General features: G+C 40.8%; 1 protein-coding gene across 1 annotated transcript; it reads left to right on the plus strand.

Moving 5' to 3' along the window:
- The first annotated feature begins 31,480 nt into the window (after window positions 1–31,480).
- LOC126416437 (UDP-galactose transporter senju) lies at window positions 31,481–106,135 on the plus strand. Its single transcript, XM_050084160.1, has 6 exons — window positions 31,481–32,016; window positions 53,552–53,669; window positions 56,923–56,969; window positions 78,074–78,213; window positions 88,420–88,605; window positions 104,464–106,135. Exons 1-6 carry the CDS (start codon window positions 31,926–31,928, stop codon window positions 104,947–104,949), a joined length of 1,068 nt encoding a protein of 355 aa, XP_049940117.1. The 5' UTR covers window positions 31,481–31,925; the 3' UTR covers window positions 104,950–106,135.
- The last annotated feature ends 38,044 nt before the right edge of the window (window positions 106,136–144,179 follow it).

Consider the following 144,179-nt stretch of genomic DNA (forward strand, 5'->3'; position numbering starts at 1 on the left):
GCACGAGTTTTATTTGGAGGACAAAACACAGTTCCGACCCGGTGTTTCTTCAGAATGCGGGCGATTTTCCCCGAGAGTGCGCCTGTGTATGGAAAAAATGCGGTGCCTACCTCCTCCCTCGTGACTTCATCCATCTCAACAGGTTGTGCTGCAGTGGTTGGGCGGAGAGCACGTTGAATCTGCCACTCTGAGTACCCATTTTTTCGAAATACAGTTCTCAGATGTTCCAATTCTTGGGGTAGACTCTCTGCGTCAGAGATAGTGCGCGCCCTATGTACTAGAGTTTTAAGTACCCCATTCCTCTGTGAAGGGTGGTGGCAGCTGTCTGCGTGCAAATACAGATCAGTGTGCGTTGTCTTCCGATACACCCCATGACCTAGGGTGCCGTCAGCCCTTCTCTTGACCAAGACGTCAAGGAAAGGTAATTTACCCTCCGTTTCAGTCTCCATAGTGAATTTGATGTTGGGGTGTATGGAGTTTAGATGTGTAAGGAAGTCAAGGAGTTTGTCCATACCATGTGGCCAGATGACGAACGTGTCGTCCACGTAACGGAAAAAGCAAGTAGGTTTCCATACGGATGACGACAGGGCTTCCTCCTCGAAGTTCTCCATGTACAAATTCGCTTCCACCGGTGAGAGTGGGCTACCCATGGCGACTCCCTCCGTTTGTTCGTAGTATTCTCCATTAAAAATAAAATACGTGGAAGTCAAGACATGCCTAAAAAGTTCAGTGGTCTTCTCGTCAAACTTTTGACTAATCAATTCTAATGACTCTGGCAGGGGTACCCTCGTAAACAAGGAAACGACGTCAAAACTCACCATGATATCTGACTCATCCAACCTGAAGCTATCAAGGCGTTTAACAAAATCCACGGAATTACGGATGTGATGAGGACATTTACCCACATAAGGACTTAATATTCCCGTCAGGTATTTGGCCAACAAATATGTAGGTGCCCTGATGTTGCTGACAATGGGGCGTAATGATACCCCCTCTTTGTGAACCTTCGGGAGTCCATATAGTCTAGGCGGTACCGGACCTTGGGGTAACAATTTCTTAGCGTCACCCTCCGGTAAATCTGCGTCCTTGAGAAGCGCCCTCGTCTTGTTCTCCACCTTCTTTGTAGGGTCAACGCTGATCTACCGGTAGGAATCGTCATTTAGCAGGCTCTGCATCTTATCAGTGTAGTCCTTATGGGAGACAACAACTGTAGCATTGCCTTTGTCAGCCGGTAAGACAACAATTTCAGAGCGCTCCGTCAGATCACGAATGGCCGTCCTCTCTTTACTGCTGATATTTGACTTCATCGGCTTGGATTTCGTCAACGCACGACAAGTTTCACGACGTATTTCCTCGGCTGATTCTGGCGGAAGTCGAGCTGCAACCTGTTCAACAGCACTAACAATTTCTGCGACCGGAGTGAACTTGGGGGTGGGAGCGAAGTTGAGACCTTTCTGCAAAACCGAGACCGCATCATCACTCAACACCATGCCACTCAAATTGATGACAGTCTTGCACGGAACCTGCCGCCACCGCGATCGAACCCAGTTCCCTCTGAGCAGCCATAGCGTACGGATCTCCGTGCCGGCACGTTCACAGGAGCTCAGTCCGTCAGTTCACTGATGATGGCGACATGTATGATCGCCGAAATATTGTGCCCGTTGGACACTATAGACCGGCAGCGCACCCGTGAATATTTTGATTATCAAATACGCCGGGAGAAACTCTTACGTCTCCTTGACAAACCATCTCTGCAGGTTCCGTGCAAGACTGTCATCAATTTGAGTGGCATGGTGTTGAGTGATGATGCGGTCTCGGTTTTGCAGAAAGGTCTCAACTTCACTCCCACCCCCAAGTTCACTCCGGTCGCAGAAATTGTTAGTGCTGTTGAACAGGTTGCAGCTCGACTTCCGCCAGAATCAGCCGAGGAAATACGTCGTGAAACTTGTCGTGCGTTGACGAAATCCAAGCCGATGAAGTCAAATATCAGCAGTAAAGAGAGGACGGCCATTCGTGATCTGACGGAGCGCTCTGAAATTGTTGTCTTACCGGCTGACAAAGGCAATGCTACAGTTGTTGTCTCCCATAAGGACTACACTGATAAGATGCAGAGCCTGCTAAATGACGATTCCTACCGGTAGATCAGCGTTGACCCTACAAAGAAGGTGGAGAACAAGACGAGGGCGCTTCTCAAGGACGCAGATTTACCGGAGGGTGACGCTAAGAAATTGTTACCCCAAGGTCCGGTACCGCCTAGACTATATGGACTCCCGAAGGTTCACAAAGAGGGGGTACCATTACGCCCCATTGTCAGCAACATCAGGGCACCTACATATTTGTTGGCCAAATACCTGACGGGAATATTAAGTCCTTATGTGGGTAAACGTCCTCATCACATCCGTAATTCCGTGGATTTTGTTAAACGCCTTGATAGCTTCAGGTTGGATGAGTCAGATATCATGGTGAGTTTTGACGTCGTTTCCTTGTTTACGAGGGTACCCCTGCCAGAGTCATTAGAATTGATTAGTCAGAAGTTTGACGAGAAGACCACTGAACTTTTTAGGCATGTCTTGACTTCCACGTATTTTATTTTTAATGGAGAATACTACGAACAAACGGAGGGAGTCGCCATGGGTAGCCCACTCTCACCGGTGGAAGCGAATTTGTACATGGAGAACTTCGAGGAGGAAGCCCTGTCGTCATCCGTATGGAAACCTACTTGCTTTTTCCGTTACGTGGACGACACGTTCGTCATCTGGCCACATGGTATGGACAAACTCCTTGACTTCCTTACACATCTAAACTCCATACACCCCAACATCAAATTCACTATGGAGACTGAAACGGAGGGTAAATTACCTTTCCTTGACGTCTTGGTCAAGAGAAGGGCTGACGGCACCCTAGGTCATGGGGTGTATCGGAAGACAACGCACACTGATCTGTATTTGCACGCAGACAGCTGCCACCACCCTTCACAGAGGAATGGGGTACTTAAAACTCTAGTACATAGGGCGCGCACTATCTCTGACGCAGAGAGTCTACCCCAAGAATTGGAACATCTGAGAACTGTATTTCGAAAAAATGGGTACTCAGAGTGGCAGATTCAACGTGCTCTCCGCCCAACCACTGCAGCACAACCTGTTGAGATGGATGAAGTCACGAGGGAGGAGGTAGGCACCGCATTTTTTCCATACACAGGCGCACTCTCGGGGAAAATCGCCCGCATTCTGAAGAAACACCGGGTCGGAACTGTGTTTTGTCCTCCAAATAAAACTCGTGCACTGGTGGGGAGCGCCAAAGATGAGCTCGGTTTGAGGAAGGCCGGCGTGTACCAGATTCCGTGTCAATGTGGCAAGTCGTATATTGGTCAGACGATGCATACCGTCGAGGATCGATGCCATGAACACCAGAGGCACACTCGACTGATGTATCCGAGCAAGTCGGCGGTCGCTGAACATCGTTTGTCGGAAAATCACGCCATGGAGTATGACCGCACGAGAATTCTGGTACAGACGTCGAGATACTGGGACAGCGTTGTTAGAGAGGCCATCGAAATTCGCACCAATGACGACCTCATAAACCGTGACTGTGGCTATAATCTTAGCAAAGCTTGGGAACCAGCGATTGGGCTAATCAAGAGCAAATCGAGCAAACTTATAGTTGTGACGACCACGGCGGACAGAGCCATCACACCGACGTCATCTCAGACGCCGTCGTAATCTGTTCCACCGCGCGACCGTGGCGCGGACGGCGGAGGGAGCGCGCCGCGGGCGTAGGGTATTTAAATCGGCCGCCGCCGCGACCGAACCCAGTTCCCTCTGAGCAGCCATAGCGTACGGATCTCCGTGCCGGCACGTTCACAGGAGCTCAGTGCGTCAGTTCACCTGATGATGGGGACATGTATGATCGCCGAAATATTGTGCCCGTTGGACACTATGGACCGGCAGCACACCCGTGAATATTTTGAATTCTATCGTCATTTAAGGTTCCAACATCTCGCTATTGGTGAAAACATTTTATATTTAACTTCTCATTTTACATACTTCGTTAACAATCCGATTAGGTGATGGATTCGCATCCCTGTCACAAGTTTTACATTATGGCATTTCAATTTTAAAAATGAGCATACCTTGTTCCTTGTGAATGACACCATATTAAACGTCGCTGGGGGTAGTTCCCAGGAAGGTAACTGTTATGACAGGATTCCCAGTTCAGTAGAAACATTTTCGTCATTTATTTTCAGGATCTGAAATGATAACTGATACTGGTGCAAACGTCTATACTTCACGTCTCTTTATGCCAAGTGATCGGGTCTTAATAAGGCGCAAACAAAGCTTAGCTTAGTTAGCAAAGGCTATAGGTGCTGGGTTTGAATCCGGGTCCAGAACGACGACGTTGGTCATATGGTTTAAAGTTCAAATTTGTGTACATGTAGCTGTCGATTTGTTACGAGAACAATGATATTACTGGTGATTCGCTGTTAATGTTGAGATTTCCTTAGAGTGCTTGTTGCCGTTAATAGCGTTTTTTTACTGGTTCGTCCAATATCCTGTTTCCAGAGCTACTCGCCGTTTAGCGACGTTCAGCACGTGGATGGAAAACCTTTTCGAGAGCGAAAAACTTTTTTCAAATATCTGTAGAGCTTTGTAACTCCATATATTGTCTCAAGTATTTAATTTTGACTAAGGATTACTGTACGATATATGTAAAATAATCCGTTTTGTCAGAACTTTTGGAATGTCACTTGTTGTAATTAAGGTTAGTTTATCAGTGTTATGGGGTGTCCCATTGCTAAGAACATGTTTTCTAATATGTTTCGTATGACGATATTCGTTGACGCTTAGATTGCCTGCCAAAAAGAGCTTTGGTCTCTAGTAGTCTCTTGCGGTACTCATTCTGTGTAGTCAAACGACTGTACCCCACAGGGTTTTGGTGTTTAGAGGACCTGCAACACAGCTACGTTATGTTGGTTGTATTCGGCGGTGACCCACTTTTCTTGCTGTCAAGTGTCCATACATTGTGTTGTACATGTGATCGGTATCAGTTTGTGGGATGGAGTTTCATGCCTGTTGCACTTTGTTGGTCAATTCAGGGGCAGTTGATGCTGTTTGTGGATGATGCTGGAGTTGTCGTCCTATCATGTCCCAGTGTCCTCGATTAGAGACAGATCTGGTGATCGAATGAGCCAAGGCAACATGTCGACATTCTATAAAGCATATTGGGTTACAACAGTGATATATGGGCGAGCGTTATCCGTTGGAAAGCAATCTCTGCAAGTCTGTTCACGAATGGCAGCATAACAGGTGGAATCGCCAGACTGATGTATGAATTTGCAGTCAGGATACGAGAGGGCTCCTACTGTCGTATGAAATTGCACACCAGGCGTTAACCCCAGATGTAGGTCCAGTGTGTCCAGCACGCAGACAGGTTGTTTGCAGGACCTCAGCTGACCTCCTGCTGACACACTGTATTCAGTTAGAACTTCTGCAAAAAAATATATGGACGACAAGAGGTATGAGAAACTCTTCTGAATGTCTTATGTATTTGGTATCCATGGAAAATAGAAACAGTGACTTAATTTTTTGCAAAATAAATAAAATAAAATAAAAAATAAAAAAATACTAGAAAATTTACAGAGAGGTACTGTTAGTTGCAAAAAAGCTTTCAAACAACAAAATGTTATTGAAGGCAGAATACAAGAACAAAACAGCCTAGAACATTATCAAGCAGGATACAACACTGTCGAGGGTATACTCCTGAATGATGAGAAAGAACAAATGATAAACAAAAAATATTCGTGAATAAGTCCATTTACTTATGTACAAACGAATAAATATTTTATTCAGCCTTCTGTAGACTACGTTTTGTTGAAAAAATCGCTCATTCGTTACGCACGATAGTAGAAGAACGCCAACACTCAAGTTGGGTCACATACACAATAATGGCAGTTTAACGTGAATCAATAATACCACCAGTGACTCCGATTAGACTATTCCAAACACAAAGACAATAAAAGAAAATACGTTGCAGCAAAAAGTTTCAGAATAGATAAAATAAAATTCTCTCTGGCCATTTTGAACCATCGTGAGTACTAATCCGTCGTAATTCCGGCTGTGAATGCTCCCAGGGAGAAGCAGAAAGCGAGTAATTAACACACACTTTATTACTAAACATGGAAATACAGAGAAATGTGTGTGCACGAGGCAACTGAATACAACAAACTGAGAGAGTCAAAGATGTTCTCCCTGTGGAGGAAAATCTCGCTGCCAAAGAGTGTTTTTTTTTTAACATTTTGTATCATCGATGGTTAGGTCCCCACAGAGCTCCCCCCCCCCCCCCTCCCCTCGCTTCCCTCCACCCAGAGTGTGGAGGGAGATCGCCGAATATCGCAATTACTGACGCCATCTTCGCGCAGTTGTGCATGACCAGCCAGGTGGCGTAGCTGGCTACAATGCAAAAAAATGGTTCAAATGGCTCTGAGCACTATGGGACTTAACTGCTGAGGTCATCAGTCCCCTAGAACTTAGAACTACTTAAACCTAACTTACCGAAGGACATCACACACATCCATGCCCGAGGCAGGATTCGAACCTGCGACCGTAGCGCTTGCGCGGTTCCAGACTGTAGCGCCTAGAACCTCTCGGCCACCCCTGCCGTCGGCTACAATGGAGTCCACGACTGAACAGTCTCATCGAGAAGAAAAAATATATAGTGCCGGTGTCCCTCTCTCCTTCTTAGTAAATCTGTAATGGCTGAGGTACGGATGGGGAGGGAAATGAATGTCGTCGAGGACGACGGTAGTGGGATTCTTGGTCGGCTTTGAGATTATCAAGTTGTGGTGGCGGAGTTTCCGGCTGTGGGAGTGACTGGAGAGGAGGTGCAGTATCGCCTGTCTCTGTCTGTGTGTTCGCTGGCAGCCGTTTTCCTCTAGAAACAGTGATCATTAGGAAACTACTGGCTGATAGCCGTGATGTTATCGCTGCAGGTTGAAGTCCGTTGGATAGTTTATAGCGGTGAGTGAACTGTGTGGAACGAGAAGTGTTTTTACCTGCTATTTCTCATGCTGTCCTTCATGCTCAATGGAGTTATCTACCAGTTTCAAATCATGTCGCTGGAATTGTTGCACATCAGAACTCACCTTGAACGCATTGTCAGTAGGCTCAGTGTCTGATGTTTTATCGGCAGCAGTTTTAGCTGATTGTAGTCTGTCTGGTGCCAATCTGCCCTGTTTGTGGCAGACTGACGAACCTGGTGTATTATTAATTTATGTCTGGGGAATTTGCGGGGGGGGGGGGGGGGGGGGAGGGGGAGGGAGGGAGGATGGATGAAAGGAAATTGTGGGAGAAGTATTTGTGATGAGTCATGCACCGCAGTAAGCCCCAAACGTATGTGCACGTCATCCTCTTTCATCACGGCAAGTGCTGTCTCGTTCACATTGGGGGTTTGAAGACCATGATTCTGTTCCTGTTTTTAGTGGTATCCAGTTCACTTCCTAATGAAATATATATATATATATATATATATATATATATATATATATATATATATATTTTTTTTTTTTTTTGCAATTCGACATTTTCTTCAAGTACATTGAGATTCTCCTTTTTCACTGCTTTACAAGTCGTTGTCACTTTCTGTAGTTCCTGTTCTATTGCCTGACAATCATCAAGCAGTTGCAAACGTGTGTTGTGTCTAGAGATTGAGAGGGGTGATCTTGGAATAGTTTTTGCGATCAGCCAGAAACAAATCGAGAACATACTGACTATAGTTTCCAGTCTGCAAGTCAACTTTCTTGTCTTACCCACTGAAAGAAATGTTTCTATTCTCTATTTACTCAGCGGGATCAGGATCTATGATTATAAATAAAAATTTTGAGTCCTAATTGACAAATATATTTGATAACTTTCACATGCACAACATAGTAATATTCCTGATGATAATAAGAGTAATGTTGTCTCTATCATAAACAGCACCATGAGCAGTACAGAAGCGACCTCTATGGCAAGTTCCCAACAAATGATTTTTCGCCCTGACTTCTAACAATCTAAGTTAATTGCTCACCACAAAAGTGGAAAGTAATCTCACCACTTGGCACGCAGTTTTGGTATCATTACAGGTGGCACACAAACAGTTACTTCCATGAAATCGAATGATCCAGGACAGTGTCCAGTCCTCTCGAGTTCACTTCCTATTTGTACCGAAAACATGAGTTAAGTTGCAGTCTGGTTGTGACGTCACCCGAGGCAGCATGTAAGCTGGAGAAATCACTGCCTCTCAGGCCGTATTTATATTTGGGCGCAGCGGACGGCCGAGGGAACACCTACCGTCATCCAGTCTATGCCCCGGTAGTAGCCTCTAAATGGCCGCTTTCTCGGACACACAATATTTTATAACACTGTTGTGTACTGATTTAGAATTTTCGTAATTTCTGTATGAATGTAATTAAGTTGGCTATAATCACAGAAAAATATTTAGCTCGACTGCATTTTAACTTTGCCGTCTACAATTTTTAGAACAGAGCAGACAGTAGAACATGACCTCTGAACCACAACTTTAAGATACCTTGTATTGATTGTTTTAATAACAATCAATACAAGGTTCTTAAAGTTCAGAGGGCATGTTCAAGGTCTTGAAACTTGTTATAGTTCTATTATTTCATGGGTCCTGCTTCTTCCATACCCAAATGAACTGTGCCATGCGCGTCCATAGGCTGCAGCATGCTCTTTGCTTCCACAGATGCTACTTCGGCGAACCGCAACCTAGCCCTACTTACTATGCCTTTCAAAAGTCTTGTTCACAAAAATCGGACCATAACTGACCAGGAAAGTCTGTAAATCGCCAGGAAGATATTCCAGAGCGACGGCTACAGTGACACACAAAATAAGAAGGCAATGTGAACAATGTGCAGCGCCGAAATAACACAAGAAGAGGGTGGCAAATGGCGTTTCTTCCAAATGTAGGGCCAAAGACAGCCAAAATCGCAAGGATTCTAACGAAATATGACTTAAAAACACTCTTTCGACCACTACAAAAGATTAGACATGATGTTGGCTCTGCCACAAGCTTGGGGCATAGTAGATTAAGCATGAAACACTGCTACTTGGATCACACCAGATACGTTCATCTCAGGCAGCAAGGTAAATCACACAACAACATATGATGACCTTGAAAACTAAAAAAATGTCTACCATCTGAGCTCTACATAAGAACCCATTACTGGCCATGATACTCTGGAGCACTTCAAACTGAGAGACATCCATACTACATCTGAGGTGCAACCTGCAGGAGGACATTAGTGTTTATTGTCCCATCGATGATGAGGTCATTAGACACAGACCACAAGCTAGGATTGGGGAAAGATGGAGAAGGAAATCGGCTGTGTTCTTTAAAAGAAATAATCCCGGATGGCTCAACGCATGTTTGAACCATCATCCTCCTGAATGTGAGTGCAGTATGCTAACCACTCCGCCACCTTACTTGGTGGTGGAGACTGACTCAACATGCAAGCACTCGATTTCTTTTCCTATCCCCTACTGTAACTTCTTGCGGCATCGGGAAAAGGTTCAACCCACTATGGCATAGTCTATGTAAAGACAACTCAATGCTGTTTTGATACTTCATCAGAAACACAATAAGAGCCTCGTGTAGCTGTAGATGTGTGGGAACATGCAGCAGTCCTCAGCAGTTCTAGGGCCTAGATCAGTTGTAAAGTCTAACAGAAAGAAGAATGTTCAGCTGCTATGTAGTTTGCACAATAGAGGTGTGGGCCAGAAGTTGCATGAAATGTTGGGGAGTGAGTACCAGGTCACCAGAATTGCGAAGCCTAGTGCAGGGTTGGCTCGGGTGACTGATAGCATAGGGGAGTTATGTAGGAATTTTACGAAGGAGTGTCAGATAGTGATAGTGGGTAGAACGGAGAACACTCTTGATAGGGACAGGGAATAGCATATGGTGGTGACCTGGTGCATTTCGTGCAACTGTTTCAGCATCATGATCAGCCTCATCTTAATGCAGCTGTTAGGTGCTTTTACACAGGGCTGGAGAGGGTGCTGGTGGCAGAGGGAATGGTCACATTTCAGTGATGCCAGCTGGGTCTATCAGTAGATTGGGTTTCACTAGGCATGGTCTGCACCTCAGAAGGTATGGGAAGGGGAGGCTGTTAAAACTTATAGCTGACAGTGTAGTGGGTGATGGTGGGATCACTCATGGAAAAATTCCTGTAGTAGTCGGTGTTAGAGCTGCACCTTTTTAGACTGAAGTCAGCTGATAGGTATACTTGCATAAAGGAAGTCCCTCTAACTAAGGACTCACCTTCAGAGGACATCATGTTTCCAAGTAGAGAAGAAATTGGCATGTTTCACCAAAATATAAGGAGTGTTAGAGGTAAAGTTAATGAACTTCATATATTTTGACTCTGAACTTATTGGTATATCAGAGCACCACTTAAATAATTTGACAATTCAGAGACTTCCTTTACCATAATACAGATTAGTTGGCTGTTTTTCAAGGAGTTCCTTGCAGGGTGGGGGAGTTGCTATGTACGTAAAAAGCAGTATTCCATTTGAGTCCATAGATGTATCACAGCACTGCTCTGAACAGGTATTTGAATGTTGTGCTGGAGCAGTTGAACTCAGTGAAACTAAACTTCTAATTGTTGTTGTTTATAGGTCCCCTTATTCTGAGTTCAGAGCGTTTCTGCTCAAGCTAGAGGGGATTCTAGATTCACTTAGTAGGAAATACCAGAAATTAGTTATATGCGGTGACTTCTGTATAAGTGTTGTATATGAAGGTGCAAGAAAAAGGTTGTTGGTAGACCTCCTAAATTCATATGATATGGTGCAAACAGTGTTTTTTCCCACTAGAGTGTAGGGGAACAGTAGCCCAGTCACAGACAATCTTTTTATTCATTCTTCATTACTAGATGGGCATTCAGTTAGTAAAAGGGTGAATGGCCTTTCAGACCATGATGCACAAATTTTAACACTAAAAGGATTTTGTACTCAAACAAATGACACATATAACTACAAACTATGTAGGAAACTTAATCCAACAGCAATAGCGAGTTTTTAAACCTTGTCAAGGAAGAAGAGTGGCAGGATGTTTATAGTGCCGATAACATAGATGATAAATATAATGCTTTCTTTAACACATTTCTCATGCTCTCTGGGAGTGGCTTTCCATTAGAACGTGCTAAACGGGGTACTAGCAGTAATTGGCAGCCCGGGTGGCTGACCAGTGGGATAAGGATATCATGTAGAACAAAGCAAGAATTATATCAAAATGTTAGAAGTAGTCACAATCAATCTACAGTAGCCCATTACAAACAGTATTGCAAGGTGCTTAAAAATGTTATTAGGAAGGCAAAGAGTATGTGGTACGCAAATAGAATAGCTAATTCAAAGGATAAAATTAAAACCATCTGGTCAGTTGTGAAGGAAGTGTCTGGTCAGCAGCACAAGGTCATAGTAAAAATATTTCTGTTACTGATAAATCAGATATATGTACAGTATTTATCAATCATTTTCCGAGCATTGCTGGTAAAATATATATAAAATTTAGTTTCTACAGGAAATTATATAACTTTCTTGCCAAATGCCTTTTGTGAGATTGATGTTTGAAATACTCCTCTGTGATACAGACAAGGGGGAGATTGAGTCAATAATTAAATCACTGAAGACTAAGGACTATCATGAACATGATGACATGCCTAGCAGAATATTCAAGTACTGTGCTGCGTATGTTAGCCCTGTATTTAGCCATATTTGTAATTTTTCCTTTAGGAATGGTCAGTTTCCTGAACGATTAAAGTAAACAGCAGTAAAGCCACTTTATAAAAAGGAGGAAAAGGATAATGTAGACGATTTTAGTGTTTGCTAAAGTTATTGAAAAGGCTGTGTATGTAAGGATAATCGATCATTTTATATCACATGATTTGCTATCAAATGTACAGTTCGGCTTTAGAAGTCGTTTAATAACTGAAAATGCTGTGTTCTCTTTTCTCTGTGAGGTACTGGATGGGTTGAACAAAACGTTTCGAACGCTAGGCATATTTTTTGATTTACCTAAGTCATTTGAGTGTGTTGACCACAAAATATTGCTCCAGAAGTTGGACCATTACGGAATACAGGGAGTAGCTCACAATTGGTTCACCTCTTACTTTAGCAACAGACAGCAAAAGGTCATTATTCACAATGTTGAGAATGGCTGCAATGTAGGGTCTGAGTGGGATACAGTCAAGGGGAGGCAGTGCCCCAGGGATTAGTGTTGGGGCCACTCCTGTTCTTAGTAATATAAATGATATGGCCTCTAGTATTAAGGGTAACTCTAAAATATATCTGTTTGGTGACGACACTAGTGTGGTAGTAAAGGATGTTGTGTGCGACACTGTCTCAGTTTCAAATAGTGCAGTTCATGACCTAAGCTCATGGCTTGTAGAAAATAAACTAACTCTAAACCACAGTAAGACTCAGTTTTTACAGTTTCTAACACACAATTCAACAAAACCTGACTTCTTAATTTCACAGAATGGGCATATGATTCAAACTGAACAGTTCAAATTTCTAAGTGTTCAGGTAGATAGCAAACTGTCGTGGGAAGCCCATCTTCAGGATCTTGTTTAAAGACTTAATGCTGCCATTTTTACTATTTGAACAGTATGTGAAGTGAGTGATCGTTTGACGCTAAAATTAGTCTACTTTCCTTATTTTCACTCACTTATGTCTTATGGTACAATATTTTGGGTTATCTCTTACCATTCTAAAAGGATATTTTTTGCTCAGAAACGGGAGGGTCGGACAATAAGTGGTGTAAGTTCACGAACCTCTTGTAGACCCCTCAGCTTATTCCCAAGAATAAGCAGCTTTCACTCAGTTAATGTCGTGTGACGAGGGCCTCCCATCGGGTAGACCGCTCGCCTGGTGCAAGTCTTTCGATATGACGCCACTTCAGCAACTTTCCGAAATGACGATGATTAAGGCAACACAACACCCAGTCCCTGAGCGGAGAAAATCTCTGACCCAGCCGGGAATCGAACCCTGGCCCTTAGGATTGACAGTATGTCGTGCTGACCACTCAGCTAATACTTGGTGGAGTTCAAACCTGTGTTTGTATCGGACTTCCTTAGCTCTTTTGCAGAGAGCTGTGCAGTATACTTCTGCATCCTTTTTCAATAAGCTGTCGCTCGAATTCAAAAATCTTAGCTGTAATCCACGCACTTTCAAATCGAAACTGAAGTTTCCTCATGGGTTACTCCTTCTATTCTGTCAAGGAATTCCTTGAAAAATTAAGCTGATTCTTGTTGTATTGTTGATTGCGTTTGCTTAAACTTATGGATTTACTTTTTTTGGGTTCATAAACATTCTATTTTTATCTGTTATTACTTTTATGTTGTAATTTCATGTACTGACATGTTCCATAACCTTGGAGATTTGCTTCTCAATTTGGTCCTACGGAACTTGACGTGTAAATGAAATAAAATAAAAGGGACAGTCACCCAAATGGTGCTCCATTTGAATGACGTAATCCAGCTAACAATATTGTGAAAAGGAAAGTTGTTTCCTATCATATAGTAGAGACGGTGAGTCGCAGATAGGAACAACGAAAAACTGTCACAAATATACAAGGGTTGAATGAAAAGTAATGCCTTCACCTTTGTTAACTGGGTTTGTCTGGGAATATTTTAATAATCAAACGCAGAAATAATCCTTGGAATGTGACCTGTAATTGCCAATATTCACTTTTCCATATAATCACCACCCAGTTGGATACATTTCTGCCAACTATGAACAAGTTTTCTGAAGCCATCAGGAAAAAGTCGACACTGTTTCCGTAACCACAATCTCACAGTTGTCTCAACGTCTTCATCAGAAGCATAACGATGTCCCTGCAGATCGTCTTTCATTGTAAGGAACAGACGGAAGGCAGACGGTGCTAAATATGGACTGTACAGAGATGTCGTATGGTGGTGAGATTCAGCCTCTGAAGTTATGCTGCGGTGTCACGTGAAGTGTGTGGTTTGGCACTGTCATGCTACAGGAAAACATTTCCCTTTTCCTTTCAGGCCCTTGTTAGCCATCGTTTCAGAGTTCGCAGCATTGTGATGTAATGCCCTGAATTTATTGTTATTCCACGATCAAGGAAATTAACATGGATAACACCATCTACGTCCCAGAACACTGTGGTCATAATTTTTCCAGCTGAGGGCTGCCTCTTGAATTTCTTTTTCTGGGGCTAGTCTTTGTGTCGATATTCCAGACTGACTTTTCGTCTCCAGGTCATAATGATGCACCCACGATTTGTCTCCTGTCACAATAGAATGGAGAAAGGCGTCACTTTCATTCAAGTAACCCGAAAGGAGTTCCTGGCAAATTTCAGGTCTGTGCGCTTTCAATTCAGTAGTCAGTATCCGCGGTACCCATCGTGCACCGATTTCTGATAGCCAAGAAAAGCAATAATGTGGCCCACACGTTCCTGTGAAATGCCAGTTGTGCTTGCAATTTCTGTCTGAGTGATACGACGATCTTCCTGAATCAATCTGTCAACATGTTGCTTGTGAAACTCGGTGGTTGATGTCACAGGACGTCCAACTCTTTATTTGTCACGCAGTTCAGATGTTCCCGCCTCAACATCTTTAAACGTACTCGCCCAACGATGCACAGTACTCAAATCAACATAATCACCATAAACTGCTTTCATTCTCTGATGAATCTCCTTTGAGGTATTACCTTCTGCTGTCAAGAATTCAATGACTGCACGTTGCTTAAATCATATTGACCGACCGTCTTCTCAGGGTTCCATACTTCGCACTGTAACAACATAACCGTTCAATGCTAAGGCTTCCCGCCAACTGGAGCTGTAGAGAAGAGGCTATGGAACAAGACAGTACCTGCCACATACCAATGCTGCCAACTGTTGAAGAGTTACGAAGGTGGAGGCATTACGCATTACTTTTCAGTCAATCCTCGTAGCTTGCAGCCAGTAAGGCCTTCGTCAAAATTAAATGACACACACGCACACACACACACACACACACACACACACACACACACAGTCTCTGACAGCTGTAGCCAGATTTCGAGCACAAGTGCGTAATGGGAGAGGCAACTGGGTGATGGGAATGCTCCTCTGTGGCTGGATGGTGGGACTTTGGGAGATGGTGGGAGACTGGAAAGATAATGCACGGGAGATTTGTTTTTATACTAGGTTGGGTAGTTAATCATGATTAGTAAAGGCTACAGTGAGACCCTCAGTATGTTTCGAGATGGATCGATCGTCACTGCAGGTACGATGACCACAGGTGGCTAGGTTGTGTGGATGGGACTCCCTGGTATAGAACAGGTGGCAGCTGTCAAAGTGGAGGTATTGATGGTGGTTCGTGGTTTTGATATGGATGGAGGTACTGATGTAGCCATCTTTGTGGTGAAGGTCAACATCTAGGTAGGTGGCTTGTTGGGTTGAGTAGGACCAGGTGAAGCAAATGGGGAAGAAGTTGTTAAGGTTCTGGAGGAATATGGATAGGGTGTCCTCACACTTGATCCAAATTGCAAAGATGTCATCAATAATCTGGCATTGGGCATCGGGCATTGAGAAAGGTAGTGTTCAGTAGTGGTAAGGCCATGGGCATTAGGGATGTTAGTGTAAAGGGAGGTAGCATCAACAGTGACGATCAGAGCACTGCATGGTAAAGGGACAGGATGAGTGAAGCGTCGGAGGAGGAAATGGTTGGTATCTTTTATGTAGGTGGGTAGGTTCCAGGTAATAGATTGAAGATGTTGGTCTACAAGAATAGAGATTCTCCCAGTGTTGGCACAGTAACTGAACGCAATGGGTCGTCTTGGGTGGTTGGGTTTATGGACTTGCATGGAGAAGATAGAAGTGTTGGCAGTGGTAGGGGTGAGCAGAGAGATGGACTCCAGAAAGAGTGTCTGGGATGGGCTAAGGATTTGAGGAGTGACTGGAGATCCTGCTGGAGTTCTGGAATGGGGTCACTGTAACAACATTTGTAGGTTGATGCATCTGAGAGCTGGCGGAGCTCTTCTGCGATTCAAAACAACAGAGGTGGAGCTAATCATAGCGTGTAGGCTTTCACGGCCGGCGTCTTCAGTAATTAAAACTTCCAGGCTAAGAGGCCGGAGTCCAATAGTAGAAATACTTCTCCCTGACGTTTCGTTGCCAGCTGCGGGCAACATCATTTGAGGTGAGTCTACGACTGGCTGCTAGGCCGTGGAGGTCCTGTTTATATAGAGCGCGTAGAGGGCGCCACCACTCGTCACGTGTTGTCAACAGTAAAACTATCTCTCGCTGGCGTCATTACTCTCGATCGAAAGTAATCGATTGTCACATCTTTGGTACAAAGTCGATCGCCATATCTTATCTAACTTCAAGCCTTCTTCTTTCCTGTTAAAATTATTGTGGTGATTAAAAATCTCTACAGCCTCTCTATACATACATGCATAATAATGCGATGTCTTAGCTAGCACACTCGTCTCACTAAATTTTATTTCATGGTCACCCGTTTCAAAAACATGTTCCGCTACAGCCGATTTGTCCGTGTGTCCCAGTCGACAGTTCCTTTTTTGTTCAGTTAGGCGAGTATTGATACTTCTTTTTGTGGTTCCAATGTAAACCTTCCCACAACTACACAGAATTTTATACACGCCAGGAGTAGCTAAAGGGCGTCGTGCATTTTTCGACGATCTTAAGCATTCACTAATCTTCTTGGTGGGTCTTAAGATTGTTTCAACTCTGAACTTGGCCAGCACTTTCCTGATGCGGTCCGTAATATTGTGGATGAATGGAAGAAAAACTTTCCCCACCGATGGTTGTTATTGTTGCACGTTTTCGGACCTTTTTCTTCTGGGATCGAGTGCTCGATCTATCTCCTTGCCAGCGTACCCATTTTTCTGGAAAGCAGTTCACAAGTGGTTTAGTTCCTCTTGCTCAAATGGCTCTGAGCACTATGGGAGTTAACATCTATGGTAATCAGCCCCTTAGTTCCTCTTGCAAATATGCTGGCTCACAGATTTTATTAGCCCTGTCCACCAATGTCTTGATAATACCTTTCTTCTGCCTGGGATGATGGTTCGAATCCTTATGAAGATAACGATCAGTATGCGTATCTTTTCTGTAGAATTTGTGACCCAGAGTCCCATCTGCTCGTTTAATTACTGAGACGTCCAAAAAATTTATCTGTCCATTACTCTCTGTCTCCATAGTGAACTGTATTTTTGAATTGATGCTATTCAAATGCTTCAAAAAACGGTTCAGTTCTTCTTCACCGTGATTCCATATGAAAAAATGTCGTCCACATACCGATACCACTTCAAAGGCCTTTTTCTGGCTGACTGCAGTGCTTGCTGTTCAAAAAATTCCATAAAAATATTGGCAATGGCTGGACTTAGAGGGCTACCCATTGCCACTCCATTAATTTGTTCATAGAACTCATTATTGTACTGAAAATAAGTAGTGGAAAGGCAATGTCTAAACAAAGCTACTATATCAGTAGGAAATATGTCAGGTATGCAAGCAAGAGCTTCGTTGACAGGAACGATGGTGAACAGAGACACCACATCAAACCTGACAAGAATATTACTGGGGCTGACGATAATCTCCTTTAATTTTTCGATGAAGTGCATAGAGCTTTTAATATGATGATCTGTTTTTCCAATAACGGTTGTAACAAGGTGGCAATATGTCTAGCCAGCTCTTGAGTAGGGGATCCAATAGCACTTACTATCGGTCTCAGTGGGACATTAGGTTTATGCACCTTAGGTAGCCCATATGATCTAGGAGGATAAGCTTCCATTTTGCAAAGATCTTTTTTATCCTTTGAAGGAATAGAAGACTTTTTTATTAATTGATTGGTAACTGTCAACACTTTCGTTGTAGGATCCTTTTCCAACTTTTTATAAGTGGTAAGATCCAAAAGGTCACTGATCTTCTGGTGGTAGTCTTCACTCTTCATCAGCACGGTAGCATTTCCCTTGTCAGCAGAAAATACAATAATACTCTTGTCCGCATTTATCTCCTATAATGCTTTCTTTTCTCCTTGAGACAGATTACTGCTAGGTGGCTTAGCTTTACGCAGTATCCTGGCTGTTTCCATCCTAACTTCATCAGCAGTGTGTGATGGTAACAGCTGAATCCCCGCCTCTATATTAGCTACAATATCCTCCGTTGGAATCCTTCAGTGGAGTAATTACAAAATTTCCTCCTTTCGAGAGAACAGAAGTTTCTTCCCTGGATTATTCTTTTCCGGACAAATTTATAACCGTTCGAGAATTGTCTACAACCGGTGTTTCCTGTCTGCTCTTCTGTAGATTATCAAACTTCTTCTTCTGCCTATTAGAAGACTCTTTTGCACTATGTTCCATGGATCTAAATGTTAGCCCATCCACCTTATTCCAATCGCAAACCTGCATTGTATTGCTAATAAATAGATGGAGATTGCATGTTACCGCCAGTCCTCGACGTGTTTGATGGATCCGTTCTCGTAGCATTGCCAGTTCCATGCGTGAATAGATACGGCTAGCTTGCGCTGAATGAAACAATCTTCTCACCTTCAAAAACTTCGAAACTGTACCGGTGTCACGACAACGTAGCAGGAAAGTGAGCGAACGAAGCTGCTGGGCCTTCTTCTTGCGTAGGCTCTCCAATCGTCGTACCATAACCGACATATCCTCCCCGTAGAGGCGTCTAATCATAGCGTGTAGGCTTTCACGGCCGGCGTCTTCAGTAATTAAAACTTCCGGGCTAAGAGGCTGTGTCCAATAGTAGAAATACTTCTCCCTGACGTTTCGTTGCCAGCTGCAGGCAACATCATCTGAGGTGAGTCTACGACTGGCTGCTAAGCCGTGGAGGTCCTGTTTATATAGAGCGCGAAAAGGGCGCCACCACTCGTTATGTGTTGTCAACAGTTAAACTATCTCTGGCTGGCGTTATTACTCTCTATCGAAGGTAATCGATTGTCACATCTTTGGTACAAAGTCGATCGCCATACCTTATCTAACTTCAAGCCTTCTTCTTTCCTGTTAAAATTATTGTGGTGTTTAAAAATCTCTGCAGCCTCTCTATACATACATGCATAATAATGCGATGTCTTAGCTAGCACGCTCGTCTCACTAAATTTTATTTCATGGTCACCCGTTTCAAAAACATGTTCCGCTACAGCCGATTTGTCCATGTGACCCAGTCGACAATTCCTTTTTTGTTCAGTTAGGCGAGTATCGATACTTCTTTTTGTGGTTCCAATGTAAACATTCCCACAACTACACAGAATTTTATACACACCAGGAGTAGCTAAAGGGTGTCGTGCATCTTTCGCCGATCTTAAGCATTCACTAATCTTCTTGGTGGGTCTTAAGATTGTTTCAACTCTGAACTTGGCCAGCACTTTCCTGATGCGGTCCGTAATATTGCGGATGAATGGAAGAAAAACTTTCCCCACCGATGGTTGTTATTGTTGCACGTTTTCGGACATTTTTCTTCTGGGATGGAGTGCTCGATCTATCTCCTTGCCAGCGTACCCATTTTTCTGGCAATCGGTTCGCAAGTGGTTTGGTTCCTGGCGTTTTCCTTCCATTCATCCACAATATTACGGACCGTATCGGGAAAGTGCTGGCCAAGTTCAGAGTTGAAACAATCTTAAGACCCACCAAGAAGATTAGCGAATGCTTGAGATCGGCGAAAGATGCAACGACACCCTTTAGCTACTCCTGGTGTGTGTAAAATTCTGTGTAGTTGTGGGAAGGTTTACATTGGAACCACAAAAAGAAGTATCAATACTCGCCTAACTGAACAAAAAGGAACTATCGACTGGGACACATGGAAAAATCGGCTGTAGCAGAACATGTTTTTGAAACGGGTGACCATGAAATAAAATTTAGTGAGACGAGCGTTCTAGCTAAGACATTGCATTATTGTGCACGTATGTATAGAGAGGCTGCAGAGATTTTTAACAGGAAAGAAGAAGGCTTGAAGTTAGATAAGATATGGCGATCGACTATGTACCAAAGATGTGACAATCGATTACCTTCGATCGAGAGTAATGACGCCAGCCAGAGATAGCTTTACTGTTGACAACACGTGACGAGTGGTGACGCCCACTACGCGCTCTATATAAACAGGACCTCCACGGCCTAGCAGCCAGTCGTAGACTCACCTCAGATGATGTTGCCTGCAGCTGGCAACGAAACGTCAGGGAGAAGTATTTCTACTATTGGACCACAGCCTCTTAGCCCGAAAATTTTAATTACTGAAGATGCCGTCCGTGAAAGCCTACACGCTATGATTAGACGCCTCTACGGGGAGGATATGTCGGTTATGGTACGACGATTGGAGAGCCTACGCAAGAAGAAGGCCCAGCAGCTTTGTTTGCTCACTTTCTGCTACGTTGTCGTGACACCGGTACAGTTTCGAAGTTTTTGAAGGTGAGAAGATTGTTTCATTTAGCGGAAGCTAGCCGTATCTATTCACGCATGGAACTGGCAATGCTACGAGAACGGATCCATCAAACACGTCGAGGACTGGCGGTAACATGCAGTCAACTATTAAATCTCCATCTATCTATTAGCAATACAATGCAGGTTTGCGATTGGAATAAGGTGGATGGGCTAACATTTAGATCCATGGAACATAGTGCAAAAGAGTCTTCTAATAGGCAGAAGAAGAAGTTTGATAATCTACAGAAGAGCAGACAGGAAACACTGGTTATAGACAATTCTCTAACGGTTATAAAATTGTCCAGAAAAGAATTATCCAGGGAAGAAACTTCTGTTCTCTCGAAAGGAGGAAATTTTGTAATTACTCCACTGAAGGATTCCAACGGAGGATATTGTAGCTAATATAGAGGCAGGGATTCAGCTGTTGCCATCACACACTGCTGATGAAGTTAGGATGGAAACAGCCAGGATACTGCGTAAAGCTAAGCCACCTAGCAGTAATCTGTCTCAAGGAGAAAAGAAAGCATTATGGTAGATTAATGCGGACAAGAGTATTATTGTATTTTCTGCTGACAGGGGAAATGCTACTGTGGTGATGAAGAGTGAAGACTACCACCAGAAGATCAGTGACCTTTTGGATCTTACCACTTATAAAAAGTTGGAAAAGGATCCTACAACGAAAGTGTTGACAGTTACCAATCAATTAATAAAAAAGTCTTCTATTCCTTCAAAGGATAAAAAAGATCTTTGCAAAATGGAAGCTTATCCTCCTAGATTATATGGGCTACCTAAGGTGCATAAACCTAATGTCCCACTGAGACCGATAGTAAGTGCTATTGGATCCCCTACTCAAGAGCTGGCTAGACATATTGCCACCTTGTTACAACCGTTATTGGAAAAACAGATCATCATATTAAAAGCTCTATGCACTTCATCGAAAAATTGAAGGAGATTACCGTCAGCCCCAGTAATATTCTTGTCAGGTTTGATGTGGTGTCTCTGTTGTGTCTCTGTTCACCATCGTTCCTGTCAACGAAGCTCTTGCTTGCATACCTGACATATTTCCTACTGATATAGTAGCTCTGTTTAGACATTGCCTTTCCACTACTTATTTTCAGTACAATAATGAGTTCTATGAACAAATTAATGGAGTGGCAATGGGTAGCCCTCTAAGTCCAGTCGTTGCTAATATTTTTATGGAATTTTTTGAACAGCAAGCACTGCAGTCAGCCAGAAAAAGGCCTTTGAAGTGGTATCGGTATGTGGACGACACTTTTTCGTATGGAATCACGGTGAAGAAGAACTGAACCGTTTTTTGAAGCATTTGAATAGCATCAGTTCAAAAATACAATTCACTATGGAGACAGAGAGTAATGGACAGATAAATTTTTTGGATGTCACAGTAATTAAACGAGCAGATGGGACTCTGGGTCACAAAGTCTACAGAAAAGATACGCATTTTGATCGTTATCTTCATAAGGATTCGAACCATCATCCCAGGCAGAAGAAAGGTATTATCAAGACATTGGTGGACAGGGCTAATAAAATCTGTGAGCCAGCTTATTTGCATGAGGAACTAAACCACTTGCGAACCGCTTTCCAGAAAAATGGGTACGCTGGGAAGGAGACAGATCGAGCACTCCATCCCAGAAGAAAAATGTCCGAAAACGTGCAACAACAACAACCATCGGTGGGGAAAGTTTTTCTTCCATTCATCCACAATATTACGGACCGCATCAGGAAAGTGCTGGCCAAGTTCAGAGTTGAAACCATCTTAAGACCCACCAAGAAGATTAGTGAATGCTTGAGATCGGCGAAAGATGCACGACACCCTTTAGCTACTCCTGGTGTGTATAAAATTCTGTGTAGTTGTGGGAATGTTTACATTGGAACCACAAAAAGAAGTATCAATACTCGCCTAACTGAACACAAAAGGAACTGTCGACTGGGACACACGGACAAATCGGCTGTAGCGGAACATGTTTTTGAAACGGGTGAAATAAAATTTAGTGAGACGAGCATGCTAGCTAAGATATCGCATTATTATGCATGTATGTATAGAGAGGCTGCAGAGATTTTTAAACACCACAGTAATTTTAACAGGAAAGAAGAAGGCTTGAAGTTAGATAAGATATGGCGATCGACTTTGTACCAAAGATGTGACAATCGATTACTTTCGATCGAGAGTAATGACGCCAGCCAGAGATAGTTTTACTGTTGACAACTCGTGACGAGTGGTGGTGCCCTCTACGCACTCTATATAAACAGGGCCTCCAAGGCCTAGCAGCCAGTCATAGACTCACCTCAGATGATGTTGCCTGCAGCTGGCAACGAAACTTCAGGGAGAAGTATTTCTACTATTGGACGCCGGCCTCTTAGCCCGGATGTTTTAATTACTGGAGTGGTGGAGCTGGTATCCGCAGGTAGAGTTATAAGATTGGGAACAGTTCTTATAGCTTGGACTGCTTATCATTCTGTGGATGTAAGTTTAGTTTGGATCTTGAGGGATTTGGGAATGATGGTGATTCAAGATTCAAGGTTAAGAAATTCTGGAAAATTAACATGGGGTGATTTGGGGGCAATGAGGATGGATCACAGTTGGATGGGGGAGTAAACTGAGTTAGGTAGGGTTGAATATTGCTCTTTGGTAGAGTCTGATTGGTAGTGTTGGTGGCGAAAAAGTGTCTCCACTGTAGTGACTGGGAGAAGGAGAGAAGGTCTTTAACAAGTCCTGTGTGATAGAATTTGCGAGTGGAGCAAGTAATCCAGCTGGAACCTTGAGAACTTTATATTAGTAAAGGAAACTTTGCAGTTTCTATAGAAGACAATTTGCAATTTATCTGGATCTTTCCAATGCATCTGACTGCATACCACTTCCAGATACTCATAAATTAAGTAACTACAACATAAGTAGTAAATAGCTGGTGTTCTAAAATCGTACATAGAAAACAAAAAGCTTAATAGGTAGATGAAGCATAATACCAGCAATACAGACACAAATGGGTACAGTAATATCATGCTAGCAAAATACAGTGCTCCACTGGAATCAGTTCTGAGGATATTCCTATTCCTACCAAATGTAAATGCTTATATTTCACCAGTTACTGTCACTGTAATTAGGGTATTGTGGTGAAAGAGGTTCCTTTTGAATGTAAAACTTTGTAGTTGTACACCTACATACATATTCTGCAAGGCACCTCATGGTGTATGGTGGAGGGTACCTTGTACCACTACCATGCATATCGTTTTCTCCTCCACTCACAGACAGAACAAGGGAGAAACGACTGTCTATATGCATCTGTACAAGCCCTAATTTCTTATCTCATCTTCTTAGTCCTTATACAAAACGTACATTCTCAGCAGGAGAATCGTTCTGCAGTCAGCTATAAATGCTGGTTCTCTAAATTTTCACAATAGAGTTTCACAAACACAACATTGTCTTGCCTCCAAGGATTCCCATTTGAGTTCGCAAAGAATCTCCATAATACCTGTGTCCTGATAGAACCTACTGGTAACAAAGCTAGCGGATCACCTCTGAATTGTGTCAATGTGTTCCTTTGACCTGAGTTGGTAGAGATCCTAAATGCTTGGGAACTATGCAAGAATGGGTTGCACTAGTGCTCTATACTCAGTCTTCTTTATAGATGAGTTACATTTTCCTAAAATTCTCCCAATAAACAGAAGTTTATCAAACACCTTGTCTGTTACCACCTATATACGCTGTTTTGATTTTGTATCGGTTTTCAACATTGCACCTAGACATATGTGACTGTGTCAAGCAGCATACCATCAATGCTGTATTCGAAAATAATATTTTTTCTAGTCTTAATTAACTTATATTTTTCTACTTTTAGAGGAAGATGCCATTCATCACACTAACTACAAATTTTGTCTAATATAATATGGTGTTTTCACTTTGTGTTGTCCCAGCACCACCACATCTTCATCTGATATCTGATACAATCTGACTGTATGACCATAATTTCGTGAATATTTCTAGGTTCATCTCATTTAAAGATGATTATGGTAAACAAATTAAACTCCTTTTCTATTATCAGTTTCATAAATTGTAAAATTCAGTTATTGAGTTTCTCCATTGTCCAGAGACCAGCAACGCTGTTTAAACATGTACTCAAACAAATCAGTGAATTGTTCATTTCTCTAATGTACACTTGAACATAATTATTTTCAGTCTTAATCCTCATGCCTGTGTACCTGAGTATGAAGTGCGCCAGTCACAAATAACTTCGTCTTGTGCCTTTCCATTGTCGTTTTACTATTGTGATCACATACCTTTTCCTTCATTATTGCCTCAGTTAGCACAATAATATGCTGTGTCATCACATGTGCAGTTGAGTAACAGTAATATAAAATAAACAGCAAGCTAGGTGAGAAAAAATTTGTTATCTGTGCAAGAAAATGATTCATATTTCGAACTTACAGCACAATCCCACTATGAGGCAATGATAAGCAGTTGGCAGGGTTCTGATACAACTGTGCTGCTTAATGCTTCTAGTGGGACATTATTGTGGGGTAACACTTGTATGCAGCAGTAGAGTGATATAATGAAAGGCTTATTTTATTATTGTTTTATTAAACAATGATTTATAATGTAAGTTTATTTTACCATTGTTTGATTAAATGAAAAGTAAACTGTGATTTTGCTCATACATGTTTTCCTTGGTAACATAAAGACAGCTATTCTTTACATGTGTACAAAGTGCGCCATGTGGCTGCATGTGTTATGAAAAACGGCGTCTACTCGAGTGTTAATATAGTGGAGGATTATTTCCCATGTAATTGGATTGTGTACTTTTCATCAACATACAGTTTGTAGCTTTTTCCTGTCCTTGAAACACCAAAATATTGTTTTGTAAATTTATGATGTCAGAGTATTATAAAATCAGAGCTGTACTTCTAACTCTTAGTGCTTCCCGAAATCAAATAACATTTTCAACTGTGCATAACCAGTTAATTAAAATTTCATGACAGTCACTACTGAAATATTATTCTTTGATTATGAGGTAGTCGGTATCATTCAGTGAACATTATCTATTTTTCATCAAACATTTTCAGATGATTCATTTCCACCAATGATATACAAGGGTAGGCCATGTAATAAAATGTCTTCACTTGTTCCATAAAATGACCTCGATTCAACAGTGGCCAAGACGAGACTGAATGCAATATAAAAGGAGATAAAACAGACTTCAGGTTTCCTCTTGAGGTGGACAGACATCAAACACTTGTGTGCTGTACCCAGTGATGTGAGAAAGTATAGCCATGATTGCTTGCTAAATCACTGTGATGTGTACATGCAACAAGTAAAAACAAACCAACGAGTAAACATAGGCAAAACATTTTGTAGTTTAAATTAAACAAAACTATTATTATTACAAATTTATTAGGTTAAATGTAATCAGTACCAACCATTATGTAGTTGTCAAATTTCACTGTGACACTGTACAGCTTCTGTATCACTACAGTATGCAAATGACAGTTGTCTCATATAAAATACTGATTCAAGCAAAGAACTGCAAGAGAGAGTTTTTCAAAATATAAGCCACACAAAACATTTTTTCAGTCAAAATAATCCATTTACAAATGCTATGAAAACTACACAAATGCAGTGCATTTTGAGTCATTACATACAGATGTGGCTAGGCATTGAGGCATTACAGGCAGGCAATGCTAGATGCGTATAATCCGTTTTGGCAGGTAATAGGGCACAACATGCATATGTTCTGACACAAATGAGTGTCACTCAGAGGAGGAAGGGACCAGAGACATCTGCTTCACATAATGGACAACACTTTCTCTCTCTACAATTGGTGTAAATGAGAGACCACAAAGTAAGTTGGCTGAGAGAAGGACAGCAAGTAGCCTGTAGCATTAGTAACAGAGGGGAAAACCCATGTGGTTGACAGTTGCAGAATCTCAATGTGATGAAGAGCCGACATTGTGTGGATTCAGAGCCCGAAATCCCATTTCACAGCTACAAAATACACAAAATTCCATGTATTATAATTACAGGAATTATTAGCACATTATGGCAAACTATCTCACCAATTAAAATGAAAATAACAAGAAAAAATTAAGGACCACAGCTAAAATCTAAGGACAGCACAGAAATGCTAGTGAGATTCTGATTGTGACCAATATGTAATATGCACAGTAAGAATAATTTGAATGTAAATTTGGGGAATTCTCAACAGATCTCGTTTGTATAAAGTTGGTGACAGTTCAATTTGAGAGTTGACCAAGGTCAGATATACGAATGAATGTGAGGCATGTCAGTTATAGTTTTAAGTGACAAAACTTTCGTGAAATTGTAAAATTTTATGTAGGTGTTGTGAAAACTTAGAGAAGTTCTGATAGTTGGTTGTAGCTGTAAGTGTGAATACTTATGACTTGGCCTTGCAAATACTTTGGTTGCTAATCTTATGAATTTTAATTTTTATACAGAATAACATTGGCACCTTTAATGTTTTAGATGTTAGTGTCTTGGACTGCAGCTGTGAGATGAATCATTTGGATTTCTAAAATGTTTATATCAGGTAGTTGATGAATTTGTAAAATATTTTGAAGTTAGTTTCCAGAACATTAACACTGAACAGTAACTAGGCATGCCGACTTCAGTATTTTTGTAATTATGAGGGACTCCATCTCTCATTGTGTTAATTATACAATCTTCAATGATTAACAAACATATTTTATTTCTAATCATGAGCCATTTGGTTTTTGGAATATTACTATTTTTCACCACTGACCACATCTTGCCTGTAGTTATTAATTATAAAGAAGTTCACATAACTCTTTATTGGGAACTGTGATAGGTGTGCGACCAATCTCCTAGTCATTACAGTATCCAACAAACATTAAGTAGAAGGGAACATCTTTATCAAAGGGAGGTGTGTTCACATTAGTTGTTTCATTAACCGAACATAACTGCAGTTAATCTGGTACTGAATGGCGATAATGAGTTTATGAGATGCTAGTTCAAGATAAAAAAATCTGAGAATTACATCAGAATTAAGGCTGGTAGACATTACATATGAATGAAATGGAACAGAATGTCAGGTGATGTCAGCATCCAGTGGTGGATTGTTCACACTAGACAGAATGTCAACATGCCAGTTTTCTTAGCCTAATTTCAAAAGGCGAAAGTAAGGTTGTGTGATATCATCCACGATACAAAAAGTCAGAGAATACTGTCAGAATCAATGAAAAAGTTTGTTAATGGTCCAATCAACTTCATAACACATGTGATTGACCAATTTTGTGTAGTACCTGTAAACTGCTGAGAAATGAAACAACATTTCAAAACATCAACAGTTGTTTGCTAACGAAAATATATACTACAGCAGGGTGGGTTACAAAAATCGTTTGGCGTACTGTTCAAAATAAACGTCCACCTACCTCAGTATGGCTTCTGCTCGATGTCCCTTCACTCTGCAAGCATAGATACTTACTAGATGGCAAAAAAGCAGCATTGAAGAAAACGCCATCTAATATCTGTCCTGCAAAGTTCGCGTAAACTCTAGTAGTATTTCAGTTCCTGCAATCCCACATATATCAAGATTTCTGGTAGTGATATGATGCATTTTTTCTCACTGTAAATGTTCAAAAAATTTGTAGATAAGCCTTTTTATTGCTTCTAGCACACAAGAAAATGGACTATCAAGTCTGCTTGTACCTAAATAACGTATCTATTGTTCTCTGTTCACAGTTCATACAACCAATTTCACACTCAAAGCAGCCAGAAATTTATACAAGTGTGACCCAACTGATGACGCGATCTCACAGTCTCAGATCCGCTATTATAAATGAGTTTCACATTCGGTCCTTCTCAGTGGGTTTCTTTAAAAGAAACTGCTCGCCAAATACTCCATACCTGAATACAGAATACGCCACACGGAATTTTCATAAAGGCCGAAAGATCACACGTGACTAACTTTCCAACATACACTCCCGAAACTCCAAGCTTTCATCAAACTGTTCGTAACTACATCAGCGTTAGTCACAACACGTACTAAACGTGAGGAACTCAATATTCCTTCGTTTTACACATTTAACATGTTCTTTTGCGTCCGAAGCTGGTGAGTGACTCTCTCGATGCTGCCTCACTCACAGCATATCTAACTAGCTGTGAGCGGGAATTACGTAATTCTGATTGGCTGATCAGTCTGATGGACCAATCAGAATGATTCTTTGAGATCATTCTCATGGCAAAACCCGCCTAAGTCAATCACTGTTCAGAAAGTAATTTATGTTATCCCAAAATGCAAATACTAACACAATGTTGAATAAAACAAAACGAAATAAAATTAATCTTGACAATAATATAGAAAACGATTGCACTTTAAACTGATATTCTGGCTGCCATCTTACAAAAGTAATCACCCCTAGACATACATCATCATCAATGTGGGTAAATTACATCTTTACCACATTCCAATAATGTAATGTTGTACATAATATAATATTGATTTTTTTCGTTTGAGCCACATACACCATCTCACTCATTCTCATTTATTCACACAACAACACATTAAACAGACACTATTTTTTCTGAATTTTTATACTACAGGATGAAGAATAATTAAAGTTTTGGAAATAAAAATCCAAACTAATTGATTTGGTATATTGAGAACTGTGATTTCAAATGGTAACAAAAGACAAACTGTAATCGTTCCTAACTGAATTTTTCACCCTGAGTGATGGTTTGGTGGATTTTAGGTAATTTTCTGAACCTTCAAAACTATAATATGTACAGCTTTGAAATTTGGAGATCTTCTGAATTAAAAAATTAGTATACCATGTTTGAAAATGTTTTATTTAGATCCGTGGGGGGTATGAATATATGGTCATTCTAAGTGTCACAGAAGCCCGTTCTCATACTGGCTAGTAGCGACATATGTGCTATGAGTCATGGCTAAGACACAAGTTTTCAGCCTCCTGTACGTTCGCCGGGCTCCACGTCTACGTATCTTATTGCAATAAATGTTATCCTATAATAACTTGCGATGTCACAACATCAAGCACAATTTGTGAGGGAATATGTAGAGCCTATTTACATTATGTTTTATTTTTCATATATAGCAAATAACGTCATAAACAACTGTATTTTGTCCTTCAATAAACTGACTTTTTCACTCAATAAAAGTTTATTTAATGAAAACTGCTTCATCAATTTATGTTGTCATATATACACAATGTAGGCATCAGCTCTGTTCAGATATTGTAAAACGTAAATAATTTTTTGCTTTCATTATCTAGTCTCTATTATGGAAAAACATTCAACGGAGAAAATGTTCATGTAGTCATGAAACATTGACAATTGGTCACCAAAACAAAGCAAATTAATAAAGCAAAGGCTAAGAAGAAAAAAAGTGCGATATCTACTATTATAATATTAGTGTGCATGGCGAAAATAAATTAAATTCAGATGTCAGCAAACGACGACACAGTCCCCACACAAATATCAGTGTCTGACCTTTCTTTCCCAGATATCGTGACCTTGGTGTTCCATTGAATCCCTTCCCTTTCTGTTCTGTTAACGGCTTGTGTGAGTACCTCACTGTGGAATATTGAGATGTTCCATTCCATCCTGTTCCATTCTTTCAAAGGGGAATTGACCTTTAAGGAACTAGCAATGGTAGTAGCCTTTATTAACGGAAAAGTCCAAATTTATAAACGAAGTTCTTGACAAAGGTGGTATAGTGAACTTTCCACACTACTGAGAATCAAAAAAATACGAAAGTATCGTCCAATCATCAAAAAACGTCAAATTTATTTTTTTCGAAAAAATACACGTCATACATGTCAATACATCGAACAATATTTATATGTTGGTTTGTTTTCGTGAGAAATTGCAAGTGTTTCATGATGACTTGAATATCTTGCCATTGAGTGTTCTTCTGTAAGAGAGGCCTCATACTGACAGTGAAATATGATTTAGATTTTACAATACCTGTGCAGAACTGATGCCCACACTTCGTATAAATGCGAATATAAGTTGATGAAACGGTTTTCATTAAATAGCCATTTATTAAGTGAAAAAATCAGCTCTGTTGAAGGAGAAAAATACTGTTGGTTATGACGCTGTTTGCTTCGTATGGAAAATCAAACATAATTATAAGGTAAAAGGTTCTACGTATTCCCCTACAAAATTTTGTTATGTGTGTTTATGTATACAGTATATAGTTTCGCTAACGAATAAATGTCGATGTTTTGAAATGTTGTTTCACTTCTATGCAATTTACAGGTGCCATACAAAATTGAGCAGCCACATCAGTTATGAAGTTTTATTTGATCATCAACAAATTTTATCGTTTTGTATCACAGATGGTATCTTATAATTTCAATTTCGCCCTTCGGTACTGGGGCTAAGCAAATTGACATCGTGTACACGTTCCATCTAGTGTGAACCAACGTCTTACAGTTGAGCCGGCAAAGTTGATCTCTGGGAGCCAGCTTTCAAAGACCAAGTGCAAATGGTAAAGAGTGAAGACAGTGGCCGTCTGTAGAGCCCCGGCAACACTGAGGCGTGATCGTAGAGACATTAACAAAACTGTGTAACATGATTGGTTGCAGTAGGTACGCGGAGCTGCTGCGCCCAGACCACTGCAGCTTTTTACTGCAACAAACACACGTATATATATATATATATATATATATATATATATATATATATATATGTATATATGCATTCCTTTTTGGTCTGAACCGTCCATCATTTCACGGACGGTAAAGTCTGTTGATAACGAGTGTTGAATCGTCCTTTATGCACAGTGTATGATTTTTTGTTGCTTGGCTGTTATAAAAAGTAAATAATTTTTCGATCTAGACGGTTGACCTCTTTATGGAATAACACTCGTAGGGAAAAAAATGAAAGTCCTCCTACAGCCTTGGCAATGTGTCCCGAGCGCAATTACCTTTGGCACACTGTGCGTGCGTTATCTTTGCAACACTTGACCTAGTAACTTTGATGAGACCTTATCAAGATTAAGCCAAAGATATAGTTGTACCATGTAAATATGTCATGTGCCTAAACGTGTAATAAACATTAAAGTATTTGCCGATATGAGTGATGGCGTTCATCAAATAAGAAAAGCCTTTTTTGCCCCCTAACCTGCCTGTATATTATTCTCCACTTTCTGCGCCTAATTACGTGTACCAAGCAAATAAAGTACACTTAATGTTGCCCAACATGACAGCGTATTGTTTAAAGGTTTCGGCGGTTACCAGGAAACGTTATAATGCTAGCGAAGCAAGTAGTCAGTTGCAGATTGGTGACGTACGTACAGGAAGTCAGAAACACTCTGGCTTTACGACTCTGTGGTAACAATGCCTATACAGGTCTTTCCGTAATTAAACGCCGTAGCACCGAACTTGTGAAACACGTCAGGGATCACGAAATGCTCTTACCGGTGCCTACCGTTACCTATAGATTGACGTTTGTGTAAAGGTGATGAACTAGTAAAAATGTCGTTGCGAATTAGTTGGAATGAACTGTTCCCCACGAAATGGAGCGTAGTGATATTCATCGCGTACATGGTGTTGTTTATAAATCAAGGTTGGTGGTAAAATCAATATGAAATATGCTTTACCTGCAGATAAATCATTCTGGAATAAGCTGGCAGTCATTTATGCGTGAGGTGTGCGTGCTTGTGTGAATGAAGGCTGTTTGTTTCTCTTGTTCTAACGAAGGCTGTGGCCGAAGGCTTATGTGTAAATGTCTTTTAATTGTGCCTGTCTGCAACTTAACGTGTCATCTTTTGTTAAAATCCATCTTATTACTACTTTTTCAAGACTGTATACATTCTATTGAACTGCTCTTCTTAATTTCTTTGTTGTCTCTGGCAGATTTACAATGTCACAAGCAAACCGTAAGCTTTTTATTTCTTATCCGTGAACTTTTAATTCCTGCTCCAAATTTTTCTTTAGTTTGCTACTTTGCTTGCTCAATGTCCAGATTGATTAACGTTGCGTCACTCCCATCTCAACCACTGTTTCCCTTTCATGTCCAGCCACTCTTGAACTGCAGTCTGGTTCCTGCACAAGTTATAAATAACAATTTGCTCCCTGTGTTTTATTCATCCTGTTTGTTGTTGTGGTCTTCAGTCCAGAGACTGGTTTGATGCAGCTCTCCATGCTACTCTATCCTGTGCAAGCCTCTTCATCTCGCAGTACCTACTGCAACCTACATCCTTCTGAAACTGTTTAGTGTATTCATCTCTTGGTCTCCTCTACGATTTTTACCCTCCATGCTGCCTTCCAATACTAAATTGGTGATCCCTTGATACGTCAGAATGTGTCCTACCAACCGATCCCTTCTTCTACTCGTTTTGCTTTTGTTGATGTTCATCTTATATCCTCCTTTTAAGACATTGTCCATTCCGTTCAACTGCCCGTCCAAGCCCTTTGCTGTCTTTGACAGAATTACAATGTCATCGGCGAACCTCAAAGTTTTTATTTCTTCTCCATGGATTTTAATTCTTACTCCTAATTTTTCTTTTGTTTCCTTCACTGCTTGCTCAGTATACAGATTGAATAACATCGGGGAGAGGCTACAACCCTGTCTCACTCCCTTCCCAACCAATGCTTCCCTTTCATGTACTCGACTCTTATAACTGCCATCTGGTTTCTGTACGAATTGTAAATAGCCGTTTGCTCCCTGCATTTTAGCACTGCCACCTTTAGAATTTGAAAGTGAGTCTTCCAGTCAACATTGTCAAAAGCTTTCTCTATGTCTACAAATGCTAGAAACGTAGGTTTGCCTTTCCTTAATGTTTCTTCTAAGATAAGTCATAAGGTTAATATTGCCTCACGTGTTTCAACATTTCTACGGAATCCAAACTGATCTTCTCCGAGGTCAGCCTCTACCAGTTTTTCCATTTGTCTGTAAAGATTTCGTGTTAGTATTTTGCAGCCGTGCCTTATTAAACTGATAGATTGGTAATTTTCGCATCTGTGAACCCCTGCTTTCTTTGGGATTGGAATTATTATATTATTTTTGAAGTCTGAGGGCATTTCACCTGTCTCATACCTCTTGCTCACCAGATGGTAGAGTTGTGTCAGGGCTGGCTCTCCCAAGGCTATCAGTAGTTCTAATAGAATGCTGTCTACTCCCGGGGCCTTGTTTCGACTTAGGTCTTTCAGTGCTCTGTCAAACTCTTCACGCAGTATCATATCTCGCATTTCATCTTCATCTACATCCTCTTCCATTTCCATAATATTGTCCTCAAGAACATCGCCCTTGTATAGACCCTCTATATACTCCTTCCACTTTCCTGCTTTCCCTTCTTTGCTTAGAACTATGTTTCCATCTGAGCTCTTGATATTCATGCAAGTGGTTCTATTTTCTCCAAACGTCTCTTTAATTTTCCTTTAGGCGGTATCTATCTTACCACCTAGTGATATAAGCCTCTAGATCCTTACATTTATCCTCTAGCCACCCCTGCTTAGCCATTTTGGGACTAGTGTAGCAGGGGATACAACCCGTCGGCTTTGGACAATGACGTCACAAGTCGCCAATCGAGAAGCGATTCTTCTTAGTGTTGTAGCTCCCTTCAGTGGCTGATGAGTGTTTTTTGGCTTTTTTAAAAAAAAAAATCTCACGAGATAGAATAAATAGATCCACTTTATTAAGCAATCAGTAAAAAAACGTAACTGAAACATAACAGCAAAAGCGAAAATGGTAAACTGCTCTCTGGCGACTTGTGACGTCATTGTCCAAAGGCGACGGGTTGTATCCCCTGCTGCACTAGACCCGCCATTTTGCACTTCCTGTCTATCTCATTTTTCAGACATTTGTATTCATTTACTGCATTTTTGTATTTTTTCCTTTCATCTGTTAAATTCAGTATCTCTTCTGTTACACAAGGAATTCTGTTAGCCCTCGTCTTTTTCCCTACTTGATCCTCTGCTGCCTTCACTATTTCATCTCTCAAAGCTACCCATTTTTCTTCTACTGTATTTCTTTCACCCATTCTTGTCAATCGTTCTCTAATGCCCTCCCTGAAACTCTCTACAACCTCTAGTTCTGTCAGTTTATCCAGGTCCCATCTCCTTACATTCCCAATTTTTTGCAGTTTCTCTAGTTTTAATCTACAGTTCATAACCAATAGATTGTGGTCAGAGTCCACATCTGCCCCTGCAAATGTCTTACAATTTAAAACCTGGTTCCTGAATCTCTGCCAGACCATTATATAATCTATCTGAAACCTGTCAGTATCTCCGGGCTTCTTCCATGTATACAACCTTCTTTTATGATTCTTGAGCCAAGTGTTAGCTATGATTGAGTTATGCTCTGTGCAAAATTCTACCAGGCGACTTCCTCTTTGATTCCTCACCCCCATTCCATATTCACCTACTATGTTTCCTTATCTTCCTTTTCCTACTATCGAATTCCAGTCACCCATGACTATTAAATTTTTGACTCCCTTCACTATCTGAGTAATTTCTTTTATCTCATCATACATTTCATCAATCTCTTCATCATCTGTGGAGCTAGTCAGCTTATATAGACTTGTACTATTGTGGTAGGCGTGTGTTTCGTATCTATCTTGCTACCTTCAGAATTTCAGTGATTGTATTCCAATCAATGCCGTGAAAATATTCTGTTTCGTCTGTGGCGTACGTCTTACAAGGATATCGACAGTTTTGAGGGTCATTGTCTTCTTCAGGTGCGTTGTGTCAACTTGGGTATTTCAATGCTGTATCAGATTCCTCACACAGTATTCTATCTCCCATATCATCATCGTCATCTACTTCCTCGTCCCTTTCTGTAACATTTGTCTTCAAGTTATAGTTTCCTTTGTATATGCCTATATTCTTTTCCGTCCTCCTTTCAGCCATCCCTTCTTTGTGTACTACATGCTTGCTATCTGAGCTCTTGACGTATATATAGCTGGTTCTCTTTCTTCCAAATGCCTTTTGTTTTCCCATAGATAGCCCCTTTTTTCCTGTAGTCATGCATGCTTCTATAGTCTTGCATTTGTCCTCTGCCCATACTGTTTAGCAATTTTGCTCTTTCTGCCAATAAAATTTTTAAGCTTCTGTACCCTATTTCCATTAGCGTGCTGCATTTTTGTATTTTCTCCTTTTGTCTGTTAAATTTGGTTTCTTGTGTGTTACCCAAAGATTTCTCCTGGGCCTTGTCTTTTGGCCTATTTCATCTTCTGACTTCAGCATTTCTCCAGTTTCAATCAGATGTTGTCTATGCTCCTTTTGAAACGCTCACAATCAATGACTCTTCCAGTTTGTCCAGGTCCTATCTGCTTACTTCTAGGTATTTGTGATTGTTACCATTTCTGGTGACTTTAATACCTATAATGTATTTGAACACATAGGTATCTCTATCTAATTTACATACAATAATGTTCCATTTATTTACATTCAGTGCCAGTCTCTACATTGATCATGTGCAGATCATCCTCCATTTTGATATAGTGTTTTGCCATTGCAACTTCCCTGTTGACAACAGCATTATCTGCATGCAGCCTCACAGAGCTTCTGACATTATTCAGTAGATCATTTAAGCAGATTCTAAACATCAATGGTTGGGGGGGGGGGGGGGGGTTTCTGTCTGTTGATTTTGTCCTGTTAAGAATGCTATGTTGTGTTTAATATTCTGTGAAATTCTGAATCCAATCACAAATTATGACCAATACTTGGTAAGGTCATACTCTGTCCATTAAACAACAGTGCAGACTTGTATGGAGTGGCTACCAAAGTCAAAGTGCATGGCTTCAACTTGGGCAAGAGCATTTATGGTTCTTTGAATTCCTCTGGCCAACAAATGATCTTAATGATTTTTCTTTTACAATTCTGTGGTAACACCCCACAATCAATTTGGTGCAATCCCTGCCTGGACTTGATTTGTGATTTTGACCTTGTTTTCTAGTTTCACTCCCAGCACTATCTCCATCTTCTATTAATGATTGCAGGGTGCCCATTGTTGGGTCTGACATACCATCTTTTTCAAATTTTACAGAAGTACCTGTCTGCTGGGAAGGTTGCCCACTGTGGTGTACATTCCGCCTCTGTGCACTTCGTGCCTGACACCTTTCCTTCACCATGCTGTAGACTCAAAATGCAGCACAGTAGCCATCTTGCTGTGGGTGGGGGTGGGGGGATCGTCAAGTCAAGTCAAGTCAAGTACCTGGATGGCGGTAGCCCTCTGACCCTGAAGGAATCGCAGTTTAGGTGCCTGCACTGCGTACTCCTCATATATGGAGTATGTGTCTGTCATGACAGACATGGGGACTCCCAGCAATGATTTGCCTGCCAGGTAGCCATTGCTGTGGCTGGGTGGTGCCCTTTGGGGAGAGCCCTCATTTTGGGGTGTGTGGGGCGACAGGTTAATAATAATTCATATTTCATAAGTAATAGAAAAAATTAGAATATTGTTCGCCTTCTTTTATGAGAGCCTGATAACTATTTTTGTGATCAGCTAGAAAGTGATGGAGAACATACTGGCCATAATTTCCATGCTGCAAGTCCACATTCTTGTCGAGCCCACTGAAAGAAATGTTTCTCTTCTCTGTTTACTCAGCAGGATTAGGAACTATGATTATAAATGAATATTTTGAGTTCTAATTGGTAGATATATTTGATCACCTTTCACATGCACAGCATCGTAATATTCTTGATGTTAATACTAATAATAAATCTCTCTAATCTAAACAGCACTATGAGCAGTTCAGAGGTGACCTCTACAGCAAGTTCCCATTAAATGGTCTCTCACCCTGACCTTCGATAATCAAAATAATTGCTTGCCACAAAAGTGGAAAATAAGTATCGCCACATGCCCCGTGGATTTGTTAATATTGAAGGTGGCACACTAACAGTTACTTTTGTGAAATCTAAGTGATCCAGGGCGGTGTACAGTCGTCTCGTCACGAGTTCAGTTCGTATTTGTAACGAAAACATGAGTCTAGTTGTGGTCTGGCTGAGACGTCATCCACGGCATCACGTTTTCCACCGTTTGACTGACGTGGATTGTATTTTAGCTGGGTGCGAAGTGAAGTCTTTTTCCAGAAATCTAAATGATCCAGGACAGTGTACAGTCCTTGTGAGTTCACTTCCTATTTGAACTCCCTCTGCCAGGCACTTAAATGTGATATGCAGAGTATCGATGTAGAACTGCACAGGCCTGCATTAGCAACCTCGGCTACGGAGATGGGTGAAGCATCAAGTGATGGTTCGTCTTACAGGGAACCCTACCTTTGATCGAGTCCTACCAGTGATGTTTCCTGACTAGTTAGTGGTTGGAAAGGTGCATTCGTAAGAGTGGTATGAACCACTTGGCAGGGAAAGTGACCTGGACAATAGTGCAGGGACTGTTAATTAAAGATACTGTAGCAGCTGTGCTGGTATCGAAGAAGTTCTTATGGTTGTCTGAGGAGATGTGCGAGTTGGATGCCTCTAATTTCATAGACTAGATTTAGGCAATTGTAGCATTACAGGCCAGAACAGCTCTTTAACGTTATGACACATAGTATAAAAAAACACACGTTACTAGTATTAAAAGTATGCAGCCAACTAACGGAAAATGGTTTCAGTTTCATATACTAACGAGAAAAACTGTTATGAAGACTATCTAAAGTTCGCTGGAACTTGTTCTTTATAGATTTTCTGTTAGATTTTACTGGCTCAAGAATCTAGGATTTTGTTGGTGTCTAGCACTGGATACATTCTACAGCTAAATTGAGGGGCATATGTTGAGCGCTTATCAGACCCCATTATCTTCACAGATTTTTTTTTTTTTAAAGAAAGTTATACTTTATTTGATCATAGTAGTTACCTAGGCCTACTTCAGATTGCAACATTCCGACTCTTAATGATATTACTTGGAAAACACTTGATTCTGCATTAAACTGGCTTTTAACCAATATACATGTTTGTAATTCAGACAAAAGAGCCCAAAAACTTTGTCTAAGCACACAAAATACATGATTTACAAGTAAAGATAACAACTCACCAAACAGTGTGCGGTAGTGTCCCCCCACCCCCCATAAAACATGCAAGTTGAGAAATGTGTTTTGTAGTAATTATCTTCATTTGCATGAATCTGGATGCTTTCTAAACACTGTGAAGTTCATGGTGGAGGGTACAGGGTACATCCCACTGTACCAGTTATTAGGTCTTTTCCCCTGTTCCATTCACATATTCAGTGCATAGAAAAATGATTATTCAAATGCCTCTTGTAAGTAGTCTAATCATATGCTTACAATTACTGTGGCAGCTTTATGTAGAGGGTTGCAGTGTATTCCTAGAGTCATCATTTAAAGCGAGTTCTCAAAACTTTGTCTGTAGACTTTCTTGGGATATTTTCAGTCTATCTTGAGGAGCCTGTAGTTCCATTCTTTCAACATCTCAGTACACTCTCCTGTGGGTCAAACAAACATGTAACCATTCATGCTACCCTCCTCTGTGGAAGTTCAATATCCTCCTGCTAGTCCTATTTGGTACGTATCACACACTCTTGAGCAATATTCTAGGATAGGTTGCACAAGTGATTTACAAGGGTTGGAACTTAAATAGAGGCAACTATTTATTCACAAAAAATGGTTCAAATGGCTCTGAGCACTATGGGACTTAACATCTGCGGTCATCAGTCCCCTAGAACTTAGAACTACTTAAACCTAACTAGCCTAAGGACATCACACACATCCATGCCCGAGGCAGGATTCGAACCTGCGACCGTAGCGGTCACGCGGTTCCAGACTGAAGCGCCTAGAACCGCACGGCCACACCGGCCAGCATTTATTCACAACCGATACAAAAGAGTTACATGTTTGCACCTGTTACTGTCCTTCAAAGTATCACCAGCGTTGTGTAGAACCCATTGCCAGCAGTGTGGAAGGCGTAGTATACTGTTAGCAGAGCCTGTTCTGTTGATCGTGCGAATGGAGTGGTCTACTGCCTGTCAGATCTCTGGAACAGTTCTGAAGCGAATGCCACAAAGTGGTTCCTTCACCTTCAGAATCAAATCAAAGTCGCAAGGACTTAAGTCCGGGGTGGATGGTACAGTACTTCCCAGTCCCATCGACTGAACAGAGCAGCCACAGCTTGCGCTGTATGTGCCCACTCATTGTTGTGCAAAATGATGGGTGGGTTGCGCAGAAAGTGTCGCCGCTTCTTCTGCAAACCTGGTCACAGGTGATTCTCCAAAAATGAACAGTAATACTGTGCACTGACAGTCTGCCGTGGAGGAACATAAAGCGTTAGGATAACACCATCACAATCGTACACAAGAACCACCATAACTTTAGACCACTCCATTCGCACCATCAACAGAACAGGCTCTGCTAACGGTATTCTATGCTTTGCACATCGCTGGCAATGGGTTCTACACAACGCTGGTGACTACTTTGAAGGACAGAACAGGTGCAAACGTGTAACTCCTTTGTATTGGTTGTGAATAAATAGTAGCCACTATTTAAGTTCCAACCCTTGTATAAGCAAACTACTTCGTAAAATGATTGTGTTTCTGTAGTTTCCTCCAATAAACTAAAGTCTGATACTTGCTTTACCCATGACTGAGCCTCTGTGATCATTCCACTTCATGTCCCTACTAAGTGTTACACCCAAGTATTTCTATGAGTTTACAGATTCCAGTTGTGACTCACTAATATTGTATTCATAGTATACTATGTTTTTTTGTTTTGTGAAGTGCACAATTTTACGTTTTTGAACATTTAAAGCAAGCTGCCAATCATAGCACCACTTTGAAATCTTATCGAGGTCAGAGTGGATATTTGTACTGTTTCATTTAGATTGTGCTTCATTGTAGGTAACTGAATCATCTGAGTAAAGTCTTAAGTCACTATTAATATTGTCTGCGAGGTCATTAATGTACAACTAGAATATAAAGAGAAGCAACACACTTCCCTAGGGTACAGCCGAAGTTACTTCTACATCTGTCAAAGACTCTCCATTCGAGACAACATGCTGCATCCTCCCTACCAAGAAATCCTCAGTTGTGGCACATATTTCTTCTGATACCCCATATGATGATAATTTTAATAATAAGTGTAGGGGTAGTACTGAATCAAATACTTTCCAGAACTCCAAAAATATTGCGTCTACCTGACTGCCTTGATTCGTAGCTTTCAGGATGTCCCATAAGAAAAGTCCAAGTTGGGTATCACAGGATCTATGTTTTTGAAATCCATGCTGGTTGGCATGGAGGGGGTCATTATGTTCAAGACACCTCATTGTATTTGAGCTCAGAATATGTTCTAGGTCTCTACAACAAATGAATGTTGAGGCTTTGTTCAATTTTAATGGTTTCAGCTGTTCCTCAATGACACTGGCACTAACATTTATTTCACTCATCTTTTCAGTGGTATGAGAATTAAATTGCGGTAATACACCTGGGTTTTCCTTTGTAAAGGAACATTTGGAAACAGATAAGCATTTCTGCCTTTGCTTTGCTACTCTCCGTTTTAGTTCCTGTCTCATCTATGAGTGCCTGTTTGGTGTCATTAACAGCCTTTACATATGACCAAAATTTCTTTGGCTCTTGTAAGAAGAGAACACCACTTGATAACTGACACAAAAAGTTTTATTAAGTCTTAAAAATAAAGAACAGTTTATTATAATGGGTATGCTAGCCACAAAGTGGCTCACAATAACAATCTGATTACACATATGGGTAGAGGTAAACATGTAACTGAGTTAGAGCTGGCTGGGCCCGTCTATAAAAGGCATAGTCCATATCAATTCAGGCAGAGACTGCCACGCATTGATTTACAAGCAGCCTCTCCTCTGTGCACTCTACTGTCCGGCTGACAGTTTTAGGCATAATCCATATCACATCAGTCAGGGGAGTTACCTTCATAGTCTCAGATGTTATTGAATTTAGCCTATGTTAAAATGAAGGTCTAAGTAAGGAACACGTATATTTTTGTTTTCTCCAAAACAATTTCTGCTCCGAGCTAAAGCCTGCCAAAGATGACACTGTGCATACCATTTCGAAGATGCGAATTTTGGAAAAAATTTTAAAATCCTGTATGTCTGGAATAGTGGCTCTTCTTTCTTTTTTTAAGACAATTGCTTTGTGATCACAAACAAATCCTCCACGTGGACTTATCTGTCAAAGTTCTTTTACTATAGTGTTCTGAACTTTTTTTACAATTTATGAAAATTTTTTTTTTCAAAAATGCCAATCCTTAAAATTTTGATTTTTTATTAGCATCATACAGTTCTACATTTCCTGAAAAGGAGAGCTTCCACCTTTAGGTTGGACAGGTTTTATAAACAATTGAAATTTTTACCATTCATAGAACCTGTTTTATTACCACATTATCACATAACAGGCTCATAAAAATCAATACCTAGCCTTATTTAACATAATTTTAGTTTTGAAAGATGAGGAAGGGACTCATTTTTCAAGCATTTTAAATGGTTCCAAAATGTAAGTGAAAAACCCAAATACTGAAATGTTTCAATTTATACAACTTCCATGCACTCCGCTTTGTACTGAAATTAGCCAGTAAACTAACTAAAAATGTGTTCTACTGCTTCAGTATCTTCCTTTGATATAGGATGAGGAACTGGAGCACTTACAATCTTCAAAACATTGTGAACAGGAAGTGAGCACTGATGGTGTTGCTGTCCTTCAGCTGGAAACCTATATCCAGCAGCTGGTCCATGTGGTAGCATAAAGTTCACTACAATTTCGTTTAACTCATAACTGGTGTCTATAATCTCTGCAATTCAGCAGTCACAGTCATACACACATGCTATAAACATCCCCCTTCTCAGGTTGTGAATCTGAATATTATCCTGCTGTTTCTGAGGTGTTGGCTGAAAGAACGAAATTTCTTCTTTCTTGCTCTTTGAAGTGCGTGCAATATGAGTAAGCCCATCACTTTGAGTCCAAAAATGTGTTTTCTGAATTCCTTTCACAGGAGTAGTTTGTTTGGACCATTCTTCTTTTTTCTGCTCGTAGAATTCTTCAATTTCCTCTTTGGACAAAAGAATGAGTGCTGTGGATGTGTAGGATTTCACGACTCTAGTAAAATCCTCAGCATTTCGAATCACAGCTGTATTTGGTCTGAAAAGATGTAGCATGGGGCTTCAGCAGGCCTCCTACACCATCACAAGGCCCCTTCCCATGACCAGTAGCATTGTATACCCAGTCATTTGACACAAGTGACTTACTCAATTCAAACAGCTGGTAATGATTTTTAAAATGACTAGGAGCACAATCAGAAATAATGATCATCTTCTTTGCCCCTGTTTGCAGTTGAAGAAGTTTGCGCATTGCTAGCGAAGCATTTGCTAAGTCATGTCCTGCGCCATCACTTATACCTGCAACACTTGTGGTCTTGTTTTGAAAATATGTTACTCCTGTAAAAACTGAAATTACAGACCATTTGTCAGCAAAATCACAGTGAAGCACTAAACATAGTTCTTCATCCTGTACACACACTTTCACTTCTGCAATGTGTTGTTGTTGCAATTTCTTCAGATGCTGGTGTGTTACAGCTTTCACTGACCATTTACCAAATTCATCAATGAAACTGTCAAAGGCAACAGTTTTCTTGATTAGTTTATTTTCCACTCACGTCACGTATGTAATTTCTGCAGAGTTATCTGCTACGTCTTCCAGGCCAAGTGTCTGCAAAGACAGTCCTCCCTTTCCAGGGCAGTCACCACATTCTTGAAACAAATACGACTCTCGCTTTGCACCACAGACTACTAATGACTTCACATGCCCAACCATGGTGTCATATGTCACATGCTCCAGTAAATTCTCAAAGTTACCACACAAAGTTCAAAATTCGTGCAGTACACACATAAATAGATATCTCTAGGTGGGTGTAGAACTACCCGCTTAGGTCACAGTGCATAAAATTTTGATCTTCCAATATGTGAAGTTGTATAGTTGCTCTCATAAATTGCAAAAGTTTCTTTAATTCTGCAAGACATACACCTCTTCACTTTCACAACTTTTTGACCTTCATCTGTTACAGTTAATAGTGTCTTTATTGCTGGCATTGTGGTGAGAACAGTCCCATTTATCTTCCAGATAAAATGACTGCACTGTTTGAACTTGAGCTGCTTCTACAGGATGATCATAATAGGGATCTGGTCATCCAAAGACTCCTTTTACAGACCTCACACTTCTTGATTTGTCTATCCTGTGCTTTGATACTGATGGGACGTGGTTAAAAATTGTTTTCCTTGAAAATGTCTTTGGAATAATAGTTGAAACTTGTACCTTTTCACAGTAGGGTGCACAATATTCAAAGGCTGATTGATATTTGTGAAAAATTCCTGACAAGAGGTGCAAGACTGCATTGGTTCATTTTCTTCTGAAGGTGGAATTTCTACTTTGAAGAGTGTGGTCAGTTTTGCGGTTGTGTATTCATCCATAGCTTTAGTAATTTATCTGCGCTTTCTTGATCATAGAGTGTATGTCTTGACTTCACTGACCACTGTTTCTTAATAGGACTAACACCTACCTCTGTAGTTGACTGATTCAGGGTATTTAATTCTTCCTCTATTGATGCAAATGGGAGGCTTCACCTTGTTCAGATACTTTCATTATTGTTATTCTGTCAAAACATTTAGAACACAAAAAGTCGTCACTGGAAACATCTTCAGTTTGAAACAGTCTTCAAATGAGAACACTTATCCCCAACCTGAGCAAAGTCTGTTTTTTTGTTTGTCTTATGTATCTCTCTTTTATGGATATGCAAGTAGTCAGTTCACCTCACTCTCCTGTGGCCCCAGTCAGAAGACATTTCAAACAGTCCTTTTCATGAAACACAATGCAACTATGTCAACTTGCAAATGCCTCATCAAAACACAGAGCTCACTGGATGGTCTCAGATTTCTTAGAAGCCTCTTCAGTAGACAAATTAGCACTGAACAACTACAATACAGAAACCTGAAATGAACAACCACGACATAGAAATGACAAGAAACTACAACAAAGTGTAAGAAATAACTGCAACAAAGAAAGTGATAAGAAATAACTGCAACAAAGACAATAGAAATAAACATTGTAACAAAGAAATTAGTTAGAAACAACTCCAGTGAAGACACACATTACCCTTGAAAGTTAAATTAAAATTAAACCTGTCCAACTTAAAAGTGGAAGCTCTCCTTTACAGAGACTATAGTACTACATGGTTCTAATCAACAGAAAAAAATCTAACTTTTCTGGATTGGCATTTTTGAAAAATTTTTTTTGTCTAAATTATAAAAAAAAAAAATTCAAAAGGTGTCAGTAAAAGAACTTTGATAGGTGTGTGCAAACAGATACCAATGCTATCATAAAACAATTATCTTTCAAATATAAACAAACTCAAACAAAATATCTAAAACAGTTGCATAGATACAGCACGTAAAATTTTTTTCCGAAATTCGCCTCTTCAAAATGGTGTTCACAGTGTCATCTTTGGAGGCCTGTATCTCGGAGCAGGAAAGTTTTTGGAGAAAACAAAAGAAATGTGTTTCTTACTTACTCTTGAATTTTAACATATGCTAAATTCAATAACATCCGAGACTATGAAGGTAACCCCCCTGCCTGAAGTGATACGGGTTATGCAAAAAGCTGTCAGCCGGCCAGTAGAGTGCACAGAGGAGAGGCTGCTTGTAAATCCATGAGTGGTGGCCTGTGATGATTGTCGAACTTCTAGCTGCGTCTACCAACTTCTGTGGCACACCTTTCAACTGCGTGCCACAATTTCGGGTGCGAATCTGTGTGATTAGACTATATAAACCCTACAAAGAGTCACAACCAAAATGCTCAGATATGACTAAAGAGATTACAAAAATCATATGGATGCTAAGAAATTATAATTCTTCAGACTATTTCTTGACAGATTGAAATATTCAGTACTGATATCTGTAAAAAGTTGATAATTGAGTTATTTATAACCATCAAATATGTGTGAAAAATTGATGGTGTCAGCCATAACCATCTTATCAGATAACAGTAGTCTTTGAAGCCTTTCTCTTTCTTTAGCAGCTATGCTGTTAGTTAGTTACTCTTATGCACTATAGATCATTTGCATGATAAATCATAATGATATATGGAACAAGTTATTTTACATTCAAATAACAAAAAATAACAAATTAATTTTTTAGATATCACTCCTTGCTGACCATTGTCTCTAAATATACAGATGTAACTTAGTAATTTCTACCCACCATCATCTACATGTTACAGTAATAGAAATTCTTCTAAGGAATAGAAGGAGCTGTCAAGGAAAACGCTCTCTCTGTTTGTTTTCAAAGTCTACATTGCTATCTGTCAAGACACCTTACATGAGTAGAGTGCAAAAATTTTGGTTGCAGCATTGTGCACTCCTTTTCATGCTAAGATCAACCTTAATGTGGAGTAATGAGTGTCTTTTTTCTTCTGGTATCATAACTATGTGCATTATTATTCTTTTGAACTGCAGTGGATTACTTACAGTAAACTTCATGATGGAATACATATGCTGTGAAGCAGTGGTCAAAATGCCTGTCTCCTTAAACAGATGTCCACAAGCTGATTGTGGGTGAGCACCACATATTATATTCCTATTTAGCAATGACCAGCTCAGGTGACCAAGTCTTCACTCAACAGCAGGTACTACTTCTTGTTGAGCTTTTGCATTCTCTGTATGTGATAGTTGAGATATGAGCACTTGAAGCTAGTTCTTGATTCCCCTTAACGGGTGTTTTCTGGTCCTTAGCAAATATTTTTTTCATTGTCCACACATATTAATGTTTATTTGAACCTCACCTCTTATTTATGCAATTGACGTGATGTATGCCAGTCAATAAATATAAAAAGCTTAGCGGTCATTCGAATGATTTGATAGCGTTTTACTAATTCTGGAGTAGTAGTAAAGAATTTGCTTTGGTATAACCAAACCATTAAGGAAGATCCCAAATGGTGCAATATATCTAATGAAACAATATAAGAATATGTAGCAAAAATTGAAACTTGTCAAAAATTTTGGGAAATGTTATTTCTTGAAAGGTTCTGAAAAAATAAAAGCATATGATGTAAACTTTTCTCAGAATCACTGGTGATAACACACACACACACACACACACACACACACACACACACACACACACACACGCGCACGCACACGTGCGGGAAGGAGGGTGGGAGGGGGAGAGAGAGAGAGAGAGAGAGAGAGAGAGAGAGAGAGAGAGAGAGAGAGAGAGAGAGACACTATGCAGATGCTAATATGTGTCCACAGCACATGATCCCATTCATAATACCTCCCCTCCCCTGTATGATGGCTTTATGTTTCTCTGTACATTAATTGCATATTTATAATTTACCTCTACCTGTGACTGTAAAAGTGGCTCAATAGTTAAGACGCTTTACTCGTACACAGAAATAGTGCGGTGTAATTCCTTCTCAGGCCATATCAATTTAGGTGTTTTGTGGTTTCCTGAAGCAAGGCTGTTGCTGATTTATTTCCCCACCCTTGTCTAGTTTGAGCTTGGGCCTTGACTCTGATGCTTGTATTATTAACTGTAATTGTCTCTACTTCCTTACTTCTTTATCTTGTACTCTTTTCTTATAATAACCAATGTATGACTTTTGCTTCTAATACTTAAGATATAATTTTATATATTTATTGTTTACATTGGATTCCATTATACTTTTCAACTGTTGGTGAAGACATGTGGTTAAGTATTTAACCCACTGGTAATTTTAACTTACATAAAAATTTGTTTTTTGTGTCAGTGATAAATTTGTAAGCAGTTTTTTTTGTTCTGCATAAAACTTGAAACATCATGTGTCTGTCTCACATAATTATAAAATATGATCCAACAGTATTATGAAAAGGGTAGTTGTCGCTCACCTTCTAGCAGAGATGCTGAATTACAGATAGGCACAACGGAAATACTCTCAGAAAATGAGCTTTCGGCCATAAAGCATGTGCATGTGCCCCCCCCCCCCCCCTCACACACACACACACACACACACACACACACACACACACACACACACACACACACATATATATATATATATATATATATATACACACACACACACACACACACACGCGCACAAAAAACAGCTCACATGCATGACCGTACTCTCTGGCTGCTGAGGCCACACTTGAGGCAGCAGCGCATAATGGGGATGCAGCCGGGTGGTGGGGGTAGGGAGGTGGCTGGAGAGGGAGGGAGGAAGAATAGAGGGACAAGGGTGGGGGATGGTTAAGTGCTGCTGTGGGAGCATACAGGGATGACGTGAACAGAGGGTAGTGCAGCTAGGGACAGTCAGGGAGTTAGACAGAGGGCAGGGGAGGCTTAGTGCAAAAGGAGAGAGGTGGAAAGACTATGGGTGCATATGTGGAATAGAGGATTGCGTAGTGCTCGAATGGGAACAGGGATGGTGCTAGAGGGTAAGGATAAAGACTAACAAAGGTTGAGACCAGGAGGGTTAGGGGAACAGAGGTTATATTCCAGGGAGCAATTCTGAAAAGCTGCTGTTGGTGGGAAGGATCTGGCACAGGGTGTGAAGCAGTCATTGAAATGAAGAACATTGTGTTGGCCGGTGTGCTCAGCAATGGGGTGGTCCAGTTGCTTCTTGGCCACAGTTTGTTGGTGGCCATTCATGAGGGCATAGAGCTTATTGGTTGTCATTCGAACATAAAATGCAGCACAGTGGTTGCAGCTGAGCTTATGGATCACATGACTGGTTTCACCGGTAGCCCTTCTTTTGATGGGATAGGTGACACTTTTGACTGTACTGGAGTAGGTGGTGGTGCAAGGATATATGTGACAGGTCTTGCATCTAGTTCTGTTACAGGGATATAGACCATAAGGCAGGAGGTTGGGAGCAGGAGCAGTGTAGGGATGGACGAGGATATTTTGTAGGTTTGGTGGGCAGCAGAATACCACTGTGGGAGAGGTGAGAAGCATAGTGAGTAGGACATTCCTCATTTTAGGGCATGGGGAGAGGTAGTCGAAACCCTAACAGAGAATGTGATTCAGTTGCTCCAGTCCTGGATGGTACTGAGTCGTGAGAGGAATGCTCTTCCACGGCCGGACAGTGGGACTTTGGGAGGTGGTGGGTGACTAGAGAGATATGGCATGGAAGATTTGTTTTTGTTCAAGGTTGGGAGGGTAATTACGGTGAGTGAAGGCCTCAGTGAGATCCTCGGTGTATTTGGAGAGGGACCGCTTGTCACTACTGATGTGACAGTCACGGGTTGCTAGGCTGTATGGAAGGCACTTCTTGGTATGGAATGGGTAGCTGTTGTCGAAGTTGAGCTATTGCTGGTGGTTGGTAGGTTTGATATGGACAGAGGTACTGATGTAGCCACCTGTTAGGTGGTGGGTAACATTTAGGAAGGTGGATTTTTGGGTTGAATGGGACCAGGTGAGGCCAATGGGAGAGAAGGTGTTAAGGTTCTGGAGGAATGTGGTTAGGGTGTCTTCACCTCTGATCCAGATAGCAGAGATGTCACCACTGAATCTGAACCAGGTGAGGGGTTTGAGATTTTGGGTGTTTAGGAAGGATTCCTCCAGAGGGCCCATGAATAAGTTCACATAGGACGGTGCAGTGCGAATCCCCACAGCTGTACTCAAGATTTGTTTGTAGGTAATGCCTTCAAAGGAGAAGTAATTGTGGGTGAGGATATAGTTGGTCATGGCTCTTAGGAACGAGGTTGTAGGTTCAGTATTCATCGGTTGTTGGGAAAGGTAGCGTTAAATAGTGATATAGCCTTGAGCATTAGGGATCTTAGTGCAAAGGGAGGTGGCATCAATAGTGATGAGCAGGGTACTGTGTTGTAAAGATACAAAAACTGTCAAGAGTCAGTGAAGGATATGTATGATGTCTTTTACATAGGATGGTAGGTTGTGGGTAATCAGCTGAAGGTGTTGGTCTATGAGAGCAGAGATTCTCTCAGTGTGGGCACAGTAACCAGCCACAATGGTGTGTCCTGGGTGGTTCGGTTTATGGATTTCAGGAAGCATGTAGAGGGTAGGAGCGCGGGAAGTGGGGGTGAGCAGAGAGATGGACTCTGGGGAGAAGTTCTGGGATGGGACTAAGGATTTGAGGAGGGATTGATCCTGCTGGATTTCTGGAATGGCATCACTGTGACAGAGTTTGTAGGTGTATGAAGCCGACAGTTTTCAGAGTCCTTCCACCAGGTAATTCTTGCGGTTCAAAACAAAAGTGGTGGAGCCTTTGTCAGCAGGCAGGATTTTAATGTTTGAATCAGTTTTAGTTGGTGGATTGGGTTCTTTCTGTGAATGTAAGGTTAGTTTGCATATTGAGGGATTTGGGGAATGATGGTGAGGCAAGGTTTGAGGTTAAGAGGATTCTGAAACTGTTAGTGGAGGTGGGGGGGGGGGGTGTATTTTGGCGCAGTGGGAGTGGATTAGGGTGGATGGAGGAGTGAACTGAGTCATGCTGGGTCCAACATTGGTCTTTGGTTGAATTTGAGTGGCAGGGCTGGTGGCGAAAAAGTATTTCCACTGTAGGGACTGGAAGGAGGAGAGAAGGTCTTTACCAAATTCTGCATGATTTAATTTGGGAGTGGGCCAAAAGGTGAGGAATTTGGAAAGGACGGAGACTTTTGCAAGGCTAAGGCTTTTGGAGGAAACCTCTCCCTGTCCCTACAGTGGAAACACTTTATCGACACCAACCCTTCCAATCATATTCAACCAAAGATAAATGTTGAACCCTGCCTGACTCAGTTCACTCCTCTGTTCACCCTGATCCACCCCCACTTCCCCCAAATCACGTCCCCCCCCCCCCCCCCCCCCTCCTCACTAACAGTTTCAGAATCTTCTTAACCTCAAACCGTGCCCTGCCATCATTTCCCAAACCCCTCAACATGCGAACTAACCTTACATCCACGGAAAGAACTGCAATCCACCACCTAAAAGCTGATCCAATCTTTTAATCCTACCTGCTGACAAAGCACCACCACTGTGGTCTTCAACCACAAGTTTTACCTGGCAGAAGGGCCCTGCCCACTGTAAGATTCATACAGCTACAAGCCCTGCCAAAGCTACCCCATTCCAGAAACCCAACAGGATCTCCAGTCTCTCTGCAAATCCTTAGGCCCATTCCGAAACCTCTCCCTGGATTGTCTCTCTCTCCTCACCCCAAACACTTCTTGCACTCCTGCTTTCTGCTTGCTTCCTAAAGTCCATAAACCTAACCACCCAGGATACCGCATCATGGCTGGTTACTGTGCCCCCACTGAGAGAGTCTCTGCTGTCATAGACCAACACCCTGAGCCTATTACCTGCTACCTATCCTCCTATGTAAAAGATACCAATGATTTCCTCCACCAACTCTCCACAGTTCTTGTTACTTCACCATGTGGTGCCCTGCTCACCACTATTGATGCCACCTCTCTTCACACTAACATTCCTAATGCCCATGGCTGTATTGCTATTTACCACTACCTTTCCCAATGCCCGACGTATACTGAACCTACAACCTCATTTCTAATCACCATGACCGACTATATCCTCACCCACAATTACTTCTCCTTTGAAGGCATTACCTACAAACAAATCTGGGGTACGGCTGTGGGCTCTCTTGAAGGAATCATTCATAAACACCCAAAATCTGAAACAACTTACCTGATTCAGATTCATTGGCGACATCTTCACGATCTGGATTGAGGGTGAGGACACCCTCTCCTTATTCCTGCAGGACCTCAACACCTCTCCCATTCGCCTCACCTGGTCCTACTCAACTAAAAAAGCCACCTTCCTCAATGGTGCCCTCCACCTAAAAAATGGCTATATCAGTACCTCTGTCCATATCAAATCTATTAGCCATCAGCAATAGCTCCACCTCGACAACAGCCACCCATTCCGTACCAAGAAGTACCTCCCATACAACCCAGCAAACCATGGCCATCACATTTGTAGTGATGAGCGGTCTCTCTACAAATACACTCATGATCTCATTGAGGCCCTCACAGACCATAATGGAGCATTCCCTTCGTGACTCAGTACCAGCCACATTGGGATCAACTGGACCACATTCTGCCCAAGGGTTTCAATTACCTGTCGTTGTGCCATGAAGTGAGGAATGTTGTAGCCACTATCCTTCCCACCCCTCCCACTGTTGTATTCCACCACTCACCGATCCTACAAAATATCCTCATCCATCCCTACACAGCTCCTGCTCCCAACCTCCTGCCTTATGGTTCATATCCCTGTAACCTACCTCCAGGACAGTCACAAGTGTCACCTATACCTTCAAAAGAAGGGCTGCATGTGAAACCAGTCATGTAATCTACAAACTCAGCTGGATTCACTGTGCTGCATTCTATGTTGGCATGACAACCAATAAGCTGTCTGTTCACATGAATGACTTTGGCAATCTGTGGCCAAGAAACAAGTGGACTACCCCATTGCGGAGCACGCTTCCCAACACAGTGTTCTTCATTTCAATGACTGCTTCACATGCTGTGCCAGATTCTTCCCACCAATAGCAGCTTTTCTGAATTGTTCCCTGCAATATATCCTATGTTCTCTTAACCTTCCTGGCCTCAACTTTTGTCAATTTTTGTCTTTATGCTCTAGCCCTTTCCCTGTTCCCGTTTGAGCACTACACGGTCCTCTGTTCCACCAATGCAACAACAGTCTTTTTATCCCTCTCCTTTTGTGCTAAGCCTTCCCCACGCTCTGTCTAACCTTCCGACTGCCCCTTGCTGCCCTACCCTCTGTCCACCTTGTCTTTGTATGCTACCATGGCAGCACTTTACCGTCCCCCACCCCTACCCCACTATCCCTCCCCTCCCCTCCCCAGCCTCCCCTCCACCCAGTTGTGCCTCCCATTATGTAGTGCTGCTTGCAATGTGGCATCAGCAGCCAGAGACTGCGGCCATGTTTGTGTGAGTTGCATTTGCGTGTGTGGTTTTTTAAATCTCTGAAGAAGGCCTTGTTCGCTGAAAGCTCATTTTCTGACAGTCTTTTTGTTGTGCCTATCTGAAACTCAGCATCTCCGCTATATAGTGAGTAGCAGTCATCCCTTTCATAATATTGTTGTGTTCCATCTGGGATTTTCTGTTATAAAATATGATCTATGGACAAAAATAAAGTAAATAAAATTAATGCTCTACTAGAATGCTCAACAACTGATAACAGTCTAATGTTCCTGGCATGGAATTATTCTACTTCTTCCCAGCTACGACATTGTAGTTGTCCCCGTATCTCCCAGATTTAGACTCACATTCTGGAGGCTTGTGGTCAAACCCTCATCCAGCCATCTAATGTTGGATTTTCAGTGGCTTTCCTAATGCATGTAAGGGAAATGCTGGGATCATTCCTCTGAAAAATGACAATGCTAATTTCCTTCCCCATCTTTTTGTAGTCTGAAGCTAAACCTGTCTATATTATGACCTTGTCAGTGATTGGGTGTAAAGCCCTAATCTTCCCTTCTCCTGAAAAGCTGCATTAAATTTCGTGTCCCAACATGACTCAGTTTTAGCTTGGCTTCATGTGTAATTTTTTCTTATTTACAGTATCCTGTTTCTCTTGTTCCTGATGAATAAATCACTGAATCGCCTCAAAAGTCTTTCCTTTGTTATTTGTCTGTTGTCAAACCTGTTTCATTTTTGTTTCGCTTTCACTGTATGTTAAGTAGATACTTGTCTCCTATCTCAAATTGTAGTATTTTCCATATGAACAACATCTGCTGTCCTGTAGTCCAGAATAGTTTCCTGTCCTGCGATAAGATTTTCAGAACACTGATAGTCAACATAAGGCAGTAAAGTGGCAGCTCACATATCTCCAATAATCTGTCAAATATTGATCACAATATACTTTTTCATAAATTGCTGATTTCATATCATCTGCAAATAAAAGAAAAAAAAAAACATTTATGCACATTGGTAGGGTAACAGCTAAAATATAAATTTAATCACATAAAATTTATGTGTTTTTCAACCAACTTGTCCTTGTGCAGAAGTCTATGCCAATGCATTATGGCTGTCCAATGGTCTTTGTAATACTATATTGTATACATGAAAATTGTCCTTTAGTTGTCAGGTGACTTTAACATTTGGCTTCTCTTGATATATTGTTCTTTTTACCTTAATATGAAACTGTTCCTGATAGCAACTTTATCTTTGTTGTAGGGATACTTGTCACAGCATCACAAAGTTCAACTAGTACATACAGCTATAACACAGTGACTGTTGTGCTGCTCACAGAGGTGGTAAAGTTGGTGGTCTCTGTCTCCATTTACTGCAAAGAGTAAGTTATACATGTATTGGGTTGCTTAACTTCCATTGGCACTTCTGTGCTCTGATGAAATAATTTTAAGAGCATAATGGGCATGACACGCATGTTCATGACCTCTCTCCTTAACCGATTGTTTCTAACCCTAACATAGTGTAGATTTCCTGTTGCAGTGGCATGTCAAAATATGAAAACTTAAGTGCAATGCAGCATAAAGTAGTTACCCCTTGCCAAATAAATCTTCTCCAACTATAGACTTTTAAAGAAAATGACAGTCCTGTATTTAGTTGCTCTGATACTTGTATCAAATATTTGATTGTGAATGACTAAAAGATGTTAAATTATATGATACTAGTCACTGCTGGACCTTCTCGTGACTAATTTATCAAATAATTGGAAAATCTAATATATTGCATATGGGCCTAATTGAAGACTGTAGTGTACAGAGAAATATGGAATGGGTCTTCATGCAGTAGTCTCAGCTCTGTGATGCCTGCTGAGGAGCTACTTGAGTGCGAAGTAGCGGCTACAAGGTCTAGAAAGCTGACAGTGACGAGGAGTGCAGTGTGCTGACCCCACACCTCTCTGTACCGCTTCAGTGACGCCATTGGCAGAGGATGAACTGCAGTCAGTCAGTTCTGGATGGCCCACATGGACTAGAATGTGGAGCTTTGCTTCTATGAAGCAGTGACAGTCAAATGGCTAATGTTGGGGCTATGTAGATTTACTGAACATTCCAGCAGGCCACTGTCCATAGTGACAAAAAATTCAAGGTAAACATTCATTGTTGGAATCTTTGAACAGGAAGCAGATGATGGTTGGAGCCACCCCTACTATCACAAAAGTCTTTGCTTCTGTCAAAAATTGACAAGGTTAAATAAGAAAGAATACATGATAAAGTAGGAATACTAACTTCAGTTTTTCATTCAGGACAAAAGACAAGAAAATAATTCTTGATAGTACTGATTACATTCATGTGCTTCATCTTCATACGAAATCGCAGAAGCAGGGTTCTAGACCCACTTTTGTCTTATTTTTGTTAGTAACAAACATGCTATGAACACCTAACTCATAAATCCACCATTTTTACAGATACTACTATTGGTGTGATTGAGTAATGAATGATGCAATGAGAATTTTGAAGAGAATGTAAGCAGTGTTCTTACTGAGGTGGTAAAATTATTTAGTTTCAGCTAATTTTCACTAAACTTCTGTAAAACATTGTGTTCATTTTCATACAAATGTCTAAAATGGGAAACTGATAAATAGGGACTATAAAATGTTGAATTGCTAAAAAAAACTCTGTGTACAATTCTACACATCTCTACAAGTGATCTGCTTGCAGACAACGAGGATGATGCTACTATGAGGGCAAATCAATTGAAAACTCAATGTGTTTGATAATAATAATAATAATAATAATGGTGTTAGTTGCCTTTAAGTCAGTATGCGTGTTCGTAATTGTGTGCCATATGTTTACTAAGTGTCAGCATCATACAAATGCACAAACACCATCACAGGAGCAGTGCGTAGATGGCTTGCCCACTGGTACTAGAGAGGAAGTGTGTGCTGTCTAGGTGCTTCCAACTGCACCTAGCTGCTGTACCCTCTCCCCAGCTCATTCCTGTATGCTCGCACAAGCAGCAGTTTACCGTCCTCCATCCTCACCCTGCTATCCCTCCCCCTCCCTGCCCCAATCCCCCCCATACCACCACCACCTCGTTTGCTTCTACTGCTACTTGCAGTCTGGCTTTGGGAGCCAGAGACTGTTTGTGTGTGTGTGTGTGTGTGTGTGTGTGTGTGTGTGTGTGTGTGTGTGTGTTGGCATCTCCGCTATATGGTGAGTAGCGTCTATCCTTTTCACAATGTTGTCATTAATGTAAATAAATGTGTGGATGATGCCTTTCGAATCAACATGCCTGAATTCCTCTCCTACCCCACCTAATTTGAGCTCGTGATCCCTCTCTAATGACCATGTCTCCTTCCTTCCAAATTCTTTGGCAGAGCTCTTTTTCCAGTACTGTTGATGTGTTCTTAAATTAGTCAGTAAAATCCTTGTTGTAATTGTGCTGAAGATGTATAATATCACAATTTTAAACCAAGCTGCTGACAATTTTATCTGTATATTCCTTGCCCAAGTTCTGTTTAAATATTTGATGTTACTAATGTTATACTTCTATTTTATTTTAAATATGTGTTTATCTTTGTGCAGTGCATGGATTGAACAAGATGATATAAACACCCACCTAATAGGACACAGGACCAGTGTTATTAATCAAAATAGCACAATCTCTCATAACGTTCAAAGCATTTAAATTTTTAAGCCATTGGTGGGATGTGATACGCTCATTTATTAATAAACTGTTAAAATTCATTGAGAGATGCTAAAAGGGGCAAGGAAGGAGGGGGCCAAGGATCCTTAATTGTTGTTCCATTATCTCCACTGGTTGACAATCCAGGATTTATGGACTTGACACCATCTCCCTCTCTGTAATAACTCTGTAATAAAACAAGGATTTGTCCAAAAGCTGGTGAGGTTCTGTCTTCTTTATGTGCATTTTGAGAAGTTCTGTTCAGTGAGCTGTTACCCAAAATTAAATATAAAATATAGGTTGAGAATGAATGTAAAAATATGTAACAGGAACATAGACCTATGTTATGCATTTTCTGTTGGATCTCATAATAAGTAAATAATGCAGTTTTGCAACTTAAAATAACCCAAAAATCTGAAGGAAAAGTAAATATCTGTTGGGATGAAAATAAAAAGGCTCTTCATTAATATTACTTCAACAATAGGTAGTAATGTGAACAATTTCTGGCATTAACATTTAGGAATAACGACAGTATTAGGAAAAGGATAGATTTATACTAGTGTAACAATCGATGACAACTCCAGGTTGAAATATCAATATTAGGAAAGGAATAGATTACTACTCACTGTAAAGATGGGATGTTGAGTTGCAGTCAGCCACAATGAAAAGGCCGTTACACATTCCGGTCTGTGTTGCCAGTGATTTTGTGTGTGTGTGTGTGTGTGTGTGTGTGTGTGTGTGTGTTTTTTTCCTTTTCTGAAGGAGGCTTTGGCTGAAATAACAGTCTTTTCGTTGTGCTTGTCGGCAACTCAACTAGTCATCTTTATGGTGAGTAGCAAGTATTCCTTTCCTAATATTATTGATATTCCAACATGGAGTTTCCATAGTTTGACATTTAAGAATAATCTTTGCATATTCTTGATCTTTTTAATAGTGGATTATGTTTTGTTTTCTAGCAATGCAGTGTCTTCCCTGCTTCATGAGACAAAGTTACACATTAGAGGTAAGTGAAATCACCTAATCAGGATGAAAAAGCAATAGTTGTTGTGAAAAATCAGAAAAGGACGGTCAAAACTGATAGTTCATACCATAAGCATCCGCAGATGGTAAACACATTGCATATAGAGGGTGTTTGTTTTATCTTGGAAAAACTAAATATTAAAAAAAAAAAAAAAAAACATATTGTATGATATATTTTCAAGGGAGACTTCTATATTTGCTAAAACTGTTCCATCCCACCCACTGTTCATGGGTAATCAGCTTATTATTTTTGGCTGGGAATCCCCAAGTTTGGTCACAAATTCAGATTATATGCCAAAAATACCTTTAGTTTACCATAAGCATTTTTTTTTCTTTAGTGGTAGATGATGCCGTAACTGACAAAGTTCAATTTTTTGCGGTTTTTGCAGTTAAGAACTGAGTCATTTGATATGACATTACATTTTCAGTAAAAATGTAAACTTTTTTGTACTAAATAGTTGATATTATCGTTAAAATTTTAATTTAGTTCTAAAAATTTGATTGCAAGAAAACTTCTATGTTTAGGCATTTAAAAGTCTGGCAAATAAGCTTCTTTTAAACATACTGTACAGTTCCCTTTGGGGCTGATTTGGGTGAGTCTATACACCACCAGGTTGCTTGATTTCAGTGAGTTCCCTTAAATCTAACCATAAGGGCGACTGATTTTGGTGTGTTCTTCCGTTCAACTGCCATAACTCTCACGCTGATTGCAGTGCAGTCTGCCACAAATGGAAAAAAAATTGTTTCAGATAAACTGTAGATATTTTTTGGTGTATAATTCGAATCTGCAATAAAAAGAAGGAAAGTTGCCATGTGAAAATAAGAAGTTGACCCTCCCTTGGGGTGGATTAGGGAGAGGCCAGTTTCAGCATAGTCAGAAGTCTCCTATGAAAATATTAAATCTTTGTCTGGAACATTATTTTTGTGCAATGCATATTTTTTGAGATGTTTAATTGTTCCAATTTAAAACAAACACCTTGTACCTACAAAACGTGATGAAATCACAAGCTTTCACAATCAGAGCTTCTTTTTCATTTAGTTATAGAAAGGAGCTGTTGACTGTGGTGGAGGACTTGAAATGTTCCTTCTGTCTCTCACTTGAAGCTTCAGTGCTTGTGTGACACAGTGTGAAGTCCCCTGTTGTCAGAGTCTGCACACTCTTAATAATGTGTGGGACAGTAGATAGATTACCTGATGCTTTGTTTTGCAGATTTATTCAAAAACATTTATTGATGGACCCAGATTAATCATCTCCATTACTAAATCAATGTAGATAAGGGTCACCACCTGTGTTTTGACTTGGGAGGAGACAGGACTGAAATTGTCACTACTTCCAAACCAGTGATAGAAGACCTTGCAGCAATCTACCTACTTTCAGAAAGATTCTGAGAGCTGATCACTAAACTAGAAAATGTACACTGCTGACAATTTATACACTGTTTCCAGATGGTTTCCAGCAACTGCTAGTGATAATTGCCTTCAAAAGCAACACAGCATAATAGTTCAACACCAAAATGGGAAAAGACAGGCAAAATCATTACATTTCAAGTTGCCACCAGAATAAAAGGACTGGATTGGCTTTAACTGCACCTCACTAAGCCCTCCTTGTTCACTGAACACTGGCATCCTGCCAGCTGGTGACTCCACCCATTGCTGTGAAGCCTCTTCGTACCAAGTTGAACACTGTCACCAAACCGCAGCACTTACCAAACCGGAATATAGGGCAGAATTCTATGTTGCACATGGGAATGCACTTGTGAACTCTTACTGGCAGAACAACTTTATTGCTCACTGACGGTCATTCATTTCTGATTTCATACATGCAATAGAGGTCTGCAAATAGGGCATTTTACTCACTCCAGCCAATTGTATGTGACTTCCCAAAGTACATATGGTTGAAGCAGATGGGCTGTGATTGAAGCAGATGGGCTGTGGAAAGGGTAGAGGTTGCCTGGTCCAGTGCATTCTCTATGCTGCTGTTGTGAGTGTTTTAGTCATAACTCTGTGTGTCTGTAGGCTGGTGCTGACATACTCCCACCAGCTGATGGAACTACTGTCAGATCAGTTTGGTTATGCTGCTGATGTAAATTCATAGATGGTAGTGCCTAATCGTGACATCAATGTGATCCACAAGAGAAAATAGCCTGATTTATCAAATAACAAAAATTTGGAAACGGTTTGAATTTCACAGAAAAACTATGTAACTACCAACTTTTGTAATGATGGTCACTCTTGCAATGAAAAAATCACATTGGTGTTTTAAAAAACACCATCTGCATTATTGATTCAAGTGTACATACCTGATCTTGACAGTCTAAGAAATTAGAAATCTAACAGGAACAAAATTGTCTCAAAATTATTCCCTGTTGGTGTAATTACACTGAATTGGATTGTCTGGATCAAGTTTGCTTCATACATCCAATATAAGGTTCCCTGCTGTACTGAAATTTCTTTTACTGGAAATCAAAACATTCCTTTTTCCAAATTTGATAGCTTGGGGAAGAGACTATGGTTGTGCTTTCACCTCTCAAGCAGATCAGCAGTATCCATTCAGGTTAAATACAAGTCAACATCATTGATAGATTGAGTATGACATAGGCCACAGTCTAGTTATTCTGAAAAAGAGACTTCATCTTTTTGGATGCTGAGTGCAGCTGGCATTCTCTCAATGACTCTAAATAAATGTTTACATATATCACATAAACAAAGTTAGATGCTGCGGCCATGTTATAATTTTGTTCTATTTCATCACATATTTAATGACTGTATTTAATGTATAATCTCTATTAGAACCAGACATCAGTTCCAATAATTGGAAGGGCAACCACAGAAGAGCAACATCCGAATTTTAACTTTCTCACCTGTGAGACACAGACAGCAATTTTTTCGTTATTGGATGATAATATGACAGTTGTACTGTACTGCCAAAATAACAGTCCCACTGAATCTGATATTTTGCAGTTGAGTGCAGTCTTTGTCGCTGGTCACACAGCATGTATTAAACCAGAAAACTTGATCTACATTAAATTAAACATACCCCTGTGTCTTCAATCCCTGTGCCCTGTATTACAATGAGTTTTTAGTTTGTGCACATATAATAATAATAATAATAATAATAAACACTACATGGCAAGCACCTGTATCATCTAACAGCCACACATCGATCAAGACACATCCAACACATGGCTAAGAAGAGGCAATACATACAGTGAGATGGAAGGATTCATGATTGCAATACAGGATCAAACAATAAACACCAGATATTACAGCAAGCATATTATTAAAGATCCCAATACCACAACAGATAAATGCAGACTTTGCAAACAACAAATAGAAACAGTAGATCACATCACAAGTGGATGTACAATACTAGCAAATACAAAATACCCCAGAAGACATGACAATGTAGCAAAAATAATACATCAACAGCTTGCCTTACAACTAAACTTATAAACCAACACGTTCCCACATACAAGTACGCACCACAAAATGTACTGGAGAATGATGAATACAAATTATACTGGAACAGAACCATTATAACAGATAAAACAACACCACATAACAAACCTGACATCATACTCACCAATAAAAAGAAGAAATTAACACAACTAATCGAAATATCCATACCAAATACAACAAATATACAGAAGAAAACAGGAGAAAAAATTGAAAAATACATCCAGCTGGCTGAGGAAGCCAAGGAAGGACATGTGGCATCAGGATAAAGTTGACATTATACCAATTATACTATCAACCACAGGAGTCATACCACACAATATCCACCAGTACAACACAATACAGCTATATCCAAACGTATATATACAACTACAGAAATCTGTAATTATTGATACATTTTCAGTTACCTCAAAGTTCCTAAATGCAATGTAACATTTACGGTACAGTTAAAAGGAAGTCATGCTTGATCAAAGTCCACGTCACTTTCCATTTTTAACCAGACATAACGTCTGAGAAAGGAAAGAAATAATAATAATAATAATAATAATAATAATAATAATAATAATAATGAACTGTTGGGAACTTCTCGCCTTCCAGCACTCCTCATTGTAACTTTCAGTGGCTCTAAAAATGCCATGAGTTATTTTGCAGTGTATTTATCAAATAATCATTATTAAACATGCATTTCAGGACTGTGTTCAAAATGTGTGTAATGCATGTATAATGCTGAAAGGATTGCAATGCCTTGCATATATTAGCATCTTGGTCAGTGACAATGAAACCTCACAGAAGTGCTGGTGATTTATTCCTAGCACTGTGAATAATGTTTCCCCAATGTAGATCAAAATAGATTCTCCAGATTTTTCTTTTCTCATAAAAGTGAATTGTCACCAGTACAGTATTTCACAGTGCCTAATTTTGAAAAATGAAATTCCCAGTAATAGATAAATAACACATTTTCCAATACGTATCAGTCCGTATATCTGCTATACATCCACATGCATTCACACCCATGACCTGGATAAAGCTGTGTATCATACTTGCCTGTATTTCATCAGCTTGTCTTTCAGTGTTTCTTGCTACTGTTGTAGCATGAGGACAAGTGTTAGAGATGTCGGTATGTCCCAATTCTGGACTGATGCTTACAAGCTTCTGAAATAAAGCACAAAATCCTACACCTAATATTACTGTAAATGGACATTTCTGCACACCTTTTTAGTTACTTCAGCTTTCACTCAAACTAGTAATGCTTCAGAACTTACACTTTGTCGTGTTCTGCACACATGTGCCTTCAGGTGTGCGGTGGAAGATCTGTGAGGCAAGAGAGCAGAGTACCGGGTGATCAAAAAGTCAGTATAAATTTGAAAACTTAATAAACCACAGAATAATGTAGATAAAGAGGTAAAAATTGACACACATGCTTGGAATGACATGGGATTCTATCAGAAAAAAAAAAAACCGTTATTGGGCCTTTTTTCTTTGCGGAAATGCGTGATTCTGGTTTTGTAACTGCTACCATGACGGGTGAGAGGTACACTGATATGTTAAGAATCGCACATCCCCAGCCTGGCTGATAAACACCTGCTGGAACATACAATGTTTATGTAGGATGGAGCTCCATCCCATATTGCTAGACGTGTGAAAGATCTCTTGCGCACTTCGTTTGGTGATGATCGTGTGCTCAGCTGCCACTTTTGTCATGTTAGGCCTCCCAGGTCCCCAGACCTCAGTCTGTGCAATTATTGGCTTTGGGGTTACCTGAGTTCGCAAGTGTATCGTGATCGACCGACATCTCAAGGGATGCTGAAAGACAACATCTGACGCCAATGCCTCACCATAACTCCGGACATGCTTTACAGTGCTGTTCACAACATTATTCCTCGACTACAGCTATTGTTGAGGAATGATGGTGACATCTTGAGCATTTCCTGTAAAGAACATCATCTTTGCTTTGTGTTACTTTCTTATGCTAATTATTGCTATTCTGATCAGATGAAGCACCATTCGTTAGACATTTTTTGAACTTTTGTATTTTTTTGGTTCTAATAAAACCCCATGTCATTCCAAGCATGTGAGTCAATTTGTACCTCTCTATCTACATTATTCCATGATTTATTCAGTTTTCAAATTTATACTGACTTTTTGATCACCTGGTATTTGCCATAGTGCATGTAGCCAACATCCTTATCGGTAACTAATAAAAAGCTCTCCCAACCATTGTTACAATCATTGTCTTTTGCACTGAAGTGTTACTTTCACAATCTGCTTCATCTCATGTTCATGCGCCATGATCCTACAGCGGGTAGCTTGCAGCGCTTGGGTAACTGTAGCAGACATCTGGACAATTTGAGCATGAAATGAAGTCACAGCCAATGGCCAAAGTGGCTATATTGACATCTGCCAGACTTAAGCAGAACTACAGGCACAGGGCAATTCGAGCAAGCATAAATTTCAGATGCAGGCCTCTAATGAAGAACTCTCTTAAAACATAACCTCCACCCATAAGGCCCATGAATTGCCTCCTACACCAGCATGGGCTGCTGGCCGGCCCCAGGTTTTGTGAGCTCCAGACTGACATGTCAACATCAGTCAGCTTTAGAAAGCAACACTACCATGAAACTCAGCTTGCCCTTTTGTCACATGATATACTGCAAAGCATGGATGAAGGGCAACAGACAGTTCCGTATTTCTACATTTCTGAAAATCATTTGACATGATGCCCAACTGCAGACTGGTAACAGAGGTATGAGGATACGGAATAGGGTCCCAGATATGTGAGTGGCTTGAAGACTTCTTAAGAAATAGAACCCAGTATGTTGTCTTCAATGGTGAGTGTTAATGAGAGGCAAGAATATCATCAGGAGTTCCCCAGGGAAATATGATAGGACTGATGTTATTGTCTAAATACACTCACGTTCAGAAAAAAACCGAACACCTTGAGTGACTATAAATGGGACTTTCATATTTACAAGACATGGACATTAGTATGTTCTGTGGAAATGATTAGCATTTGAACCAAGTGAGCCCATGAGTTCAAGGTCAACATAGATATCGTGGTGCAGCACCAGCTACTGGTAAAATGTGCATGCAGCTCTCTTTGTCACTGCAAACCAAAGGTAATCAATTAGTGTGACTTGAGCAGACGCGCAGGATGCCTCGTAGATGTATGTGCGAACTGTACTGGCAAATCAGTGAGTTTGAGGGAGGGCACATTATTGGCACGAGAGAATGTGATGCATCCATCTGGGAAATTGCCGCTCATGTGGGATGAAGTGATCGGGCAGTGCAGTGAATGTGTGCAGAATGCTTCGCGGTAGGCCATAGTACATGATGAGATGGGTCAGGTTGCACCATCCAGACCACCACCCGAGAAGATTGACACCTCATCTGAAGGACACTGCAGGACAGATCTGCATCCTCCTTGACTGTGGTGTAATAATGGAACAATGTAACACATCGTACACTATCATGGGTGACAGTCCGTCGCCATTTATTTTGGCATGGGTTGTGTGTGCATCATCCACTTCTCTGCCTATGTTTGACAAATGTGAGAAATATGCCAGGCAGCAATGGTGTATGGAACGACATCACTGGGGTCAGGAATGGGATCAAATAGTGTTTTTGGATGAATGCAGGTTCTGTTTCTTTGAAAATGGTGCCTGCCTTTTGGATTGTTGCAGGCAGAAGGAACAGCATCACAGTGACTGCATTCACACAAGACATACAGCACCAGCTCAACGCCTTAGGTGTGGGGTGCTATTGGGTACAGCCATAAATCACAGCTGGTGTTTGTTCAGGACAGTGTGACCAGTCTGACCTATGTGAATGATGTTCTGCGACCTGTAGCCATATCCTTTCTGCACAACACTCCAGACACCAATTTTCAGCAAGACAATGCACAACTACAAGTTGCTGCATGGACATGTTCCTCTTGGTATCACAGGATGTCAGCCTTTTGCCCTAGCCTGCCAGAACACCAGACTTGTTGCCTATTGAGAATATGTGGGATATGGTGAAATGACAGGTGCAGCACAGTGACCCAGTGCCAACAATCACAGATGAACTTTGAACCAGGTGAATGCAGTTGGTAGCTATAACACAGGACACCATTCAGGCCTTATATGCTTTGATGCCAACATGTATGGACCAAGTTATCAGAGCCCATGGCAGACCCTGTGCCTACTAGGCAACAGGACACATTCTGAACCAAGGTGACTGAAATGCTAATCATTTGTGCAGAACATGCTAATATAAATGTCCTGTGAATATTGTACATATCCTGCAAATATGAACATCCTATCTCTAATCATTCAAGGTGTTCTGTTTTATTCTGAACATGAATGTACATTAGTGATTTGGTAGATAGAATGGGCTGCAATCTGCAGTTGTTTGCTGATGATGCTGCGGTGAATGGGAAGATGTAGAACTTGAGTGACTGTAGGTGGATACAGGATGGTGAAGGCAAATTTTGTAGTTGGTGTGATGGTGGTGGTGGTGGTTAATGTTTAACGTCCCGTCGACAACGAGGTCATTAGAGACGGAGCGCAAGCTCGGGTTAGGGAAGGATTGGGAAGGAAATCGGCCGTGCCCTTTCAAAGGAACCATCCCGGCATTTGCCTGAAACGATTTAGGGAAATCACGGAAAACCTAAATCTGGATGGCCGGAGACGGGATTGAACCGTCGTCCTCCCGAATGCGAGTCCAGTGTGCTAACCACTGCGCCACCTCGCTCGGTTAGTTGGTGTGATGAATGGCAGCTAGCTCTGAATACAGAAAATAATAAGTTAATGAAGATGAGAGGAAAAACTAATCTGCAATGTTTGGATACAGTGTCCTGTGTGACACAGTCACGTTGTGACGATGTTCTATGCTTTATTTCTTTGTTTGTAGTCCTCACTGTTGGTGTACTGGCTGAAAAAATAGGGGGTGGGAGTGCAGTAATGTCTACTGTAAATGATGTAGCTGACAGGTACACATTTGCATTTCACAGTTGTTTACTTTCACTTTTTTCAACCCCCCCCCCAAATACACATTTGATATGGCCAGTGCACTATTGTTTAACTTTCTATAAGCCTCATTAACAGGTTGCAGGCAAACATCCACATACTGCTACAATAGTTTACTGTTGAACATCTATGTGCAGTAAAAACATAACCACAAAGTTCACAGTTATTGAAGAATAGAAAGGTACGTATAGAGCAGACACTGTCATTGTTTAAACAAATGGCGTAACTGAGTAACACTTATTTCACAGTTAAGTTGAAGCATTGTTGTTGTTCTAACCAACACAGGTTTCTCATCTGAAACTTGGCCGTGGACTGACTGTCTCGGGACTAAAATTGGGCCCTTGTATATCCTCACAATAATAGGTGCTGAAAGTTCACATTGTTCGAAGTTTAATTTACAGAAATTACAATTAAAACTTAACTCATTAAATAAACTGAATGCATTGAAAGATTGGTTCTTTTTAACAGTTTCTTCTATTACAAGAGTTAGGCCAGATTATTTGCTTGAATCATGAAATTAACAAATATCGTTACACAAACAATACCTTTGACAAAACTGTTAATTACTTTGGAATTAATTAAGGGCCGGCTTTGCTAACATGTTTTCGAATAGATCCAAATAAATCCTGTAGAAATACTATTAGTTGTTCCTCCAAATGTGTTAATTTGTTTATATGTCAACAATAGAATTTAAGTTATGAAGCAATTACTGATTTCACATCAAAACAAAAGATACTAACTAGGAATAGTTGAAATGAAGTAGAAAATCAGTTACATACATAAAACTAAGCACAAAATTAGATCTTCTGTTATATTCCTTAAAACTGAAGGCCAACCTTTCTCTTTCATGAAAATTCAGATTACACTCACATATGTTAATGGTAATTAGTTAAAAGTGAAAAAAAAAATGAATTGAAGGAGGCAGATGGTAAATCAAGAGGGGAAGTAAAAATATCCTTGCTTGCTTCGGCACAAAGTCATTTAAATGTCTGGACGTAATGTTTCAAAGAGATATGAAATGGAATGTGAGGATTGTGGGGGGAAAGCAAATGGTCAACTTCGATATATTGGGAGCATGTAGGAAAGTGTGGTTGATCTGTAAAGGAGACAGCATATAGGATGCTAGTGTGACCTGTTCTTGAGTACTGCTCAAGTGTTTGGTATTTGGTATCCACACCAGATTGGGTTAAGGGAAGACATCAAAGCAATTCAGAGGTGTAGTGCTAGATTTGTTACCGTAGGTTTGAACAGCATGTAAGTATTACGGGGATGCTTCGGAAACTGAAATGGAAATCCATGGAGGGAAGGCAATGTTCTTTTCAAGGAGCATTATTGAAAAAATTGTATAAGCAGCATTTGAAACTGACTGCAGAACGATGCTACTGCCAACACACATTTTGTGTGAGGATGACAAAGATAAGATACTAAAAATTAGGGCTCATAAAGAGGCATACAGGCAGTCGTTTTTCCCATGCTATATTTGAGATTGGAGCAGGAAAGGAAATGACTAGTAGTGGTGTGGGGTACCATCTGGCATGCACTATATGATGGCTTGAGGAGTATAGATGTAGATGTAGATGTAAATGTAGATTTAACATTTAGCTCTTTTCACCAATTAATCTCAGGAACAAAATGCAGGCATTTTCATTGGCAATTTCCTGTTTCTGTTAGTAGTGTTCCTCAACAGAATGTGGCTTCCTGCCCAGACTTTTCAAAAGAAAAATGCCTTCCATCAAGGAAAGCCCATAGCCCTTGAGCTAGGATAGTAGGTCCTAATGACAACCCATTTAGAAGTGCTACACAGGAATCAGGCTATCCTTTCAAGAGTGAACAAAGCCCCCTTCTTCCAGATATCAGAAGCTGGATCTGGCATCCACAACAGCCAGAGGACAAGGCCATGTACACAGCCAGGAATGATATATTACAGACTGATGTACCCTGATTCCTGTTGAATTTTTGTACTCATATGCCACCTGCCAGATGCATCCATATGAAGCTGTAATTTTTATTACTCTGTCAACTGCATGATTCACTTAAACTATATACAGTGTGGAAAATTAAACTTTATTTAAAATAATAATGGGAGCATTGATGGTGAAGCTCTATTTCAGAAATATTTTGTGCAAGTAACATTAAATAAATATATGTCATTAGCAGCTTACCGCTGTATATTTATGTGAAAAAAACAGGTGAGGTCAAAACATCTGCTCTGAGAGCTCAAAATTTTACCATATTTGTTATGTCATTTCTACAAACACACTGAGCATGTTCTGAACATCAGTTGTTCATGTGTCATATTTAATATACAAATTATATTCTATAGAATTGTCCTCAAAGCCAAGTGGTCACCTTTGCTGCCTTTGGTGCAGAAGGATCAGTTTGATTCCCTGTTGCTCCTCAGATTTTTTTCTGAGCTAGGGAGGTCTTGAATGGGATCCACTCAGCCTTGAGAGACCAAATGAGGAGCTGCTTGAATAAAGAAACAATTCCATTGGAATTGGTGACATACGGATCGTGTGTCCGTAATCTTAGATCGTAGACCATTCCTTGTACTGCCTTGTAGGGAGCAGTTGGACAATCGGAACCGACGTAAGGCATAATCTGTAAGGGGTGTGTATGTTTACTTTAGAACTATCTCTTTTCTGATTATCTTGATTACATTGGGCAGACTCCTGTTGTAGTAAGTAATTGACCACTTGGTAATGGCCTTGGGGCCTAGATTGGTCGTGAGACTGAATATATTTTTATGCAACTGTGGCTACTATCAAATAAAATTGATAATGACAGTTTCAGATGCCCAGGGTTGGAGGTGAAGAACATGTTGGGCAAAATAATAAAATAATTCAGCTGAGTATAAATTCATGCTCCAGGTAGTTGATCTTTTTCTCAGATTTTAATTTATGAAATATTAGAAAATATGTTCTTGCTGATTGGCAGCAAATAAATAAAAAAGCAGCATTTTAGTAGAGCTATTTACATAACCTTTTGCAACTAGAAGCTCCTCCACCTGGCAAAATGGATGAAAGGCTTTGTAAAAATGAGACCAAATAGGGATTAAATAGAAAACAAATACACTTTTTTATGCATATGTCTGTTGTGCATGTTGCTGTTGCTGCCATTGGCAGATAGAAATTTTCTCCTTTTATGTGGTTCAAGTTTCATATGGGAGGTAATTTTCTGTACAGTGATTTTCATTTATGCATAGGATATTCAAAAGTAGCAAGATCCGTTCCACTAAATGGTTGTCCCACATAATTTTGTGTTTATCCATTAACAAAAAAATAGTGTGTTTTATCTTATCACAATTTACTACAAGGCATGTCTGGCATCCAAAAAGTTTCCATATTTCTTTTCTTTACTATAACTGTCAAACAACGGAAAATTCAGGATGGAATGTAATAATATTATGAAAAGGAAAGTTGCTTCTCACCATATAGCAGAGATGCCGAGCCACAGATAGGCACAACAAAAAGACTGTTACAAATCAGCTTTGAGCCAACAGGGCCTTTGTAAAAAATAGACAACACACACACACACACACAAAATGACAAGTGTGTGTGTGTGTGTGTGTGTGTGTGTGTGTGTGTGTGTTGTGTGTGTGTGTGTGTGTGTGTGTGTTTTGTCTATTTTTGACAAAGGCCCTGTTGGCTGAAAGCTTATTTGTGACAATCTTCTTGTTGTGCCTATCTGTGACTCATCAGCTAATATGGTGAGTAGGAACTTACTTTTTCATAACATTGTTACAAAATATAAATTGTGGTGTTCTGTGTCAGATCAACATTTTTTACTGGAAGCAAGAGGACTTCACTGAAAAGCATTGGGACAAAAAATGCTAATTATTCATGTTGTATGGTAATGATTTTCAAAATTTCAACAGATAATGCCAAGGAAAGGATGCACCAATAACTCATTTGTTAATTTCATTTTTTTTAATGGGCTCATTGTCCTCCCAAAAATGTTAGCGTGGAACTGGAATCTGCCATTTACTTCTCCTACAGTCAGATGTATGTGCTCATTTAGCTCATGTACCCTCAACAATAAACCCTAGACATTTCATTTATGTGACTGAATCTTTGACATCTGATTGAATTCATATGTTAGGTAATCTCCTTGGTGCAGTGTTATAATGTTCAACTAATGCTTTCACCATTCAGTGCCAACCACAGTGATCCAGTGTTCTGTTTCTGATGTCTCGGTTGTTTACAGAATACTAACCCCAAACAACAGCATGTTTGCAATCTGCTATAGTGCTGACATGGTTTCCACATGCTTTTCTTTTGTGTACACTGTCTCTATTGTGGTCTAATGTCTGACAGACAAATCAGTTGCTTCAGATAACTAAACATCAATTGTATACTCTAAAGTAAGTCTACAAATTCACTTGAAAAAATTCATTATTGTTAAGCATGTGATGGGATACTCACCAGAGTTATCGAAACTGTTTCTAAAATAATAACAGAACTCTTGTTGACAATTATAAGAATATTGTGTTAAGTTAATAGCTGAACATCTTGCAGAAGCTTCTTCAGGAACCTAAAGATTCTTACACCTATATGCAAATATGCCAATAAATGTGCTCCGTAATAGTATTTGTGGTTAATAACAAGAGTGAATTCAGTTAGTTACATGTTACATAGATAATTCGAACAATTCTTTTATCAAGATGATGACTTCAGCAGTTGACAACAACAGTACTAGAAGTGGAAATAAATATGTAAAGAAAGTCCTGGCAGAATGCAAATATTTTCTCACCAATTGGGAGAAGTGTTGAGTCCTCAACAGGAGGGAGAAGCATTGAGCCATTGACAGGTACACACAAAAGAAAGTGAAAACTTTGCTAGTTATTGGACTGCTTGGGGCATGCATTGGGTGGGAGAGAGGCAGGAAGCAGGAGGAAAGGTTGGGGACAAATAACTAATGGCTGAGACTGAGACAACAGGTTGCTGGATAGGAATAAGTGGGAGTGGGGTGGCAGGTGCACGGGCTTGGCATGTGACATACCAGTACTGGAGCCAGTGAGCAGTGAAGCCTGATGAAGATGACGGGGAGGTGTGGACAGAGATGGGGTCACAGGACAGAAAAAGGGGAAACTGTACAGTAGCTCTCTAGAAGAGCATAGCGTTCCAAAGGACTGGAAAAGGTCACAGGTCATCCCCGTTTTCAAGAAGGGGCTTCAAACAGATGTGCAGAACTATAGACCTATATCTCTAACATCAATCAGTTGCAGAATTTAGGAACACGTATTATGTTAGAGTATAATGACTTTTCTGGAGACTAGAAATCTACTCTGTAGGAATCAGCATGGGTTTCGAAAAAGACAATCGTGTGAAACCCAGCTCGCGATATTCGTCCACGAGACTCAGAGGGCCATAGACACGGGTTTCCAGGTAGATGCCGTGTTTCTTGACTTCTGCAAGGCGTTTGATACAGTTCCCTAACAGTCGTTCAATGAACAAAATAAGAGCATGTGGACTATGAGACCAATTGTGTGGTTGGATTGAAGAGTTCCTAGACAACAGAGAGAAGTCTTCCGAAGTAAGAGTGATTTCAGGTGTGCCGCAGGGGAGTGTCATAGCACCGTTGCTATTCACAATATACATAAATGACCTTGTGGATAACATCGGAAGTTCACTGAGGCTTTTTGCGGATGATGCTGTAGTATATCGAGAGGTTGTAACAATGGAAAATTGTACTGAAATGCAGGAGGATCTGCAACGAATTGGTGCATGGTGCAGGGAATGGCAATTGAATCTCAATGTAGACAAGTGTAATGTGCTGCAAATACATAGAAAGAAAGATCCTTTATCATTTAGCTACAATATAGCAGGTCAGCAACTGGAAGCAGTTAATTCCATAAATTATCTGGGAGTAGGCATTAGGAGTTATTTAAAATGGAATGACCATATAAAATTAATCGTCGGTAAAGCAGATGCCAGACTGAGATTCATTGGGAGAATCCTAAGGAAATGCAATCCAAAAACAAAGGAAGTATGTTACAGTACACTTGTGCGCCCACTGCTTGAATACTGCTCACCGGTGTGGGATCTGTACCAGATAGGGTTGATAGAAGAGATAGAGAAGATCCAATGGAGAGCAGCACACTTCTTTACAGGATCATTTAGTAATCGTGAAAGCGTTACGGAGATGATGGATAAACTGCAGTGGAAGACTCTGCAAGAGAGATGCTTAGTAGCTCGGTGCGGGCTTTTGTTGAAGTTTCGAGAACATACCTTCAGCGAGGAGTCAAGCAGTATATTGCTCCCTCCTACGTATATCTTGCAAAGAGACCATGAGGATAAAATCAGAGAGATTAGAGCCTACACAGAGGCATACCAACAATCTTTCTTTCCACGAACAATATGAGACTGGGATAGAAGGGAGAACCGATAGAGGTATTCAAAGTACCCTCCGCCACACACCGTCAGGTGGCTTGCGGAGCATGTATGTAGTTGTAGATGTAGATGAGGGTGTGGGTTAGTAGAGAATGAGTGATCTGGATTATGGGAGCAAATGATGTGTCAGTGATAACGCCTATCTGCAGGGTGTTACAAAAAGGTACAGCCAAACTTTCAGGAAACATTCCTCACATACAAAGAAAGAAAATATGTTATGTGGACATGTGTCCGGAAACACTTACTTTCCATGTTATAGCTCATTTTATTACTTCTCTTCAAATCACATTAATCATGGAATGGAAACACACAGCAACAGAACGTACCAGCGTGACTTCAAACACTTTGTTACAGGAAATGTTCAAAATGTCCTCCATTAGCGAGGATACATGCATCCACTCTCCGTTAGATGGAATCCCTGATGCCCTGATGCAGTCCTGGAGAATGGCGTATTGTGTCACAGCCGTCCCCAATACGAGCACGAAGAGTCTCTACATTTGGTACCGGGGTTGTGTAGACAAGAGCTTTCAAATGCCCCCATAAATGAAAGTCAAGAGGGTTGAGGTCAGGAGAGCGTGGAGGCCATGGAATTGGTCCGCCTCTACCAATCCATCGGTCACCGAATCTGTTGTTGAGAAGCGTACGAACACTTCGACTGAAATGTGCAGGAGCTCCATCGTGCATGAATCACATGCTGTGTTGTACTTGTAAAGGCACATGTTCTAGCAGCACAGGTAGAGTATCCCGTATGAAATCATGGCGGTGAATCGAGGAAGTACAGTACATACTGACGAAACTAAAATGAGCTCTAACATGGAAATTAAGCGTTTCCGGACACATGTCCACATAACATCTTTTCTTTATTTGTGTGTGAGGAATGTTCCCTGAAAGTTTGACCGTATCTTTTTGTAACACCCTGTATGTACACTGAGGTGACAAAAGTCTTGTGATAACAATATTCACTTATACAGGTGGTAGTAGTATTGCTTTGACATGGTGTAAAAGGGAAGCGTATTGGTGGAGCTATCATTTGTACTCAGGTAATTCATGTGAAAAGATTTTTGACATGATTACAGCTGACGATGGGAATTAACTGACTTTGAATGCGGAATGGTAGTTGGAGCTAGATACATGGGACATACCATTTCAGAAATCTTTAGGGAATCCAGTATTCTATGATACACAGTGTCAAGAGCATGCCAAGAATACCAGACTTCAGACATTATCCCTCACCATGGACAATGCAGTGGCCGACGGCCTTCACTTGACTGAGACTTGTCAGTGCTAACAGACAAGCAACACTGTATGAAATAATGACAGAAGTCGATGTTGACGTATGCAATGATATCCATTACGACAGTGGGTTGAAATGTGACATTAGTGGACTGTGGCAGCAGATGAACAACACAAGTGCCTTCGCTAACAGCACATCATCACCTGCAGTGCCCCTCCTGGGCTTGGGACCATATTGGCTGGACTCTAAATGACTGGAAAACTGTGACGTGATGAGTACTGATTTCAGTTGTTCAGATCTGATGGTAGGGTTCAGGTGTGGTGCAGACCCCATGAAGCTGTGAACCTAAGTTGACAACAAGGCACTATGGAAGCCGATTGCGCCTCAAAATAGTCTGGGCTGTGTTTACATAGAATGGACTGAGTCCTCTGGGTCAACTGAACTGATCATGATTGGCAGTGGTTATGTTTGGCTGCATAGAGACCATTTGCAGACATTCATGGACTTCGTATTCCCGGGGAATTTTTATGGATGGCAATGTGCCTTGTCACCAGGCCACAGTATGTCGTGATTTGTTTGAAGAACATATTAGGCGATTTGAGTGAATGATTTGGCCACCACATTGCCTAGACACAGTCTCATTATGTACTTTAGATCAGCGCAGGATTTCTTCCAAAAGCTAGTGAAGTTTTCATTCTCTCTTGTGTCTGGCTGTTGATGAATCAAGTGCTATCAGTGAGTGGTGGTCTTCTCCACCCCTACATTATTTAGAAGTTGAAATAATTTCCTCATAGATTATGCATGCCTCTCTAGGTTTCAGAATGATGTTTTATATTCTGGTGCAAAAGTCTATAAACAGTTGCCAGTAGACATCTGGCAGGAAATTGAAAATCCCCAAAAATTTAAACATAGTGGGAAAGAATATTTCATTTGTCACTCCTACAATTTATCTGAAGACTCAGACTCAAGAATGTAAATAGTGCCTAACTCTAATACTTACTTACTTACTCACTGGTCATACTGGACTCGAGAGTCCATTACCGCAGCAACGTATTTTCGCCAACTGTCCCTGTCTTGAGCTATTTCCTCCCATTCACCTTCAATACCTATGCTCCTCAAATCAGCCTTCACATTGTCCTCCCATCTATGCCTCGGTCTCCCCACAGGACGTTTTCCCTCTAGGTGCCCTACCAGTACTCTGCGCGCTGCCCTGCCCTCATCCATTCGAGCTACGTGACCCGCCCATCACAGCCTACGTGATTTAATAATAATGATTATGTCAGGACTTGAATAGAGTTCTTGAACCTCTTTGTTATGTAGTTTTCGCCACTCTCTGCTAATGTCATCCCTTTTTTCTCCGAAAATTTTCCTCAAAATTTTGTTTTCAAATACTCGAAACAGCTTTTCATTTTGCACAGTGAGAGACCAAGTCTCACACCCATACAGCATAACTGGTAGAATAATAGTTTTGTATATTCTAATCTTTAAATTCCTAGACAATATCTGTCATGAAAGTAATCTATTCAGTGAGAAGTAGCACGCATTTCCCGCCCGTAATCTCTTCTTCAGTTCGGATTCAATCTCATTTCTCGAAGTGATGTCCACGCCTAGATACTTAGATGTGTTCACTTTTTCAAACTGCATGTCTCCAACTCTTAACATTTCCTGATCTACTGCTGTTGGCATTCTAGTAGTAACCAGGTATTTAGTTTTGTCTTCACTTATCCTTATACCTACATCTTCACTAGCCTTGATTAATGCATTCACATTTGCTGTTACAGATTCTTTCCTATTGCTAATGATGTTTAGATCATCTGCATACCCTAAAAATCTTAATATTTCCATTTAACTCCACACCCTCTGAATTATCTGCTGCCATTCGTACAATATATTCTAGGACTAAATTAAAAAGTAGCGGAGACAGGGCATCTCCCTCCTTAAGTCCGTTTTTTATTACAAATTCTTCTGACTCCAATTTCCCCATGCGTAATCTACCTTTTGTGTTTTTCAAACTCGCTTCTATAAGTCTAACATACTTCTTTGGTATTACAAGTTCCAAAAGAATTCTGTACAATTTTGACTGCAATACTGAATCATATACTTTTGTAAAATCTATGAAAAGATTATGAACTGGTTTATTGTATTCCCATTTCTTTTCCAAAATTTGACGTAGGGTGAATATTTGGTCTACAGTTGATCTGTTCCTCCAAAAGCTGGCTTGGTAATCCCCCACAATTTCATCTGCATATGGTGTAAGCCTGCTTAGCAGAATATTCGAGAAAATTTTGGAACATACTGGTAATAACGATATCCCTCTATAATTACTACAATCCATTTTGTTGCCTTTCTTAAAAACTGGGATCAGAATAATCGACTCCTGCCACTCTTCAGGTATCATCTCTGAGTTCCATGCTTTAGTTATCACTTTGTTAACTACTTCCACCAATTTCTGTCCCCCATTTTAAACTAATTCTGCAGTTATGCAATTTGATCCTGGTGCTTTATGGTTTTTAAGTTTGTTGATTGCTTCTCTTACTTCCTTTAACGTTGGCTTAGGTATCTGGGGTTCTGCTGTATGTATTTCGTACGCCTGCTCATTTCCTCCTTCCTGGTGTACATTTAATAGATTCTCAAAATACACCCTCCATTTACTTAATATAGCACTGGGGTCTGTCAGTATTCCCCCAGCATCCCCTCGAAGTGCGTTTGTCCTAGCTAATTTATGTCTAGGTAAAGTTCCCTAATGTTTTTTGTTTTACTGTTTGTTTCCTAACTCTAATATTTGTATAAAATATATTCTGATTTTGGTGTTATATAGACAGCTAATAATGGTCCATGTGAAGTTGAAATACTTTGTTTGAAGTATTAGAGAGTAACAGCAGCCGAGTAGTGAAGGGTTAGCGTAAATGAGTCATAAGGTTCCAAAGCACTTTTTATTGGCAAATGTGTGATGTACATGGAGAGTTGATGCATGGAAAGATTGATTCGCCAAATTTAAAAAGCCCGCCTTGTGGCGTGACTCACGTGCACGCTATCTAACAGGCCTGTGAAGGCACTCTGAGACGGCAGCAATGCAGGAGAAAAGTTTCTGTGTGTTACAATATGGGAAGTGTTAGTCCATTATGGGCATACGTGTGCATTTGTATGCAAATACAGATAATCTGCACCTGGCTGCTAGAGCGTTTTGTGTTGGTTTCGCCAGTTTAGTGGTACTGTTTGTCTGTGTAAACAGAAAATCATGGGGTGACCACATGTCTCAGAGGAAAACTTGGAGCATGTGAGACAGAGCTATGTGCGTAGGCCACAAAATTCAGCCATTTGTGCTAACTGTGGACTGGGCATTCTGTATAAAACGACATGTAATGTTTTGCAGTGGCATTTGCATTTTAAATCCTACAATTTGTAACTGTTAAAACACCTGACTCCAGATGATTACACCCACTGGTTGTAGTTTTGTACCAAAATGCAGCAGGTTGTGGACGTGATTATGATTTTGTGAGAACATTGATATTCAGCGATGAAGTGGTTTTTGATCTATCGGGAAATATGAATCATTACTGTGAGAGAGTGTGGGGTATGTCCGTATGGAAAGTGGTTCACAAAAAGTGAATGTCTTCTGCGTCACATCCAAGACAAAGATGTATGGCTCCTCTTTCATCATCAGGCAGATGGTGATATGTTCCATGTACATAGATATGTTGCAGTTGTGAGTCTTGCTGACTCCTTGACTTTCATCTTTCAATAGGATGGTGCTCCACCTCACTGTAGTACAATTGTCTACACCTTTCTCAACATGTGATGAAGAAGCCTGGGATATTTTTACTTCCCCTCTTGTTTTGCCATCTGCCTCCTTAAAATTCATTTTTTCAGTTTTAACTAATTACCATTAACATATGTGAATATAATCTGCATTTTCATAAGAGAGATAGGTTGGCCCTTAGTTTTAAAGACTTTAACACCAGATCTAATTTTGTGCTTAGTTTTATGTATGTAATTGATTTTCTAATTTATTTTGGCTATTCCTATCGATAGATAGGTTGCACTGCTCTGGGTGATGTTCCTCTGTTGCCATAGTCTATCAGGTCACTAGACCTAATGCCATGCGGTTTCTTCCTGTGAAAATATGTTAAAGACTATGTGTATGTGCCCCCAAAGCCAACAACACTGCAAAAACTGTAGGAATGCAATAGAGGTGCTGTTATGGATGTTGGTGGAAATGTGCTAGTGAAATGAACTGGATTACTGTTTGGATGTGTGCCAGGCGACCAATGGCGCACACATTGAGTATTTGTAGAATGTACCAGAAACTTAGTGGGTGCATCTATCTTTTCATGTATCAGCTGTCCTCGTGGGTCATGTACTTGTAAGTAAACAATGGTTTGAAACCTGATAAATCATTTAGGCTAACCCTGTAGGAGCAGCAGCTACTTTTAAATGTAATTGTTTTTCTTATAACATGTATAAAGTAATGCAGAATTTAGCCACAGGAGTTCCATTTCCGACCCTGTTAAAAACCAATGTAATACCTACTTTAAAATCATTTTCTTGCAAGGAAACACCTAACTACACTATATTTTTTTTCCTTTCTCTGAGAGCTGGGAGGTGGGGCTCTCTGTCATGGTGGGATTGACAGAGCACTCAATGTGGGACTGAATGTAAGAGAGAGAGAGAGAGAGAGAGAGAGAGAGGTGTGTGTGTGTGTGTGTGTGTGTGTGTGTGTGTGTGTGTGTGTGTGTATCAGTGACTAGTTTCACAATCTCTTACCTGTTCATATGCAGGTCACCGCTTTATTATATCCTTAAAGAAAGAAAATAAACAATTCAAGTTTGAAGCACACTTTTACAAGGGGTTGAAGAGAGGACAGGCAACAAAACTAGTTACCAGATTTCTCTGCTATTTATGCAGTGCCATGATTTTTTGGAAGAACTCTTGTCTTCTCTTTAACAACTGCAGTCAAATATGTTTTAAGAATTAACATTTGCTTCTTTTATTTTTACAGTAATGCTGTTATATTTTGTACCGGCCTTTTTATACTGCTTGTATAACAATTTGGCCTTCATAAACCTGTCAGCCTTTGACCCTACAACATATTACCTCCTGCTACAGTTCAGAGTTGTAGTGACAGGTATTGCCTTTCAGGTTAGTATATTTTAATTTATCTTTTCCGATTACTAGTTGAGAAGAATGTTTATTCCATACATGTTGTAGAAGACAGGATATGAAGTTGCTGACAAGTGAAACTGGAAGCAACCCAACTACTAAATGAACAAAAAAGACCGATATTAAGTAGGCTCAATTTAGGAATAAATTAGTACTTGAATCCTTTTAATGAAATTTAGTGTATGTTGATAAATTATTACATTATTTAAAAAAGTGCATCTTCAGTTGTTGCTATTATCATATGAAACATTTATATATTGTTGCTAATTGGATCCTGAGACTTTGAGGATAAAGAGTAAATCACTATTTAGAATAGCACATCACATCAGTGATTTTATTTAGCTCATATTTGGAATAAAATTCATCAGATTAGCTCATACAGAACTGTATTGAGTTGATAAAATTCTCTGTGTTGCTACATGTTAATTTTTGGCACACGGTGAAAAGACTAATTTTCTAAATTATGAAATTTGCTTACTTTGTTCAGAAGTTCATGTTTCTGTCATTTATATCTCTCAAACCATTATGTGAGACAAAGTAAAATCCAAATCTACATATATTATATGAATAAGTGTTTATTTGGAAATGCCTAGCCTATCATAAAAAGCATCACATATTGGTATATGACCCTATCCATTAAAGCTATAATGATTTTAGAGGTATGTTCACTAATTTAAGATAATAAATGTAAATGTTTTTATCTTGAAAGTATAATTGTGAACTAGATAAAAGTGTCAAGTTCATGATGTACATACAATCTGTGCCATCTGAAATGATTAATGAGGAATATGTGCCATAATTTATTACATGCTCTCACTCTTAGAGTGACATATTATGTCCACTAACTCATGATGGTTAAATATTACTTCCATACTAGTAAGTCTGTCTGCATCAAAAAGGAGTTGCTGTCAGTGAAGGAAACACTGTGCATGTACCTTATTATACCATCAAAATGTATTTTAGAAGTGGTAAGTATTACCTGCACTTCGAAAAAAGGAAGGAAGGAAGACTGAGTTAATTATTATCCCATCGACATCGTTAGAGACAAGAGCACAAGCTTGGATTATGTTGAAGATTGGAAGGAAATCATCTGTGCCCTTTCAGAGTAACTATGCTTTGGCAATTGCCTGGAGTGATGAAGGAAAATAACGGAAAATGTAAATCTGGATGACCAGACATGGGTTTTGAACCATCATCCTGCCAAATGCGAGTCCAGTGTGCTAAGCACTGCACACCGTCTCACTCGGTCTCCATTGAAACTTGTTTATTGTGACTGACTCCTCATTCAGTACCAATTATTGTGGTACACATTATGATTAACAGAACAGCAATCAGTGGTGGTTGGTTTGTAAGGCCTGGTTAAGAAGTCTTGCATTGGTGATTGAATTGATGGTAACTTTTCAGTTTGTAAGAGATGTGAGTGTGAACACACAGTGAACAAATGAAAACTGAATAGACTAGACACATCAGAAAGGAGAATTGTTTGAAACAAAATCGCTTGGTTACAGACAACATGTGGGTGGGCAATGAGAACTAATGACATGCAGGAAATCTTGCAGATAAAGATAAAGAACAAGATGATAATCTTTTGAATACCTTTGTACTGTAGCATCCTCTCCCTCAAATGTGCTAACAAGGGCTACAATGTAGTCAACGTACATGCCCAAACCAACCAGGACAACAGACACGATCCATACAGAACTGACAAATTCTGGGAAGACTTAGAAGATGTTCTCTCTAAAGTTCCAGAGACACACATTGTCAAACTGCTTTGTGACTTCAGTGCCCAACTGGGAAGAAAGAAAAAGAGCAGAAATATCATTGGCAGCTATCCAGCACATATGAGAACCATTCGCAATGGGGAACGATTGGTGGATCTGTGTAGGACTTATGGGTTGGTCATGAAGTCTTCAGCCTTCGAACACCTGCCAAGGAAGCAGACAGGGTGTATATGCCCCAGGACAATCGGGATAAACCTGGGAATTTTTTCATCTGGGAGAAAACTGGGAAAAACCTGGGAACAATTTACAATTCCAGGAATTTTTCATGGTCTTAGTTTTCAGTTAAATTTTTGTAATTTTGACTGGTAAGAACAGATATTCTAATAAAGAATTCTACTGTATCCCATTACTGCAGAATAATACTGCAGCAATAAAACATGAATGTGAGAGAGAAACCAAAATAAAATGTAAGTTGCAAAGGAAAAGTGCCATTTACAACAACAAAAAACAGTGCATACACAAGCATCTGTGAACAACAGCATGTGTCAAAGTCTTCAGTATGAAGACTGTGCAATACTTCATAACAACAAACTGCTTACAATGAGTGTGACATCACAACTATTTACATTAGGTTCTTTTGAGTGGTTGCTAGTATGCTCATGCACTTGAGCAGTTGAGTTGCGTATGAGCAGTTCCTTTTCCTGCTTGTTGCTGCTTGAAGTGGGGCTGTTCGCTGTATCTGCAGTAGCAACAAGCTGCCAGATGCTGCCCAGAAAAATTTTTCTTGACCACCCAATCTTCCCCACATGACCCATGTTTATGTTTCATCTTCTGACACACACATGCCATTACGCCAAACATGAGATAATACAGTACTGGTACACCAATAAAATTTGCAGCCTGAAAACCGCACTGAAAAGCTTAGTATCAGGTTGGGACTTTCATTTGGCTGAAACAACCAACCAACACACTCGCTCATGTACTTAATAGCGGCCCAAATAAATGGAGCGCTTCTGGTAATTCAGAAGTTAGCCTCTGCGTAGTGCCATGTACATAGGGTCAGAGGAGCCCAAAACAAATGGAAGTTGAGTGATGGGCAATGTGGGGGTTCTTTTGCACTTTATTGAAATCCTATTAAAGAAAAATATTTAGTTAAATGTGAATATTTATTTTGCTGTTTTATTTACCTCAGATCTTCAAACTTGATTTTTTTCTGAAAAAGGAAATGTAAGAAAATGAACATACTCATTTTTCTCTTAATTTTCTATGTATTTTGTATTAAAATTTTAGATAAATGTGAATTATTGTAACTGTGCAAATTTACTGTAATGATTTACCTCCATGTACCTTTTTCATTTTCTCTTAATTTTATACAAATGTTGTAATAAAATTTATGTTTTTCATAATTTTTGTATGAGGAAAAGTGAGCTAGAAATTAAAATTTGGGCTAGTAGAAGGAAATTTTAGGTACATGCTGATTTTCTTAAAAGTAAGCTCTATGAATCAGGACATACAAATTTGCATTTTAAGCCAAATTAGGCATTTTAGTATAGTTTGCGAAATTCTGATGCTCTTGGAGTATCTTTTGATGTCCTGTTTCTTTTGTGACATAATATAAGATCTCTTAATGCTATATATGTACAAACATATGGGCTTCCTGCATTATCGTAGCTGCACACGTGCAATATCTGGCACTCTCTGGCAACTGCTGAAATGAACCTATTTCTAACAGGTTGCTGGAAAATATTGTTAATGGTGGTTGGAAAAGCATTACTTTCAAAGTGATTTTCCTTTTACGTAAGATAAATTGTATTACGTGTATGAATGTGCAATCAATTTCTTGAATCACAGAGAGTTTGACTGTCACTTAAAACTTAACACTTCAAGGATCAGCTACTTACAGGAACTTTGTGCCCAGAAGACCAAACATTTCTGTCGTTATTTAAAATTTTACTGGAACATTTGTGTGATGTGTCTTAAAGTGTAACACACACAACAAAAGAAAAAAAATATTACATGTGAAAGCTTAGCCTTTCGTGTAGCTACACTGTGTATATTAATCTAAACCATTAACTTTTCCTCTTTGTGTGTTCGTGCTACTTAACAGTGGTGTTGCTGTTGGCTGACTACATCATCTGTGCAATGCTCTGAATATCTGCTGTCATTGGCTGTCGAGATCACGTGACATGAGCTGCGATTGACATACAAAACGCATCGCAATCTCGATTTCAGTGCTTTGGAAACTAACGTGCTGAGTGTGGTGGGATTTGACTGTGTACTTTCATAATACAAAGATATGCAGTGTACATGTTGCTGCACATCAAAGATCTTTACAAAATGCTTTTTTTGGGCAGGGGGGGAGGGGCTTATTAATTTTGTAAAGTGCCGGGAAGCTCTACGCCGGTATGTAAAACCTGAGCCTCTCGCGGTTCTAGGCGCGCAGTCAGGAACCATGCGACTGCTACGGTCGCAGGTTCGAATCCTGCCTCAGGCATGGATGTGTGTGATGTCCTTAGGTTAGTTAGGTTTGAGTAGTTCTAAGTTCTAGGGGACTGATGACCACAGCAGTTGAGTCCCATAGTGCTCAGAGCCATTTTTGAAAACCTGAACCATTGAAATGAAATGATTGATAAGATTTACAGTTCCAAGGGAAGGTATACTGTCACTTAACATGGAAAATGTGTATGTTAACCCAGGAAAAGTGTTTTTAACCGGGAAATTTAGGAATTTTTTTTTCCTTGTATACACGCTGAGCAGAAGACTTGGATTTCACCTAACACCAACTTGGGTGAATTTCAGATAGATCATGTGGCCATTTCAAGAAAATCTCAAAAGGAAATACAAAACATGAAGGTATTAAGAAGTGCCAATCTGGACTCAGACCACTACCTCTCGAAGGTCAGATTGAGACTCCAGCCTAGAAACACTAGTGTACACAGAACCTCCAGATGATAAGATTTGATTTAGAGCACCTTAAGAACAGAAAAGAAGTAAGCCAGAGACTGAACAGTACAGATTTCAATAGCTGGGACCAACTGAAGGAGACTCCTGTGGAGACGGCCAATGACCTCGCCCCGCTCATGAGAAGAAGGAAGTGTCTGTGGTGGAATGAAGACTGTGACAATGCAGTAGCCCAAAGACAGACACTCTGGGGGAAGTGGAATTGTAAGAAAAACCAAGAAAAATTGGGAGAACTTTTTTGGAACAAAGAAGGCTTACAGCTAAGATAATAAGGACAACTGCCACCTAGTAGCTCAGTACTTTAAAAACCTACTCAATTGTGATCGATCTAGTGAAGATTTCAACTACAAACAAACCATGAGCTCACTACCTCCTTCACTGGAAGAAGTCAGACAAAGCATTCAACTTCTAAAGAATAATAAGGCACCTGGAGAGGACTCTATCGTTGCTGAAATCTGGAAATGTGCTGGAAGCAATGCTGTGGGCAAGCTCACTTAGATGATCCAGGACATCTGGGAAAGAGAGAAATTACGCCTAATTGGAACTTGGCTCTGATCCATCCACTTCCCAAAAAGGGAGATTTAACTTATCGGAACAACTGCCATGGAATTTCTCTCATCCCAATAACATATAAGATTCTCTCCAAGGCATTAGTAACAAGGGCAGAAGATAAACTGGATAGTCAACTGGGAGAATATCAGGGAGGCTTCAGGAAGACCTGATCCTGTGCTGAACAGATCCTCGACCTGAAAACTGTACTGGCATACTCCAAGATGAGGAACCACAAGGTGGTTGTCACCTTTGTTGATTTCAGGAAGGCCTACAACTCTGTTGATTTAGAAATGCTTAACAAAATACTCCAGGAACTAGGACTAGACAACAAAACCCGCAGACTCATTCTAGAAACCTTTACCAACACCCATTCGAAGGTCAAATTTAGAGGTGAGACCTCAGAAAGCTTCAATATAAAAACTGGAGTGAGAAAAGGGAATGGACTGTCTCCAATTCTCTTCAATTGTGTCCTTGAAAAGGTTGAGAGAGAATGGTGCAAGGAACTGACCAATGTGGTTGTTCAGAGTGTTGTCTACCTGGGCCATAAGAACGAACAACTGATTGTAGATTGTCTGGCTTTTGCAGGTGTCATGGCACTGATTGCTGATTGTCTTGAAATGGCAACAATGAAAGTAAACTGCCTCAGGAAACAGCCAAAGTGGGTCTCAAAGTGTCACTGGAGAAAAGACAGTTCTTCCCCGACATCAAAGAAGCTAACAGAGAGATGTTACTAGACTAGGGTAACATCAGAAGGACTGAAAAGTTTGAGTATCTTGGTGAATGGATTTGAACTCATCTTATCAGGTAAAACATCATTATCCATGAGAGTCAACAATTTAGAACTAGCCTATCGACTGACTATGAAGACCTACAACAAAAAATGCCTGTCACGTAATCGGAAACTTAAGACTACACATCAGTCATACGACCAAAACCCTTGCATGCCATGGAATGTCTTTCCGTGAACCGGAGAGGTCTGATGGAGAACTTGGAAGTCAGAGAGAGGAGAAGCCTTAGGAAGATCCTAGGCCTGGTAGAAGAAGATGGGAAGTTCAGAAGGCGACATAACTCGGAGCTCTACGAACATACTGAGAGGCCCCCTGACTGGGCAAGAAAAAGAAGGGTAGCTTTCTATAGCGATGTTGCAAGATTGCCCCCAAACAGATTGACCAACTGTCTGTTCACCTTCTGGCAAAACAAGAAGGTTCACACCACTTGGCTGACAGATACTGAGAAAGACATTAAAGAACTGGGAATAATTGATATCCAGAACAGTCAGTCTGTGATGCATATCCTGAAGGAAGTCCGAGGATTTCAGGAAAAGCCATGAAGGAAAGGTACCCGCTGGACAGAAGAAAGGAAGGAGTTGCATCGGCGGTAGATGCGACAGTACTGGGCAACGATCAAAGCCCATCAGTTTAACAAACATGGTCCAAAGTAGGCCCATTCAAAACAAGAAGAAGAAGAAGAAGAATGGGGATGGTTTTCAGGAAAATAAACTCCAGCTTGAATCACAGTCTCTGCTACAAAAACCCACTGAACTCTATCACTATCTGGGCCACTTGTGAAATAACAAAGTCTGCTGAAAAAGTTTATTGTTCCACTTGCTGTAATTCAAATGCCTACTCTGTTTGTAGCACTTCAGCTATGAAGGGGTCTGGCTGACTTAAAGCTTGTGTGCAGTCCTCCTTATCCATGGCTAAGTGAATTACTACATCATGAATTAAAATTTCAGCATATTATTTACCGTATTCACACTTGAATTTACATTTTCCACCCAACCCCTGGCATTCTGTAATCCACGCTGCATAGCTTACAGTGTGTCACTTGCGGTGTTGTAAGAATTATACCCTTACTCCTACCATGTGTATCTTGTTTGAAAAGTGGTTGGACAATAAAAGTAAATGTGGCTGTGTGCTTTTTGTCCATGTAAGAGGGATGCCATTGATGCCATAACATTTCAGTGAGCACAGGAGTATTTTGTGGTCCACACAGTCGAAAGCTTTGAGAAGACCCTAAAGTATGCAAACAAAATCTTTTTCTTGTTTATCTCTGCTCTGACATCAGTTTTTAGGTCTTGCATGGTATTGTCTGTGGAGTATCTGTAACGAAAGCCAAACTGAGTAGTAGTTAACATGTTCTGCTCAGAAAAATGAGCCAATATTTTATCTTAGGCCACCACCTCAGACACCTTTGAGAAGACTGGAAGTAATAAAATGGGTCTCAAATAAGAACTTGGTGGTTTATATCTAATTTTATAAATGAGTCACTAGACCATATCTAACTTGGTGGTTTATATCTAATTTTATAAATGAGTCACTAGACCATATCTAAGTCTCTCAAGAAGTATGTCCTGAATGATTAACTGCTTACAGATAAATTTGTTTTTGAATGGAGTCTGCCTCCAGCAAAACACAATTGTTCTTCCTTGATTGAGATATGTTTCAATGAAGTTAAAGCATTGTCAGTGGGTTTTTATTTTCTTTCTATTAAACACAAGGAGAAATTTTCTTTACTAACTGTGTGTATACAAATTTGAGCTTTTAAGGAATTATTCTCAAATTTGAAAACAGACATGATTTTTTTGTGTATACCTTGTTACTAAATACTATGTTTTTTGTGGTCTTTTATGTTTTGCATTACAGTTGTTTATCTTCCACAGTTTGTCATCTGCAACCACATAGAGCTGAAAATAAAAAAAAACATCATTAACATCATTTATGACTGGTAATGTTCTGGTTAGGCTTAATATTCATTAATTTTATGTGGAAGTGTGTGTGCATGCATGCATTTGTGGTTCACTTTTTTTTTTGTTTTCCCCATTATCTTCACTGTGAGAAAGTGCACTTCTTAAACTTTCAGTGTCACTGTTTACAGAAGTGCAAAAACAAAATGATGGGCAGCTGAACAGTTGAATTTGTTCGAGATGGGAATTTTAAATCTTTGTATGGTTTATCTATCACTGTACAAAAAATGATGTCTGTTTTACAATTTGTGAATACTTTCATAAAAACTTGAATTAATATATGTATAGGTAGTAAAGTACATTTTTCTTGTTGTTTAATAGAAAGAAAATAACTGTAACTTCAGCTAAACATGTCTGAGTAAAAGAGGAAAAAGTGTGTTTTACTCGAGCCACATCCAACCCAAAAACAAATTTATTTGTGAGCAGGTTTGGACACAAGAGCTTCAACATCAAGAGGAACTGCTTACAATGATAGATCATGGCTAGGCCTGTAAACTGTGCATACATTTTCAATGTTTTTCTAGAAAAATCATTATGGTGACCTAATTAATTTTGTAATCTTCATAGAGTTTGTATGTTTGAAACTAGTGTCTTGGAAGCATTGAGTCGGAGATAGGCACAATGAAAATACTGCTAAACATTTACATTTTCCACCAAAAGGCCTTTTTTTGGAAATAAAAAACACACACACACACACACACACACACACACACACACACACACACACACACACACACACACACGCGCGCGCGCACCATCTCTGGCAACTGTGGACTGCTGTGTATGTGTGATATGTAGCCATGTGTTGTGCACGTACAAGACTGTTGATAGAGTGTGGCTTGGAAGTCTGAGCATGTGAGGTTTGGAAGTCAACAGTAAAACACAAGAAAGACGAGAATGAAAAGGACGGACACTGAATAAAGCATGAGTTAGATGCTAGTAACAAAGAAAAACAGCATTAGGATGTGGGATGGAAGAAAAACCGTTAGGCAAAATCAACGGTGGAAAGTCGAGGATAATATTGTTTTTATTCCATCTTCCACTATGCATTTTTTGAAACTAATGTCTTTCAGTGTGCATGCTTTGTCTGCCAAAGCAAATCTAATAATCTTTATTTGGTTGTTAATAGTAGGTGCAGTGTTCACTGCCACTGCAACAAGTAATCAATGAATTTAGTGGTGATCAGATTTTTGTGCCTCATCATTACTGCCACATCTCTTTCTGGGAAGTAAGTTTCATTCACATCAGTATTTTTGTTATTGCCTGTTTACTAATGTTCCAGACTGTTTATGCTGTATTCTTCGAATGTTTTAATGTTTGTGAATAGTGGATGTGTTTTTCTTCTTTGATAATAGACTGAAGAATTTTACAGTACTGGTGGTAACAGGGTTCCAAATCTTGGCTGCAGCTTGTCCTCTGAGTAAGATAGTACAAGGTACTTTAATCCAGAAGTTATGAATGTCCCATATCTGATTTTATTTAAGTTTTGCCATGTTTATTTTAGTGGTAAATAAGACTCAAAGTGCTGTAGGAATATGTTTTTCACAATGTTAATTTCTTTTATGTTCACATTGGTGTGTACCTGCAGTTGCTCCCTCCTTGAAGCTGTGTCTGTGTCAACAAAGACCAACACACTTACTTGTTGGTGGTAGACATGAGATAAGTTATAATAGGATATTTTCTTTGTCAAAAAGTTATTTCTATAACCATGGAATTTTCTTGGTTTCAGTTATGGTCTACAGTTTCCTTGAATTCTTGCTACCAATACCATCACCATCTTTCTGTTTGGCTGTCCAGTTTCTTTCATCCTCTCAACAATCTTCCTCTAAAAATTCTACTAGAGTTCATTCATTCATTCATTCATTCTTCTTCTTCTTCTTCTTCTTCTTCTTCTTCTCTTCTTTCTTTTTTTAAAAGAAAAAATGCTTAAGAGTATCTCTAGTCAGATATACATAAGGTTCTAAATTGGTGGTAAATAACTGCACAGTAGTTAGCATTTTTGCTGGAAGCCACACATTTGTCAGTTGTGTAATTTGCTGTACCATTTTTTTTATTTATTTATTTTATTTTATTTTTTTTCCAAGTGCTGTACCGCATCAGAGTTCATTAAGATTTCTTTTGCATGTATAGTCCATATGTTGTGGTTCTCTATGAACTAAAAATGACACAATTGATAATGGAACTGGTTATTTCTGATTTTTTCAGGTGCTATTTAAGAAGAAATTAAGTGGCAAACAGTGGTTGTCACTGGTTCTGCTTACAGTTGGTTGTATGATGAAAGAGACTGATATGAGCAGTGATAAGAAAAATTCATTTACTTCTACCAGTACACCAACTGCCTCCCAGGCTGGCTTCCATTTCAGTTTCAACGCTTTGCTTATTGTAATTCAGGTAGGTTATGTTTCTCACAAAAAATTGTGATGTCAAAACAAAGCAGTAAGTATTCTTACATTATATTTGGCTCACCTCTGCATTAATGAATGTCATGGCGCAGGTCAAGAGCATTATTCTGAAAATTTTTGAATGAGTGACTACAATCCATTGTTATACTCCCAAGAAATGAATGAATTTGTCACATTCACTCTACGAAAAACAGAGTGTCTCTTAATTGCTTTTAGATGTTTCTAAAAGAGAGACGGTGGAAGTAGTATTGCATATACACCCATATGTTCAAATCACAGTGAAGTGTGTGGCAGAGAGTAATTCCCATTGTACTATGTATTAGGGTTTCTTCCTGTTCCATTTGCCTATGGAGTAGGGGAAGAACATTTGTGTGTGCACACTGTAATTAGTAAAATATTGTCTTTACAATTTCTACAAAAGTGATACATACTGGTTCTCGAAAATCTATGAGTCTTTACAGTGTAGTAGACATCTGTCTCCAAGAGTCTGCCAGTCCAGGTTTTTCACTTTTCCATGATGCTTTCTCATGAGTCAAACAAACATACTACCATTCATTATGTCCTTATTAGTATACTTTCAATAACCCCAGTGGTGGATATCCCACACAGTAAGCAATATACTTTATAGACTGAATTTTCTAGTGTCCTACCAGTTAAAACTGAAGTCTCCCAACTGCTTTACGAATGATTGAGTCTCTACTTCCATTTCATCTCCACAAATTGTTACATGTAGGTATTTGTATGAGTTCACTGATCCCAATTTTGACTGATTTATATTGTAGCTCAAAGGATGGTACTCTGTATTTGAATTTGTTAAGTGTAAAATTTACATTTCTGAACATAAAAAGAAAGTTGCCAATCTCTGCAACATTTTGATACTTTATCTAGATCTGACTGGATATTTGTTCACCTTTTTTCATTATAAATAACTGCATTAAGTGTCAGGTCATTACTTTCACTTTGAACAGTAAGAATTATAATAGATTTACGTGAGGGAATGTTCGAGTTAACTCCAGATTTGTCAAAAACTCTCCATGCAAGATAACATGCTGTGTCCTGCATCCTGAAAAATCATCAATTCAGGCACAAATTTGGTTAGAAAGACATGCCCAGAAATGATAAATTTGCATGTTACAGATATAAACACAATCAACTTTCTTCTTTATTCTCACTCTAAATATTGATTCTCTAAGTGTAGTTAAGTACAGAAACTGCTTGACATCATGACCACTGTATTCAAATCCAAGTATTATCTTCATGAGTAAAGTGTGATACACTTAGTCAGGAATATGTATTGTACAATGAATTACTTGTGCATTGTCCCTAACCCATGTAGTGTGATTCATCTGTTATTGCACAGGGATGATGAAACAATGACTCCTTGTGTAGACAAGAAAAAGTCCAAACCAAGGGCCTCATTGGCTGAGAATGAGGACTATCTCGTCATACTCACTTTTATCTGAATGTTACAATGAACTGGTCTGTGTGGGAACTAGAATGTAACATACTGATGTGCCATTCTGTTGAAAATACGATTTCAATCATATTTTCTCATGATTGTTTACTGCTGGCATATCTTCAGACAACTTTATGAACACTTGTTACAAGGAAAATCTGCCATGTTATATGGGGAGAACTGAATGAAGTCACAATCATTAATACCTGTCTCTCTGGTAATCATATTTTGTATGCGCTCACTGTGGGTAGCCAGTTACACAGGAATATTATATGAGGAACTTCAGTAGCAGAATGAGAGTTAAAAACCTGAGTCAATGTTGCTTTCATTGCAAGACAAAAATTGATCCTTGCAGGATATGCCTCTGTGTAAAATTAATTCATTAAGTCCCTAGGAGAATGTAAAGCCTAGTTTATGATGGTATGAATACAAGCAAAGGCGCATAAGTGAGCAAAGCTTACTCTGGGGTGAGAAACGGCATTTGGTGGCATTCAGTTTATAATTGCGAGTGCTTGCTTGTGTTCTGCTGGTTGTCAGTCTTTCAGAGAAAGGTCAAAGGAATTTCACCTGCTTTCTGCTTTGAGACTGTGCTTAATGTGATCATCACTGAGATGATTTGCTTTCACAATCCATTATTTCTCACGTGTGAACTGTTGTAATTATGTCACATTATTGCTATTATTTTAGGAGCAAGTTATTTGTATATTTTTACATTACAATAATAGTACTCCTGGACATTATCTTCCTTACCCTTACCTTGGTATAATGCTTGAGGGCTTTGTATTTGGCACTGCAGATATTGGAAACTATCTATAGTATAGCAGTTGTTGAAACGCAAAACAAGTTCATAAGACAAGCATAACTGTATCCAGTTACTAAGAGGTGTATGCAAGTTCTAACCTTTATTCATCTAAGAGCATTCGTTGCTATTTAGTATCCTGCTTTGCAGCTTTCTGCTCAATTGTAGTGAGCAGCCACTAGAACTCATGTATCAATGTACTTACAAAGTTTTGTAGCTAGGCTAAGAAAGGCTAGAGCTGGAGATCAGTGGTAAGAGAACTACCACCACATATTTAACCCTTGTGTAAAAATTCAGACAGCCATATGTATTGTTTCCTATGATGATTTGCTGACTTAATTGTCAATTCATTCCTGTACAAAATAATCCTGTCTGGAGATCACAGATAACAATAAACAGCGTTCTGACAAATGAAACCTGGGCACTTGTCAGCATTCACTTGGTTCAAAGCTCATTCTCTTGTTTTTTCATTCTCTCCTTTATAAATGCTTGTTTGCGGATTAAAGTGATTAGTAATGAGCACTAGTGAATTGTTCTGTCCAGGCTAGGCTCACTTCTGTTCACTTCATTGTAAATTAGATATAACAGTAATTTATACAACATAGGCAATGATAAAAAGTAGCAAAAGAGTGTCTTTCGTAATAATCTCCTCATGATGTACAATTGTCGTCAACAACAGTGGCATTTCATTCCATGATTTTGTGCAGTTTTATATTGCTTTGAATTACTTCTTGGTACAGAGGTATAGTGGATACCAAAGACAATAAAGACCCTTGTGGTCTGAGAACGAGTGAAGGTGATGCCCACTGCACATGCTCACACATTCAGTGCATTCTTGTCATTGAGTTAGTGGCTCTATCTGCCTGATACCGTGATGCCTGAAAAGAATGTTTTCATGTGTTGATGATTTGCATGTTGTGGATACCATGCGTGCCGAATGAGAGACATAATGTTCAACATCTGGTGTTTTCTGTCAGCTGCTTTTGGTAACTTGTAGAATTCTTGGGTGTCCGGCCAGGCCACATCATAATTTCTGCAAGGTGTTTCGGCAAACAGACTTTTTGCCATCTTCAGATGGTTCCTGATGACTGTCACTCTGCTCTTGTCAGTGTCCTATATATTTTGCCAGTAACCTCTCCATCACTCCACTCCTGTCACTGCCCATGCAGCCACCATGGCCGTGGCAGGAGTGTTGCCCAGTTCTGAACTCTGACCTCAAGTGTCTGCATTATTGCTGTTGGGTACAGACCTCACTGTATGGGAATGCTTCTCTTTTTCTAAGCTCAGTGCAGACTTCTGTGCCTGACTCAGTTGTAGGCTACAATTTTTGTTAATTAGACCATCCTGACCCCTAATTTCAATGCACTCTTTTAATCACTCAATCCTAGAAGTAGGATGATTGCCAAAGTATTTTGGTGTTGTTATAGTCTGTAGTATGGCCATATTTTATACCATGGTCAGCCATGGCTGTTTTGGTGGTCTGGCATTATTCATTGTGGCATCAGAGTTCAAGCCACCTCTCTTCTACCAAGCATATACAGGGTGTTTCAAAAATGACCGGTATATTTGAAACGGCAATAAAAACTAAACGAGCAGCGATAGAAATACACCGTTTGTTGCAATATGCTTGGGACAACAGTACATTTTCAGGCAGACAAACTTTCGAAATTACAGTAGTTACAATTTTCAACAACAGATGGCTCTGCGGTATGGGAAACTCTATAGTACGATATTTTCCACATATCCACCATGCGTAGCAATAATATGGCGTAGTCTCTGAATGAAATTACCCGAAACCTTTGACAACGTGTCTGGCGGAATGGCTTCACATGCAGATGAGATGTACTGCTTCAGCTGTTCAATTGTTTCTGGATTCTGGCGGTACACCTGGTCTTTCAAGTGTCCCCACAGAAAGAAGTCACAGGGGTTCATGTCTGGCGAATAGGGAGGCCAATCCACGCCGCCTCCTGTATGTTTCGGATAGCCCAAAGCAATCACACGATCATAGAAATATTCATTCAGGAAATTAAAGACGTCGGCCGTGCGATGTGGCCGGGCACCATCTTGCATAAACCACGAGGTGTTCGCAGTGTCGTCTAAGGCAGTTTGTACCACCACAAATTCACGAAGAATGTCCAGATAGCGTGATGCAGTAATCGTTTCGGATCTGAAAAATGGGCCAATGATTCCTTTGGAAGGAATGGCGGCCCAGACCAGTACTTTTTGAGGATGCAGGGACGATGGGACTGCAACATGGGGCTTTTCGGTTCCCCATATGCGCCAGTTCTGTTTATTGACGAAGCCATCCAGGTAAAAATAAGCTTCGTCAGTAAACCAAATGCTGCCCACATGCATATCGCCGTCATCAATCCTGTGCACTATATCGTTAGCGAATGTCTCTCGTGCAGCAATGGTAGCGGCGCTGAGGGGTTGCCGCGTTTGAATTTTGTATGGATAGAGGTGTAAACTCTGGTGCATGAGACGATACGTGGACGTTGGCATCATTTGGACCGCAGCTGCAACACGGCGAACGGAAACCCGAGGCCGCTGTTGGATCACCTGCTGCACTAGCTGCGCGGTGCCCTCTGTGGTTGCCGTACGCGGTCGCCCTACCTTTCCAGCACGTTCATCCGTCACGTTCCCAGTCCGTTGAAATTTTTCAAACAGATCCTTTATTGTATCGCTTTTTGTTCCTTTGGTTACATTAAACCTCCATTGAAAACTTCGTCTTGTTGCAACAACACTGTGTTCTAGGCGGTGGAATTCCAACACCAGAAAAATCCTCTGTTCTAAGGAATAAACCATGTTGTCTACAGCACACTTGCACATTGTGAACAGCACATGCTTACAGCAGAAAGGTGACATACAGAATGGCGCACCCACAGACTGCGTTGTCTTCTATATCTTTCACATCACTTGCAGCGCCATCTGTTGTTGAAAATTGTAACTACTGTAATTTCGAAAGTTTGTCCGCCTGAAAGTGTACTGTTGTCCCAAGCATATTGCAACAAACGGTGTATTTCTATCGCTGCTCGTTTAGTTTTTATTGCCGTTTCAAATATACCGGTCATTTTTGAAACACCCTGTAGTTTCCTCACTGTTGGCTTTGCCACATTGGCAGGGGATTTCATGGACCCCTGATTTGCAAAGGTCTGGGTCATCCTTTACAGAACCTAGTAATGTCAAGGTTTTTTGGGGCGGATGAAAGTAGGATTTAACATGGTGTTGCTCCAAGATTATGTTGACTTTTCTGGACAAGCAGGATACACACTATTGATTTGTTCTCTTCAAATTCCTTCTGATGTTTTCTAGATATAGTCTATTTAAATGAACTCCTTATCTGCTTGCTGCTGTACCCATTTCTTTGGAATGGCATCTCCGGGTGATTCAGCTCAGTTGGTTGCAGGTGGATTGTACCCTGTGAACAAGCATGTGTAAAATGTCTTCACACTGTGAGTTGGGGTGACTACTGCAGACATGTAGATACAAATCAGTGTTTGTAGGTTTTCTTTACACACTGTGGCCCAGCTTGCCATCTGGTTTTCATTTCACCAGGACATCAAGGAATGGAAGATGGCATCCTGTTTACTTGTGTGGTAAACGAGGTGTGTTGGAGTGAAGCAAGTTATGATGGAGACATTCACCTAAATTATCCCTGCCCATGTGGCAAAATAATGATTGTATTATCCACGTACCTGTGGAAAGAAACTAGTTATAGCTTTGCTTGCTCCAGGACTTTCTCTTTGAAATTTTCCACAAACAAATTCACTGCAACCAGTGATACAGCATACTATGTGGCGATGCCATCCATCTGTTGCTAATAGTTTCCGTTGAACAGGAAGTATATTGAAGTGAACACAAACTTGAAGAGTCTCATCAGGATGATGTTGAATTTGTTGTTTGACAATTCTATGGAGTCCTTCAGTGGTACCCTGGTGAAGAGGCACATTACATCGAAACTCACCAAAAGGTCACTATTATTGAGGCGAAGTTCTTGTAGATGGTGTATAAAGTGAATGGAATTGCCGATGCGACGTACGCATTTCCATACAATCAGGAGAGTAGTCAGGTGTAGGGCCACGTGATATATTGCTGCTCCTGTAATGCTATTTATGGGGTGAGTTGGAATGCCCTCTTTGTGGACCTATGGCAGCCCCTACAGTCATGGTGGTGCAGCTGCTTGTGAATGAAGTTTCTTAATAATTTTCACATCAAAACTACCATAACGAAGTACAGTGGTTTTTCTCTGGAGGCAACTTGTTAAATCTCCTTCTTTCTTCCTGTATGCTGCATCATCAAGATCGCCATTTTCTGTTTATATTTTGTGTGCAGGAGCAACACAGTAGCACTCCGTTTGCCAGTGGGCAGGATGACCAGCTCTGGATCATAATGTAACTCATGGGTAGCCAATCTTTCTACCTAAAATGTTGCTCTTCAGTGATGTGGCCCTGGTGAACATGTTACATGTTTCGTGGTGTATTTCTCCAGCCTTGTTGACACTGGAAGCCAGAGATCAGAGGAAGGTGCTGCCCCCGCCGCCACCACCACCACAATCATCCACTGTGGCAGCCACTTGGACAGCAATAGCAGCAGAGTGGTGAAGGGGATAATGGCCAACACATATAGGATGCTGACAAGAGTGAAGCAGCAGTCATCAGGAATCACTGGAAGATGGAAACTAGTCTGTTTCTGTTTGCCAAAACATCATGGAGAAATTATGATGTGACTCGGTCTGATACCTGAGCTTTCTGGAAATTAATAATACACTGGTAAAACATCAGGTCACCTAGCTTTTCGATAAGATTTCTTTTGGCAATTAAAATTTGTATTCAGCATTGTAACTGTTGAAAAGGGGTGGCTTTATTGTAACTTCCTGTAAAGTTAAATTTGTATGAATGACTGGGACATAAATTCACTTCCCCCTAAGCTCAGAAAATCAAATCTGCATATTTCTTGCACTATGTAAGTGCTGTAGTGCGAGCAAACATTATTTGTGGTCATAGTACTTTATAGAGCAACACGTAAGTACAGGTTGTGTGTGATCACATAGCTGGACAACAGTAATTCAGGTTACAAAATAGGACAAGCACTCGTTTGTGATTACTTAAATACTACTATTTCTTTGGTGGCTCAACAGAGCACATCAGGGGGCTGATCCAGATGGCCTCTATAAACACATCTGTGAACTGTATAGATGCACAATCTTGGAAAATTGCATGCATCATGAGTGAGGGTATATCAGTGTTTGTCTGCTTTCTTGCTAGAAAACTCTCCCACCATTTAAGAGGTAATTGACAATAGGAACTGGAAGACAAATTATCTGCAATTCTCCTATCACAATGAAACCTCAGCTAATTATTGAAAATCAGTGGACCTATTCTGTACCAAAAAATGAGAGCCCACACATATAAAGAATCATCATCAGTACACAAAATACCTATTGGCCACATGGTTGCAGCTTACTCACTGGGCGTGTACAACATTAACGATAAATCGGAAATTCCAAAATGTTTGCACAAACAGTCATTACATGCACAGAATACACACCAATAAGAAGAGTTTGAATCATTTGGGAACAAAAAGAATGCCTATCACCTGTGCTGTAAGGTCATACTTGGTCTCTCTAGCCAGTAGCAGATAAAGTGGAGATGAGCAGTATTTTTGTATGAGATTTTTTTATGAAGCTCACAATCTGCAGTGTTGATCATAAAACAAACTAAAAATTTCTGGCTTTTAGCTGTGTGTGAAGTCTGAGCTAAAGACTTCAGTGATTTTGTGACATCCCAAATTGTATTTTGTCAGTAACTTGGGTGCGTGAGCTCAGGACGTCACAGATCTTTAATTTGTAGTCTCTTCCTCATTGACAACTCCTGATATCCTCTACGCTGAAAGTTCACATTGGTGCAGAATGATGTTTGTTCAGTAGTGTATATGACACTAACATTCTAGCTGACATTAAAATGCATTTTATTCATTGCAGCTATTGATTAATAATAATGGTGACCAGTACATTTATTATGAATGATAATTAGCGTGAGGTTACATGTCAGCACTCACAATTTCACAATTTTGATGGTGAATTTGATGCTTCAATTGTGGCACAAAATAATCTGTTCACTTTTGCATAAAATCACAGTTCACAAATTGTTAAAACTCTGCTATAGTAGTTTGTTAAAGAAGATCACACCATAGTAGTTCAGTTAAGTCCATCCTTTATCAAATTCATCATGTTCAACAATCAGTAATTTCAGTGAGAATAACCAAATACACTTTTCATAATCGCAACACTGGTTACATAGAATACTCATTAGTTTTACACACTGAATTCACCCAAAGGTTTACTTGTTTGCAGAATATACGTACTTGTATTGTGAGTCAAACAACAGGAGCAGACTGATAACAGATGTTACTCATTGTATTTCAGACTGTGTAAGAATAAACAGCTTTTTTGAAAACTGCATTAGTCTTTAAAATTCAGCTAGGTTGAAATTTACTGTTTTTTATTACTGTTTACAAAATTAAAAAAAAAAAGAATGAACACTGTTTTTCTTCTGCAGTTTGGATCCCCTCGTTTACATGAATGTACCTTATATTGACTGGAACACTCTCTTTCAAATTCTGAAGGCGGCAGGGGTAAAATACAGGGAGTGAAAGGCTATTTACAATTTGTACACAAACCAAATGGCAGTTATAAGAGTCAAGGGGCACGAAAGGGAAGCAGTTATTGAGAAAGGAGTGAGACAGGGTTGTAGCTTATCTCCAATGTTATTCAATCTGTATATTGAGCAAGCAGTAAATGAAACAAAAGAAAAATTTGGAGTAGGAAATAAAATCCATGGAGAAGAAATAAAAATTTTGAGGTTTGCCAATAACATTGTCATTCCTCAGAGACAGCAAAGGCTTGGAAGAGCAGCTGAATGGAATAGTCAGTGTCTTGAAAGGAGGTTATAAGATGAACATCAACAAAAGCAAAACGAGGATAATGGAATGTGGTCTAATTAAATCAGGTGATGCTGAGAAGGAATTATATTAAGAAATGATGCATTTAAAGTAGTAAATGAGTTTTGCTATTTGGGGAGCAAAATAACTGATGATGGTCGAAGTAGAGAGGATATAAAATGTAGACTGGCAATGGCAAGGAAAGCGTTTCCGAAGAAGAGAAATTTATTAACATCGAGTATAGATTTAAGTGTCAGGAAGTCGTTTCTGAAAGTATTTGTATGGAGTGTAGCCATGTATGGAAGTGAAACGTGGACAATAAATAGTTTAGACAAGAAGAGAATAGAAGCTTTCGAAATGTGGTGCTACAGAAGAATGTTGAAGATTAGATAGGTAGATCACATAACTAATGAGGAGGTACTGATTAGAATTGGGGAGAAGAGGAATCTGCAGTACAACTTGACCAGAAGTTCTGAGGCCTCAAGGGGTGACCAATTTAATATTGGAGGGGATTGTGGAGGGTAAAAATTGTAGGAGGAGACCAAGAGGTGAATACACTAAGCAGGTTCAGAAGGGTGTAGGTTGCAGTAGTTATTTGAAGATGAAGAGGCTTGCACAGGATAGAGTGGCATGGAGAGCTGCATCAAACTGTTCTCTGGACTCAAGACAACAACAACAACAACAACAACAATCGCATCTTGCAAATAATACTTAATTACATGAAATTATTATGTAGTACATTAATTAATGAGTGTTGTACAGCAAGCGGTACAGAAAAAAATGAGTTAACAAAAGTTGTAGTTGAGTTCAGAATCTAATAGTGATTGTTACAAAATCTATTGTGGAAAATGCTAATGGTTCAGAACTTCAAGTTAAATTATTGCAGAAGATAATTAGTTTTAGATAATTTAAAATTCTTCCCTGTAAAGTTGGAATGCTTAACTTTCAATTGGTGTAGGTCACTTCATGGAATTTTACTGATTAGGTTATAGGTTTTTGCAGGTAGCAAACTGTAATACAATACAAACTTTAGCTAATTACAACATTTAATTAACAGTGCCCTAACATAAAGTTATTATCAAATTGAATCAGAACACTTGAAACAGTAATTTGATCATAAATTTCAGTGAAATCCAGTTGAAATAAGTTGTTATATAAGGGCTAATGTCTCGAGGTAAATGTATTGAAAGTAAGACCAAAATTTGTTGAAACTTCTTGTTATTGATGGGAAGAGGAAAACAGAACCGATGGAAAGACTTCAGCTGCTTTGTCACAAGCTGTTAAGCTGATTGTGTAAAAGTTCTCAATTTTATGTACCTCTGATATATTTGAGAGTGGGCAGATGATATTCTTCTGCCTTATGGTATGTCTACATAGACATCTACAATCTATAAACCACTGTGAAGTGCTTGGCAAAATCTACTTCTTGTTGTACCATGTATAAAGGTTTCTTCCCATTCCATAGTGTGTGGGAAGAATGAGTGTTTAATGCCTCAGTGTGCATTGTTATGAGTCTAATCCTCTCTCTCTCTCTCTCTCTCTCTCTCTCTCTCTCTCTCTCTCTCTCTGTGTCCATCTCCTACGTTTATATCTACATCTACATAGATACTCCGCAAGCTGCCGTACTGTGTGTGACAGATGATACCCTGTACCAATACTAGTCATTTCCTTTCTTGTTCCACTAGCAAATTGATTGTGGAAAAAATGACTGTCTAAATACCTCTGTATGAGCCCTAATTTCTGGTGTCTTACCTTCATAGTCCTTACGTGCAGTGTCTGTTGGCAGCAATAGAATTGTTCAGCAGTCAGCTTCAAATGCTAGTTCTCTAAATTTTCGCAATAGTGTTCCTGGAAAAGCACGTCGCATTCCCTCCAGGCATTCCCATTTGAATTCCTGAAGCATCTTTGTTCAAACTTACTGGTAACAAATCTAGCAGCCTGTCTGTGAAATGCTTTGATGTCCTCTTTCAATCCAACCCATAGATTGCACTTATACGCAGTCTCCTTTGCTGATGAACCACACTGTCCCAACAGTCACCAATAAACTGAATTCAACTGTTTGCTTTCCCTACCACAGTCCTCACGTGCTTGTTCCAATTCATTTTGCTTTGCAACATCATGCCCAGATATTTAAACAACATGACTGTGTGAGGCAGTACATTACTAATGCTGTATCCAACCATTACAGGCTTGTTTTTCCTACTTACCTGCATTAACTTACATTTTTCCACACTTAGAGATAGCTCCCATTCATTACACCAACTAGAAATTTTGTTATAAGTCATCGTATACCCTTCTACAATCACTCAACTTCAACATCTTGCCATATACCATGACATCATCAGCAAATAACTGCAGATTACTGCCCACTCCATCTGCCAAACCACTCATATATATAGAGAACAACAGCCAGTGGTCCTATCACACATCCCTGGGGCATTCCTGACAATACCCTTGTCTCTGATGAACACTCGCCGTCAAGGACAACATACTGGGTTCTATTACTTAAGAAATCTTTGAGCCACTCACATATCTGTGATCTTATATGCTCATACTTTCATTAACAGCCTGCAATGGGGCACCATGTCAAATGCTTTCCTGAAATCTAGAAATATCGAATCTACCTGTTGCCCTTCCTCCATAGTTTGCAGTATATCACGTGAGAAAAGGGCAAGCTGAGTTCCACAGAAACAATGCTTTCTGAATCCATGCTGATTCATGGACATAAGCTTTTCAGTCTCAAGAAAATTTGTTATATTTGAAATGAGAGTATGTTCGAAGATTTTGCAGCAAACCGATGTTAGGGGTGTTGATATGTAATTTTTCAGGTTTGTTCTTTTGCCCTTCTTGTATAATGGAGTCACCTGCACTTTTTTCCAGTTGCTTGGGGCTGTGTGCTGGCTGAGAGTTTTGTGATAAATGCAAGCTAGGTAAGAGGCCAGTGCCGTAGTGTACTCTTTGTAAAACCAAATTTGGAGTCCATCTGAACCTGGTGAATTATTTATTTTCAAGTCCTTCAGTTGTTTCTCTACACCAGGGATGCTTATTACTATGTTGTCTATGCAGGAGTTTGTCCAATTGTCAAATGATGGTGTGTTTGTACAATTCTCCTGTGTGAACAGTTTATTGAACACAAAATTTAAAACTTCAGCTTTCATTTTGCTATCTTCAAAAGTCACAACAGAATGGTCAACAGGGGACTGAATGGAAGCCTGAGAGCCACTTAGCAATTTTCCATAGGATCAGAATTTTCTTGGATTCTGTGCCGGATCTTTTGCTAAGGTATGACGGTGGTAGTTTTTGTATGCCTTGTGCGCAGATCTTTTCACAGACGCACAAATCTCTACTAAACTTTGCTTTTCGTCATTTGTGCATTCCCTTTTGAACCGATACTGCAACAGCCTCTGCTTTCTCAGCTTCCTCTGAATCTCTTTATTAAACCATAGTGGGTCTTTTCCATCCTTTATCAACTTTCTTGGCTCATAACTCTCCAGACCACGATTTACAATCTGCCTGAAATTTGCTCATAATCCTTCTATGTCCATCTTACTGGAACTAAGTGACATCAGTTCACTCTCTAACAACTGCTTGTTTGCTCTTTCTAGCAGGAACACCTCCTAGCCTTCTTGACTGATTTACTAAGTTTCATAACCATAGTTGCTATAATGACATCATGCTCACTAATCCCCATTTGTATACTGACATTGTCAAGAAGATTAAAAAGGATTACAATTCAAATATCTGTATCCACATTTAGATTTTCCATGGTTTCCCTAAATTGTCAAAGCAAATGTTGGCATGATCCCTTTGAATGGACATAGTCAATGTCCTTCCCCATCCTTCTTTAATCTGAGCTTGTTCTTCATCTCTCAGCCCCCATTGTCAGCAGGATGTTTAATATTAATCTTCTGTTTTTAATATTTAAAGTAAGTTGCCAATCTTCACACTTCTCTCGTAGCTTGCCAAAATCTGGCTGAATATTTGTGCAACTTTTTTCAGACAGTACTTCATTGTATATAACTGCATCATTATCTGTGAAGAAATTGAGATTACTCCTAACTGTCTGCAAGGTCATTAATATACAACAGAAACAGCAAGAGTCCTAGTGCTCTTTCTGGAGCATGTGTGAAGTAACTCCCACTACACCTGAAAATGGTAGTAAAGTCCTGAAATGTATTATGCTATGTGGAAAAAAAAAAAAAAAAAAACTGTAACTGGTGCAGTACCTTATTATTTAGATCATTGCGTTGTTGTCTGTGTAACAAAACAGGATATTACTGTCAGTAATTAATTATAAATTATAAGAGACAACTGTACTGATCCCCAGAACATCTGCCATATACTACTGACATCTCTATGTTACAGAATCTGAGAACATATTCTAATGTGACAAATTATGACTTGCTTTGAATCAAATAGGGATCTGAACACCATTGATTTGAAATCCAGCTTGTTGTGTTATTTTCAAATCTTTGAGTTGAGGTAACTACATTGGAAAGATTTTGATCTTTTGTGGTCTTAACACCTAATGAAGTCTATACATACATATGGGATACATTGCCAGGTTCATGTCTGAAATGAAAATTTCCTTAGCCCTAAATGGCAAGTTATTTTAGACACAGTAAAAATGTCAGGGATCCCCAGTCAAGTGCAATAGGAGCAAAACTACTCATATTACTACAGACTGGAAAAAAGTGAAATGAAATGATTATATGACATTGATGACTTGGCCTAGGGAAGTTTGGGTGCCATGTTGCAAGTCTTTCCAGTTGATGCCATACTGAGTGACTGCGTGTCAATGGTGATGAAATGATGGTGAAGACAACACAACTCCCAGTCCCATAGTGAGGACAAAACAGCTCCCAGTCACCAAGCAGAGAAAAGCTCCAACCTGGACAGGAATTGAATCCGGGCCAGCTGCACGGCAGTCAGACTTGCTGATCTTTCAACTAAGGGGGGCAAACCATAAATTGAAAATTAATAGTCAAAGCCAAAGAATTTGATACATTTACAAGAAAAGAAAAAGAAAATTTGTAATTCCCAATTTTTGAGTTTTGCAACGTAGTTAATGTTATCAACAATGGAAAATCCGGGATGGAATGTAACAATATTAGAGAAGGAAAGTTCTACTCACCATATAGCGGAGATGCTGAGTCGCGATAGGCACAACAAAAAGATTCACACAATTATAGCTTTCTGCCATTAAGGCTTTTGTCAGCAATAGACACACACACACACACACACACACACACACACACACACACAAAACTTGCACACACCTCTGCAGTCTCAGATAACTGAAACCACACTGCGAGCAGCAGCATCAGTGCATGATGAGAGTGGCGACTGGGTGGGGGTAAGGAGGAGGCTTGGGAGGGGAGGGGAGGAATAGTATGGTGGGGGTGGTGGAGAGTGAAGTGCTGCAGTTTAGACTGAGGGCAGGAGAGGGAAAGACGAAAGGAAGTGGGTTTTAAGGGAGTGTGTAAGGAGTCATTCCAATCCCAGGAGCGGAAAGACTTACCTTAGGGGGAAAAAAGGACGGGTATACACTCGCGCGCACACACACACACACACACACACACACACACACACACACACACACACACACACACACATATATCCATATGTGTGGATGGATATGTGTGCGTGTGCGCGAGTGTATACCTGTCCTTTTTTCCCCCTAAGGTAAGTCTTTCCGCTCCCGGGATTGGAATGACTCCTTACCCTCTCCCTTAAAACCCACTTCCTTTCGTCTTTCCCTCTCCTTCCCTCTTTCCTGATGAGGCAACAGTTTGTTGCGAAAGCTTGAATTTTGTGTGTATGTTTGTGTTTGTTTGTGTGTCTATCGACGTGCCAGCGCTTTCGTTTGGTAAGTCACATCATCTTTGTTTTTACTTAATGTTATTTTATACAATGTTTTGACAGCTTTTCTTGATATCTGCTTTAGGTGTGTTTAGTGTAGTTCTTGGTTGATCATTGCATGGACTGCATCCAAACTGTGTTAAGGACAAGCTGTGCACAAATTTTTGTACGTGTGTTTGTTTCCCAATGCAAACAACACAGGTAGTCCCTTGCTGGTCTGGTTGAATGAATTATTTGCTAAAACATGTCCTGTCTGTAGTCCGGTTGGTAACTCATTGCTAAGGGTGGACACACATTAAGGAGACAACTAAGGAAATATGTTTAAAGTTTGAGTAAAATTACAGTATTAACTTGTTTAAAAACTTGAAAATATGGAAATTACCGCAGAAATGCTGAAAAATATGGACTACCATGCTCAAAGGAAGAGCCATCTTAACTAATAAAAAAAACTACTTTAAAAATGTAAAGATCTTGTTTCTAGAAGAAATGCAAGAGCAATAAATAACCACAACAACAGTGCTCTTGCAGTTGATCAGAGACTTGACTAATGGCAGTTCACATGAACAAACATAAGCAGTCTTCTCAGGCTTCAGCCGTGAATGGAGCGATAAGTAATCTTGATATAGTGTGCAATTAAAGCTTTCTCCACCACATACCTCTGTGATTTATGGAACACAGGTGAAGGTGTTCTTACAACATTAACAATGAGATGTCTTCTTTTTATTTAGGAACTCAGTAATGATAATGGCTTTGTAATTTTTTGTGCTCATTATTATTATTTTTTGTTTCAGACCGTGTGTTCCTCATTTGCTGGTGTTTACAATGAATACCTTCTGAAGGCAGATGGTGCAGATGTCAATGTGTTTGTACAGAATGTGTTCATGTATGTGGATTCAATTATATGCAACGGAGGTATACTTCTGGTGCAAGGACAACTTTATAGTGCTTTCACATGGGAAGCACTTTCATCGGTGTTTACATTTAAAGTAATGATTATAATGTTCAACAACGCAGCTATTGGTATTATTACTAGCTTCTTTTTGAAGAACTTAAATTCTATTCTGAAAACATTTGCAAGTGCGCTTGAATTAATGTTTACAGCAGTACTCTGTTGGCTAATATTTGGAATACCAATATATGTGAACACTGTTATTGCCATCTCCATTGTGTCATATGCTGTTATACTCTATTCTCAAAATCCAGTTGTAAATCAGTCACAGAAAGAAGACAAGCAAACAGAGGAAGAGGAAGATCTGTTAGATGTTTCTTCTGCCTAACTTATTAATATTTGCAGAAATGGTCCAAATGAATTTAAAAGGCTGCATCTTTGTACTTGCAGAATGTACCAAGGAGTTCTGTTGGTTAACTTGCGTTGGCAACTGGCTTTTTATTTCTGAATTGAAGTCATAATTATAGCCTGTGATATTTACATAGATTTAACTTTTGTTATTTATTGATATTATAGGAAATGGTCCACATAAATTTAGAAACCTGTATCTTTATACTCATGAATTTTATGAAGGATTGCTGTAAGTTAACTTGTGACCGTAATCAATGGCACATAATATACAGTTGTTATGGTGAACGTAAATGTGGAACATTTTATATGCTGAAACAATACAAGTGCAAGGAACAATGAGAGCAGAAGAATTTCCGTACTTTTCATATTTTCCAACCATTTCTTGTGGTGTACTCTATTCTGTTAAACAAAAACATTAAAACATTATCTTTCAAATTGGTCAATGTTAGCAGCTAATGTCAAGATTTGTATAGTCATCATTTCACCAGAATATTTACTGGTTTATATGCTACCAAGCAGACAAGTATAAGCTTTTAAATACGTTAGGACGTGAAATGATGGAACATTTCCATGAACTTGCCCAAAGATTGATAAGCATTTAGCTTCTGTTGTACTTGATCTTTTTATTTATGGTGGTTATAATGTGTTTAAAGATTATCATTTCAAGATAATTTTGCATTGATATAAGGCTCAGTGTGTTCATTTGCTGTGTACTGAATAGTTACGTAACTTACACTGATGCATTTTTTAATTCATTAATTTTCTTGAGCTATATTCCAAAAACTTCAAATAACTTGAAATTGTAATTATAATAGTAACAATATCAGAGAACTAATGAATATTTGTGGCCTTGGTGAAGTGAAGTTATGAAAGGTGCTGGATACTGCCTCAGCATATACTTGTTTCTCGAGCAGAAATGTCAGTGGACTAGCTAATAGAAGAGCTATGTTTTTTCTTTGAACCCTTGTGCTGCGAAATAAATATAATGGCCTAAAGTTTGTAACATCAGAATAACCTACAAAATATGAAGCCATAACGTAAAGATATCAGTTTCAAACCACTTTTTGGCGAGTATTTTTACAGTACAGAATCGTCATTTAATGTTGTACTCCAGAAGTATGTTTACATTTAATGTTTTTCAGTTTTTGGGAGACTCTTCCCAATATTGGTCACATGTATTATTTGTTTTGATCAAAAGAACAAAATGTTTCACTTTTGATAAGGGTTTCTTTGAAATTTCTTCTCTTTGTCTGATTTTACAAGAATTTATTCTATGATTTTCATAAAATAAAATAAACTAAATAATATGCTGAAAGTGCTGCCTTGTGAACCACAGCATAATGCAGCAGATTAAAAATAATATTTTCAGATTGTTCTTGACATGTGTATAATCTGATTCCTGCTGAATCCTAGTTGCATAGATTTGCACAGGAACAATCTTTTACTTTGTGCCAAGAGGTGGTAACACTAAAAAGAATCACTAAGAAGTGTACTTGGCTGACATGCTTAACTTTATTTGTGGATCTGCACCTTATGATAATCTCAGATAAAAATTTAATTATTTATTTTAAATTTCATATTTGGTCAGTCTTGCCATTCATTATCCGTATTGTAACAACAATCAGGAAGCTTTAGAAGATTCTGTTGCTGTAGTAATTTCTATAGCTATGCTACTTAAATGTATTTTACCATTGAAGTATATGTTTGGTGCTTAAATGAAAGAGTATTCTTGTTTTGATGTGTTGGCTTCATGAATATCTGACTTTTTTTCTAATTTTAGCAGTTTTTGAAAATTTTATGTGTGCTGTGATTGCTATAGTTTTTGTGCTATATGTCTCTCTGCTTCCAGAGCACTTAAATCATCTGTAAATGTAAGAGTAACTTACGAGTAAATTAATGTTAATTTTTATTTATATGTGATGTATTTGTATATGCATTTTCCTACCATCTGATATACTTCTAAAACAACCAAATTATCATTTAAAGAATTCTTGTATAAAATGAAAAATTCAATTCAGAAAATTAGTAAAATTACAAAGAGACATGAAGACTACTCGGTGTACACCTTCAAGATAGGCAAAGCCCAGTACTGCCTACAGATGCATGTTCCTAGCATTAGGAAAATAGGTTCCTTTTTGAGCGACATAAGTTTCAAGAGAAAAAGAAAGACAAAGACGATGAAAATGTAACTATAAAGTGTAAGAGGTAGAACTGTGCTACCTTCAGCTCAGAGATTATAGGCATGATAGAGTGAGTAGTATGGCCAGAGGAAGAAAAAAAGGAATGGAAAACAAAATGTGGCCAGAGTAATGCAGTTAGTAGGGGGGGGGGGGGGGGGGATGGCAGTGGTGTGATGCATCTGTTATAGATGGCAGAGGCAGGGCGAAGGGGGGGGAGGGGGGTGAAAGTGTGAAAAATTTTAAGACATAATAGCACTGAAAGTAAAATTCACCTGAGAAGACTATAGAATTACGAGACATAATGGCTGCTTGGTAGTCACTTTTATGAGGCAAAATTATTAGTGCTGCTGACACATATAAAAGCACAAGAAACTATCCTAGCATTTGTAATGGTTAGTTTATTCTTTGAGAAGGTAAGATGGATAAGATGGGGAAAGAGAGAAAGGAAGGGCAAGTCACTCAGGTGCTAGGATGACAGGGACCACCTGTTCATTCTCCCTGTGGAAGGAATTAATAGTTTCAAAAGCTAGGATAGTTTCTTGTACTTTTGTAGGTGTCGGTCAGCACTGTTATTGAGATAAGTTCTGGCCAATCATTCTGTCTTGTAATTTTAAGTAAATAATAGGTAGGATAGAACTTTAAAAATCATTAATACATGCAAGGGGTGTTAGCCTAGGAGGGCATCAGGATGAGGATATCTTAAAGAGTGACTTCCTGTCTCTGGATGTGGCAAACTGGTGCTGGGTAGAGGGATCCAAATGGGGTATAGCAGGCACTCTGGTCCTCTGAGAGAGACTTAGTAATTGGGTACTTGACATTCACAACACAGATAGTTTTTTGTGTCCATTTACGCCCTCTACCATTTTGGTGTTCATCATCCCAATATAGAAAGCCATGGCAGAACATAATTAGTTAGGAGTCTGGGAGGATGATAGTGAGTGGGTGCAAAGAACAGATTAAGCAACATAATCAGTAGTAGGAGCTGGAACCTTGAGGTGGTATTGGTGGTCTGGGAATGATGAATGTTCTGATAAGAATCTTGTAAAGGTTAGGAGGGTGACAAAAGGTGACAAGTGGATTGTGTAGAAAGGATATTTCTGAGAGATGATTATATTTCAGTGCCTGATGTGAGAAATTAATGTACTGAGGTATTCAAGTCCTGGCTGGTACTAGGTAACCAGAATAGTAAGAACAGCAGTCAGAGCTGTGCTGTTTGGAGGGATGGGGAAAGGGGGGGAGGGGTGACTGTCTGGGAGATTTGACCACGAAACAGTTCAGGGGTGCGTGTGCCTCCTGAAACAACATTCTTGCCAGCCTTTCTGTCTCCCTGTAATTTTAACAATAAGTGCTGTGTGTCTGTGATTGTATATTTGAAACTGTTATGTACTATTTTCTCTGTGATGTTACAACTGTGATATTTTTTTCATGTTTCTTTTCATTATGGGATGTAAACAGATGTGAAATTATATGCTCTCTGTAACCATATTGTAATTTTATAATTAGTTGTTCTGAATGTAAGACTAAATCAAATTTTCTTCAGTCACTCAGCAATGTTGAATCCTCTTCATCTTCACAGAGATATTCTGGTTGTCTCTTGTCTCACAGTTGTATCTTGCTCTAATCAGTGCTGCCTTTAAAAATGTGCTCCATGTTTAATTTATAAAGCTGGCACACAGTCACAGTGAAAATATAATCTGGAGACATAAGTTCCTTGTTTTGTAAAGAAACATTCAGACTGTTTGTTCTTAGTGACAGAAATGGCTGTTCATCACAGTCATAAATTTCTGCGAAACATTTATTTTGTAATAGTATAAGACAATGTATAGAGTTGCTGCCAAATGTTTTTGTACGGGAATCTCTCTTTGCTGTATGATATGTATTTATTTTGCCAGTGTTGCTCCTTATTATAGGCTTTTAATTGATCATCAGCTCTGTCTAGACTTAGCTTGTTAAGTAATCACATTATGTGTACTGCAGGTACTGCTAAGTTTTAAGATGATCTTTTCATGAACATTATGAATTTGATATAAGGCCAGTATGATCTGAAACACTTCTAATTAGACTGATTGCTACCACTGTTTCCAACTAGTAGCCGTAAACAGTGAAAGATAAAGCAGTGCTAGTAAACTACCAACTACTCGTATTGCTGTTGACTTGCCAAATGACATTAATAACATTCAGAAATAATGCCCCAAACATATAGGGAACTTCCTTGCATTGTTTTCTTCATATAAATTTTTATAAGCTACAGACCCACACCTCTTTGTCTTTTTCTTACATCAAGGTATGTTAATTGTTTGCTCTGTGGTACAAATAAAAGTGTGCCAGCAGGTGCAACTAATGAATGATATCATTTCCTTTGTTGTGTAAGGTTCTGTTCTGTTACAGTCTTTCATGACAGGCAGAGTTGCAGCAATAAACCCTGTCTGGCCACACTCCTCTGAAGTGCACAATCACTGATGTAAATTCCTAGATTAAACAATGTAACAAATTCTCAAAGTTATTCTCATCAGTGGATAAGAGATATCTCATCATTTCTTACATTGGAGTGATTTTGGCTTTAAGTAACAGTGATTGGCATTGAAGCTGTGATCTGTTGGACATCTCTTAAGTTCATTAGTTTATTAGTGGTTTTACTTTTGATAGTGTAGCAGTACATCTTGCATTTAAATCACCTTCATCATTTTCCTTTTCTATTTTGCATGATTTACTATAGTGAGTTACATTTTATGAGACATGTTGTAGTTAGTCCATTCTTGTTAAAGCACATTTCTTGCAAAACTTGCTGCTTTAAAATAACGCTGCAAACAATAGAGTTGCACATATATTTTGTGTCTTCTGATGAGCCTGTAGCTTCGGCCTTACCGTTATAACTTAGTGGTGTTACTTCTTATGTGATTCACTCATAATCAGTTACAGACATATTCAGGTCTAAATGTATGTGAAACTACATGAAGGTTCCTGGTTAATGATGGCCATCCATGTGTTGGTCTTTCGTATCCAGATCTTTCCAATTTCCTTGTAAGCAGCTTAAGCACATGGGGCCACTAGAAAAAAAGCGTGCCATGTATTTCGTATTATTTAGTGTCATATCACAAATTCCCTTCATGAAAAAGAAGGGACCACAAACTGTTTATAGAACAAAAAGTGTGTATTGCTTTTCATTTGGCACCTGTGTGCTGCAATGTCTACTATTCATTCTGTATTCTAGTCTTGACAGAAAATACCTTACTCAGTTTGATCAAGAGCAGAAAAGATCAAAAATCAAATACATATATTGAATAGATTTGCACAGCTATTTGTTGTTTGCTTTTGAATTTTCTCTTTTTTTTGTGCATTCGGACTAGTCACTGCAAAAGGTTAATTCTCAATAGGTGTAATTTACCATCTAATTAATTATTATCCAAATCACTAACATAACTTCTGTGACAAAATAAGTAACCAAGTAAAATATTAAATAAATGGAAACTACATAGCACTTTATTCTCAAAGTCACAGGTAACTATAAGTCTTAAATTTCTTTTAGCTCTACTACCAGCAAAAATCATTGCAGTTCACAATTTTTTTTTATGTTACTGATTACTGGATTTCTGTGTTTCTGTACTGCAGACAACACGTGGCATCTCCTCTTGTAAAGAATAGTATTGAAAAGTTCTGAAATGTTATCTACAGAAATGTTGTACATACACAACAGCTATTAAATTGTTAAAAGTAAAGACATGGGTATGTGCCACAGCTGAAATAAAATCTATCATTCACAGCCCAGATTGTTCAATTTTTTTTTCCCCTTCATGTAGAATTTTTTCTTGTGTGCAACAGTTAAAACATTTTTTCTACCTTTTGACCACTTTAATTTCACTAAATTGTTAAAACCAAAACTATGTAATGGATGCATTGTCCAGAACTTGGGGCTGTATTTCTGCAAAAAAAAAAAAAAAAAAAAAAAAAAAAAACCCACCACCACCTTGCCTTTTAGTTAGCTAATGACTTGGGTATGAGAATTGGATCAATGCAGAAAATGTGTTATATGATCTACTTTACTGTGAAGCTTTTTGCTTCATTTTTCAAACCTGTAAATACAAGAAAAAAAGCTGAGGAAATAATTTGTCTATTTACAGTTTCCTATTTGTGTTTAAAATCTTGTCAATTAACAGCTGTTTCCTAGTCAACATGTAACATTTTGTAATAATTACTTTTGAAAGATGATTTTATATGAACACATTGTTGTTACCAGATAACTATGTACAAAGTTTGTATGTATGTAAATACTATTTTGAAATATTTATTCATCAAAAAATTGGAACCAATAAAGAATGGGCATAAAATTTGTGCTGAAAATTCTCTTCCTTGTAATTTTTCAGTAATGTTCCATAATTACTCTCTGCTAAAATCAGCTTGCTTTAACAAAAATTAATTCTAAAATTAAGTGGAATGCATATTCCTCAGCTATGTTTCATCACAAACAGTTGTGACTGTAATACTATGCAGTAATAATTGTGAAATTTGCTATGGCAAGAAGGGATATATATATATATATATATATACTTGAAATAAAGAAATCTTGTGTTAAATTGTCACAGTCCACATTATTACAAAGTGTCGTATTCATGATCTATGGATCAAGTATTAATCGAACCAGAGGTTATCTATGTGACAGAACAAAAGTTATTACAGAATTGTACGTAATCTCCAACTCTGAGAATTCACTACGGTGTGGAGACCCCTTATGATATAATAAGAACCTTTAAATGTTGTGACACGGAATCAAGGCGCCCTTCTCTCACTTCTTAAGTGTCTATGGGTGATTCAGCTACTGCTTGGTTAAATAAATACATAGCTAGCTATTAAAATACTTGTCTTATGAACCAGTTTCCAGCTTACTGGGCTGCCATCAGATGGTAATTGACTATTGACTTCAAAGATGATTGCAAACGTGTGAGGAAGTATGAGAAATATTACATGTGATACGTGTGTAGCAAATCTCAGAGTTATAGTGCAATTGTGACATAGCAGAAAACTTGAAAATTGAAAATAAATGAATGAATGAAGAAGTGGAAGTGTTGCATTATGTGGAGACAAACCAAGTTACAATCAAATCAAAATTTGTGACAAAGTAGTTACCTAAATCCATTGCCCAGTATGCTGAAGGTCTCACAAAGATGTTGTTCACCAATAGTCATTAACCCCCCCCCCCCTCCCCCCTCCTCCCAAATGTAGTCCACAGACAGATCTGCTGTGTCATATCCACACACACACACACACACACACACACACACACACACACACACACACACACACAGAACCCAATTTCAAAGGAGCACCTCCCCATCACCCAGTACCATCAGACTGGAACAACTGCCACTGAATCATATCCATCATCTGGGCTTCCACCCTTCCAAACCCTTCTACCACACCTACACTCAACTTCTTGCCAAGTGGGTCATTCCCCTGTGGAAGTCCCAGCTGCAACACCTGTTCTGTGCCCCCACCCACCAAATCCTATTTCCATCCCACCATTGTTTTATCCTATCCTCTAAGGGGTAGGGCCATCTGTGAAAATGCTTCCATTGTATACCTGCTCTGTTCTAATTTCTACATGGCATTTTATGTGGGCATGACCACCCATCCACCCGAATAAGTGCCCACTGCCACAGTGCAAAGAGCAGAGTTGGACACTGAATGGCAGAATGCACTGCTGAGCACAACATACTCAGTCTCAGTGGCTGTTTCACAATCCATGCCATCTACATCTACATGATTACTCTGCAATTCATAATTGAGTGCCTGGCAGAGAGTCCATTAAACCACCTTCAAGCTGTTTGTCTACTGATCTACCCTCTAACAGTGCGCAGGAAAAACAAACACTTAAATCTTTTTCTGCAAGCTGTGATATCTCGTATTTCATTATGATGATCATTCCTCCCTATGTAGGTGGGTGCCGGCAAAATATTTTCACACTCGGAGGAGAAGTTTGAGATTGAACTTTCATGAGAAGACCCTGCTGCAGTGAAAAACTATTTTGTTTCCATGATTGCCATGCCAATTTTCATATCATATCCTTGACATTCCCTTCCTTATTTCACAATAGAAAAATTGAGCTGCCTTTTTTTTTTTTTTTTTTTTTTTTCAATATCCTCCATCAGTCCCATCTGATGAGCATTATTCTGAAAGGGGTCAGACAAATGTAGTGTAAGCAGTCTCTTTAGTAGTCCTGTTCCATTTTCTAAATGTTGTGCCAGTAAATCAGTCTTTGGTTTGCTTTACCCACAACATTATCTACATATTGTTCCAATTCAAGTTATTCATAATTGTGATTCCTAAGTGTTTAGCTGAATTTACAGCCTTAGATTTGTGTGTCTTATCCTGTAACCAAAATTTAGTGGATTCCTTTAATACTCATGTGCACAGTTTCACACCTTTCATTATTTAGAGTCAATTGCCACCTTTTGCACCATACAGGTATCTTGTCTAAATCATTTTGCAATTGGTTTTGATCACGTGATGGCTTTATAAGACAGTAAATGACAGAATCATCTGCAATCTGATATGGGTGCTCAGATTGTCTAGTAAAACTTTTATATAGATCAGGAACAGCAGAGGGCCTGTAACACTTAACAGGGGATGCGATTGGAATAACATTTACACGGGCAGAGCTTGTGTAGTACACATTTCTGCTGCTAGGCTTGTACAGCGCAACTTATTGCCAGTTCAGTGCTGCCTGTGTTGTTGACCTGACTTGTTATTTTCATCAGCTCTGATTGTTTCTGCTACCACTGTTTTGCTTTTGTTTCATTTTTATCATGGCAAATTTAAGTGAACAATGTGCAGATGTGCAATTTTGTTTTCTGTTCGGTAAAAATGGTGCTGAAACTGTTTTAATGTTGAAAATGGTTCACCAAGATGACACTATGGGAAAAACTCAAGTGTACGAATGGTTTACTCGATTTAAAAATGGCAACATGTTGATTGATGACAAACCTCATTCTGGATGCCCATCAACTGCCTGAATTGATGAAAATGTTGAAAAAATTTGAGAGCTTGTGCTCACAGACAATTGATCAACTGTCAGAGATTAGTGGGTTATCTTGGAGCTCATTTCAGCAAATGTTAATGGAAGATTTGGGAATGCAAAAGGTTGCTGCCAAGTTTGTTCCTTGTGTTCTCACTGACAGTCAAAAGAAATGAAACTTCCTGGCAGATTAAAACTGCGTGCTGGACTGAGACTCGAACCGAGTTCGAGTCTCGGTCCGGCACGCAGTTTTAATCTGCCAGGAAGTTTCATATCAGCACACACTCCACTGTAGAGTGAAAATCTTTCAGGAATCAAAAGGAATGTTGAGCTGAAACGGTCATACTTTGAAACAACAGCTTGAAACTGATTCAGATTTTCTGTTAAAGGTCATTACTGGTGATGAGTCATGGTGCTATGGGTACAACACAGAAACAAAGCAACAGTCAAGCCAGTGGTAGACGTCATTGTTACCCCATTCAGAAAACTGTCATCAAGTCCAATCAACCACCAAAACAACACTGATTTGCTTTTTGGTTGCTACGGGCATAGTTCATTTGGAGTTTTTTCCCCCATGTCAGACTGTCAATCAAACCTTCTATTTGTAACAACGGTAACAATTAATTTTTGACAATGTAATGGATGTGGATAGATGAAAAATTATCTATTCAGCAAGTGGTGGCAGAAAACACACATAAAAGAAAGTTATAATTAGGCAAGTTTTGGAGCCAGTGGCTCCTTCCTCAGGCAGAAGAGTTGAAGGGGAAGGAAGAGGGGTGAATGAGAAGCAAAGGTGTGGTTTAGGAAAGGGGGTAGAGATCAGAAAAGTCACCCAGAATCTCAGCTGTGGAAAGACTTACTGGACAGGATGAGAAGGAAAGACTGATTGCTGGGGACTGCACCGGATGGGATTTGTAAACCTGATAGCTTAAAGGCGGAATAATAATATGCAAGGCAGATTAATAATAGGAAAGACAGAGATACTGCTAAAATGTCATGTACGAGTTAGTAAGAGTGGAAAGCTAAGTGCATTATATGTAACAGAGGTGTGAGGGTGACAGCAAAAAATAGACAGGTAAGAAAATGAAAGATGTAGAAAAGTAAACTAGAGTGGAGAAAAAATGAGTAATTACTGTGAAGAAATGTTGAGATGGAAGAAATTAATGTAAATTAAGGTTGGAGGAGAGGCGAGAAACGAGGACATCCTTTAGAGCCAGTTCTCACCTGTGGAGTTATGAGAAACTGGTGCCTAGGGCATCAAAACGGCATGTGTAGTGAAACACAAACTAAAATCACAATTGTCATGTTGTAGAGCTTGCTATGCAACAGGATATTGTGTGTTGCCAGTATACATCCTCTGCCTATGCCCATTCATTCTAACTGATAATTTGGTGGTAGTCATGCTGATGTAAAAGGCTGAACAGTGTCTACATAACAGCTGGTATATGACGTGTTGTTTCGCAGGTGGCTCTCCCATGGATAGTATAAGTTTTGACAGTTACAGGGATGGTATGGGCAGTGGTAGAAGGGTGCATAGGCAAGTCTTGCAGCAGGGATGGTCACAGGGGTAGGAGCCATTGGGATGGGAGATGGGTGCAGAAGGAGCATAGGGTCTGACAAGAATGCTGTAGAGATTGGGAGGGTGACAAAAAGCTGACTTCAAAGCACCCACTGGACGTATCTCTACCTTAGTTGATCAGCACCTGCAACTCATAAAACAAAGACCCTCCCTGTTATATAAAAAATATCAATAGTTTCCTAGATCGTCTGAAGTCTGTGTCCATCCCACTCCCACCACACTATTGTCACTATTGATGCCACCTCCCTCTACACCAACATCCCCTACGCACATCGTCTGTCTGTTGCTGAACATTTTGTCAGTCAGTGCCCACCTGATTCCAAACCTGTGACGTCCTGAATCAGCTTTATTCTTACCAACAACTACTTCAGCTTTGAGGAGAAGACATACAAACAGATCAGGGGTATGACCAGGGGAACGAGGATGGCTCCTTCCTATGACAACCTTTTCATGGGTCACTTGGAGGGGGCTTTCCTGGGATCCAGGTCTTCAGCCCCCGGTTTGGTTTACATACATTGATGATATCTTTAACATATGGACTCATGGTGACACTGACCTGTTAAAATTCCAGGTATCTCTGAAGACCTTCTCCTAATTAAATTGCACATGGTCCTATTCCGAATCCCATGCCACTTTCCTCAATATTGATCTCATCTTCACCGAAGGCCAGCTACACACTTCTGTCCACATTAAACCTACTAACATACAACAGCACTTACATTTTGACAGTTTCCATGCTTACCATGTCAAATGTTCCCTCCCACACAGCCTTGGCATTTGAGGCAAATGTATTGGTTCAGATGCAGACTCTTTACTGCAATACACCACCATTCACACCTCAGCCTTCACTGGACATAATTACCCCATCAGCCTAGTTCAAAAGCAGATTTACCAGGCCATCACATCTAATCCTGGTACTGCTGATCCCTCCAAAAAACAACTCCAGAGCAGACCATTGGTCACTCAGTGTTATCTTGGTCTAGAATGTGTTAATCAGCTATTTCAACAGGGCCATGAGTTCCTCAAATCATGCCCTGAAATGAGATCCATTCTGTCTGAGATTTTGCCCACCAGACCTAGAATAGCTTTTTGTCACCCTCCTAATCTCCAAAATATTCTTGTCAGATCCTATGCTCCTTCTGCACCCATCTCCATTGATGGAAAGTCATTGAGTAAAACAGGAGTGATTTCTGGCGTTCCCCAAGGTAGTGTTATAGGCCCTTTGCTGTTCCTTCTCTATATAAATGATTTGGGAGACAATCTGAGCACCTTTCTTCGGTTGTTTGCAGATGACACCGTCATTTATTGACTAATAAAGTTATCAGAAGATCAAAACAAACTGCAAAACGATTTAGAAGAAATACCGGAATGGTGCAAAAAGTGGCAGTTGACCTTAAATAACAGAAAGTGTGAGGTCATCCACATGAATGCTAAAAGGAACTCAAACTTCAGTTACATGATAAATCAGTCTAATCTAAAAGCTGTAAATTCAACTAAATACCTAGCTAATACAATTATGAACAACTTAAATTGGAAGGAACACACAGAAAATGTTGTGGGGAAGGCTAACCAAAGACTGTGTTTTATTGGCAGGACACTTAAAAAATGTAACAGACCTACTAAGGAGACTGCTGACACTACGATTGTCCGTCCTCTTTCAGAATACTGCTGCGTGGTGTGGGATCCTTACCAGATGCAGTACATTGAAAAAGTTCAAAGAAAGACAGCACGTTTTGTATTATCGCAAAATATGAGAGAGAGTGTCACAGAAATGATATAGGATTTGGAATGGACATCATTAAAAGCAAGGTGTTTTTCGTTGCGACGGAATCTTCTCTTGAAATTCCAATCACCTCTCTGACAGGAAATCACAAATCCAGTCACATAACTGAGATGATATTCCATAAGCATACAATTTCATTTCAAGCTGCTTGTGTGGTACAGTGTCAAAAGCCTTCCAGAAATCCAGAAATACGGAATCAATCTGAAATACCTTGTCAATAGCACTCAGCACTTCATATGAATAAAGAGCTAGTTGTGTTTCACAAGAACGATGTTTTATAAACCCATGTTGACTTTGTGTCAATAGACCATTTTCTTTGAGGCAATTCATAATGTTCGAACACAATATATGTTCCAAAATCCTGCTGCATATTGACGTTAACGATATGGGCCTGTAAGTTAGTGGATTACTCCTACTACCTTTCTTGAATAGTGGTGTGACCTGTGCAGCTTTCCAGTCTTTGGGTATGGATCTTTCGTCGAGCGAACAGTTGTATATGATTGTTAAGTATGGAGCTAATGCATCAGCATACTCTGAAAGGAACCTAATTGGTATACAGTCTGGACCAGAAGACTTACTTTTATTAAGTGATTTAAGTTGCTTCACTACTCCGAGGATATTTACTTCTACGTTACTCATGTTGGCAGCTGTTTTGGATCGAATTCTGGAATATTTACTTCGTTTTCTTTTGTGAAGGCATCCCATCTGGTAAATTTCTCATGACCTGCAGTTCTGGGCGACTTTTCCAAACTCTACCTCTCCTGTCCTTTTCCTTCACCCCTCTTCCTTCCCCATCAACCCTTCTGCCTGAAGAAGGAGCCACTGGCTCCAAAAGCTTGCAAAAGTATAACCTTCTTTTATATGTGTTTTTGCCACCTTTTTGAACTTTTTACTTGGAACTTTTAAGAAGATTGCACAACAGGGTTCATCAAAAGGCCCAAATTGTGGCAGACAGGGACTGGCTCTTCCACCATGGCAGTGCACCTGCATACACAGCCATGTCTGTTAGACAGTTTTTGGCAAAAATGGCATGGTCCCACTGTCTCATGCACCTTACTCAGCTTACCTGGTTTTGTGTGACTCTCTTTCATTCCCACATATGAAAAGGAGCATGAAAGGACACTGATTTGATAACATTGAAAAAAAAAATAAAGAAGAAAAAGAAACTAGGGAGGAGCAGTCAGCCGTTTCTAAAGCTGACTACAAAGAATGTTTCAAACAGTGGAATCACCGGTGGGGTGAATCTATTATTTGTAATTGAGAGTACTTTGAAGGGGAAAGGTTGTTTTGTAAACAGTTCGAAAATATATAGCATTTAAAAAATAAATTTGGTTTTCTTTGGGTAGCCCCTCATGTTACTTCTGTTTTACTTGATGAACTTCAGTCAGTTACTATGAGCTGTGATGTTTCTGACAAGAAATCACAAATTCAGTCGCACTACTGAGACGATACTCCATGGGCAAGCAATTTGATTAGAAGTTACTTATGAGGGACAGTGAGAAAAGTGTTCTGAAAGTCTAAAAACATGGGATCAATTTGACATCCCTTGTCAATAGCACTCATTACTTTCTTTGGTAACTTTCTTGTGTAGCTTTCCAATCTGAAGGTACAGATCTTTTGATGAGTGGGTGGTTGTATGTGATTGCTAAATACAGAGCTACTGTATCAGTATACTCTGAAAGGATTGTGAACTGGTGTATAGTCTAGACTGGAGGCCGTGTCTGTATTAAGTGATTTAAGCTGCTTTGCTACACCGAGTTCTAAGTTATTCATTTTGGCAGTTGTTATTGATTTGAGTTCTGGAATATTTACTTCATCATCTTTGGTGAAGGAGTTTAAGAGAACCGTAATGAGTAACTCTGCTTTACTGGCACAGTCATCAGTAACATCGTCATTGCTATCATGCAGTGAAGGTTTGATTGTGTCTTTCTGCTGGTGTACTTCACACATGACCAGAGTCTCTTTGAATTTTCTGGCAGGTTTCGAGAGATGTCATTATGGAAACTATTAAAAGTATCTTGCATTGTAGTTCACACTAAATTTCAAGCTTCTGTAAAACTTTGCCAATGTTGGGGGTTTTGTGTGCTTTTAAATTTTTAATGCTTTTTTCATTGCTTCTGCAACAGTGTTCTTGACCTGTTTTGTGGACCATGGGAAATCAATGTCATCTCTTATTGGTTTATATGGTATGTCTCTCTCAGTTGCCATGGATACTACTGCTTTGAATTTCAATAACATCTGGTCTACATTTATGTAGTCAGATTTGAAGAGTGGGGACTGTCTCTTAGGAAGGCACCAAGTGAATTTGCATTTATTTTGGTGGGTCTGGATGTTATGGTACTCAGTCTCATTACAACAACCTACTGATCACTAATCACAGTATTCACCATGATGCTCACTATTTGCTCAAGATTATTTGTTCCTAAGAGGTTAAGTATGTTTTAACAATCTTTCACACTTTGAGTTGGCTCCTGAACTAATTGCTCAAAATAATTTTCTGAGAATGCGTTCAGAATGATTTTGATCCTTTCCCATGACACCACCTCCTCTGAATTATGAAAGGGAGCTATCCATGCAGCATATCCATTGAGCCCATAATCCACCTGGTCTCTGCTAGCCCAGGTCCACATCCACCTCCACCACCAGCCCTGTGACTCTTAATTTCACTCATCCTGCACCAACATCATTTTCTCCACAAACTCCATCTTCCTGTTTTCTATCCCAACCATTCCCATTCCATCCCTCCACATCATGCCACAGGCTACTGCCCATACCCCATGCCAGTGACGAGGACAAACTTACTAGTGGCACATTCCTATCCCATGCACCTACTTCCTCTCACTTGTAGCTGTCAGCTATTCTTCCCTAAGCCTTCCTTCTTTCTCCTCTTCTCTATCCAGATGACACAACCCCTCACCCTTGTCAAGGTGCAGTGCCAGCAGCAGAAAATTAAGCAATTTGGAACTACTGAAGACTGCAATAAAATAAATGCAAATATGTTCTTGAAAGTATCTGAACACAATTTTTATGTAAGTCATCAAAGCATAAGTAGTTGTTAGTGGAAGGTTGTGACAAATAAGTTTACAATATTTCAGACATGTTTAATGTGCAACACCTGCAGGTGAACATGCAGCCTAAGGAAATAGTGGACCTCTCATTAATCAAGAAGATTTGCATCTTCATTTCCAACTGTGGCTTGGTGTTGTCCTAAACCAATACAGGTGACATAGGCATGCTATGCTGAACCAATCCAGACTGCCAGTTTAGTAAAGAAACATAAGTGTGTGATACATATGCAACCATCTCTATAGTACAGGATGAAGTAGGACTTGTCTGTCATACTCATATTTTGCTATTTAAGACAGAAAATATAGCATTCATTTGTCTATTATTGCCTGAGACCTTTGTCACTCCTCAAGCCAGCACTGTGGATGAAGTTGTACAGTCTGTTTTGACCAACTGATTGTCCTGTGCTGTGGTCACATAGACTGGTCCAGGTCTCACTCCACACTTCACAAACTTCTACCCACTGGTTCGATGTGCATCTTTTTCCCAGTTGTGTGCCCTATGCAATTCAATCAGTCATGGTACAGCAGACTCATTTCCTGGAGACCAAATGTTTTACCTTGTTTCAATAGGCTGAGAATCTCTTACAAAGTTTAATGATGTTGGTGAGCATCCCTTTACTTGTTTTCACACTGCAACTTCATTTTGTGGATCTTCACTGACTGAGCTTGGCATAATACTGATCTTCCCAGTCATGCATGAGAGGAGATACTTCTTGGACTATAAGTATGCCATTTCTCATCAATTTGATGATTTATTGCTAGAATACTGTGTTACACATCCTCTGAGTTTAGATACATTTGGGCCATTTTTCCTAGAAGATATGATACCCACAAGTGTCAGTTTATTTCTCATATAGCATTAGTAGGAATAGTATAGATATGATGCCTGTAGAAAGTGCGGCTCAGGTTGGTGCTGTGTTTCTTGATTTTCACAAAGCCTTCAGTACAATTGCTTGGGAAATGAAATATGTGCATATGGAACAGACATGTGATTGGACTGAAGACTTCTTGACAAACAAAACTCATTGTGCTATTCTTAATGGAAGGACATTGTCAGAAGCAAAATACCTCAAGGTGATGTGAGAGGGCCTCTGTTGTTCATGAGTCTGTAACTAACCTGACTGCTAACTCCTGTAGCTCTGAGGCTGCTCAGAGGTGATTCAGTTCCATACAGGGAGGGGACATTGTTAGAAACCTGTTAGGAAATTCAGAGGCTTGCACATGATCAACGCCTGATGCAATGATTGGCAGTTGACTGTAAATATAAATAAATGTAAGTGAAGTGTGTAAACAGATAACAATATGAGCTATTGTTTTTGGTGATTAGTCTCTCAAATCAGCTACAACATTGTTAAGGACTCTAGGAGTTTCTGTCCAGAGCTATTTGAGGTGGAATGACAGCATAAATATATCCATGGAAAAAGCAGATGTGAGGCTCAAATTTACTAGCCAATTGCTCACGAAGTGAATTTGGTAGAATAGAGGTCACTTGTGAACCCATAATTTGATTATTTTTTTAATTTTTTTTTGTCTGTTTGGGACTGTTACCAAGCTGGATTAAAGTGCAGGAAAGTTCCTTAATTTATTGAAATAAATAACATCACTGTGTATGAAGGTTCCTTACTTTATTCAACTAAATAAAACATGAAGTTACAAACACATAAAGGACAGGCCCGCACAGGGCTGGAGTAACATAAACGGCCTCAGGTTCAAAATGTAAATCAGTCACTCACACACGATGTGAATGTACTATCCAGGAGCAGTGTGGTAGAAACAACTGAGCTGGAGAAATTGTTGCCTCATCCCAGTGTTCACTGCACAATATCCACACTTACGATCTCTGCACTTACACATGTGAAGCAAAATTTATAGTCTGCACAAGAGTGTGAAGCAAAAACACTATATCCTCAGTGATTGCTTGCCAAGCAAAAGACAGTGTGGTGTGGGCATCTTTCAGCATTGCAATAGCACCAGCATCATGTGCGTCACCACATGGGCAGTTCCTCATGGTGTAGGTGCAGAGCATCAATCAAAGTGTATGCTACAATGGACGGACAAAGACTGATGAAGCTCTGTTGGTGAAAGCCTCGTTAGGGGCAGCTATTGTTTCTTACAGCAACCATAGTGGTGAAATGTCCTGTCATATGGAAAGATCAACAGCCGTGGATGGAAGTACTGCGCGAGGGGTGAAACTAACTGCCTTAGCAGATGGCCATAGCGAGTTGTGAGCATACAGAACTGATGAGAAAGCTTGCTGCAAAGGCTGCTACACAGTTCCCTGTTCCCACTCCTGTCGCCCCCTCCACCTCACCCTCCGTCACCCTCAAGATTGGAGCTGTAGTGTTGAGTCAGGGGGAGATGGTGTAGGCTGATACTGGTGGAGGGTTGTGTTGTGCCAGCAGTGAGGCCGAGGGTGGTGGCATTGACAGTACGGGTGTTGGCTCTGCGGTGGGTGTGGGTGCCTAAAGTAAAGGCAGCAGGTACATGGAGGGCATGACAGCCAGCTGTCAGTAGTGCTAGTTTGCTGGGTGACAGCATGCAGTAGCGCACGGGGTGGGCGTGCTGTACCAGTGTGGTCTGAGCCTGTGTTTGATGCTGTGCTTGCAAGTGTGGGCACGTGCAGGACACAGTTGCCAGTGTGAGACTGCAAAGGAAAGGGTGCAGTGACCTTTTTGGGTGGCTGCGAGGTGGTGTTGAGAGGGTGGCTGCATTTTACAGCTGAAAGTGCATGCACCTGGCACCATGTGCATGGGTCACCTGTGCCTCCAGTGTCAGGACAGGTGGTGGCAGGTTGGGGGCATGGCACTGGGAGCACACAAAATAATGCTGTTGTACAAATGTCAGGAGCTGCAATGTGGTGTTGGGGGCATACTCAGCAACTGACAGTGGTGGAGGTGAAATCTCTGCTCAGTCATAGGCTGTGGAAGAGGTAGAGAAGTAGGGATGTGAGCATCCTGTGTGCCTGTGTTGGTGGCTGGCGGTGGGCGAGGTGTGGCGCCGGCATAGCGTGGCAAGTTTTCCATGGTGTTTTGGCTATAGTGCTGTGGATGGGTGTCTCATGGGCTTTGGTGGTGGGGGTGGTTGATGTGATATCGTCGGCATTGTCAAACGACCTAACATCGGTGGCAGCGTGCATCTGTGGGTTGTTGATGTAGATGGTAGTCAAGCTTGGCGGCGTGGGGTTGAGCAGTGTATAGGCAGGATTCAGCCTACTGATCGAAATGCTGGTCAGTGTGCTTTGCAGATGCAAGGTAAATCTCATGGAGTCATGTTTCAGGACCTTCTGGAGGCCCAAGTAGTGTGGTCGGAGGGGAGGCTGATGAGCATTGATGTGCAGCATAACGTGTGCATGACACAGGCTTACTGTGAATGAAATTTCTGCATTTGTTGTTGCACTGGGAAGGGGTGTGTTACAAGTGAGCCACGCAGTCCTGCAAGATAGTGACGAACTGAGGAATGGCGTCATCTGTGGGCAGTTTGGAGGGCTCCAGAAAGTCACCTGGCGGTGTGGGGTCGAGCAGTGTATAGATGGGTTTCAGCTTATCAATCGAAATGCTGGTCGGTGTGCCACGCAAATGCAAGGTAAATGTCTTGGAGTCCAATTTCAGGACATGGTGGGAGCCAAAGTAGTGTGGTCAGGGAGGGGACTGGTGACCATTGATGTGCAGCATAATATGGGTGCGTGATACAAGGTCACTCTGAATGAAATTCTGCATTTAATGTGGCGCTGGAGAGGGGTGGGTGACAGGTAGCCCATGCAGTCCTACAAGTAACATACTCAGCAACGACGTCATCCGCGGGCAGTTTGGTGGGCTCCAGGAAGTCACCTGGAATGGCAAGTGCCTGGTTCAGAAACAAGTTTGGTACCTGATATCTCAAGGTCAACCTCGTGAGCGATACAGAGACTGGGAAGTACCAGCGACAATACAGCAGTCCACCTATTCTTGTGGCAGGCGAGGGCGGCCTTCAGCGTGCAATGTAGCCATTCCACCATGCCGTTGGCGGCTGGGTGGTTGCTTTATGTCAGGTGCATGCCTCACACAGAGCTCTCAGCGCACAAAAAGTAACAATGTAATATGGTGCCCGCAGTCTGCAGTGGTGCGGCATGGGCAGCCGAAATGGACAATTCACTTGGAGGTGAAGGCAGCTCCCACCATGGTGGCAGTAATGTCGAGCACTGGTGTTGCTCCAGGCCAGCGAGGGGACCGGTCCACCATGGTAAGAAGGTAGCGGCAGCCGTCAGGTGAAGGTAAGGGGCCAACAATGTCCATATTTATGTGGCCAAAGCAATGCCTGATGTCTGGGAAAACCGTGATGGGGGCGCCAACCTTGGCACACTGATAGGCCAAGCAGGTGCTGGCCCAGGTCCTGCTGTCCCCCTGAATACCTGGCCACACAAAGTGCTGTCTTACTAGAGCAGCAGACACACTCCAGAGTGGGCCAGGTTGTGTGGTCGGTCAAATGCGGCCTTGTGGAAGCCAGTGGCTGGGATGGAGCATGGTGAGCCAATGGATACGTTGCACCAGATACTGCCGTCATAGTCAGGAGCCAGCATGAGTTGAAGGTGGAGGCCAGAGGTGCCATCCTGGTGGAGTCAGGCAAGTTCTAGGTCGTACTCCTGGGCAGCGCTAAGTGCCTCGCAATCCAGTGACGAAGCGATGGTACAAGTGCATCTGTGACGGTCAGCGAGAATGTTGTCAATTCCAGCCATGTGATGTATGTTAGTAGTAAATTCTGAGATGAACGACAGCCGCCAGAATTGAGGTGGGGAGCACTGGTCAATGTATTTTGTAAGGGCAAACCTTATGGATTTGTCGTCAGTGAAGATCGTGAAGTGATGGGCTTCCACTGATGGCCGAAAATATTTGATAGCCTTGCAGATGGTGAGGAGCTCTCTATCGTACGTGCTCAGCACCGTTGAGGGAGAGAAAGTTTCCTGGAGAAGAAAGCGAGTGGTTGCCATGTGTTGCGCACGTGCTGCTGCAGGACAGCATCAATGGTTGGCGTCAACCACCACGGCAAGCAAAGTGGTGGGGTGGGAGTGGGTGAACAAGGAGGCGTTTGCTAAGTCGTGCTTGGTGGGCAAGAAGCTGCCTTCCATTTGGGGTATCCACAGCACTGGGTTGTTGCCCTTTTGTTTTGATACTGCAAAGGGCAGCGGTGAGCGGCTCCTGAATGACAGCAGCATTCCTTAAATGGCAGTGGAAAACGTTTAACATGCCGAGGAAGCGTTGGAGGTCGTTCAATGTCTTTGGGCGCAGGGAATCGAGTATAACTTGTACCTTGTTGGGCAAGGGACATGAGCTGGCGGCGGAGATGGTGTTGCGCATGAATTCCACCTCGCTGGCGCTGAGCACTCATTCTTGCTATGCTGATGATGATACTGGCGTCCTGGAGACGTTCAGAAATACTGCAAGAAGGACTGCCATGTTTGGGCAGGCCAAAGTTCATAAAGGTGCTCTTGTGGAGTCCGAATGGCGTGATGATGGCTGTCTTCTGGATGTCCTCAGGTGCAACTGGAACCTAGGTAAAAGCCTTGGTGCAGTCGATCATGCTGAAGATTGTAGCCCCAGCCAGTGCATTGTTGTATCTGCATAGGATGGCATTGGGCACCTGTCAGGGATTGTGCGGGCGTTTAGCTTCCAGTAATCCCAGCATGGGCACAAGGAGCCATCCTTCTTCTTGATGAGGTGAAGGATGGATGCCCACAGGCTCATAGAAGGCTGCAGTACACTGGCAGCAAGCAGCCCATCAAACTGGGCCTTGGCGATCATCAGTTTATGAGGTGCCAGGGGGCATGGCAAGTAAAAGATAGGTGGTCCAGGGACAGCACTGATGTAGTGCACAGTTGCATGACAGACTTCCCAAGGCACGCTTGATAGTCGTATGAGACCAGAGAATTGTGGCAGGAGGTCAACGTATGGCCCAGAATACGGCACCTTCTTCACATCAAAGAGAACAGCAAAATAAGTAGTGCACTTTGTTGATCTCCCAGTGTCATTGTCAATGAGGGGCCAGCCGGCAACATTAGGGAGCAGGCGGTGGTGTCTGATGAAGTCCGCTCCAATAATGGGGTCAGTGATGTCGGCGACAGTGAAGGTCCAGGGAAGATCCTGTTGGAGGCTGGGACTGAGGACACTATGATGAATGCCGTATGTAGCAATGGTGGAATTAGTCACTGATGTCAGGAGAATGACTGAGGCAGAACCAAAATTCTGTAAGACCCGCTGCAGGAACATAGACAACTTGGAGCCATTGTCTAAGAGGAATGGCGTGGTGTAATGGGTGTCACAGACGAACAGGCACTGGTAGACCAAGCAGCAGCTGAGTGTGCCTAACCCCGTGGTCATTGGCGTTTGGGTGCCAAGGACAAGGTTCTCTGCAGTTGGTGGTGTCTGGACTGAAGCACTCGTGATAAAATAGTGGCTGTCCATCCCACGAGGGGCATCGGCAGGGCAGGTGGAGCTGTGACATCAGTAGCAGCTGTTGTGCCAGCGGCTGGGGCTGCGCGGACTGTGGCAGTCAGAGCTGAGTCAGGCCACGGTCGCTTGCAAAGTTGCCATGTTCTTGTTAAGGTGGGCAGGCTGCCGAGCACTGTGCTGTGGGGCAGTTGGGAGGTGTATGGACGGTGACTTGATTAATGGCACGTCGGGCAGCAAGGGTGAACATGTGGCAGGATGGCTGACAAGGTGACAGCCAGCTGGGTGTGCCAGACAGGGGTGAGGTTGGCGCATGATGGTGGCAGTTGTAGGCAGGGGAACCTGCGTCTCATGCACCATTTCGCCACCACTGGAAATGTCAATGACAGAGAGGTCAGGATACAACGCCACTGCTGTCTGTATTGGGGCCAGGAGCCGAGACAACCAAATTTTATAAGGAAATCCATCAGAGACCATGTGTGGCTGCATGAGACTTCGAAGGTGGTGCAGGAATTGAGTGGGTTGTTGGTCCTCACACTGTTCGAGGGAAAGGTAAATCCAGATGTGCTGCATTTTGGAAGGGGTGAGTTGTGTCATGAGGCGGTGCCATAGTGTCTCGTGGTGGTAGGTGGTTGGGGGCGACGAGATGACATTGTGGACTTTCATTGCATATGTCAGCTCGAGCTGGCTGATCACCACGGTGAACTTTGTGGAGTCTTGGGTGACGCAGCAGCTGGCGAAGACGATGTACGGCAAAGCAAACTGAATGCGTGGATCCTGTAGGTTGAAGGGAAGCAGATGAGCCATGGCACAGCTGGATGGAGTGGTGGCAGTGTGTGGCGAATCAGACGGTGGCACTTCGAAGACCGGAGGAGCGGTGGTGGAGGCGACAGAATCCAGGGTTGGTGCTGGCAGAGGTGTGGACTCTGAAATCTGGGGCTGGGCCACTGGCAGTCACGCTACTGCGAGTTGGTGCACGGATCAGCATTGCAGCGTTCCAGTTCCGCGGGGCGCGTGGTCAGCTCAGCTGTAATGTCATGTGGCATTGGCATGGCAGCTGCGTGCAGTGGGGTGTCAGTTTGGGGTGTAAGCAGTAGGCATTTGTTGCTAGGTTGTACACGATGTGGCAAAACACACGTAAAGGAATGAGATCATGGCGCCAAGCTCACTAGGGTCCATAGCACGAAAACAGAAGTTGCTGAGTTAATTGTTGTCACCAGTGTAGAAAATTTCCTTGCTTTATCAAAATAAATAACATGGTGTTGGAAGGTTCGTTACTTTCACAACAAGAGACCTCCTAGGAATATCGATGACCTGAGCGCCCGACGGACGGTAATGTCAACTGCATTGTTGTTATTCGTAATGACGTTCATCTGATAACTAATACGTTAGTCCAACTCAGTCACCATGATAAGAGAAGATTAATTCCTGCATTTATCTTCAAGTTGTCGGATTACTCCTTTAGTAGGACTGCTGACTTATGGATAACTAAGGAGTATCTATTGGGAGTCTTTCGACTTTTACTGAATGCAGAAGCGTTTGACAGCCGCGGACTCAAGCAGTTGGCGACCGCTTTGAGAAGAACGCTGCTACGGGGAACGAGGTTCGAACAGCAAAATAAATAAATACGTGATGTCGGAATTACCGTCGCATTAACGTCAGCCGCCAGACGCAACAAGAAGAAACAGCCAAGACTTTGACATCAACCAGTCACTACTGCCAAGAAAACGAATAATCACAAGAAGAAATGCGGAAAAACTAATAATAATAAGATGTTTGCACCCCGTAATTACGAGCAGTGAAGCGGAAATGTAGTACCTAAAGTGTGCGGCTTTAAAACACAGGATTGTGACACCATTATTAGAACATCACGACAGTGACATAAAATTCTTTCAACAAAACATTTGACCAATAAAAAAAGTTTTTAGGAGACTATACCTGAAAAAACACAGCTCGGCAACGCATTAAGCGATAGGTTGCTAAGCAGTTAAACATCAAGAAATGGAAACCACGGTGAAAATCCAATGAAGATTGTCCCTAGTATGCTCATCGATCGCGTCTTATCGCTCTTTACAGTTTTGAGCGCACGGTGAGCGCGTAAAGATGGCCAGAAATCTTTCGCCAAGTACGACAGAGAGATTTCGCCTAATGCCATATAGCCCACATAACGTTAAGTGTCATACGGTTCCCTCTTATTGACAGTTCTCGGCCGCGCTCTGCAGGTGCAATGAAGATGCTCCTGCACCGTTTTCGATGGGAAGTCGTTTCACCACCCACAATACAGCCAATAATTGGCTCCCTCTGAGTTTCATCTCTGAAATTGTAGATCAGTGTAAAGCTCTGTGGAAAACACAGGTGGCTGCCTCCTATGGCGAGGGTATTGGAAAGATGGTACAACGCTACGACAAATGTCAGAGCGGTGAGTATGTAGAGAAGTGGCTGGAAGGTGTAGCGCAAAAGAGAGAGAGAGAGAGAGAGAGAGAGAGAGAGAGAGAGAGAGAGAGAGAGGAGAGAAAAATAATAATAATATTTTGATTTTCAAAGTGGTTTACATTTCGCGATCAGTTGGAACTTACTTAAAAAAAAAAAGTCCTCGTAAATATAATATATTGAGCTACACTCTTATATGTATGCACCACTCATCGCCCAAAAACTAACCAGCGAGCTAACAAAGTCGACTACTGCATCAGGCGTCCAGAGCATGTCGACGCGGACAGTCTTTCGGCGGGTGTGGAGTACGGTATATCACTAAGAAGGGGAGGCCACGACATTGGAAAGCGGATTTACAGCAAACTTCGTACACTCGTAGTACTCCATGAGGACAACAAACTGTGTAAGCAGTAGGGCGTACTTCTCAATCACTACTGAGAAATTCGCAAGATAATTTCGGTCGTCAAATATATATACTTGTGCGTGGCCATTTTTAGCATGAAGCGGCGGCCACTGAGTGGCTGCTGACACGGTAGCTCAGCGTGATCGGTCAGAGGATTAGCTGCTCTCTGTAATGAAAAAGTGAGGCAACGGCTCAACACTGAACTTGAACGGGTGTCATGGGACATCCGCAACGAACAAAATCGAACAAAATGAGAACAATTAAAAAAATTGTGGTTCGTTCAAGCCCTGTAATCGCTGGATGGAGTCCCGTGCGTCAGTTTTTTTATTTATAACACAGTCATTTTCTTTACTATTTATATTACAATTGATGTAATGAGAAAAATACGTGTAATCGTGTCAACTTCTATTAAATTTACAATGTTATTTGGCAGTCTACAAATTTTTACTATCACAAATAATATAATATTCATAGCTATCGGCTAGTAAACGACCTAACGCATAAAGTGGTACTGAAAATGTATGCTTGTCCGTGTCTTCAAAATTGTTCGTATTTAATCGAAAGAGAACGAGAAATTGGTTCGCGTGAAGACGCTATTAAAATACACTGGATACCCCCCCCCATGAACCATGGACCTTGCCGTTGGTGGGGAGGCTTGCGTGCCTCAGCGATACAGATAGCCGTACCGTAGGTGCAACCACAACGGAGGGGTATCTGTTGAGAGGCCAGACAAACGTGTGGTTCCTGAAGAGGGGCAGCAGCCTTTTCAGTAGTTGCAAGGGCAACAGTCTGGATGATTGACTGATCTGGCCTTGTAACAATAACCAAAACGGCCTTGCTGTGCTGGTACTGCGAACGGCTGAAAGCAAGGGGAAACTACAGCCGTAATTTTTCCCGAGGGCATGCAGCTTTACTGTATGATTACATGATGATGGCGTCCTCTTGGGTAAAATATTCCGGAGGTAAAATAGTCCCCCATTCGGATCTCCGGGCGGGGACTACTCAAGAGGATGTCGTTATCAGGAGAAAGAAAACTGGCGTTCTACGGATCGGAGCGTGGAATGTCAGATCCCTTAATCGGGCAGGTAGGTTAGAAAATTTAAAAAGGGAAATGGATAGGTTAAAGTTAGATATAGTGGGAATTAGTGAAGTTGGGTGGCAGGAGGAACAAGACTTCTGGTCAGGTGACTACAGGGTTATAAACACAAAATCAAATAGGGGTAATGCAGGAGTAGGTTTAATAATGAATAGGAAAGTAGGAATGCGGGTAAGCTACTACAAACAGCATAGTGAACGCATTATTGTGGCCAAGATAGATACGAAGCCCACACCTACTACAGTAGTACAAGTTTATATGCCAACTAGCTCTGCAGATGACGAAGAAATTGAAGAAATGTATGATGAAATAAAAGAAATTATTCAGATTGTGAAGGGAGACGAAAATTTAATTGTCATGGGTGACTGGAATTCGAGTGTAGGAAAAGGGAGAGAAGGAAACATAGTAGGTGAATATGGATTGGGGGACAGAAATGAAAGAGGAAGCCGCCTGGTAGAATTTTGCACAGAGCACAACGTAATCATAACTACCACTTGGTTTAAGAATCATGAAAGAAGGTTGTATACATGGAAGAACCCTGGAGATACTAAAAGGTATCAGATAGATTATATAATGGTAAGACAGAGATTTAGGAACCAGGTTTTAAATTGTAAGACATTTCCAGGGGCAGATGTGGACTCTGACCACAATCTATTGGTTATGACCTGTAGATTAAAACTGAAGAAACTGCAAAAAGGTGGGAATTTAAGGAGATGGGACCTGGATAAACTAAAAGAACCAGAGGTTGTACAGAGATTCAGGGAGAGCACAAGGGAGCAATTGACAGGAATGGGGGAAATAAATACAGTAGAAGAAGAATGGGTAGCTTTTAGGGATGAAGTAGCGAAGGCAGCGGAGGATCAAGTAGGTAAAAAGACGAGGGCTTGTAGAAATCCTTGGGTAACAGAAGAAATATTGAATTTAATTGATGAAAGGAGAAAATATAAAAATGCAGTAAGTGAAACAGGCAAAAAGGAATACAAACGTCTCAAAAATGAGATCGACAGGAAGTGCAAAATGGCTAAGCAGGGATGGCTAGAGGACAAATGTAAGGATGTAGAGGCCTATCTCACTAGGGGTAAGATAGATAACGCCTACAGGAAAATTAAAGAGACCTTTGGAGATAAGAGAACGACTTGTATGAATATCAAGAGCTCAGATGGAAACCCAGTTCTAAGCAAAGAAGGGAAAGCAGAAAGGTGGAAGGAGTATATAGAGGGTCTATACAAGGGCGATGTATTTGAGGACAATATTATGGAAATGGAAGAGGATGTAGATGAAGATGAAATGGGAGATATGATACTGCGTGAAGAGTTTGACAGAGTACTGAAAGACATGAGTCGAAACAAGGCCCCCGGAGTAGACAATATTCCATTGGAACTACTGACGGCCGTGGGAGAGCCAGTCCTGACAAAACTCTACCATCTGGTGAGCAAGATGTATGAAACAGGCGAAATACCCTCAGACTTCAAGAAGAATATAATAATTCCAATCCCAAAGAAAGCAGGCGTTGACAGATGTGAAAATTACCGAACTATCAGCTTAATAAGTCACAGCTGCAAAATACTAACACGAATTCTTTACAGACGAATGGAAAAACTAGTAGAAGCCAACCTAGGGGAAGATCAGTTTGGATTCCGTAGAAACACTGGAACACGTGAGGCAATACTGACCTTACGACTGCCCGCATCTCGTGGTCGTGCGGTAGCGTTCTCGCTTCCCACGCCCGGGTTCCCGGGTTCGATTCCCGGCGGGGTCAGAGATTTTCTCTGCCTCGTGATGGCTGGGTGTTGTGTGATGTCCTTAGGTTAGTTAGGTTTAAGTAGTTCTAAGTTCTAGGGGACTGATGACCATAGATGTTAAGTCCCATAGTGCTCAGAGCCATTTGAACCATTTGACCTTACGACTTATCTTAGAAAATAGATTAAGGAAAGGCAAACCTACGTTTCTAGCATTTGTAGACTTAGAGAAAGCTTTTGACAATGTTGACTGGAATACTCTCTTTCAAATTCTAAAGGTGGCAGGGGTAAAATACAGGGAGCGAAAGGCTATTTACAATTTGTACAGAAACCAGATGGCAGTTATAAGAGTCGAGGGACATGAAAGGGAAGCAGTGGTTGGGAAGGGAGTAAGACAGGGTTGTAGCCTCTCCCCGATGTTGTTCAATCTGTATATTGAGCAAGCAGTAAAGGAAACAAAAGAGAAATTCGGAGTAGGTATTAAAATTCATGGAGAAGAAATAAAAACTTTGAGGTTCGCCGATGACATTGTAATTCTGTCAGAGACAGCAAAGGACTTGGAAGAGCAGTTGAATGGAATGGACAGTGTCTTGAAAGGAGGATATAAGATGAACATCAACAAAAGCAAAACAAGGATAATGGAATGCAGTCTAATTAAGTCGGGTGATGCTGAGGGAATTAGATTAGGTAATGAGGCACTTAAAGTAGTAAAGGAGTTTTGCTATTTGGGGAGCAAAATAACTGATGATGGTCGAAGTAGAGAGGATATAAAATGTAGGCTGGCAATGGCAAGGAAAGCGTTTCTGAAGAAGAGAAATTTGTTAACATCCAGTATTGATTTAAGTGTTAGGAAGTCATTTCTGAAAGTATTCGTATGGAGTGTAGCCATGTATGGCAGTGAAACATGGACGATAAATAGTTTGGACAAGAAGTGAATAGAAGCTTTCGAAATGTGGTGCTACAGAAGAATGCTGAAGATTAGTTGGGTAGATCACATAACTAATGAGGAAGTATTGAATAGGATTGGGGAGAAGAGAAGTTTGTGGCACAACTTGACCAGAAGAAGGGATCGGTTGGTAGGACATGTTCTGAGGCATCAAGGGATCACAAATTTAGTATTGGAGGGCAGCGTGGAGGGTAAAAATCGTAGAGGGAGACCAAGAGATGAATACACTAAGCAGATTCAGAAGGATGTAGGTTGCAGTAGGTACTGGGAGATGAAAAAGCTTGCACAGGATAGAGTAGCATGGAGAGCTGCATCAAACCAGTCTCAGGACTGAAGACCACAACAACAAAAACAACAAACTGCATTACCAATTATCAGCGCCGATATTTAAGAAAATGCTGCGTTATGCATGGTTTGCTTCCAAATTATTGGCTGAAAGAGAGATTTTTGAAAATGTTAACGGTGTTTGTTTTTGCACGGAAAACCTCAAAAGACCTTGCGTATGGGGAAACATAGCATTCATTCAATGCACGTGGTACCATTTAACTTTATGTTTTCCATGTTTTTACGAAAAATACCACCCTGCGACTGGTACTCGTAATGTAGAAAGCGACGATTAATTGTACATCTTTCGAAAGCTGTCGGTGCCGGTCAAAACTTGCAGGTAACAAGTAGTTTCGGGCTCTTTTCAGGTATAAGGGATTTCTCAAATCACGGACAAGCATACATTTTCAGTATCACTTTATGCGTTTGGTCGTTTACTAGTCGATAGTTATGAATATTATATTATTTGCGATAGTAAAAATTTGTAGACTGCCAAATAACATTGTAAATTTAATAAAAGTTCATCCGATTACATGTATTTTTCCCATTATATCAGCTGTAATATGAATAGCAAAGAAAATGACTGTGTTCGAAAAAAAAACAAAAAAAACAAAAAAAAGACGAACGGGAGGGGACTCGATACAGCGACTCATGGATTACGGGGCTTGAACGTTAACCACTTTTTATATATATATATATATATATATATATATATATATATATATATATATATATATATGCCAGCTCGTCCAAACGTGTCTTCTCATTGCGTAGGCGTGGGTTCTGGGTAGCAGATCTATTCAGTTCGGTTCGGTTAATACAGTTTTCAGCTTCTCAGGGCTTGGACGTTCCAGCTACGAGGTGGGTCATCGAAGGTGCTCCGTAAGAAATTGGAAAAATATTGCTTATAGCGGGGGATGCATATCAGGACGCAGTGTCGTTCGTTGAGATAAGTCCAATATCCTAGCGTAGACTTGTCGCCAGAAGTAAAAAGATAGCGGATCGTGTGGCCACAGATCCAATTCACAGAGTGAGTTTTGGCGGAGGGGTAGAAAGTCTTATCGGGGTACAAAAGCATGTGGACGTCGATCTGAGCTGGTGTCTGTCGAGTAAGAAACGCCAAAATTCGCCGCGCAAGTGTCCAGACGTCGAACGCTGTGTCACAGTGGAACCGGTGGACATTCGTGACATCCACTCCACAGTAGGTGCAGAGGGATGAATCGGCGAGATGGATGCGGTGCAGACGATCTCGGTTAACTTGTTTGCCAGTCACGGTGATGTACCACGCTGATTGAAGGTCTGATTCGAGAAAACGCGCATGGATCGCCTTTCATATGTGTCGCCACACGTACTGTGGATACTTACGTTCGATGGGGTTGGACGAGCGGCACTGTTGTAACAACTCAAGGACCGGTAGAAATAACTGAACTCCACGAAAAATCGTTGGATGTAATAAAAGGGGGTTGGAATGGTCGATACCAGTACTGGGGCGGACAAGGAGGCCGGCGCAAAGTTGTGAAGCCAGAGGCTAGTAAGGCTCTGCGGGCAACGATGCCAAAGTTTTAGTTGGGAGCTGACGTAAAGTGCCTTGACACGAGTCGGCACGTGGATGAGTCCTGCCCCGCCACGATCTCGTGGCAGTGCAAGGGATTCATATTGCACCTTGAATAACATCCCCGAGCTGACGAAAGAGCCGAAAGCCATCAACAGTCGTCGGGCCAGGAGATTTGGGACTGGTAGTACTTGAGCCACGTGTGGTATACGGGAAGCATGATACATGTTCACGTATTGCGCGCGTTGGATAACGTCGAGAGCTCGTAGCCGGTGATCGGCGAGAGTTGCTTTGATTGTCTGTAGCAAGCGTCTACCATTGATAGTCGCTGAGCGGCGCACATCTGCTGCGAAATCAGGTCCAAGACATCGTATGTTGGCGGCGACACTAAGGGGGGCAACGCATCTCTCCGGCAAGCCCTCACCAATGAGCAGGACCTTGGATTTTGACACGTTGAGGCAGCTCCCCAACGCTTCGCCGTAAGTCGCCACCCATGTCAGTGCTGCTCGTACTTCATCTTCACTGCGCAGATATAGTACTATGCCGTCTGCGTAGGCTGTACAACAAAAACGGTGGCCGTGCACCCCTGGAGCAGGGGTTCCAAGGCGCAAGCATACAAAATCGTGGAAAGAGGGCAGTCTTGTCGTACTGATCTTGCGATGACCAAGGGCGTTGTGAGGCGACCATTGTACATGATTTTAGAGGTTGCACTACTCAACAGGCGCATAACCACTGTGACAATACTGCCAGGAAAACCCATATGCTGAAGAACTGTCCGCAAATAGAAGTGGTCAACACGGTCGAAAGCCTGGCTAAAGTCCAGTGAAGCCAAGGCGCCAGGGAGACGTTGATAATGCGCTAATGCTATCATGTCTCTGTAACGGCAAAGGGCCGTACGGATGTTGTTGTCGCCTCCTGGGGAAGTCTGGTCGCAGGATGTGACGTAACGTGCGACCTTCTTGAGTCGTGATGCCAGTAGCCGTGTGAATATTTTCATGTCGCTGTTGAGCAAAGTAATTGGTCGATAGTCCTGCACCTTCGATAGCCCGTGCGGTTTTTGTACGGGGATAATAATGCCATCTAGAAAGGCGCTCGGGACCACTGTCATCGGTGACATCAGCTCTTGTGCAATTGACGTCCACGTGGAAGCTAACAAATAGTGAAAACTTTTATAAAATTCGATGGGTATACCGTCAGGTCCAGGAGATCTGTTATCGGAACCCGCCTTGATAGCATCTACCACTTCATCTGTGGTTACGTCGTCTTGGAGGTCATGCACTGCATCCTCCGGAAGAGTGTTCGTAGTAAGCTGAGCGACTTCTGTGACCAGTGCTGCAGAATGCGGTACGCCTGCGTAGAGCCCGGCAAAATGAGCATGGAGAGCACGACCGATGCTTTGTTGGGTGTCGTGCCGGCGCCCTTCCACATCAGTGAGGACTTGGATCAGAGCTCGTCGTCGTCGTCGTCTTTCCTGAAGGAGGTGGTACATCGACGGACGTTCTTGAGGGATACGATTAGAAGCACGAGAACAGACTACAGTTCCTTCCAAGTGACGCCGCATGATCAAGGAAATCTGCGCCTTCGTGTGATGGACCATCGACTGCCGGGCTGGCGAGAAAGGCATCGTCGCACAGTCACGTAGAATGGTGTAGTAGAAGTGCAGGGTATTAGTGACATCACAGAGGTACGCACGATGGTCTGAAAAGGCCAAGGGCCAGACTTTCGCATGACGTGTGCCATCAGCAAGGGAGCGGGTAACGTAGATGCGATCTATGCGGCTTGACGAGTGGGAGGTGTAGAATGTATAGCCCGGTTGAATTCCGTGGAGCTTCCCATAACTCATCAGTGTCTTCCCGAGGGTCGGCTTCGCACAGGAGAGCCACCATGATTAGGTGGAGTCATAGGCTCCTCGTCGCACAGTCACGTAGTATGATGTAGTAGAAGTGCAGGGTATTAGTGGAGCTTCTTCCAAGTGTCAACAAGTCGTAGACGGTCGATGACCACTGAGAGAGATGTACAAGGTGAATGTTGCGGGAGTTGGTCCGCGGGCTCTTGTGTCGACTTAAAATCCCCACCGAGTACCAAATCGTCCTGCGGACCAGTGAAGAGGGGTGTGACGCTTTCGGCAAAAAAAGTTTGTCGGTCATGACGGCGGCCAGTGCCGGACGGAGCGCAGATATTAATAATACGCTCGCCGAACAGTGTGAGGGCCACACCTCGCGCAGTGGGGAGGTAGATGACGTCCTCTGCAGGGAATCTGTCGCGTAGCAGGATGGCGACGCCGCTACCGGTGTCGGATGCGGGGGAAACATGGGCGTTGTATCCGGTGGGAACTAGGAAGTCAGCCACAAACACCTCTTGTAAGAGTGCTATATCCACATCCGCAGAGTAAATAGTGTCTCGGAACATGGCCAGTTTATGGGGGGCACGAATGGTGGCAAGATTCATCGTGGCGATACGATATTGCTGTGTACGGCCATCTTCAGTATTTGCAGAACGTGCGGTAGAAGTAGCCGGCGGGTGGAGACTCGCCGGTGGTGCCGCAGTAGTGATAATTACTGGCGGGGCGTCAGCCCAAGTGTCGCCGTGGTGGACTCCTGTGCAGACACGCTGGCAGTCTGTTCCACTTCTTCTTCAACGTCATTGGCCCAGGAAGCTGACGACGTGGACATGTGACGGTCACGTACTTCCGGAACGGGTTTTGTGGATTCCGCAACATGAGTGGCAGGGGAACCGCCGTCATCATTCGTTGACAACGGCGAGGACACGTCCCAGGCTGGGAGAGGAGGCGTCACAGGAGGGGCGCCTGTTGCTGCCACATCGCGTGACTAGATGCAATGAGGGAGATCACCGTCAGACATCAGGTCGACAACTCGCGGAGCCGTCTGAGAAAGGGCGTCATCGGAAGGCGTTCGTCGTAGTTTCCTGTGTTTGCGAGGCGACCACTGTTTTCTGATGTGGCCTTCTGAATCAGAATGAGGTCGCCCGTCGTCTGACGCCGAACCTGTCTGGACAAAGGCAGACGTCGGCACGACACCGAGGTCGACGTCCATGGTTCCAACAGGAACATCGATTTCGGTCTGCAACCCGGACGGTCCGGAAGCGAGCACTGGAGGCGACGCCGTGCTTGTGTCGTCGGCGCGTTGTGCTGCGGCGGGTGGGGTTGACGATGCTGCTGGCGCAATCGGGAATGTCACGACGGGGTCTTGTTCAACCTTGGCGTAGGTGATGGGTAAGGACGTGACCGTCGAAGCCTGGGTCTCTTCACGTAACGGTGTCTGTATTAAACGATGGTGTAAGCATTCGGAACGTACATGTCCCTTCTGGCCACATCCTGCGCACGTTCGTGGCTGTCCATCGTACATGACGATGGCCCTCACACCGCCAATCAGCAGGTACGATGGGACATGTTTCGTCAGCCGGACGCCATTTAATACGGGGTAGGTCGTAAATGTTTGCCATTTCTCTGCGACGTGACCCAAGGCGGTGCCATATGGTTGGAAAGCGGCAATGACCACATCCTGGGGCACCTCGAACGGGAGCTCAAACACCCGCAATGTCCGGAGACCGAATCCAGCATGGGCGACTGTCACAGCACCCATATGTCCATCAGAGTGTTTAAATCTCAGTCCGGTGGCATGACGGTGAATTATGTCATTGCAAATTTCCTCCGTCGACATCTTGATGTAGACAACACTTCCAGTGATGGAAAAATGTATGCCGATTACGTCCTGGGGGTTCAAACGTAGATCCTCACGTATGAACTGTTCGACTTCGAAAGCTCTGGGTCGTGGATGTTCGGCCTGAAACGTTACTTTGATCGTTGCACGGCGGTACGAGTGCGCCATGGAGTACGTTAGTACTGGACTCGATAGACGCAAACACCGAGGGCGAAGCGTCGGACGGTGCGCGGAGCAGCTCCGCACGCTAACACGGCTGTGAGCCGACTGACCACTCGGCTGCCGCTGCTTCATGGTAAGACTGGCCACTCACAGGTACATACTTCACGACGGAAATTATCTTGCGATTTTCTCAATAACGCTTGAGAAGTACGTGCTACTGCTTACACATTTTGTTGTCCTCATGGAGTACTACGAGTGTGCGAAATTTTTGCAATAAATCCGCGTTCCAAATGTCGTGGCCTCCCCTTGTAAGAGATGGCAGGAGAAGTAACAGACAGCCTCTCTACAGACAGCGCTAGCCGCGCTTCACGTTGGCAGCGGCAGCCACACACACACACACACACACGCCGCGACTTAAATCTGGCGGGTGCATTTTTATATGCAGTGTGCAGTGGTTTCTGAACGAAAATGCATTTGTGATACATACAAGAAGTTTCATTAAGTCAATACAACAGTTTTAACCACAATTTGATTTCAAGACCTAGATGAAATTTAGTCACAGATGATATGTACCAAGTAACGTAAATAGTCACCTACGGATTTCAGATTTACCTGCATATTTAAATAGCGTGGCAAGGCTTTCGTAGAGGATAATATGAACATGGAAGGGTTTATGCAGTCGGTATTAGCCCAGTTTTCTCACATGAATAAGGATTGACGCAAATAGACAACAGTTTTGCAACGATTGAGAGCATTTAGATTTTAGATACCGTGACCAGTCAACTACAGGCCTCCACTTCCCTAACTTAATGGTAGAAGGGAGAGGACAAAAATTCAATTAGATCTAGGATTCAGTCATGTTGCAGAAATAGGTAAACGACTAGAAATTGTTTAGGAAAAGCCAGACTGTAAAACAGAACATGTACATACGGTAAAATTTGAACAACACAATTTAATTATAAGAGTTCGGATTTTAGAGATGTATGAATCCCAGTCTCACACAAATTTTCAACTGTCACTACATATTCGTTACCCTGCAAGTGCAGCACACGTGAACGGTATGCTCTGACATAATTTCCGTCGTTGCATCCGCATCGATCCATTAATTTCAGTTAATGCATTTCATTCATTTCAAACATTCGACTTCCCCCGTTTCAAGCTCGCACTCTCGCTGTTGTCCCCTACTGTCCTTGGCTGTCGCTGCTCGAGCCATGGCTATTCTCCGTGTTGCACTGCCCCTGTTAATACACATAACCAGACAGAATATCACGCATGACTAGTATGAAACTACTCCATCGAATCCACTCATAATAATCCACTTAAAAATCATGTAATAGATAACGATGTACGAGGTGTTTTACGGAAGTAATTGAACTGATTTCTGTGTAGCCGTGACCTTTATGCGTTTTACACATCAAAGTTATCCTTCGAAGATAGCGTCCTTCGGCAGTCACTCACTGACGGAGGCTTTGTTTCCATGGTTCATAGCAATTCTGGACGCATTCAACAGTTTCCTTTCCAGTGGGCCCGCAGCTTGCATGAGACTGAAGAAAGACATTTTATTTTAAGTACACATTTTTTGCTGCACTATTTATTTGTTTACTCGTGGTGGCACATGCTACACGACGAACTCGTTTCGGAAGTTTTCCATTATCAAGTGTGCCTGTGAATATGATATGACAGATATAATACTGTTCCTTACGTCTTTGTTAGTCTATGTCTATAGATGGCATCTTATGCTTACGTCTTAGTTGGTGCGCCATGATCCACATGGCATCTTTGAGCGTAAATGTCAGTTGTCTTTTTGTTATGATACGATAATGTTATTTATATATTTAATCTTTACTTGCGCGATCTTATAAAGTTATTCTTTGGTAACTTTTTGGGGGTATGACTCGTTTCACAGCACTTCTTGGGGAAGTGCCGTCATACTGACGTCACGCACAATTTCGACGACCGCGTGATCGCCTATTGACTTTGTGACAAGATACAATATGAATGATATAGCTCCTCGATTCACTCGCAGCAATTTAAGCTGTCCTCCTAGTTTCATTCCTAGCCATATACTCGGAAGTCGCCACGTATTGGGAAATAAAGAGCCAACCAAATATTTGTGAGAAGAAAGAATATTAATTTTATTGCAGCTTGTTTTAGTCGCAGCATTCAAAGCCACCCTCTTACATTCCTGAATAACCACACACAGGGAAATCACCACATATTCGGAAATAAAGAGTCAAGTATTTGTGAAAAGACAGAATATGAATTTTATAGCTGCTCGTTTCATTAGCAGCAATTAAAGCTGTCCTTTTAGGTTCCTGCCTAACCACACACTCGGAAATGGCTAAATATTTATTTCATCCTTCGTTCTCAAATAAGACGGAATGTAAATAACATCGAATATTGCTGAACATACTTATATTACAATCATAAGGAAGTCGCAGAACATGTTAACAACGCTAAGACGAGAAAGAAGAATTGCGTATGTACCAACTTTCAACTCCAGAAAACACGGCGTTACGGTATTCATTACGCTAGCACTTAACCATGTGATGTTTAACTCCGGTCTTAGTTATCATATTCTATCTTGAAGGCTTGCATAGTTGGTGCGTTATTAAGTGACATTTAATGTTAATGATGTCGGTTTGTGATAAATTTTCAGTGCTCTGTTACGTCAAATGGCATACTGCATATTACGAAACAAGCGTGTTTCATGCTTAATTTGTAAATTATTGACGATAACAACTCATTCCTCAGACAGAACCATTATGCGAAGGTATTAACAATTGTAGCGATAACTGTAATAAATTATTCCAAGAATGACGTTGTTTTGCAAATCTTCTGTACGCGCCCATGAAGTCTTATGAAAGGTTCGTATCGAATGCTAACGAAAATCGATAGCCATCATGCGATCGTCGAAATTGCGTGTGACGTCGGCATGACGTCACGTTTCCGGGAAGTGTTGTGAACCGAGTATTACGCACTTTTTTGACAGCTGCGACTCCAGCGACGCTATATGTTTGGAATGGAATTTCCATAAAGGTAAAAAAGGAACAGAGTTATCATTACATCACAAACTTGAAGCCAACGTCCGCTGTCTTACGAGTTGTTGTTGTTCTGGTCTTCAGTCCTGAGACTGGTTTGATGCAGCTCTCCATGCTACTCTATCCTGTGCAAGCTTTTTCATCTCCCAGTACCTACTGCAACCTACATCCTTCTGAATCTGCTTAGTGTATTCATCTCTTGGTCTCCCTCTACGATTTTTACCCTCCACGCTGCCCTCCAATACTAAATTGGTGATACCTTGATGCCTCAGAACATGTTCTACCAACCGATCCCTTCTTCTTGTCAAGTTGTGCCACAAATTTCTCTTCTCCCCAATCCTATTCAATACTTCCTCATTAGTTATGTGATCTACCCATCTAATCTTCAGCATTCTTCTGTAGCACCACATTTCGAAAGCTTCTATTCTCTTCTTGTCCAAACTATTTATCGTCCATGTTTCACTTCCATACATGGCTACACTCCATACGAATACTTTCAGAAATGTCTTCCTGACACTTAAATCAATACTGGATGTTAACAAATTTCTCTTCTTCAGAAACGCTTTCCTTGCCATTTCCAGCCTACATTTTATATCCTCTCTACTTCGACCATCATCAGTTATTTTGCTCCCCAAATAGCAAAACTCCTTTACTACTTTAAGTGTCTCATTTCCTAATCTAATTCCCTCAGCATCACCCGACTTAATTAGACTACATTCCATTATCCTTGTTTTGCTTTTGTTGATGTTCATCTTATATCCTCCTTTCAAGACACTGTCCATTCCATTCAACTGCTCTTCCAAGTCCTTTGCTGTCTCTGACAGAATTACAATGTCATCGGCGAACCTCAAAGTTTTTATTTCTTCTCCATGGTTTTTAACACCTACTCCGAACTTGTCATTTGTTTCCTTTACTGCTTGGTCAATATACAGCTTGAATAGCATCGGGGAGAGGATACAACCCTGTCTCACTCCCTTCCCAACCACTGCTTCCCTTTCATGTCCCTCGACTCTTATAACTGCCATCTGGTTTCTGCACAAATTGTACACAGCCTTTCGCTGCCTGTATTGTACCCCTGCCACCTTCAGAATTTGAAAGAGAGTATTTCAGTCAACATTGTCAAAAGCTTTCTCTAAGTCTACAAATGCTAGAAACGTAGGTTTGCCTTTCCTTAATCTTTCTTCTAAGATAAGTCGTAAGGTCAGTATTGCCTCACGTGTTCCAGTGTTTCTACGGAATCCAAACTGATCTTCCCCGAGGTTGGCTTCTACTAGTTTTTCCATTCGTCTGTAAAGAATTCGCGTTAGTATTTTGCAGCTGTGACTTATTAAACTGATAGTTCGGTAATTTTCACATCTGTCAGCACCTGCTTTCTTTGGAATTGGAATTATTATATTCTTCTTGAAGTCTGAGGGTATTTCGCCTGTTTCATACATCTTGCTCACCAGATAGTAGAGTTTTGTCAGGACTGGCTCTCCCAAGGCCGTCAGTAGTTCCAATGGAATGTTGTCTACTCCGGGGGCCTTGTTTCGACTCAGGTCTTTCAGTGCTCTGTCAAACTCTTCACGCAGTATCATATCTCCCATTTCATCTTCATCTACATCCTCTTCCATTTCCATAATATTGTCCTCAAGTAAATCGCCCTTGTATAGACCCTCTATATACTCCTTCCACCTTTCTGCTTTCCCTTCTTTGCTTAGAACTGGGTATCCATCTGAGCTCTTGATATCTTACGAGTACATAGCCCAAAAAAATTAGATTCACGGCATTTATATTTCCACGCCCAGTTTCCACCA

This window comes from Schistocerca serialis, chromosome 8, assembly GCF_023864345.2.
Source record: "Schistocerca serialis cubense isolate TAMUIC-IGC-003099 chromosome 8, iqSchSeri2.2, whole genome shotgun sequence".
NCBI lineage: Eukaryota > Metazoa > Arthropoda > Insecta > Orthoptera > Acrididae > Schistocerca > Schistocerca serialis.

What these genes read in the sequence shown, in the direction of transcription:
- LOC126416437 (XM_050084160.1), top strand. Translation starts at nt 31,926, where the DNA reads ATGTCGTTGCGAATTAGTTGGAATGAACTGTTCCCCACGAAATGGAGC. An exon ending in TGACAGGTATTGCCTTTCAG is followed by an intron (nt 78,214 to 88,419) that starts GTTAGTATATTT and finishes TGATTTTTTCAG; the next exon opens with GTGCTATTTAAGAAGAAATT. An exon ending in CTTTGCTTATTGTAATTCAG is followed by an intron (nt 88,606 to 104,463) that starts GTAGGTTATGTT and finishes TTTTTGTTTCAG; the next exon opens with ACCGTGTGTTCCTCATTTGC.